The sequence below is a fragment of the Haliotis asinina genome, chromosome 14, assembly GCF_037392515.1.
Source record: "Haliotis asinina isolate JCU_RB_2024 chromosome 14, JCU_Hal_asi_v2, whole genome shotgun sequence".
NCBI lineage: Eukaryota > Metazoa > Mollusca > Gastropoda > Lepetellida > Haliotidae > Haliotis > Haliotis asinina.
In genome coordinates this window covers 51,549,588-51,693,766 of record NC_090293.1, presented here as the reverse complement: position 1 = coordinate 51,693,766, position 144,179 = coordinate 51,549,588, and the positions used below count along the sequence as shown (strand labels likewise).

The following is a 144,179-nucleotide window of genomic DNA, read 5'->3' as shown; positions in this document are numbered from 1 at the left end:
TGCACTGAGCACATCTGGTCCGCAATGAAACAAATACCATGGACACAAGACTCTAACTATATAATTTTATACTGAAAAACACTGGAACGTGACCAGCAATGTATCCATTATGTGTGTAGGTGAAACGAACTGCAATAGGTTCTGTATGGATCTATTTGGCTGATAGTTATCGTGCCCTGTTGTAATGAAACTGTTCCCAGTTGTTTACAGGCCAATCCCATCTTGCTTGGCCAAATGCCCCGTCTAACTACACACTACCTTCTTGGATAGCTGTGGCACTGGCATACTGAGCTTTTCATGATGATGACTGTATTTTTCCGACCGACTTGGTTATCAGGACCCCATGCTTGTCGAAGTAGACTGATAAGGGCATCGGGTGATGTGATTTGCTAATCTTTGTCATCACAAAACTACATAGATCGGTGGTCGTGCTGTTCTTCACTGGATTGTCTGGTCCAGACTCGATTATTTACAGACCACCGCCATACAGCTAGAACATTGCTGAGTGCGACGTTAAACAACACACAAACAAATCTAAACAATTTTCAAGACGAAAGCCACTTTTATTAATGTTAAATTATCTATGTCATGACTACATTTTAGGACTGGGAGAGAACTAATCCACGGAGCGAGCACTGTGAGAAATTTTGTCTTACCTGCAATAATGAAATAATTGAGTTCATGACAGGCATCACACATTGCGACCTCTTCCTAAAACGTTCCTGAAGTTTCTGTTAAGAAACATTACATTGCTATTTGCAAATGTGCGTTGATTGTATGTATTGTAACATACTTAGATCTCTGTCACAAACTTATGTTTCGTGATTCTGTTATCACGAACTATAATATCATTAAAGATAATGGATAACAACGTGCACATGAAAATGACGTATGAAGCAAGCTACAGAAAAATAACTAAACAACAAAGAAGAACACCAGGTGGCATGAGAATGTCCAGTTGTTTTCTGTTGAGGTTTGTCATCGACAGTATCAACAGGGAACAGGAAGAGGTGCACCAGCAACTGAAATTAACGCCTCGGTTTTAGTGATAGGATGGGATATATGTGATAACGTGGTGTATTCCTATTGTGACACAATCGTAATCTTTGATTAGCATTTGAGTAGAACAGTTCTCACAACCTTAAATGTGATTCTATTGTTTCTATTATATTATAGTTATGTCTGTTGTCAAATAACCGCAAGGTCATCTCACACAATCCGGAACTCATAATATCTCTCTGAACGAGAAATCAATAATGAATTATCGACCTTTGGTGTACAGTCGTTGATACCAGTAACACGTTTATGCCTGAACTACGCCTTTTGTATTAAACACTCTAAGCAGAACATCTGTTCTCTGATGTGTTTAGTCATTGATTGATATCAGCATTCAGTGTGATATGGTTGTCTGAATACAGAACTGTTATGAAAATATGTACTTAACATCATATCTTGATCATAGTTTCTTCACACAGGTCAAACTTGTAATCTGGTCACCACTTAGTGGTCAGAAAGTAAATCAGCGAAAGACAGGTTATTAAGAAAAGCCCACCATACACGGTACCAGATATGAGTGTGACGTCCCTTCGACATGTTTTCACTGTTTCACCACACAACACTCTAAATTGCCATCTGTGTTTTGGTCAATGTTTTACTTGTTTGCGTGGTACTTTGGAAGTTATGAACCTATAATACGAAACAATTTTATGGATAACAACTTTATTTCGTTATCACTCCTGTTTGAGTTTGTATCGAAACGAAATAACTAAGTTGTTGTCCATAAAATGTGTTCTATAGTGTTTTACTTGGAGAGCGGTTCTGGTATCTGTATATACGTGCAGCATTGTTTAAAACAATATGTATTTTTTATCACACCTTGATCACAGTTCCATCACAGAGGCCATGTAAGATATTGTTTTCAAAAGGTACAGTTAAAAAAAAAAAACCCAGGATACTGGGAAACACCTACCAACATTGGTTCCTCACAGTGTGGGTGTGATATCCCTGTAACATGTTTCATTGTCTCATAACAAGTGATAAACACTAGTAACCGCTATCTGTCAAAGTAACTTAAAAGCGTGTTTATTATTAAGTGCACATTCTGGACGTCTGTGTATGTGTGTGTGATACGTGCTACCAGTTCGACATATAATCGTTTCACGAACGCCTGCTGTCATCACTGTTTAATGGTGGTCATAAACGCATATTAGGATGCATTATGAATGAGTGAGTTTTACGCCGCAGTCAGCAATATTCCAGCTTGTTGTAGACCATGCATATTGCTTTGCCATGTTGTGTAACGTTCTCGTTCCCGTTGTGTGTTGTTTAACGCCGCAGTCAACACTCTTCTAGCTATATGACCGCTGTCTGTAAATAATCGAGTCCGAACCATACAATCCCGTGATCTGCGCTTTAGGGAACCGATGACATGTATCAAACAAGTCAGCGAGTCTGACCACGTGATCCTGCTTGTCGCCTCTTACGACAAGGATGGGCTACTGAAGGCAAACCTTCTAACCCGGACATTCACGGGTATCTTCATTTGTACTTTTACCTTGGTCCTCTCAACGATAATGGCTTGTTGGTTATATTTATAGTTATGCGTAGTACCTTCAACCATGCCAAGTTCTTTTACTACAAAACCTTGTGCATGTGAAAAAACTTTCGCCCTTTACTGAATTGATGCATCGATGGTTTCTTTGTTTCTTTTAGTAATCGTTGTTGTACTGCAGGTTTTTGATCGACAAGTGTATGTAACGTTCCGTCAGTCATGTAACTGTCCCGCAGGTTCCCCCCCCCTAGTAATCAGGCTGTCGAACATAAAGGTCACCGCTGTGACGTTTATAGGTATAAGGTCTGTGGTACACATATTGCAGCAAACTTGCAAAATGGCTGGAAACAGCATAGGACCAGTGTTAAAAGTTTTATATAGGCTGACAAAAGAACATATTTGAATCATTATTTAATACGCTGCTTTTAAACCCCTTTCTGACTCCTCCTAAAGTGGGTTACATGAAGTATATACATTTTTAGAGATTTAACAGATATGTTGAAGACGGCGGCAAGGTATTTCAAGCGAATGTTAAATTAAATTTAAGTTAAATGTTCTTAATAACAGCTGGTTCAAGAAACAAGTCATGCTTGTTATGTTATATCACACCCTGGTCTTCCAACATTAGCATTTTCACATCTAATGTTTCATGCTTCACTCAGTGTACTTTCTAGTGGTGACATAAAATATATATGTGTTACATGGTGCAGAGTATTCATAATTTCAGAAGCGCACAGCAGGATACCTATTTATGAAAGAATCAATAATCTCCTCAAATGCCAAGCTTTTAATTGGCATTTCATCTACATTATAACTGATATTGTTATCATTCATATCGTGTTATTCATATACGGTGTTGTTTTTAAGTAACACCTTAAACCTCGCAAAGTGTTAATGCTAGCATTACGTGTTCAAATCAAGACACCATTCAATACACAGTTAGCCTGGGCGGCATGGTGTTACAATTCGGAAAAAAACCTATCTCACAGGGACGTTCCTAATTACTTCTCCATAATGTTGATAAAAAGTCATCAGATTTCATCCATAATTGCAAACTTGGCGTCTTAAGCCTTTACTAATGGGTTTTGAAGCGTCTTGCAAGACTTGTAATTTGCATAAATATTACCTCCGTATCCAGGCATGTAAGTCTGAATTTGTAAATCACACGGCGATAACGCGATTTATATAACTATTTAACAGTATCTTCGGTTTTCAAATATTTTCTTTCAAATGTCATCATTAAATTCCACTTCAACTGCCGGGTTTGTCATCACATCTTCTCATACACCGTAAAGTACCCAATAAACTGTAACACATTCTAGGTGTGTACTTTTCGATTCAGCTGAAACTGGATTTCTTAATTTATTGCCTCATGGCATTCCATATGCTCTCAGCAGGGCAAGTTGTAAATAGTGCAACAAACGTCTCGTTAGTGCGGGGCAATTTATGGTTGTGTGGCAAACCTCAACAGTGACGCGGAGACAAACATAGGACACCAGGGTGAGGATAAGGGTTGGGTCTATAGTTCTAAGATACGGTGAATAGGTTTAAATTTATGATAGTTGCAAGATAACAAACTATGTTTGAACTCTAGACAGCAAACAGGCATGCGTGTATTGAACATTTTAAAAAATCTGTGCATGGTTGTGAGATACCTAGAATTGGAGAAGGAGGCGTTGCCCGGACTGTGAGTAAACTGTACTGTAATTTTAGTTGTTGTTTTCAGGTAGTAGTGCTGTTAAAGAATTTATACAATAAGGGGACAAAAGTTAAAAGAAAAGTGTATTTGTAACGTTTCGCACAGTCATGGATTTGTCAAAACATTATCCCTGGCCAACTGATCTTGTACTCTGGCTATTTACTTCGTTAAACATAGTGCAGATTAATATCGTTTAAAACGCTTCTTTAGAATAGCATGATGAACAGGTTGATTTTATATTCATTGGATACCTTCTAGCAAAGCGATAAAACGTTTATGTACAGAAATGCTCCAAGGTGATCGATTCTCTCCGTGATTAGGGCGCGCAGTTTCGACGCCTTTATTCCGTTGGTAAGTGGTATTTTAATACTGCCATTTCATGCAATCTTTTCTACGTGCCAAATGGGTCTGTTATATAGATCCACGAATTTCAGCTTATTAGTTCAGCTTTATAATATATACTATTCATTCAAACGGAAAAGTGCAACACGCTCTTCACAGGACGACAACGAAAAGCCACCAACACGGGTTGACCACGGGAACGAACCGTAAGTGAGGAGTGGCTGAAAATCAGTAAGCTAATATTTGTCGAGAGCTGCCATTCCACTGATGCTGGACTGATGTCATGTCCCTTCATATTCACTAGCGACTACTAATTTGCTTAAACAGCTAATACATAAAGGTCCAAATTTTAGAATTTTGAGTCACATTGAAGGTACGTATACGGTCATAAATATTCATGATTAGGCCCGCTTTTAATATTGAATATGCATTTTTTAGGCATGGGAGACTACCAGGTATGCGACAATATAGCTGTTCTCCCCTACACTCGCTCATATATTTTGTTCTGCATTACAAATTGTGTAAATATAGTTTGTCTCTGAGTGCTAAAATAATTTACCATCTATTGTAAGACTTTGTTTTCTGCGTTACTGTATTATATTCATGTTGTATTTGAAACATTAAACAATATTCACATATTCGATCGAGCAGTCGAGATCGATTTTGTCATGTATTTATCTATGACTAAAGTGTTATATGCGGCGAATCGCAGAAGGAAATTTGAAAAGTCGGTGAATGATATTCATAGAAACACAATTCTGGTAATTGGTTAAATATGTGGCGTCAAGGCTTATGCATGTCGCTAGTGTCACCAGCCCTTAATAGATATTTACAACGCGCTGCTACAATTCTTTTTGTGTTTTATTTCGTCGTCTAATCAGTTACAAATGATTCCTCACAAAAATACATGACATTTCCAGAAAATTCGTTCTTGATTTGATAATATAACACGATAACGTAACACATGAATGTAATAACATTTTGCTTTAACAAGCATGCAATTCAACCATTTATAAGCAGCTTTACAACTACAGTTGATACTTGGATAATTATTCGATGCCTGATGTAACAACCTCTTTAATTATTTGATGTCTGTGTGCTGTAATTAAATGTTTCGATAGTTTAATTCTGTATATTTAGTTGTCGTTTCAGTGCAGTCTTTTCAACTAAACTTTCAGCTCAGACCATTCCACCATCAACAACTGCAACCATTCCAAATCAAGCTTCTACTGAACAACTAGTGTATCAGTCCGAGCACCTCAATGTTAACTGAACTGTTTGAAGCACGGGTACAAAACATTTTGTAGCAGATTTAGTGTTATCTCCCTTCCATCGATCTGCATTCGCAAACCATCGGTAATTTCCGTACATCATACGTGATTAAATGTTACTCGAGACACAAATAAAAAATAATACAGCGAAGTACCAAATGTGTTCGGCATTCCTAGCGGTGTTCATAGATAATGTTACCCCCTTGTAAGCGCATTACATTGAACAAAAGAGAAGAGCGCTCAGCCAATCAGAATACGACGTGGTAAAAAATGGAAAATGCACCTAGGAAACGAACACATCATAAGCGGTACATGTTAACTGCTCATTCAGAGTACTAAAAATAAATGCATGCAAAATCTGTGTACATATCGCATCTTGTATCAGTCACTTCCCCAAGGTAATTATTTGCCTCTGCTTATCGCCATTGATCCTGGCAAAATATAGCTACAATGCTAAGTCATTGCTTGTTTTTCAAATTCATTGATCACAACTGATGCATACGTAATATTTTCATAACTAAAGTTCACTTACCACTAGCATACGGTTTGCCTCTGTTATGCTGACCAGGAAAGAGATCAGCTCTGCCGCTGGCGGTAGATGACATCACAATGTTATTCGGCGGTGTCGACGTAGGAAGAAATAACTGCAACAAAAGGAAGATGAAGCATTATTAAATACACGTCAGGAACCGGTGGTATGTCTGGTAGTTCTCATCCAGGTTTTCCAATCTTTTAATACATTCATCTTGTTTTCCCAGAATTTGGCGAAAGATATCCATCTCGTGGAGATGGTTTTCTGTTCTTTACGTGCATTCCAGCTTGTTAAATGAGCATACATGTATCCATCTGAAATAGGTACTTTTTATCAACAGTGACAGTAAGCGAGTATTAATTACCTTCCATCCAAATGCATAAGATCCTCCTCTCATTTATTTTCTGATGGATGGTATGTAGCTCATTTACACGAAATTGGAATGTATGCAGCTGTAGCCTAGATTATTCGATAAATATCATCCCAAGGTGGGGGGATTTCCTCGCTGAAAACGACCATATTACACTGTGATATCATCATAGCGGTACTTGAGCAAAACAGTAACGTGTACAGTGTTAAAACATTATAAATGAAATGAATCTGTACTCATGACAGTCAGAGCAAGAACACTTCTGACTGCCTCAAACACGGACCGTATGCTACCAGCATCCAAACCTAATACGTCAATCATGTCCGTCCTTTTTAGAGTCTAAATCAATTATGTTCTGAACTCTGTTACAATAATAACAGGAAATATTGTCGGGAGTGGCGTGAAACAGCAAAAGGAAAATAAGTATCTCTTCTGTGAATAACTCACTGCCTTGACGGAACTGATGTTGATGATATCCTTGCACCAATTTATTTAAATGAGAAAAAAAGACAAAAAAAAAAAAAAAAAAAAAAACAACAAAAAAACCCAACACAGAACAAAAAACGTATTTGGGGAATTGGCTCATTTGAAAGTAAACTGTCCGTAAAGGGGACATAATCCCAGATATTTGCCCATGAAGCAACCGTACAATACCCATTTATGTCAGCATTGCTTTATAGGCGATAGTCTTCTTTGTCGTCTATATGCACACCAGGTCAGGGCATATGCATAATATATGTTTCATTTAAATTCACACTGCTTATTAATGTGTGCATTGGTATCCATATTTTTCATATTTGAGTATAAACAGATTTTACTTTTACTACATGGATCTGTTCCAACATTACTTTTTGCAAAGTCAGCTTCAATGCATTTAATATATAAACTGCTAAGTGCAAAGATCTCTGCTGTCAATATTCATGAACTGAACTTATTGGATAGCTGACTTTGTTGAGATATGTCATCGGTTCCAAATTGCAGAGATCGATGTTCATGCTGTTGATCACTGGGTTGTCTGGTCCAGACTAGATTAGCTATAGACCGCATCCATATACCTGGAATATTGCTGAGTGCGGCGTAAAACTAAACTCGCTCACTTAATAGTCAAAATATTATCTTGTGCAAATCCTTCTTTTGAATTATACCTCGAATTCCAAGATTTGTTTACATTAAAATAATTTTCCTTTGCATGTGGTCTCGACGAGTTCCTTTTTTTGCAAAAATATCGAGTATAAACTCTATTTGAAAGTGATTATAGAGTAACAACTTTCAGAAAAGCTTTCAAATTACAGGTTTTCAGCTGTACGTCATACACAGGCAATGGGCGTTGTCTCATAATTATGATTCAGTGAGTACATCATGTACATGAAGCACAGACAGTGACATCTTGGTAATCCGCCACCCAGATTGTATCACCTATTGCAGCACGGCTCCCTTGGGAGCTGCATTCGCCGCCTTACACGCGCATCCTGCACGTCATTGGATAGCGGGACCCTTGCGCTTCACGTAGAATTTTTCCGTTTCTTTTTTGGCAAATTTATAGCCCAGCAATTAAGGTTTCCGTGATTTTAGGCCTTCTGAATTTCTTCCACAGGAGTCTCGGTGGAAGACTTTTCTTCCACCCAGCCTCCGGTGGAAGTCGCTCGCGCCATTGTATTTTGGAAGCCTTTTACTTTGTGATATCTATGCATGTTATACATGGTTGGAAACCCGATCCAACGCTCTCTCCAAAAATGCAAACGTGATTCTAATGGTGCCCCTGGTAACCAGTCCAGATTGAATCTCCGACATGATGGTTTGTGTAATTTTGTTGAACTTCAATTCTTCTATATCACAGTAGTCATCATGCCACCATAGTCCGGTCATGATGTAATGGCAACCACTCTTACGATTCACCTTAGAAAATGCATTTCTATACTGCGTTTGAAAGCCAGTTAAAGCGTGTGTCAGACAGTGTATAAAACGCACACGTTGCGCATTTAGTGGTGGAGCTACATGGGTATTAATGTGCGAAATGCAACAAATACCGCAGGTGATATAGATTGCCGGAATTTACATGAATCTGTTCACCGGCTATACCGGCGTCGTTAATATTTACAACTACAAAGCATTTGCAAGGGGATTCATGTGGGATTCTGGAAATGTGCAACATGCTGGTGTGCAACATTAGACATTCGCTCTACACAGGAATCAATATACGTGACAGAGCTAAAGTTGCAACGAACTGGAATAAAGCCATAGAAGCAACGCCTGTGGTCTTAATATATAAACTTTTACGATGGTGGAAAGCCCTTGAAAGTGCGGTTCTGCCAAGGGGTAATGTGCATTCGAGTCGCGTCTGAGAGTCAAGCAATGCGCGCCATTATGTAAATGCATTTGCGCCAATGGCGGGTAAAGTAGTCGGGGATCCGGCGCTCGTCTCCCGTCAGTGTTACGGCAGCTATAATTTCACGATCCACCATCCAAAATTTAATGTTTAACATGCATCTGAAAGCCCTTGAAAGTGCGGCTCTGCCAAATTATAACGGGCGTTCGAGGAACATGAGATAATCAGGCAATGCGCGTCATTACGTAACTGTTCTTGTGCGACTGGTAGGTAAAAACGGAGATCTGGCGCGTACCTTCCGCCAGCTATTATTTCATTATCCTTCATCCAAAATGAAAGATTTAAAATGCATCGGAAAGCCCTTGAAAGTGCGGTTGTGCCAAGGTGTGACGTATATTCGTGTCACCTCAGACAGTCAAGCCATGCGCGTCATTATGCGACTGCTGATGGAGGGTAAAGTCGGGGGTCTGGCGCACGTCTCCCGTCAGTGTTACGGCACCTATAACTTCACGATCAATCATCCAACATTTAATGTTTCAAACGCACCTGAAAGCCCTTGAAAGTGCGTCTATGCCAGGTTATAATATGCATTCAAGGAACGTCTTTTAATCAAGGAATGCGCGGCATTGTGTAACTGTACTTGTGCGTGTGGCTGGTAGAATTGGGGATCTGGCGCGCATCTTTCCTCAGCTGTTACTTCAGCATCAGAAACCAATGGTGTAAAAGGGGTCGGTAATACCTTGACAATGTGGATGTGCCAAGGTATACTGTGCATTCGAATAAACGTTCCCTTATGTAACGACGCGCATCAAACAGACAAGATGGCGCCATGCTCTGACAACTGTAATTTATCACAAAGGCCGCCTCTGTCTGGCCACTTAGTTACTGAGTTGCGTTCGCAACTCCTTATCATCATTATTTTCATAACTTCTTTCAGATCTGTCCGCATGGACTGATTGTATATACTACGAGTACACGTTCTTCTCTACCTTCCTGTAAACTTAATTACTACGTGATTAGCTGCATATCACTCGTCTGTGTTCACATCTTCGTACCCTGGAGATGCTATTTATCAGCAATTGTAATTTCGTCACCTGCCTTGCTCTCTTATGGTTATAATCACTCAGCTTGGGTCACTTCCTTTCGACATGCCGCTACTTTGTGATTTTAAACCTCGTCGCCCCACTGACTTCAACTTTGCGTATAAAATTCCTTTGGCATGTGCAATTCACACCTTTTGGCATGTTCTTGCCCCTCCAAATGGACATCACGCATGGAGTGGAGATGGACAATTTCCAGTTTCCTCCTCCCCCGTAGAAACATCCGGCTTGGCCACGTGAACTTCATCTGAACCATCCCATTGGTTGTCTGACCGCGACATGGTAATATAAGGGAATGCATTTCACTGCAATTTCATCATCACAGACCAAGTGTCTTAGTGGATCACTACCAGTCAGCGCTGGCAATCACCATTGGCAAGTGAACTTTACTTTTATTTCTTCTCGTTTGTTCTTAATTTCTGCATTTTTCAGTCATTTACGTTGCTCACTTTATCAAACTGATACTCAACATTACTAGGTTTATTCCCTAAATAGACATATCGTATAAGCAGTTTATTTCTTAATTTGTCCAAGACTGTGACATCCAGACCAATCATTCCCAGAAAGTAAGTGTCCCAGCACTATCATCAAGTATGCCTTCCACAAACATTTCGGTCGTTTGTCAAAAGTGTAAAACATATTACAAAGGCATCGCGCATTTAAAGCAATGTTATCCTGGTAGTTCTACTCCTGGTCTACACGCCATACACGCCCAAAATCGCCGCCGTAGCGAGTCCTATACTGCTACACAGCTGGTGTCAATGTCGGCTCTATTGGCATTTTGTGGCACATACAGTGTCAACAAAAATCAAATCCCTGATTACATCAGGGTACTTAAACACTTTGGCCACACAATTCAAGGAGAGGACGCATCTGCAGCCTCTCCTTCAACTAGTAATCCAATGCCGAGTACCAGTGCTGGTTTAACTGGGTCTACCAGAAGTGGTACTCGGTATAATTACAAACAAAACACAGTCAGGGCTAATCTTACAAACACTGGCTTATACGATAGGTTCCCTGAAAGTGAGCCGACACTTTCAGGGTTTTATCAATATTTAACCAATATTCTTAAAAAAGCAGGGCGTAATGCTGGTGACACGTGTCGCCGCGTTTCTAAGTTTTTCTATTATATCCAAAAACATGTTTTTCCAAAGAGTAATATGGCTTGTATCAACTTTGATATATTTGAGCATGTAGATGAAATTCATTATTTTAACACGGTCCTTTCACAAAATGGGGTATCTGCAGGTGGCATTAAAAATTACATGTCAGCTATCAAATCCTTTCTCAGCTATTGCCAAACGTACGTCCCCAAGGGTTTTCGATAATTTGCGTAGGTTTACAAGTGCTACGCATTGTTCATATACAGGTGTCTCTAGCCAGTATAAACGCGAAGAGGTCCGTAAATCTGTTACAGAATTCAGAGATGAAACCAAACAACCGCCGCCCATTTCCGTTGTTCAAAAGGGGTACACCGATCCTGCAACCAGACAAGAGGTGAGGGACATCCTGGACCGGGCCAAGGCAGATCAACTTCCATCTGAGGACGATCAGCGCCTGGTGATGCGGTACTTGTCTTGTGGGATAATTCAACTTGGACATGCCCAAAGACCTTCAGTGCCGTCGTGTATGAAGTTGGCAGATTTCAATAAGGCACGGTGTGTTGCCGGGAGGTACCAACTTTCTTTCATGGACCACAAGACGTCCATGAGCTTCCTGGTCACCCTAAGCTTGTCCAAAGAGGATTACGACATGTTCAGGGATTACCGTCAATATGTACGTGGTGACATGCCTGAAGATGCTCTACCGGACAAATCGCCTTTCTTCAGGAGAGTGGACGGCACTGAAGTGGGGAATATGTGTCTCGAGTTGGCCCGCTATCAGAGGACAAGAGGTTTCCTTAAACCCAACTTCGAAAACGAACGGAGGACATTTACGGCCACGGATGTTCGGAAAGCTTTGGAGACTGAAGTGGCAAGACAGCATCCCGATGATGCTGCAAAACGTAAGATGGCCAGTGACTATCTTGCACATGGCCAAAAGACTGTCAGTAGGTACTACGCTAAGAAGACTCCCTTACAGGCTGCTAGTGAGTGTGCTTTTGTGCAAGATGTTATCCAACAAGCAGCGGGTACATCAAACGCTGAGGAATCTGCATCGGCGTCAGTTCCAACAGATTCCTCCAGCCAGCTCCAGCCCCAGCCCCAACACCTTGAAGGTAGGGGGAAGGGAAAAGCAAAGGAAAAGGCAAGCTCATAAAGCCCAAAAGGTGAGAAACAAGTAGATGAAAGTGAAAGTAGACCGGAAAGTTGATAAAGCCAAAACCGTAGGATAGAAGTAGTAGGTTATAGCCTGTAATTCCATAACCTTATGTCAGTTTCGACCCATTAGGTTTATACAGCAGTAGTAAAGGGGTTCGCTGTTCGAACTTGCTGTTGTGGGAATGGTGCAGGAAAAGCCACATGACACTAGACCAGAGAGTAGATCAAACCAAAACCGTAGGATAGAAGTAGTAGGTTATAGCCTGTAATTCCATAACCTAATGTCAATTTCGACCCATTAGGTTTATACAGCAGTAGTAAAGGGGTTCGCTGTTCGAACTTGCTGTTGTGGGAATGGTGCAGGAGAAGAAAAATGGCACTCTTCAATGAGCAACCTCCACGTGGTGAGTGCTGGTTAACACAAATAGCTCATAATGTATTTGGTTCAGTTATACAATTCTTTATGTATCTAATGTGTTATGTCTTTTTCAGATATATTTTTCTATATCCGTTCTGCGCTATATAAGTCATTTCAAATGCAATGCAATGTTTCGTTCATGTGGTTTCGCAAAAGTCTATTTCATGATATATTTGGTTCAAACATACCATTCTTTATATATCTAACATAGTATATCTTTTTCAGCTATATTTTCTTTCTAGCAAAGATGCTAGGCATGTCCGTAGGTAATGCCGCTTGTCCGTTCCGTCGCAACGGCGCCGGTAGCGGAAGTAGACTTTCGTTCTAATTTCGTTATCCCTCATTGGATTTCTAATATCTATGATTCATTTGAAAGGTCTTTTCATGGGGTTTCTGGCGATGCATAACATGCACGTCTGCAATGCTGTGCACAGCTGCAACCGTCTGCATATAGTGCCGCTTTTCTATCCGGCTTGACTTCCGCCGCCGACTCATGTCGACCCCGCCAATAACCCCTTATAATATCTCTCTCCTTTCGAAGATCCCTCACATCTACAGTGCATGTGAAAGCCCATGCAAATGGGCTTCAAGACGATGTACGACATGCCCATGTGCACTGGCATGTCAAGCTACATACGTCTGCGTGTCATGCCGCGTGTCCCGTGCGTCGCCAACACCATCAGTGCGTTATTTCTTGGTTAATCATGTGTACATGTCTGATGCGACTTTCAGTATCTTATATTCATTAGAAAGAGCATTTCAATTCGCTTCTGGTGGTGTATGGCATGTGCATGTGCGACGTTGAGCAAAGATGCTAGGCATGTCCGTAGGTAATGCCGATTGTCCGTTCCGTCGCAACGGCGCCGGTAGCGGAAGTAGTCTTTCGTTCTAATTTCGTTATCCCTCATTGGATTTCTAATATCTATGATTCATTTGAAAGGTCTTTTCATGGGGTTTCTGGCGATGTATGGTATGCACGTCTGCAATGTTGTGTATAGCTGTCCAGATTTTATGCCGCATGTTAGTTCCGTCGCAACGGCGCCGTTAGCGGAAGTAGATTTTAGTCCTAATTTCGTTATCCCTCATGGGATTTCTAATATCTATGCTTCATTTGAAAGGTCTTTCCATGGGGTTTCTAGCGATGTATAACATGCACGTCTGCAATGTTGTGTATAGCTGTCCATATTTAATGCCGCATGTTAGTTCCGTCGCAACGGCGCCGTTAGCGGAAGTAGACTTTCGTCCTAATTTCGTTATCCCTCATTGGATTTTTTATATCTATGATTCATTTGAAAGGTCTTTCCATGGGGTTTCTAGCGATGTATAACATGCACGTCTGCAATGTTGTGTATAGTTGTCCGCATGTAATGCCGCATGCTATTTCCGTTTCAACGGATCGGTAATCGGAAGTTAATTTCGTTGATGACACTAGACCAGAGAGTAGATCAAACCAAAACCGTAGGATAGAAGTAGTAGGTTATAGCCTGTAATTCCATAACCTAATGTCAATTTCGACCCATTAGGTTTATACAGCAGTAGTAAAGGGGTTCGCTGTTCGAACTTGCTGTTGTGGGAATGGTGCAGGAGAAGAAAAATGGCACTCTTAAATGAGCAACCTCCACGTGGTGAGTGCTGGTTAACACAAATAGCTCATAATGTATTTGGTTCAGTTATACAATTCTTTATGTATCTAATGTGTTATGTCTTTTTCAGATATATTTTTCTATATCCGTTCTGCGCTATATAAGTCATTTCAAATGCAATGCAATGTTTCGTTCATGTGGTTTCGCAAAAGTCTATTTCATGATATATTTGGTTCAAACATACCATTCTTTATATATCTAACATAGTATATCTTTTTCAGCTATATTTTCTTTCTAGCAAAGATGCTAGGCATGTCCGTAGGTAATGCCGCTTGTCCGTTCCGTCGCAACGGCGCCGGTAGCGGAAGTAGACTTTCGTTCTAATTTCGTTATCCCTCATTGGATTTCTAATATCTATGATTCATTTGAAAGGTCTTTTCATGGGGTTTCTGGCGATGCATAACATGCACGTCTGCAATGCTGTGCACAGCTGCAACCGTCTGCATATAGTGCCGCTTTTCTATCCGGCTTGACTTCCGCCGCCGACTCATGTCGACCCCGCCAATAACCCCTTATAATATCTCTCTCCTTTCGAAGATCCCTCACATCTACAGTGCATGTGAAAGCCCATGCAAATGGGCTTCAAGACGATGTACGACATGCCCATGTGCACTGGCATGTCAAGCTACATACGTCTGCGTGTCATGCCGCGTGTCCCGTGCGTCGCCAACACCATCAGTGCGTTATTTCTTGGTTAATCATGTGTACATGTCTGATGCGACTTTCAGTATCTTATATTCATTAGAAAGAGCATTTCAATTCGCTTCTGGTGGTGTATGGCATGTGCATGTGCGACGTTGAGCAAAGATGCTAGGCATGTCCGTAGGTAATGCCGATTGTCCGTTCCGTCGCAACGGCGCCGGTAGCGGAAGTAGTCTTTCGTTCTAATTTCGTTATCCCTCATTGGATTTCTAATATCTATGATTCATTTGAAAGGTCTTTTCATGGGGTTTCTGGCGATGTATGGTATGCACGTCTGCAATGTTGTGTATAGCTGTCCAGATTTTATGCCGCATGTTAGTTCCGTCGCAACGGCGCCGTTAGCGGAAGTAGATTTTAGTCCTAATTTCGTTATCCCTCATGGGATTTCTAATATCTATGCTTCATTTGAAAGGTCTTTCCATGGGGTTTCTAGCGATGTATAACATGCACGTCTGCAATGTTGTGTATAGCTGTCCATATTTAATGCCGCATGTTAGTTCCGTCGCAACGGCGCCGTTAGCGGAAGTAGACTTTCGTCCTAATTTCGTTATCCCTCATTGGATTTTTTATATCTATGATTCATTTGAAAGGTCTTTCCATGGGGTTTCTAGCGATGTATAACATGCACGTCTGCAATGTTGTGTATAGTTGTCCGCATGTAATGCCGCATGCTATTTCCGTTTCAACGGATCGGTAATCGGAAGTTAATTTCGTTGATAATTTTTATATCGTTTTCTCGTTCCTAAATGTCCATAATGCGTATGAATGCCCTTTCAAATCTGCTTCTAACGACGTATCACATGTACATATACAATGGTTTTTGGAGAGGCTACACACGTCCGCATATACCGCCGCTTTTCGCGTCTACGGCCTTTCAATGGCGCATTTGCTCTCGTGTTGCCTTATTGGGTCTTTTTTGCTTCTAACTGCAGCACTCTAGTCTGTAGCATACATTTTTTGGTATCATTAGAAAGCTCTTCTGGTGACGGCAACAATGGTGTAAACAGATTTCATCTATTCTGAAAATTGTAAAGTATATTGCACAACTTGTTCGAAAAAATAGTCGTTTTTTACTGTACTTTTTAAAAAAATACTATGTAACTTCTTTTCTAAAAGTCAGATGTCAAATTGGATGGTATTGCCAGAAAGCCCATTTAATGGCGGAGGTACATGCAAAATTTCGTTGCTCTATCTTTTGAAATAAAGTAAATCTAAACTTTTTAAAATGTGTACTATCGTCAGGTGAAAGTTTAACTATCCAACGTATTTACGTACTTTTCTACACAAGGGGAACCCGAGCCAGCTTGGCCACTGCTCGGAAAATGCCTACGTTCCCCGGGCACGAACGTAGACGGGACGGGAACGGAACGGCGATGCGGCGATGCTGCCCTCTACGTCTGCCCACGGAGGTTGGAAAGTATCAAGGTTGTGCATAGGGGGATAATTCCGACCTCCACCATGATCAAGCACTTGGTTGACGTGGTGGTTAGCGTGAGTAACGGCGCGCGACGTTGTTCATACTATTCATCATTCGTTCTGCCGAAGACGCTCGATCTATAAGCGGCCATGGTGAAGCAAAACCGAAAACTATCGAGTCTTGACAGGGGGCTCAATGGCGAGTTTGCGAGAAGCAGAACGATATGCTGGTGTTGCATAGCAGGCGAGGGGACGATCCCGAGAGGAGAGGCGATGATGGTGACAGGGTAGCTGGCGCAGCGAACCGGTTCGAGTCTTGATTCGCCCGCGAGGAAGTGCAGACGCCGGTGATTTTACCTAGAAGCAGGCGATGTCTCAGCCACGAAGCAGGCAAAACACTGGTGTTGCACAGAGGTTGAGGGGGCGACCTCGAGACGAGAGGCGATGATGGTAAAACGGTAGCTGGCGCAGGCAAACCCGTTCGAGTCTTGATTTGCCCGTGAGCAAGTGTAGACTCTGCTGACTTTTGCCTAGAGATGGGTGATAGTGTCGGAAGCAGATCGACATGCTGGTGTTGCATAGCAGGCGAGGGGACGATCCCGAGAGGAGAGTCGATGATGGTGAAACGGTAGCTGGCGCAGGCAAACCCGTTCGCGTCTTAATTTGCCCGTGAGCAAGTGTAGACTCTGCTGACTTTTGCCTAGAGATGGGTGATAGTGTCGGAAGCAGATCGACATGCTGGTGTTGCATAGCAGGCGAGGGGACGATCCCGAGAGGAGAGTCGATGATGGTGAAACGGTAGCTGGCGCAAGCAAACCCGTTCGAGTCTTAATTTGCCCGTGAGCAAGTGTAGACTCTGCTGACTTTTGCCTAGAGATGGGTGATAGTGTCGGAAGCAGATCGACATGCTGGTGTTGCATAGCAGGCGAGGGGACGATCCCGAGAGGAGTGCCGATGATGGTGAAACGGTAGCTGGCGCAGGCACACCCGTTCGAGTCTTGACAGGAGATTCTAGGTCGATTTGGTGGTAGTTGTTCATGATTTGCCGTGTCAAATCTTTGCGATTCCCTAAGGTGTGGCATATGGGAAATGAGCGGTCTGTTGCTGTAATGTCTACAGCTACGTGAGACATCTACTTGATGGGTAGATGCGACGGCATGACATGCCAGACGGACATTGACGTTTTGTTATGCATGTTGATGTAAACCGTAGTGTGTGTTGTTCACGTGTAGCAGCTCAACTGCCAACAGTACTTGAAGAACCACGACCTCCTTCCTACGTCGACTCCTTCACAGCAATCAGACTTTGGAATGAAAGTTGTATCCTTCCACGTTTCATGATTTGTATGATACATTTGTGTTAACATATTTGAGGTATCTGTCCATTATGTACGGCAATTGTATGGGTATTCAATAATTCGTGAGCTATGGTTATCATGGTGTATGCTAAATTAAAAGAACAACCTAACGCTGTTCCCTTCTAATCCAAACCATTAACCTCCAATCAAAGTAACATAAAATTAAAACGGAGCGTCCACGTCCTTCTCTCTACACTGAATCACTAACCCATTCCGAATTAACCTAAATGACATAACCTTAAAGCTAAAATCATCAATACCGACAAAGTTAAATCTAAACCGCTAACCCAAACCTAAATGACATAAATTTAAAGCTAAAACCATACATACCGCGGTGCGTATAACTGAATAATAAACACTGACAATGACAGAACGTAAAACTGGAGATAAATGCCAAACTAAAAGGACAAAAGTAACACCGCCTAAACCACTTAAACCCAAACCAAAAACATTAAATTAACGTGAAAAAATTACCAAGAGAGAGAGAGAGAAGGTGACTACGACACTCAAACATTACCAACTCAAAACAAAAATACCTAACACCACTAATAAAAACTAAAAGCTCGAAATAAACAAAATAGTCGGAAAACGGTAGAACATGTAACCCTTGACCCGAGTGAAATGGTATACTTGCATCAAGGTCTACAAAGTCAGTCGGTCGGCCGAGGCATTGATAATATGTTACCGGGTGAAGGTGCCATATTTTCAATGCCTACAAACTGGCCCGGAAAAATTGTCTTTAATTGCAGCTGGTGTGATGCTTAATACCGGGTTTCCATGTTTGCCGATAGTTTGATGTTGCATGGAAATGTAGCCTTGGTATTGTCTTTAGTTCCAGCTGGTGTGATCCGTACTCCCGATAGTTTGATGTTGTATGGAAGTTGTTTGATGTTGTATGGAAATGTAGCCTTGGTATTGTCTTTAATTCCAGCTGGTGTGATGCTTAGTACCGGGTTTCCATGTTTGCCGATAGTTTGATGTTGCATGGAAATGTAGCCTTGGTATTGTCTTTAGTTCCAGCTGGTGTGATCCGTACTCCCGATGGTTTGATGTTGCATGGAAGTTGTTTGATGTTGTATGGAAATGTAGCCTTGGTATTGTCTTTAATTCCAGCTGGTGTTATTCTTAGTACCGGGTTTCCATGTTTGCCGATAGTTTGATGTTGCATGGAAATGTAGCCTTGGTATTGTCTTTAGTTCCAGCTGGTGTGATCCGTACTCCCGATAGTTTGATGTTGTATGGAAGTTGTTTGATGTTGTATGGAAATGTAGCCTTGGTATTGTCTTTAATTCCAGCTGGAGAGAAAGCGAAGACACTGCCTTTGTGATTCTTAGTGTTACTACAGGTCACCCTCAGACAAGACAAACACAATCACATCACATCACTACATTGTCTGGAATTGTGCCGTGACTGGTGTCATGTTTGCAGAAGCACTTGTCGGGGTGGGACACACGAGCTTGGCTCTGATGCTTTGATGGTAATGCCTAATCCGTGAGTTTCTGAGTGAGAAGCCAACCAAAGTGGCGGCAATTACGACTGAAAACACCAATCATTGACTCGTTGTTTTATCCCATAACTGAATGAGATGAGTGAGTCGTGTCAGGCTTAAGCTAACAACAGGTCTTAATCCATGAACGATTGATCCCGTGAGTTCAATGCAGAGCTCAGTACAAACACTTATCAATGACCCAGGCTATATATACTTAGCAGTCAGATACGAGCATCACGGCACTTGTGCTGATATTATTTGACACAACTCATTGTCAGAAATCGTTCTTGAAGACTAACTTCATTCAAGTCATGGCCTGCGCACTTTTTGAAGCTCCTGTTTCAAAGCCACTGCACTTTGCCATCCTGGGGCATAGTTTCGTGCGGCGACTTGTTCAAGTCTGTCCCCCTCCACATGGCATCCTCACTACCGTGCGTGGGATCGGAGGGGCGACCGTCGCTCGGATGAAAGCTGAGGTGGATGCCCTTGATGCAGCTTTTCAGGGCATTGTGTTCTTTCAAGTGGGAGAGAACGACGTGTCGGCCTCTACTGATCCTCGGGACCTGGTCGAAGACCTGCTGGATCTTCTGGACTACCTTCGGTGGAAACGGCCAGGCTCCAGGGCGGTGATAGGGAGTCTGTTTCCGAGGGTAAAACCAAGGAACATGACGGTCTCTGCCTACAAGCGGAAGGTGGAGGAGGCGAACCGGCGCTTGAAGAAGATGTTGCGACGCCGTCTGGATGCCACCCTTTGGGAACACAGCCAGCACATGAGGATGGGACCTGCGCTGCTAGCCAAGGATGGCGTACACCTGACACCAAAAGCTAATGGGCAGTTCTGGCTTTCAATTCGTAAGTGTATGTGTAGGTATGTTTAATCACTCACTGACTCACTCACTGACTCACTGACTCACTGACTCACTGACTCACTGACTCACTCACTCACTCACTGACTTACTCACTCACTCACTCACTCGCGTGATATCAAATAAGCTGTTTTGCATCCCGCCGCACGCACAGGCTTTGGCTTTGGGTGGCTTTAAGGGTGGGAAAACATAACGGCAGCCACACGTGTCGCACATGACGCGAAAGTCAAGACACAGGGCTTCCGACCCATGTCGAAGACAAAACCCTGGGGTCGATGTACGAAACATGACAAGTACCTACAGCGTGAAAAAATTGCCATAAATCGGGATAAATCGGGCTTAAAAGCGCCCCGGCGTCGAACCCGGTAAAGATTTGTCACTTCTGATGTTACCACCAGATAGCCCTGGGGACCAGCTTCACGTCGATGTGAAACCTGTCAATAGGATGTGAATATTCAACGTTCCGAGTGACGTTTAAAAGATGCTCTCCGAGTAAGGCTTTTGTCTTGGTAAAATTACAGGTCTATAACAGATGGGAAAATGGGCGTGGACGCCCAACCAGGCACCCCATGTCGACCCCGTGATAACCCCAGGTGCTTCATGCACGTGGCCGAATTTTCATGTATGATATGTGTGCAGTATGTCTCTTTCTCCCGGGATGGGACAATTAGTGAACGCAGGATGCATAGATCAAACCCTGGTGATATCAAATCTGAGCTGTTTTGGCCCCCGTTACGCGCACGGGGCTTAGCTTTGGGTGGCTTTAAGGGTGGGAAAACATGACTGCACCCGCATGTGTCGCACATGACGTGAAAGCCAAGACACATGGCTTCCGAGCCAGAGTCAAATCAAAACCCTGGGGTCGATGTACGAAACATGACAAGTACCCGCAGCGTGAAAAGCTGCCAAAAATCGAGTTACATCGGACTTAAAAGCGTCCCGACGTCAAACCTGTCGACGACAGGTCATTTCTGATGACACCGCCAGATAGCCCTGGAAACCAGCTTTACGTCGATGTGCAACATAGGAATGGGGCGTGCATGGTCAGCGCCCAGGCGGCCGTTAAGTGACGGCACCCTACGTCTCTTGCCCCCTGATATAGGCCAACCTATTCTTAACATAACTGTGGTTGACATGCTGAACGAACTTACTTGTACTCTGAATAAATGTATTTACAGAAGCATAATTACAACACAAACGACCGTCTATATCATAACAGATGGATGCTTCAATAAAGCTTTAATACTATTTCACTAAAGTGCGATCTCATTATTTTGCTAAAGTATGGCGCGGTAAAAAATTGCCTATCTATACTGTGTTTACTATGCCTATCTATGCTTATCATTTTTTAAAAACAATTCTCTTATTCGAGGGCGGTGGGGTAGCCTAGTGGTTAAAGCGTTCGCTCGTCACAACGAAGACCCGGGTTCGATTCCCCACATGGGTACAATATGTGAAGCCCATTTTCTGGTGTCCCCCGCCGTGATATTGCTGGCATATTGCTAAAAGCGGCGTAAAACTAAACTCACTCACTCACTCTCTTATTCGTTTCTTTGAGTATTATACATTACAGATGTCGATAGCTATGAACACATTTCCACATATCATGATCATGATTAGAGTCAAGACGTATAGCCTAAAAATCATCACCATATCGTATATGGAGCATTTCATGACTCGTGAAGGTCCAGGGTAGAATAGGCCTTCGGCCACCCACGCTTACCATATAAGGCGACTATGCTTGTCGTAAGGGGCAAGGATCGGGTGGTCAGGCCCGCTGACTTGGTTGATACGTCTGCGCAGATCGATGCTCATGTTGTTGATCACTAGATTGCCTGGTCCAGACTAGATTAGTTACAGACCGCCGCCATATAGCTGGAGCATTGCTGAGTAGATGGGAAGAAAACTATGGAGATCAGAAATAATTTTATAATAATTTCCAAATTTGTGATTTACATAAAACCAAAGTTTGACATAAACATGGTAATACAGAAGCAATCAATTTCAGCATGAAGCAGCATCTGAATTTGAATGTTAATATGCAACAAATCCATTTGAGCTACAGCATAGAGAGGTTTAAGTTTATGAAAAACACTTCTGTTATCAAGAGGTGGTGGGGTAGCCTAGTAGGTAAAGCGTCCGCTCGTTACGCTGAAGGCCCGGGTTCAATCTTCCACTTGGGTATAATGTGTGAAATATACTGAGCCAACAAAATACGAGAATATATGAACATCACTTTGCGTTTTGTTCGAAAAATACTTACCCATGAGAGCATGAGATAATTTTTTGGGCTTGATGTTACACTGTATCGAATGAACTGCAGTTATTTGGTGGCAAACAGAGTGAAAGGGTATCAGGACTTCTGTCAACATCAAAGATAACATACCACACCTTTACGACAGCGTTCGTCACCGTGAAACAAAAATTGTCGTTAAAGTGATTGAAGCGGTCGTAACATAACTATATATCAAATCGTCTGTCTCATAGCTTGTAAACCGTTCTCACATGATAGTAAATGTCAGTCCAGGAAAGATTTACATATGCGAAGGCCATTTACTTTGCAGAAGGAACTAAAATCTCTGTGGCAGTAGTGTTGCGAGTATGAATACATAGACAATTAGAAAATTATTACACAGAAAGTTAGTGTGAGCTTGTCTTAAAATCTAAAGAAAACAGGGAAGGCAGTGTGAAAGAGTGGAAGATAATGTTGACGTAATCACTGATCACTGTGGCATGTGTCAGCCTATATCATTACACAGTCAACTGAGACGCATCTTCTACTAGGACGACACAGCACAAATCTAGACGCGTCTCAGATCCAGACACGTCTGGTTAGCACTAATGAAGCCACTGCAAGATTGCACTGTCTGTTTCGATATTCTCTGTATGTCGTGTGCTCTCGACGGTCTTAACGTTGTCGTGTGTGTTCTTTCATGTCAGTTGCGTGCCTACATGTAGAAGTAACTTTTTATGACGGTGGTAACACGTGGTCTGCCGAATCTGGGAGGTCATCTGACCTGTTGACAGCGTTCTCACAGCCTGGAAATGGAGAATGTGGTTCGCCAAGTGTTGTTGATCTACACAGTCCACGGGGACTGATCTCTGCTTACAATTAAAGTACGTTTTGTACGTGCAGTGCATGCAGTATAGCATTTGCATTTTTTCCAGTTAAAAGAAATGTGTCCAGTGTCCTTTGGATCCAAACGTAACAAGTCAGGAACAGTCATTTTAAGTCTGCTTCAACGGTGGTGTCCTATGGACAAGGAGATGTGTTGACTCTCCTGTGTTGATTCTCCTCGGAACAAATGTTGTTTAGCCGTAACGAAACGTCCCGTGACGGTGGAACCTATTTCTTTTATGGCAAACAAACTACAGCACTGCTAGGTGTGGTCATCGATACTACGTGCAGGTCATGTTCACCTCTACACCATGGTTTCGCGATACTGCAGGAGTCAATCCATCTTTTACTGAGAAAACTGTTTTACTGGTTTAATTGACAAAATCAGAATGAATTGAATTTCTGCTATATCGTTGAAATTCATATCTAGTTTTGGACTATTTCTAGAAATGTTAAAGATCAACTATCAACTAGCTTCCAACAGTCACTAAAAAGGACAAAAATCTTAATCAGTAGCAACTACTGGCAAATGTACCGAAGAAGAAACATTAAAATCCACGGAATGTCGCACTGCTGACGTTTCGACCATGTGGCAGGTACAAATATATTAGCTTTAACAGGACATCATTACAATTAATACTATCAAAGGGTTTTATTGATACTTGTTACGTTTAAACAGAGGCTTGAGCAGAAACATCACCTTTGAAACATTTTTTGTTTGCACATTTAGATGCTGATATGAATTGACTACTGAAACATGAAGAGATGCCGAAATCTTCAAGTCAAAGTCTCTGTGAAATGTGTAATATTATAGGTTCTTAAATTTGCTCTGACATCTGCAAATAGCTTTTAATTCGTTTGTTTATGATAATCCTTCAATGCAAGGACATTTCCCAATTGCTTCATAGGAACATCTTCGAAATTATTCCTCCTTGTCCAAAGTGTCATGTATGAGCTATCGACAGAGTTCTTGATGGCTCCGCATGGAAAAGTAAATGACAAGCTGTTCTTATAACATTTTGTGATTGCTTGCGCATGCCTCTCTCCACAATATCACAATTTAACAGGATACAACATTTTATCGAATCTGGACTAGACACACCAGTGAGTGATATTTTGAGAAATATGCCACACCGTCGCTTTCGACGAAGAGAAAGAACTCACCTCACCATTTGGCAAAATTTAGATTGCTTCAAAAGAGCATCAAATTGTTTCAGACATCCATATATAATCATGTCATCAGTTCAGCTGGGGTACCGAAAAGCACAGTTCGAATAAACACGAATAAACACGAATACACGTGAAACTGCATGCATTATAAATGATCGATACTTGTACTATTCATCAGACTATACATGGACGAGGATAATTATATAACACATGCTGGCTGTTAGGTGACACTCGCTGTCACTGCAAATAAAAAGTAGATGACGTTTACTCTGTGTCAGTGGTCACTGGCGGACAGGTCCACGTCATCAGTAACATGTTATCAATGGCCTAAAGATAACCAGGGAAGAATTTTGTCTTCTTTTCTGCAGTGAGGTAATTACATGAAGCTGACAAGGACCAGAATAACTGATTGACAGGTTGAGATAATTATTTTGATGAACCATTCAAACTGCTCACTCTGATAATTGCTTAATATCACTACAAAACCCTGCACGTACGTCCTGTCAACTATGACTACAGCGAACACACTAATTGATACTGCTGTCACCACTTTCAATATATTAACAATCACTCAACCAATTATAAACGGAAAATGCATCTAATTTTCACTCCAGACAAAATAAACACGTCTAGCATAAAATATGGTCTTGTGGTCATCAGTAGAGGCTTAGCTTTGTGAGGCCAGCAGCAACAGCAAGCATCCATATGGGCGCCGATATCCTAGCAGTACCAGATGCTGGAATAAAGAACACGCCTGTAAGTGTTTTGCTGTACAACCCATACATTATCATTGATACAGGCAACAGTGATCACTTTACTACATTTTGAAATATAACATGTTTTCGTGTACGTATTTCTGCAGGTATGTTGAAACACATTTATCAGGCGAAATGCAAAAGTGAAATGTTCCTCTGGCATTGGCGTGTCACTTTTATTTCAGCGGATAACATTTTTTACAGCCATATAAATAATAAAAAATCAGTTTTGACTTTGCCGTGTCCCGATCATCCATTTGTCTGTAAGAACGAGTGTGACTGAATCACTGACTACGTGCTCATTAACACGTGCTAAAAAGTCCTCGCGCCCTCGACACTTTTGAAGAAAAAAGTGCCCGAGACACATTTAATTTCTTCACGCAGCCTTACTTGAAAATGAAACTCAAGCAATCAAATTCAAATCAATTCCAAATTATCGCCCACCTTATACCATACAGACATGGAATCAGATTCAGAAGCAAACAAAACCTTTTCACTATGGATTCATTTCAGGTGTCGTCTTCTTAAGGACTGCTGAAAAATATTCCTTCATCGCTTGAGGATGGACGGAACCGAAACTATTAACGTGATACGCAGTAATGGGATACGTACTGTTTTGCGATATATTTTACAGAAGTATATTGACGAACACGAAAATCTTGATTTTTGAATCAAACGGATCTGGAGACAATATTGGAACATGGCAAATTTCACATCACATCAAATCAAATCAGTTTCATGCTCTTTATCTAGAAGTCCATCCTGCCGCCACTTGTGGCACTGGTAGAAGTGGCGTGCATCATATATGCATATGGAACAACACGCGAGCAGAGTACTCGTCATGGTATAAATGATGTCACTTATGAATATAGGATTCTTTGATTCTACCTGATGTCGTACTTCATTCTCTGCTTCTAATAATAACTAGAGGGGCCTACCATTTTCACATCTGTCTCCACCCCAGCCAGCTTTACATGTACACTCAATGGAACCGCCTTCAACTTCACACGTTCCTTCATTCTGGCATGGGTTGTTGTCACAAGAAACTGTCAGCTGTCAGCCCGTGCAAGCATAGAAGACTCTAAACCTTGTTTATTCAACAGCTAAGAGTTATCAACATCTGGTTATTTCTTATGCTGTATTCTATACCTCCTGGCCCTGAATACAATAAACTTCTGCTCTGTTTTGGGATCGGGGGAGTGATTGCAACTGATGCTAGCTTTTACATTACATTTCGTCTACTGAAAAAAAAAGCAAAATTAACATAATGAGGTCTGTTTCGATTCCTTTTCACTTCTGGATAATTTCCTCATATTATCGCTCTATAATTATGGGTAGAAATATGACTTTATCGTAAACTGTATGTCTTATTTAGATAGTATTTGAACGTTTAAAGAGAAATTGTTACTAAAAGTTCGAATATATGCGGAAAAGAAATATATCACGCAGTCATATGGATAATTCCGGAGCTTGTCAAAAACAGGAAATGCAGATTGCGACCCATGGCGAGCTGAATACCTAGCGCCATGTGGTGAGATGATTTGCTGTGGATATGGGCAGTATAATTTCGTGATGTTTTGTTCACAGTGAACCAAACAATTCCAATACAAATTTCCCCAATGTGAGAGGATACCTTTTGATAGTTTCACAATTTGTAAGAAAAGATGCAAGTGTACTACATAAAAAAGCAGGCAATATCGATTTGGATGTCCCTGTCCGATACATATTTTTAGTTCTTAGATTCCCATATACTCCTGTTTGTGTATATGTATTTTAATTAATTTTCCATCATTATTAACGGAGTAACAGCCACATTTTCAAACGTAATGATATAACTGAAAATAATGCGACATTTTAGTTGACGTCACGGCATGTTTTGTGCATTTTGTGACGTCGGAAAAGGACTACTCTGGTTGCTGATTAGTATATATCTAACCTAATTTCCACTCAATGTGTAAACGATCTCGGCTTCTGTGTCAGAATTCAACATTTTTTAGCCAAAATATAAAATGAATGGTTTTATCACTGAAATAGTGTCCTGAATATATCAACAATTACACGGTTTTACTACATATCTTATTGTGAGCAACACGCGCACCTGCCTAGCATCAATTTAGCGTAAATGAAAATTTCACAACACCTGAATATTCATTCAGTATTCATTTAGGAAATAGACTTTTTTCCTTATGATTATGAAATTATTTCACTTCGTAAGTAATGCATTGAAAGGTACGAAAGAGATCGCTTTTTCAGTACATACGTATTAGAATACGGATGTAAGGCTTGACCAAATTAAGACATGACCTGGTTTATATATTTTTAACAATGTTCATATAAACATTGTTTGAGTTAGATATTCTGCCATCAGATATATTTTAATCGAATTTGAATTGACTTTATTATCGAAAAAAATGATAATGAATCTTAAAGCGTTTTGACAAACTCGCACCTGGTCAATCTATATTCATAACTGTTTTGTCTATAAAAACGACACAAACCAATACAATGAAGAAGACAATTCCATCAAATACATGTGCCCCTACATTTTCTAAAATGTACAAATCATTTTCATTAATGTTATCTGTTTTATTTATAATTTGGAATTAAATCGCTGTTTATTAACCTGTTCATATGAAACTGCAATATTTGTCCCAACGTATTGAATATTGTGTATCACCAGAACTAAAGTACATGTTGCAGTAATGGCCACGTGTGATCTTCCAACACTTCTGTACATGCTTAAAATGTGGTATAGTACACTTACTGAGTCAATTTCCCTTGTAAATATTATTCAAACAATCAAAAGCTTTCAAAGAATAAAAACGCATACCTTATATCCACATATGGCATGGTGTTGAACATGGACATATGTAGATACGGAAATCAGTTTCATGAAAAACATATCTGAACGATACGCAAGTTATACATCACAATACTAAAAGTGCAATCAGAATGGTATGGCCATGTGTTTACGCTTGTTCAACCGACCTTCACCTCAAAGAAATTGTCTAATATGTGCAACATTGTTGACGTGTGACATCACTACCTATGACCGATTTCTTTCAAAATGGCGGCTTCGCTGACAAGGGTAGACAGGATTTTATGAGAACTTTTTCCTTGATTCAGGGATCTTTTGCACATAAATGAGAGATGTAAGTAATCAGAATTATTCTGACTATCTGTGTATTGTTATATGTTTTTAAAGATTACATTGTAAAGGACGGAAGAAGCCAGAAATGCCGATAAATACCGTTGTCGTTCTACGTCATTTTTGCGCCAGTCATGGCGCCACGCTGCACTAAAAGTTTTACAGTTTCTCAAATGATTGCATTGTATCTATTTTCAATTTGCTATTTCTTGCTACGATACTTTTGCGCTCAATATTTTAAGCGTACTGAGCAATTGTAAGCGATAATTACACGGCTGGATGCTGGAAATTTTCCGAAAATGCTACGCAGTGTAAAATAGGATTTTTTTTTGGTTTACATTTCAAACAAGTGATGTTTTTCGAGCACAGCGTTCGTTTTCATACCTAGTATCTTTCGTTTTGTTTTAGCTAGACAGTTGGTATTGGTGACAAAGACCATTTGTAATTTGATTCTAAGATGTGGGCGGAATTCAATGAAGCATTTCTCGCTGCTGACTATGAAATATAAGCGACGTAATAGGCATCTCAATACCGGCCTTCTCGAAACGGGACACCATCCAATATGGCGGAAAGTGCACTTCGGCGTTCGTGTAAGTGCATTTTCGAAAACATCTCAACCGATTCTGGGTTCATTGGCGACGTTTCAGAATTATCATTACTGGTTATATGAAAACTTGACATCAGTGATCAATAATATGCTATTTTTGAGATTCAATACTCACAGTATTTATCCGATTTTCACATTTCAAAACATACAGCAAATAACGCTTTGAATTCTGATTTTCGATAAGGTGAAAAATGGCGACATTTACGATGAAGCCTATTTTGAAAAGCAATTTTAAGTACTTTAGCTTGGTCTGAGATAATAGAGGGTGGTATCAAGAAACAGGGAATTTTCCACAGAATTCAAAACTGTGAAGTATTTATATATGTGCGTGGTATATTTAGAATTTTATTGGACTTCAAAGTGAGGGGTGAAGAGGAGGGACATATATGTCCCTGTGGCATCCAGGGGGATCAACAATCACTTCTCACTTCACTTCACTTCACCTTGAAAATGCACGATTGAAACATGTAGTAGAAGATCTGTGATGTGATATTATTTCGGAAACTACCTCTAATATATCTACAACTGTACGCTGGGCATTCTCATTTTCTTTATATATATATATATTATTCAATATTTTAGGCTGTTTTTAGGCTTTGTCTAACATCAAATGACATTCCTGTGAACAAAGCTGTCTGTAGAGGGTGGACTCGACGCACGTGTAGATCATGTTACACATCTTTGTTTTTCTTTGTTGAGGGGGAAATGCGTGGATTCTTTAACATGATCGTAACTGGAACTCCCATGCAATCAACGTCTGTCTATTCTCAACACATTTGGTTTTTGCCTTTTCACATTCATGTGAGAACATGTCATCGTAATTGCTTTGGTAAGAGACACTATCAGACTATCTTGCGACATATTCTCCACAGGAGGTCCTCGTTGTTCAATAAGTCATGCTCATGGTGCCTAGCTATTATCTTAAGTACGTTTCCCCAGACAAAATGAAAACTAAGTACCGAGCAAGTGGTTAAAAATAGGTGGTATATTTTCAGATACCTTGAAGTGACAAGATATAACACATTCCTCCCACTCCCCCAAACCACATACACACTAGTTTGTGACTATCAATCATGCCGGAACTATATCCGATCTTTTAACACTCAGTAATTGTCAAATATTTGGCTCACTGACAACGATGTTCAGTATGTCATAGAAAGGTTAAACATCGTGAAAAACGTGAGTCTACTGGAACGAGATTTGGTTATGTTAAGATTTTGTGGACTTTCAAGTGCCAAGAAATGTTCCATACCTCTCCAAGATCAACCACTAACGATGAAGCACCAAGAAATCATTTCTTTAAATTGATGGTGGACTTCAAAATTTAAAAAAAACCCAAAACATGGTGACATAGCTGCTGCTTGTGATTTTGACATTCAGTGAGTGAGTGAGTGAGTGAGTGAGTTAATATTTAACGTCACATCGGCAATGTTGCAGCCACATCGTGAAGAGAACGATTAATCATAAAAATACAATGAATTAATAGCACATACATTGTAAAACCCTGTCAGCGAAGGACAGTAAAACTAACTAGAATATCACAGAGTAGAATGTAAAACTAGTGAACAGACCTAAAACAAAAGAGGACAGTACAATATAAAAATGAGCTATAGGTTGCCAACAACTGAAGGTAGATCACCATACTAAGGACAATGGTGACTTACAGTACATGAGCTTCCTGCAGGGACCCTAGTTGGAATTACATCATCCCTTCAGCTGTTAGCAATTTAGACAAATCTAGCTATAGCCATAAAGTAAAAGAACACTTATTGTACGATTAAAAAGCTGGAAAACTGAAATTTACTTCAAATTGACATTGACATTCAGTGTGATATTAATTCATTTTATTTCAGATGCGTTCGGTGAATAGAAAATATATTTGGTAGTGATCCATGCAGCAGATATATCTTACATTTGAGAAAATTTGTGTGTGGTTCATATTGATATAGCACTTAATCTTAACACGCGTATATTCACATTAAGATTATCCCTGTGCTACAGAGAAGCTTTACGCAATATGTCCGTAAAATTAATTTACATCTAGTCAAGGCATTCTCGGAGATCATTGTTATACTGCAACCACTTCTCTGCAAAAATACATTTTCTAGATACCAGAGAACCATAAGTGCAATACATACAAATAGTAACATACTAATGGTAAAAGACAAACAAATTTGTTCTGTGATAAACTTTCGGTACTCTTTTTCAAATTTTCCTTTCTGTGCCCACGCTTGGAAGGATGTGCATGGATTATCGAAAGGCAATTCAGGAACGTTTCTGTAACAATAAAATTCAGTTTTCAATTATTGTCATAAGTATATGGAGCATATACATGAACCACTGTAGCTGTATTTCCACACTTGGAATGATATCTCCGAAGAATGGCTCTATGGCGCATATAAACTATCTAACTTACATATGCTGCTATTATTATAACAAAACAAAGTTGTTTTAAACTGTACATGTAATGCTGAATAAGCGTGCTTAACTGCCTCTCGTCAACTGCATGCGCATTTTCGGAGACAGTGTGCTTAGACTTCAACACTGCGTACATGACACAGAGCATTAGTTAGGGACTGTAGGGTCAAGCCTGCGAGGCATTGAGGTGCACTTGAAATACCTCAAATAAACTATTGTCAACGTACCTAGTGCATCCGTTCAAATTGTAACGAAATGGAGATTACAGGCCTTAATCTGATAATACTGTGCACTGTTATAAGACATTCCAATAAGATACCTCTAATCTGCAAAATCGAAGTTATTTGTCCAGTGTTGAATCTTGTTTTAACCGCTATTAGGTTTTATTTGGACATATTGTTGTGTAGTCCATACAGTTGTGCGGACGAATTTGTAATATACCCCTGGATTACACCTTTGCTCGTAACAATACCTACAAGTAATTTATTAGGCACACAATTCTAAATTTTATCAAAGACCACATCATCACGATTGTTGTATTAATCAAATAATAGTAATAGAGGGCAAACATGTAACGTGTCCAGTACTATCATAATATTCGGATTCTTTGGTGGTGACACCGAGCATTATGGTGGCACACTGGTAGCACATTGGTAGCAGGAATTATGTTAAACAGATATGTCTCGGTTTATATTCGAGAAAACAATTGAAAGTGAGAAAAACAGACAATTAAAGGAGAAATATTTTTTTCTTTTTATCTTAATGAGAAAATAATTGAATTACGAGACATTAATTGAATTTATGTGTGAAAAAAATAAGAAGATGATTCTAAACAGTTAAAAAACAAATTAAAAAATGCCGTTTCCCAACAACGAATAAAATAATGAGAAAATATTTGAAATCACGAGGAATTAACTGGAGTTGAAAACATTGTTTGAAGATATTTGAAAATCGCAAACTGTGTGAAAATGACAATGAGAACGTATTCGATACAGTGGACAGAGCATTTAACAATTTGAGATTTTCAGAATAAACAGATTAAATAATCAGGTGAAATTAACGAACTTTCGTGAAAATATTTGACGTAATACATCTAGAGCTACTAGCCCATTCAATGATTTTTATAAACAACTAAAAATACATCGCGATTACACAATATACTGATAGTTAGGTAAAAGGAAGAAGAAATCGGAAAGATTTATACACGTTCACAAAACTATACACATAGCTGAAATAACTCGATGTGTGGAAGACAAATATGGAACATTGGTTGTCCAAATCCATGATTTTAAAGAATGCATTTATGACTGCTCAGATGTTAAATCTTACAAATCGGCAATGCAAAAGAAGACTGTTAGTCCTCCTTCTCAATACAATAAACGGAACCCATATTCAAGTACATTGTACTGGTTAGCATCTGGATACATGTTGACACCTGTCATGAGGTGATAACAATATTACAAGGTACAGTCGTTGGTAGCTCAGGATGATATAGTTATACACATTCTTAGGTCAATGATCACAATGTTGAATGTTTTTATGTGGATTTGTGAATTAGATTGTGGTTTGCGTTGTTAGTTCGAACTTATTTAGAGTGACATATACAAATGGATCAGCATGGATACATTACCTTATAACGATTGGTTTGTAATTATTCTGACTACAGAAACAGAGATCGCTCAAAGGTGTCGATATGGGACGACCATCCTCACTATTGAAGTTTAAACCTATGGCACTGCATAACACTTTGTAGTTTTGTGTTTGATGTGGTCACGTTAAAATGTCTTATACATATACACATATACACACAATGTAGCTAAATCAAATGCTCAAAGGGAAAATTTAACGCCTAAACGTGTTTGTCTTACTTTTAACTTTATTCAATAAATCAAAATATATTAAAAGCACGGAAAATAAAAAGATACGTAAACTATAATCCACCTATAAAACACACCTATGCAGGTTTTAACATCTTAATTCCTGCCTAGTACTCCCATAAATTGGTTGAAAAAAATATTATGTTTGAAATTATTCTTAAGAACAAGTGACACAAGTTAAATATATTCTAAAGGACAGACCGTAACTATTCGCCAAATTATTTCCAACGTAAGTGGAAATTCAGAAAAAAAATCCTCTGGTGTTAGGACTCATTTGCACATGAGCGAAAAAAAATATGAAACGTTATATATTGAATGAAAACTAAATAAGAAAAAGTGTAAAAACGCACATTGTTTCACCAATCCTTTTTAGTCTTTTATACCAAAGTATATATACCCAAAGAGTGACTGAACCATTTTTTTCAATAATTTAGATTTGATACATAGCATATTTCCTTTCAAAATAATCAAGCATAGATTTTTTTAAACTGTCTAACTTTTTCTCCGGCTCATAAAGGTATCTCAATTATCTCTTGAAGTGAGATAGAGTTGGTGATTACTTTTGTAGCTGTGCATTTATGTGTATGGCACTTAGCAAGTAACAGAATCCGGTCTTCAGTTCGTAATGTGGTTGAATAACCTTAAGGGAGCAAAACAACCTAGAAGCTAATAATACCTGTGGGTGAGCAGTTTAGCTCATTTTTTGCCAAAGGTTTTTGCTATTCTACGATTTCAAAATCAATGACGCATGTATTCAGACAGAGCCCCACAGAAAGTACAAAGAGTGTTATCAAAAATATGCATTTAAATCAAACATTTATTTACAGTAAAGAATCTGTGAAGCAGCCTGAATTATATTGCATCCGTCTTACTTAAGGATCAAGAGAGGTTTTGAAAGGTTTTATAGAAATATTACTCCAAGTTTATTAACCAAAGATTCTTCATTCCCATATTGTGGAAATGCTTTTATCAGCATTTGGTTCCATTTTCTTTCATAATCCATTGGAGCAAGGTTTGTAATTCATGTTACTTTCAAAGCAACAACATACGGATATATATATCAAGTCCTTCCTCAAAAACTGATCGAAAGCAAATACTATACACAGAATGCTAAGACGTTCTGGGTGTCATCGTAGGTTTAAATCTGATCATTACTATTTCTACAGCTTCCTATACAAACATCTTCTGGTTTATCGTAGTTACTCTTAAGTGTAAAGATTTTTTGCGTATAAAACTAATGTATTAATAACCCCATTAAAATGAGTTTATGAATCAGCATGTCGTCAGCATACTGAGCATTCTATGTTATTGACCGCCATACCTTTATATTTCCATGTTTCTGAAAAGAGCTGCTAACGATTCTGCACATAGTAGGAATATATATGGTGACAAAGGGTTTCCTTGTCTCCAGCCACTAAGCATGGGCATGCAAGCAGACACTTTCCCCATTGGTAGCCAGACTTGACGTAATATCTTTATAAAGTATAGAAACCCATTTCATAATTCCCTCAGCCAAAAGAATACAGTGTTTTGAAAATAAACGACCAGGATGCAGAATAGGAGCAAAAAATGTACAAGAAGCAGCATACCTTGTATTTGCTTGATTCTGTATGTGGAAGAAAATCATAAATCATATGATTACTATCCATTGTGTATGTTATCTCCATAAATAAATCTTCATTAATGTTATTGTGAAGGACTATAGGGTCATTAGAAGTTTTAATATTTAAATAAACGAATAAGTGGACGCATGATAAGAAACCTTGAGCAGACAAAATGTTATGTCTTTATACAGGTAGCGTGAAACTAAATGAAGCTTGTCGTTTTAATTGTTTCTTGAAGTTGTTATGTGTTCACTCATTGTACCCATCTGAATACTTTATTTTGTCCCTCGACGTAAAATTAAAGTCACTCATTAAAACTTTATTCTTGTTTAGCAAAACATAATGACAACGTGATGTGACATTTCAACTATGGTGAAAAGATACTGTCAATAGTAACAATTAATAATTACCAAATCTGTTGTACGATTCCGATTAAATGATGACCATGTTTTGTTATGAATAAGTTATAGCATCTGGTATTCGAATAAAGGTAATCGTAATCACTTTGGTAGCACAATTCACTACAATCAATATTTGCGATACATTAGCATTGAACAAAAGCCCAGTATAGTCTAAAGTATATTAGCTAAATTCAACTGTAAAGAAATACGTTTCAGTACGTTTTGTTTCCTAGCACACACACCAGCGACGATCCGGGTTCAATTGTTTTTATCACCGAATTGCGTGTGATCGGGCGGTCATGTCAGTATATCGATGCACATGCTGTTGGTCACTGGAGTGTCTTGTCTTAACTCTATGCCGCTTCAATATAGCTGGTATGTTGCTGACTGTGGCGTTAAACAACATGCAAACTTACCAAACAGACAATTCCGTTCTCTAGCAATACACACCAAAACATCAGATTCCCAATATTCTTACCATGTCATGGATACAAAGTATAGAACAGCATAAATATTGGAATCAAATTCATATACCCTCAAAACCTAAACATAAAAACTAGCACATCAATATTAAACCAGTTCATCAAAAACGACTGTCTCGCTGGAAGGTTGAACTGTTGATTAACCAAAGACCGCATAATGATTACGATAAACGATATCTACACTATTGACGTCAGAGTGTACTCACAGTTCGGGCGACGTCTCCTTTAATCGATCCAGGTATTTCACAGCCATGTTCCGACATGTCTGTAAAGTGCTGAACACAGGAATGTCTGTGTTCTGTCTGAACGTGCTGTTTCTTACCGTGAGCTTATTATAAAGTTAAGCATAACCACCGTATCTAAGAACTATGGACTCAACTCTTATCCTCACCCTAGCGTTTTATGTTTGTCTCCGCGTCGCTACTAAAGTTTACCAGTCGACCACAAATTTCCCTGCTCTAACAGGACGTTTATTTTATTACGTTTCGTTTACAACTTGCCCTGATGAGAGGACGTAAACAGACATAATGCAATAAATCAGAGAACCCAGTTTCTGTTGAATGACGGTTGTCACACCGATTAGAAGGAAACCAGACAAGTGTGTTACACAATCTGAAAATAACAGTGCGTGGTTGGAGGCGTTACTCAGAAATTATTGGGTGCTTCAGGTGGCAATGAGGACGCCCTCGGCAGCACGCAAGATGTAGGCTGAAGAGGACATTTATGATGGTTAAGTGATACTTTGAAAACTGTAGAGCCTAATGCAAATCGGATATCCTGGCTACCATCCTTAGTGCAATGAGATAAACGTACCACATTGGCTCAACCGACTCAAACGGTATTATTAAATGTACTGCTACCGGCAAATGATTTCTCAGATGATTTCAAAGAATTATCCTCTGATCCACAGCAAAAATAAGCTGGTTTCCGGAACACTGAAAACGACAAGAAACGTCATGGAAACCAACATTTCCAGTTGGTTTCCAGGGAGTTTCCTATAGTTTCATTGTGGTTTCCATGCAACTGAAACTGCACCATTTCAGGATGGTTTCCAGTTCGTTTCATTACCCACTCCTCCAAGCGGGATCCAGTTGGTTTCCATGTACGAGTTTATTGTAGGTTTCAACCTGGTTTCCATGTATGAGTTTATTGTAGGTTTCAACCTGGTTTCCATGTATGAGTTTACTGTAGGTTTCAACCTGGTTTCCATGTATGAGTTTCTTGCAGGTTTCAACCTGGTTTCCATGTATGAGTTTACTGTAGGTTTCAACCCGGTTTCCGTGTTGTAGTTTCCAACCTAGTTTAATACCTAGTTTCCATGAACTGAAACTTGCTCTTGTCAGCCCTTTACCCGGTCCTCCGGAAAAGATGTTGTTTCATGTCTCACATGCAGCAAATCAGGTATTTTATACAATTGCATAATGGTAAAAGGCTTCAGGATGACAAACAACAGAATAAAACACAAATTGATTAAAAGTTTATTTATATTCAACAATATGTTTGTAAACAAATAATATTCGGAATATTCAAGTTAGTAAATGAAACAAAAGCAAGGGAATAATTAGCAGTGAGTACAGAATATTTTTCTTAAACACACTGTAGACCAGCCCATATCACTTGGCTTCCTACTTTGAAAAATGTTAGCTCTTTCCCCAAGAGAGGAAGAACTGTGTGCTTCTTCTCCTCCAGCCAGTCAATCGTTTCACAGCCTTCCTGCTTTCCAGCTTCTGAAATTTAGAAAACAAACTATCAGTACAAACAAGCATTCGTCTACGATATCCATGGCTAGAGAAAAGAAAACTGTCAAACATTGCTTGAGGTGAAATACACTGAACCCCATGTCCGATAAGCGAAGAGATCAAAAAGTATAAACTGAGCATTTGACATCAAAAGTTTCAATCGCAGAACAGCTTATTGATATATGATAGAGTGCAGAGACATGAAGAAATTCGCCTTTGAAAGCCGTAATTTATTTTCTGAATGTTACTTACAATGCACATTACGAGTATAGAACTACGATTTATCCGTTATTGTGAAAAGACATGTTTTCTTAACCAATAATGTGGAGTCATTCAGGCAGACAAGCTATGAATATGGGGTCACAAGCATACGCTGCAGCACAATGTGCTGCATAATATTTAAAACTTTTTAAGCTTTTTAAGGATAAATTGCACTTTTTAAACAGAGTTCATTTTGAAATTCCTTGAATGTACATAGAAAGAATCCAAATTAACTTGATATTTTAAAGGTTTCCTTAAAATTTTTAATCTCTGCAAGATGTAAAATGACTAGAATACGTTTACTTACTCTGAACTTTTTGCCGTTCTTTGCATACAAGCCTTTGCATACAAGCCGCTTTCCCCACACCGCTTTCCCCACACCTTCATAAGTGATCCATCTTGTTCATCCAAACCCATCAAAAAGCTTCTGAAAGGAGACATGTGCATGATGCATAACTATAAGTGAAACATGTTTCCAGTTGGAGGTTACAAGAATAACATGACATGCGCCATGCATTTTTACTGATTCCTAGGATTTACATTATTTGATTATGTTGTATATACATTATGTACTGGACGGTTCAGGTTATACATACCTTTTGTATGTCAAAATGAGTTGGTCCTGGCTGCCTTCTTCAGTTTTTCCAACACTGCCCTCCTTTATCATGTTTATGCTGGAAACGTAGAAATGCATCTATTAAAAAAAGTCAGGAACTTGTCATATTGCACTCTTGATAACAATAAAGTGTCGAATAAAAAGAATAAATATCAATTTGCAAAGTGTAGAATATGCTAGATGAAAAGAATCCAGGTCAGCAAATTCATATACTATTTTGGGTTGGCAATCCATCATTGTATACCAATATATTCTTTATATCAAAAATTCTTCGTAACCTTTTCTGTGGGACTAACACAATCCACATTTCTTCATTCAGTGTTCGTTAAATCTTGATATGATAAGCATAACACTACTTGCATCAGATGGCAAATCTCAATTATCTCATAAATCAATAATACAAAAATCTTCAATATTACTTTGAAAACATTATGAAATTTCAATTTTGAGAATCCCTAACCCATAAATGCAAAATGACACACTATCCCCGACTACATTGTTTTCAAACGTGCAAATATCAAAAGCAATATGAAAAGGATTTCTTAAATAAATATTCGTATTTATAAATACGTTTGAAGTTATTTTGAGTCGTAACAAGCACATTAGCAATAATATACTAGAGATATTTGTGATTTATTTTTTTCTTGCAAAGATAATTTCTCATTCATTAACACATTGAACCATTTTAATCGTGTGTGAGCTGATCCAAATCACAGTAATATTGAGTTCTTGAATTAACCGAGTGCTGAGTGAAGGAAGCCATACATCCCTCTTGCTATGAATTCGACACGCATTTGTTTACCGAGGTCCATCAAGTCTAAAATTTCATATGTATTGTAGTAGTTACTTATTTACGTTAAACATTACGAATAACACGTGCTATTGCTTATTTCAAGAAAATAACACTGTACCTGACCAGATCGTGGAATGTTCCTTTTCTCCCGCTGCGATCGACGACTGCTGCTGTTCTCAATTTTTACACGTATCCGAATCTCCAAAGCTTCTATTGTAAATCTCATTGCCAGTCTCTTGAATCAGATAACACGGGCAAACGTAGGAATACTGCACTGTGTTGACTTCCTTGTCGTCGTTACTGTACATACCGGGTGAGAACTGCTTTCAAAATAGTCGTCTCAAAACAACTTGGGATCAAGTGACAAAATGGCGGCAACTGTGCGTAGGGGCATTGTGGGTAATAAGAAATACCTGATCCTTTTCCGATTGGCAGGCACGAAATCCTTCTCTGACCCAATTTGGATGTGATTTTAAGACAAAAACTGAAAACGACCACTTCAGTACATAAAACTGTTGCTTTTATAAAATGTCACGAGTTCGCGTGCCCATGGATTACCGGTTCATTACTTCCGGTTTTGTCTGCCAACACCTGACTCAGGTAAGTTCTATTGTTTTTACAGCTAGCTAATTTTGATAATAGGCGCCTGTTAAGTGGGGACTGCCCCAGTGAAGCCGACACACGAACCCCGACACACTAATGATCTAACACTGATTAGTTGTCAAGTATTTGAACTCAGTGTCAAAGTATGCCAACTATAAATGCTTTTAACGCTAAACTTTACGCACTGCCTCAGTTTATTGTATAATTCACGTATATTCTGCATAAATATCATCATGTAAGTACCGAACTGACAATTGTTTTAATGACTTATACTAATCTTCCTAAATGCTTATACTCTTTCACATTCCCAGGAGTTGGCAGTCTATAGCCTATTTTTTTTAGATATATTGCATCATTTACCTTTTAATTATTAATATATATCTGAACTATTGCTATTGCTAAAGTGGCTTTAATTTTATTTATTTTTATACAATATTTTACTGAAAGGAATACAAGTCCGTACACAACTCAATGATCCAATAAGTTATAATTAATATATAATAAAGGTTTGAGCAATGTTTCTATGCAGAGTCAACTCATCTTTTATTCTTGTATATAGATATCACTGTTTTATTATTTCTTTTCAGATAAAGAAAGCGTCTGATCCTCAATTTGACAAAGCAGACAACCGAAACCGGGACTTGTCCCATTCATCCCAATCTAGAGAAACGGAACTAAGTGTGCCTCGCGCACATAGCTGGGCAAACGCCATTTATAGCCATTCGTCCTTTCTCCATTTGCATGTTTAGTACGGTTATTGTGAAGTTTGTGTGCATGGTAGTTGGAATATGATGCTTCATTACATTACGAATAAACAAGAATGTGAAGGAAAAAAGTGTATAGTTTGTTCTTGTATCATCAGTTTGAAGCCACATTTATTATTGTGATATCCACGAAATGATGCGTCAACAATTTACTTTTGTTGTCTTGTTCATCTAAGCAATGATACGAATCTACTATTCCTTCCTCAGGCACATTCAGATTGAATTATAACACCTCGTGAAAGCTAAGTTTCAGTCAGGAATGGAAACCATCACATGACCATAGCTTCGTGTCAGTTTCCATCACCGGAGCTTAGAGTATCCATTATGGATTCTATTTGGAAACTAGGTCACCCAGTTTAACTGAATGGATACCAACTGGATGTCAGGATGGTAAACAATTTATGTTACTTAGTTCAAAACAGCGCACTGGAAACCAACATGAAACTACATTTTCTACTTTTATGTTGGTTTCCATTTAGTGAGATCTGAGAGTTGCAAATTCCAGGTATGGAAACCAACAAGAAACCCCCGAACTTAGTTTCATTTTGGTTTCCATTTACAGAAATACCAAAATCACATTTCCAAAATGGAATCTAGTTGGAAACTCAGCTAGTGAGTTTCAGGGAATGGAAACCAACTGGATTCCGCAATTACCCACATTACGGATGGTTTCCAGGTTTCTGGAAACCAAGTCATTTTTGTAGTGATCATTGCTTATGACATGGATTAATCACAAATTCTACATACTGCATCATTCCCAGTGGTGGGACTGCCAGAGAGAAGTTCTTAACAACAGTTGACATGTTTTGCTCTTCAGGAAGTTGTTGAACCCACAAATGATTGTAGAAATATTCTGTGTCTGTTCAGATAAAAAAAACTCATTATGTTGAGGTGACAAACCTGAGGTTAACAAAAGCACGATTAATTAGAAAAAAAAAAACAAACCCCAACTGTAAAATCAGTAAATGTCAAAAAAGTAACTAATAACTAAACTAAGAAGTAATCAATGTTTACAATTAAATGGTCATTCATAATTTCAACTGTACAGAATCGAAACGTTTGGTTTTCCAACTTTGTAAAACACACAACCATCCTTCCATGATCCAAAGTGTAATCACAAATATAGAGTATCTTACATTTGACCACTTTCTAAAATGGCATTGTGTAATCTAAGCTTCTGTCCATGAAGTCAGTGGTTACTGTCATTTACTGTCAGTGGTCACTGTAAATAAGAAGTAGACGACATTAATTTTGATCTGTGGCAGTGATCACTGCAGATAAAAAGTAGATGCTGTGCTGATGATCGATTTTATTTGTTGGCCATAGAGAGTCCTTAGGACAATCGGAAATAATTCCGGAAATTTTCCCATGAAAGAATCGTACAATACCCATGAATGTCGGCATTTCTTTATGAGGTACGTTCCTCCTCGTCACCCTTGCGAGGCAGTATCTATAATATATGATTTATTTAAATCCATACTGTTTATTAATGTCTGCTTAGATATACAAATTTTGCATAAGAGAAAAACACATTTTGCTTTTTGTGCTTGGTTCATAAACACTGCATTGATTAGATAAAAGAGATAACGGTTTGTTAGAGGTGTCTTGGCAACGTTTCGTAAGTTCACCGCATTGAAAATATAACTTGCTTGGGGCAGTTATATTCGCCTGTCAACACTAATGCACTAAATATAGAATTATTCGAGATATGAGAGTATTCACTGTGGTACTGCTGTAATCTGACATGAAACAACTATGACTATGAATGTCACTATGAACATTAAATGTTTGGTATTAAGAAAGAGCAACATCAAGAAATGACATGTCTCGTACACTGTATCATACTATGGTAAATGAAAATGCAGACGCGAATAAACAGAAAACAAATGCTGGTTTCACAAACATATGTTAGGACATATGAAAATAAGTCACTAAATCTTGGCATCAAGACGATATAACACACCAACAGGAACAAAATCACAAAAAGATTTAAGTTTATGCATAACAACTTCCCTTACCAAGGAGTGATCGAGTAGCATAATGGCTGTAATACAACCACATGAGTACAATGTACAAGCAGATTTCTGTTGTAAGCCGTCGTAAAATTGCTGTACTTTGCTAAAAGCGGCTTGAAACGTACTCACTGAATCACTGTTATCAAGTTGGCATGACTACAACCAAACTAAAAACTGACGTTGTGATGAAAGCACGAAATTGTAGAGCAACTAATTGTCTAATTTATAAAAAATAGCATAAGGGACATTCTGCAGCATACATCACTGGGAATACATACACATGAGATTAAATAGAAAAAAAAACAACAACAAAATTTGCTAAAAGGAATTCAGATAATTTTTGTGTAGTTTCCATATGACAAACTTGTCACTGTGCAGGAGTTTCATCTTGAAAATTGTGTGGGTCCAAAGATACCGATGGTGCTTTTGTGTCTTAAATTAAAGTAGAAACATAAGAGCGTGAAACTTGAGTTTAATATTTGACACACTACCCATCACGAAACCATGTCTGTGGGTAGTCCAGGAAAAAGGTATCTGGAGTACTGCTGACAATGTAATATATACCCTCTATTCACTTGAAGGATTTTTATCGCAAAATTATTGCAAAAAGTGCCCCCAGCGAGAATCATTTGATGATAAGATCACCTCATCCGCACTTCACAACTGAAGGCATTGAAGTGATTGAAGAAGCCTTAAAATAATAATTATATTTGCACCGTACGTCACATACTTTAGATCTTTGTGACATGTTGGTAAAAGTCAGTACCGGAATTTCAAGTATGTCTATTGACATTTTACAAAGATCCGTAACTATCGGCGAGGAACTACACTCTGTTTCGGTGATGCTATGTGTATGACATTTTCCGAGTGTTTGTTAGTCTTTCCTGTAAAACGCGATATTTACAGATACTTTGCAATCGGTTTGTGTGTAAGCATGGAAGAATATGTAAACGTAATTACTGATCCGGGTATGTCCAGTACTAAAGTACGCATACGGTGTAAACGTATATGTCTGAATACATCAGAACAGATACAAGGTAACCTTTACTATGAGTTGTGTTGCTTCTGGCATTGTGGGAGATGGCACCCAGGTTATCACGCTCCACCATCAAACATGTCTTCTTTCAGGATGCAGTTTGCATCTGTGACGTCTCTGTACCTTGACATCTGCTCAAAGCTCACAGCTCAAATCGAGACTCGTCTCTGTTGAAGCCTGCCTCTCACGTTGGCGGTTGCCCACTGTCCGCTATTCTCTCTATTATCAAAGTGGTTAACGTTAACGTTTGCGTGGTCGCTCTTTCACATAAGCAGCGTACCTGTATGAAACGGTCTTGGGCGGTGGTTAAACACATGACCTGCATGTACGGCATATGGTGGTCACCCGAGCTGTTGATACCCGCCCATTGTCTGGAAAGTTGTTCTGGCCATATTAAACGCCCAGGCAACAGCCACTGTGGGTTCGCCTGTCTCGAACAGTTGTTCCTCTGTACTTACTTGAGTCGAAGCATCTTTTTTCGTTTTGTCGTTTGCAAATACATCCCAAAAGCCAATCCCCGCCTGTATATACGGCTGACTGAAAGGCTGTACCTGCCGCAGTACATGCAATATAGAATGTAAATTATTTCCATGTAAATTGTCCATACACTATCTGTGAGCACAAATCAGGGGTAGTCATTTTAAGGCTGCTTCAACGCTTTAGATCTGTGTATTTGACGTGGATGTGGAGATGTGTTGATCCTCTGAAACCAATTTTGTTTAACTGTAACATATCAGGAAAGATCATTTTAAGACCATTTCACAGCTATTGACTTAACATGGAAAAAAAGATGCGTCGGTTCTGTCTGAAACAGGTTTTATTTGTTTTCCTGTAACAAGGCAAGAAGAGTTCACGGTTGTTGTGTGGTAGTGTGGATAGGGAGATGTGTTAATTCTCTCTGGAACCAATTTTGTTTAGCTATAACGAACTCTTCCGTGAGGGTGCATCCTCTGATATAACGAGCAGGACGTATACAGGTATGTATTATGGTTTGGTTTTATCTTTGAATCCACACAAACGTGGAAATGTCATCCGAGTTTTGCTGGGCTAAATATTCATAAAGTCATAGATTTTCTGGTTACGATAAAACGAGCAGGAGATTTTCTCTTTGGAAATGTATATGTGTAATCAAGGAATGGAACATTTATGAAAATGGAAGTTGTGCATTTTGCAGATCTGTTTCTTCTTTGTTGTTTAACACCACTCTCAAAATGAAGTATGGACTAGACAAACCAGTGACACATCATGAACATCAATATACACTACTGGAATACGATGAAATGTGTCAACGAACCTGACGATACGATCCTGTTAGTCGCCTCTTACGAAAAGCACTGGTTGCTCAAAACCACTTCTATCCCGGATCACCCCGGATAAAATGGAAATTCTGCTTTTTATTGGAAAAATCAGAATTGACCTTCAGTTATAGCATTAAAATTGATATCTAATATATTTCACAAACGGCTAAATAGTCAATTTCCTTCAACTATTCCCTCGACAATGGATGTCCATCACAACGGCATATCGTATTTTCAGTCTCAACTCCCAGAGGTTCATACAACTCTTGCTGCCTACTTGGCCTACTGGACGTGTTCGGTCGTGTTCCAGGTACGTGTGTATTAGTTTTAACAGGACTTCTTTCCAGGTGATACCACCAAAGAAATTTATTGGCAATTTTTCAGTTTTGTACTGAAGTTTTGAAAACAAAAACACCTTTAAAACTCCTCATTGTTTCGAGATTATTACGCCCATTATGTACAAACTATTGTAACATGTCGGCATATCAAGATCTCAATGTAATTTACACCGTGTAAAATGTGTAGTGTACAGTATATTACTAGCACGAGTACGACGTTGCTGTTATATCGGGCTTTAAATTCGGTGCGTTAGCGTTGCCAGTAAATATCAATACTCTTAGCAGGCATATAGCGTTCAAGTGAAAACCAATGCTGGAGCTGAAGCTACAGTGAAGCCACTGAAGCATATTCTTCACATGTTCGGTGGAATAAGTATATACAAAACACAAAAAACATAGGATGTTGTTTGTCTGCTGTATACATATAGCCAGAAATATACTCAATGGATTCATTACAGCTTAACAAGAGTATGCGGGGATAAAGAGGGAGAGTGTTTGTTGCAATGTAATGTAGTGCTTAAATGAAAGATTATTGTACGATCGCTTCATTTAACATCCTCAGAATTATTTCCCTTTCATTAGGGGACTCTGTATGGTTAGCGGGTAGCCATCAACAGAGACAACCTACTAGATAAACCTGATTCTGATTCACGGCTTTGTCCACAATGTCAAAGTTATTATGTGACAGCACACAGCTGACTCCATAAACCAGTGAGTGATATTATGAGCAACATCCTAACCGTCGCCTACACTGGGCTGGTTCAAAATTCCTTACAGGGTGTAGGAGGCCAACATTAGTGGAAATTCATGCATGATTATGTTATTATCAGCTTCAGCTGGCGTACAGAATGACGTGTTAGGTTTGTATGCTGGTAGCTCATAGCTTGTGCTGTTACGCTTCCAAATTTATGTCAAAATGTCTTTTACCTTAATGACGTGTTCACTATACTGTGTGGCTGAGATAATGGCGATCTGACGTTACATCTGTCTTCCAAAGTCTGGCTGCCTTGCATGAAACATTATTGTTCCTACTGCCAGCTCATAAAATAACAATATTTAAGTCTGACTGCATTACATTTTGCTACAATATTGTGCTCATATCTGTATGGAGAGATATTGGTAGGTCCAGCAAACGAACCACCAAATCACTGCCCATTAACCATTGAATATCCAGTAAACACGACAACACACGAAACTGCACTCTTTCATATTTTATTATAAATGATCAATATACCATTAACCGGGCTACACTTAAGATGATTGTCACACACTCCTCGCTGGTAGCTAACACTCGATGTCACTGTTTATAGGAAGTCAGTGGTTACTGTAGATAAGAAGTAGATGACATTTACTCTGTGTCAGTGGTCACTGTGGAACAGGCACACGTCATCAGTAACGTCATCAATGGCCTAAAGGTAACCAGGGACGAATTTTGTCTTCTTATCTGCAGCGAGGTAATTACATTGCCATGAAACAGATGAGGACCAGAATCACTGATGGTTAGGCCCGAGATATGTGTCGACGTAATGATGTTGGGATAATTCCTTGATGTCATCACAAAACCCAACACGTATTTTTTGTCCACTAAGTCTACTGCATAGTCTACTGATTGAAACTGAAGTCACCACTTTCAATCTCTCAACAGCAATTAAACAACCAATTATAAACGCAAAATGTGTCTAGACAAAATACACACGTCAAGCATAAAGTATGGTGGTCTTTAGCTGAGGATCAGCTTTGTGAGGACAGTAGCAACTGCGAGCATCCATACGTGCACCGATATGTTAGCAGCACCAGATGCTGAAATAAAGTACATTCATATTACTGCTTTACCTGTGCCGCCTGCACATTGCCAGTGACACTGTGTAATAGTAATCATTTCTGAACATTATGTAATCTAACATATTTTTATGTAACGGACTCTAAAAGTCTCATGAATAATATTTCTCCTTTTTCGTGACCAGTTTACCTCTATTTAAACGGCAGTTAGTGCCACGCAGCCATGAAGAAAGATTCAGAGGGGAGCAAAGCCGTTGTCTCTATTGACATATTCTCATCTTCACACTTCATATAAATTTCTCTTAAGAGTGAAAGAATTATGTATGTTTGCATGTATGTATGTGCGTGTGTGTGTATCTGTGTATGGATATGCGTGTGTGTATGTGCATGTGCGAACTTGTTAACTGCATCCTGAACGCTATTAAGGTAGTGTGTGATCATTGAGATCTATTCATCACATACTTATAGAAAAACATAGGTGAGATATTATCTGTAGCCATGCACATACCTTACTGAAGATAAAAGAACATAAGGTCGAACTGCATAATTTCATATCAGCTATATAAAAAGTGATTGTATGTGTACTGATTGAAACAAGAGAGACGGTACAGAAACACAGCGAATTTCACGTATAAATTGCATTTCAATTTCTCGCTCTTATGCTGGATCTTCATACAATTTCAATGTTTAGGACTGGTAGGATCTCTGTGTGTGATACAGACAGGGGATGCCATGAAGGCGGGAGACTACGGGAGCAAATCCTCTATAGTTTTATTATTATCCTCATGTGAGCACGAGCTAAAAGCTGATGACAACTCACAAAATATTGGTGTTCCTGTGACAATGATCCATTTCGAAATAGTTTCTAATAAATTAACATGATTGGACAAAGTTCACATCTGTTTCCACTGAAGCCTGTTGTACAAATGCAGATAAGTTACGTGGTTGAATCGGCACACATCTATTTATGAAAAAAGTCATTTAACCTTCCGTCAGATTTCTAGAAACAGTTTCTGAATATCTGAAAACACGTGCTCTTGTCGCAGGTTCAACCATTCATATACTACTCCCTGTCCTACGTTCCTGTAAAGTACAGACTCTAGACCTTTTGCTATGTTGACTCCCATGAGGGCTGCGAACCCAGACACACCTAATCAACAGCACACAAAGTCACCTGCCTAATCCACTCAGCCACCACAGCTTCACCGAGAAAGTATAATCCAAAATATAACACGTACAAAAAGTATACAACATACATCAGGTCCATATGTAACATTTGTCCACTTTCTCAGTGGCATCGTGTATTCACATGCTCAAAACACATCATACACATCAACGAGCAGAAATATCGAATGTATTTGTCTGTCTCTTATGTGTCAACGATGACCACAGATAACTGATTACATCTATAACGAACATGATGTACTGTTTTTAAAATGTCACAGGAGAACATTGGGAAACAGTTATTCTTTGATACATACATGTACACATGTAGGGGATGCATTTGCAATTGTATGCACTTGTACATTGTATATAGAGTTATGATCATAATTATGGTTATTACTTAGAATTGAACTGCAGATGGATGTCTTAATTAACCCTGTCACACGAAGTCATAAGTGCACATACAAACAGAAATTATTTTATAATATTTACAAACTTTTCTTCCCAAAACAGGTGTACTTATAAAGATCCATTTATGCAGTAAATATTCAGACTTTTTAATGCAGATTGAAAACCAGTAGACAGAGTAATCTAAAAATGTTACCGTCTTGACACCTGTTTCCACCCCAACCAGCTGCACACGTGCAGACGATTGCGCCGGTGTCATCTGCACACGTTCCGTCATTCAAACATGGATTGTTGTTGCAGGACACTATAAAATAAAGACATCATAGTTTTCAAAAGTCAGATTGTGGACATTTTTGCTGATACGTCAAACACATCTGAGTAAACTTTACGGAGTAGACATGCAGACTCATGATAACGCACATTAAACGACAGTAGAGAGATAGTAATCTAAAAATGTTACCGTCTTGACACCTGTTTCCACCCCAACCAGCTGCACACGTGCAGGCGATTGCGCCGGTGTCATCTGCACACGTTCCGTCATTCAAACATGGATTGTTGTTGCAGGACACTATAAAATAAAGACATCATAGTTTTCAAAAGTCAGATTGTGGACATTTTTGCTGATACGTCAAACACATCTGAGTAAACTTTACGGAGGAGACATGCAGACTCATGATAACGCACATTAAACGACAGTAGAGAGATAGTAATCTAAAAATGTTACCGTCTTGACACCTGTTTCCACCCCAACCAGCTGCACACGTGCAGACGATTGCGCCGGTGTCATCTGCACACCTTCCACCATTCAAACATGGATTGTTGGTGCAGGACACTTCAAAAAAAAGTTTTCAGTGGTCAACACGTGGACATTTTGCTGATACGTCAAACACATCTGTTTAATGCCTGTATACAAATACAATGACATCAGTTTTTCAGGGATTGTCAGATTATGTTATTACAAAAGCTTGCTCCCTTTGCTGAAAGTCATATTTCTACAAGATAGTTGATCGTTTCGCGGAGTTGATTATGTCAGCTCTGTCTATTAAGGGTCGTAACAGGGTTTCATCATGTTATTTGATACAGCAGCAGGAAATACCCTGAGCTTCAAATTTGCATTGCATGTAACAAACATAACCATGTATGAGTACACAATATGGATGTACACATTCTGTAGTAAACGATTTTATGCAACTTATTTCAGCAAAGATCGAATCTAGAATTTAATTGTAAATATTTCATCAAAACATGTGTTCCCATCACGAATGCAAATTGAAACGAAGGAGAGAGAGAATACTCAGATAATGTTACCATCTGTACACGTTGTTCCATCCCATCCAGGAGCACATGTACATTCAAATGTGTCACTGTCCACTTTACAAGTTGCTCCGTTTTTGCATGGCTCAGATGTACAGGGATCACCTATAATATGCATATTTAAAAATAATGATGGAAACGTTATTGTTATAGGAGAATAGACGCCCTAATTCTATTTCTGTGTTCTTCTCCAGATTACAGTCTTGACTGCATGTACGTTACAACATGTACTAGATGTTAATGCTAAACTTCTTCTGCATAAAACACATACATTCATTGTGAGTGCATGTGTAAGTTTCACTCATAGCAGTTACCCTCACACATCACTGAAACTGGAGACATGCACTTCTGCTGCTACGCGGAAGGAATATGCATGTAATGGTTAAGATGCATCGACACTATTGATATCGTTTGTGCAACACTTACTTGCTATGCACTGGCTGCTGAACATCACTACAATCGTGATCAACCCTGTAAACATACATCGGCAGCAAACATTATAATGACCGTTACAGATTTATGTATGTAACTGATTTGAATCACAAAACCCCACCGTATTCATCTGGACGAAAATACGGAACAAAGTTTCTTACTGAGATAGAACAGTCTTGAAGTGATGAGATACATAATTGGCGACAACTTCTTAAAAGTTTCGAAGATATGATAACACACTTTGATAATTCTATGAATGCTTACCCCACATTGCACGAGACTTCATAGTGACTAATCCCAGCTTCTTGCTGCCAGTGACTACTGTGGCTCTTGTGGCCTTGGCTCATTCGTTATATGTGAAGTCCAACATACATCTACTTCAGTACAGCAGATCTGATTGGGAGGAGTGAAAGGAGGAGTGTCTCCCACATGGCGACTATTGAGTCCATTAAGTCACACCGTGTATCAGATTAGTTATAGGTTCTGTTGGTAACATCAGACAGGCTTATATTTTTACGTCAAATATCTTGTCTAAAATAAGAATTTCAGTGAGTGACAGGACTCAAAGCAGTTGCTAATGATTTGGGTTGCAAGTGGACAAACCGTCTTTACATCGACCTTCATTGACGAGTTCGTGACAAGACAGTAGCTATGCCTGCTACGCAAAGCTCTCCTGATGTCTGGCCTTTATCATATCATAACTTTGTTCCATTTCAGAAATGTTGTATTCCGTTGTAGGATACCAAATATGTACAAGAAAGTATAAGGTGTTACAAACCTTTCACAATGCCATGTCATTTCTTGGTTGTCAACAAATTGTATCGTGCCTTTGAAATGGAGTGAGTTCTGTCAGGTGTACAACGTGTATGGAAGGACACTAATCGCCTGGACATGTAAAACTAGGCATATGATTATTGTCAATTTCAGCACTTCTTTATTTGCAAATGGTACGTGTAATCCATCACCCTAAAATACATTGATCGTCTGTCCACACTTTAGTGGTGCATAACATGGTCAGTGCAGGACGTTGGATAATGTAAACACAGTAAGCATAGAGTACAATTGTTGCAGCAAGTTACATAATTTCATCATTGCCATGGTACATACATCATGGCTCACGGAGTTTCGGTATTTGCTCGGTGTGAACTGTTGAGCAAGATCACTGTACGCGTTACTTACAATGAGAAAATGAAATTCATTTTCGACATTACCATCATTACAGAGTTTACAGAGCCTTTGAATACCATGACACCTTCCCGTTTCGATGTTTACAGAATGAGAACTACAACAGAAACGGCAAACGCATCTTACGGTTATTTTCAAGAGCAAAATGACCATTATGTTCGTAAATGGCTTTTAATCTAGATTCAAAGTTTGCAAGAAAGCAGTCAGGGAAATCCACACTAGCCGAAACCACAAGTATAAAGCAAGCATTCAAGTTTCGATTGGAGATCGCCTTTCGACGAGAGCCTCGGGATGCAACAGATGAAAGGATAGGAACAAACTTTGAATCAAATATCTTGAAAATACATTATAATCCATTGGTTTAACATTATTAAGTCACTTTACTACAGAAAATAAAACCTTCTTGCCGTGCAGTTACGAATTATCAAGATGCTTATTCCAGCTCAAACTCCTTGCGAAAGTGACCCCAAGTACCTATAAGTATGAACACACTCTATCAGCTTCTCACCATAGTACCACTTTTCATACCTTGGTAGAATTCCACCTTTTTGAGAACGGCCACCTTCGTTTTTTCCCCAGATAAACAGAAGGTATTATGTCTGGCAAGAAGCATATAAGCAATTATCCTTTTTGAACGCCAAAACCCGTATCTGCAATGTGCAATATTGTTAGTCAAAAGCAGGAGGAACACCTAGGCCAATTCAGGGTGAATCTTAACACCTGGGAAACATACTAATTCAGTTTCCTTAGCCAACCCATTAATAAATAAGTTAAGGAAGAGATGACTTAAGAAGTTTACACTCAAAGCTATCTGAAAATTGATTTTCAAACTTCACCGAAGAAGATATATGATTATAAATAGAAACGATGCGGTTGACTACTCTGGCTAACATCTGAACGTTTTTGACCTTTTCACATTCATGTGAGAACATGTCATCGTAATTGCTTTGGCAAAAGACCCTCACTCGGACGTATCTTATGTCATATTCTCCACATGAGGTCGTTGTTGTTCAATGTGTCATGCTCATGGTGCCTACCTATGATCTGCTATGTGTGTCTCCAGACAAATTTCAACATAAAAACGTAGTACCGAACAAGTGGTAAAAGGTGGTATATATGCCACATGTCACATCCCACATGTGAGAGTGAGTGAGTTAATATTTATCGTCACATCGGCAATATTGCAGCCATATCGTGACGAGAACAATATAAGTTACAGTAATGTTAAGATGAGAAAAGAGAAAAAGTAAAACCTGTCAGTGAAGGACAGTAAACACACTAGAGTATCACAGAACATAAAACTAGCATTGAAAGTTAAAACATTGGAATTAAAGAAGACAATACAACATAAAACCGGGGCTATAGATCGCCAACAACTGAAGGTAGATCACCATGCTAAGGTCCATGGGGACTTACATTACTTCTGCTACCTGCATGAACCCTAGCTGGATTTACACCATCCCCTCAGCTATTGGCGATTATCCTGAAATTTAGCCATTACTTAAAACAACAAATATTCTACGATTAAAAACTAGTAGTAGATTTAAATTGACTATAAGAGTATTGGACTTACGTACCCTCTCAGGAGGACAATAATTTTACAATACTTCAACCCCCTTTGAGGGTACAGCCACTAACAATCTAAGTTACTAATTTAAACTACCAATCATTAAAATACAACTATCTACAGAACATATCAATTACAATTCATTAAGAAAATCAATTTCTTTTAAAAATCCAAGAATTAAATGAGTACTAACTGTGCTAAAAAGATCCTTCATTGTTTTGACATTGAAATAGTTATCCCTTATGATGGAGAATTCGACAGTCAAGCAGGATATGCTTGACCGTGGTTCTCTCATCACAAGGGATACAAAACGGAGGTTCATCGCCTTTTAGTAAATAACTGTGGGTGTAACGCGTATGGCCAATGCGACATCGTCGCATAATGACCTCTTCAAATCTGGACTGACAGCCCAAGTGAGTGTAACCAATATAAGGTTTTATGGCATGTAATTTATTTATTCCCACTTGGGTGTCCCACTTCTTTTGCATCAGATCACGAATGTAAGTTCTAATGCTGGCTTTATAGTCACTGTATGGAATAAGAAGTGGTGTCACAGATTTGTTGAGTGCAGCCTTAGCAGCAAGATCGGCCATTGAAATCCCAGAAATACCTACATGGCTGGGTAACCAACAAAAGACGATGTCGCACTGGCCAGTTGCAAGATCATTATACAATTCAATTATGCCAATTAAAAGTGGATGTTTACAAGACAAATTTTTAATAGCCTGAAGGCAAGAAAGAGAGTCAGAAAGAAGTATATACTGTACATGATTAGGATGTCTTTGAATATATTGAAGAGCCGTTAATATTGCGTTTGCTTCTGCAGTGAAAATGGAGCTGTTATCAGGTAATCGAGAAGATATTGTTCTGGATCCAATGACAGTGACACAAGCAACTGTGCCACCATCCTTGGGCCCATCTGTAAATAAGGATTTGTATGTACTATAATTATTTTTTAATTGCATAAACTCTTGTTTATATTGTAATTCGTTTGTGTCTGATTTTTTGAACTTTGTTAATGTGAGGTCAACTTGTGGCCTCACTAATTGCCAAGGAGGAGAAGAAAGAAGTCGAGAAGGCGCTATACTTTTCAGCTCAATGCCGGCAGCAGAAATGAATGGTTTAATTCTGTGCCCAAGAGGCGGAACAAGAGAAGGTTTTTTGTTGTATAAATGCTCATAAAAAAGGATCGAAAACACAGTTAAAAGCAGGGTTGGATTCGTTAGAGTATAGTTTTGTAATATATTGTAAAGCTAATTTGATACGGCGCTGTGTAAGAGATGGTTCATCGGCTTCGACATAGAGACTGTCAATAGGAGAAGTTCGGAACGACCCAAGACAAAGTCTCAGACCTTGGTGGTGGATAGAATCAAGGAGTTGTAGATTGCTTTTACAGGCTCCACCATAAATGATGGAGTCATAATCAAGCTTCGAACGGACAAGTGAACGGTATAGGTGCAGGAGAGTAGCTTGATCCCCTCCCCATTTTGAGTTTGACACAACTTTCAATAGATCAAGTGCCTTCAGACATTTAGTTTTCAGGGATTTGATATGCGGAAGAAAAGTTAAATGAGAGTCGAAAATCAAACCTAAGAACTTGGCCTCCTTAACGACTTTGATAGGAGTGCCATTTAAAAATAATTCTGGGTCCTTATGTGGTTTATACTTACGGCAGAAATGGATGCAATTAGTTTTTGTCTTAGAAAATTTCAAACCATTCTCAAGACACCATTTATTTATTTTGTTTAAACATAATTGCAGTTGCCGTTCAATAGTATGCATATTCTTACCGCGACAGGAAATATTAAAATCATCCACGAAAAGTGATCCATCTATTGAATCGTTTAAAACCTTGGATAAACTGTTGATCTTGATACTAAATAAGGTCACAGACAAAGTGCTGCCTTGCGGAACACCCTGATCCTGATTGTAATGATCAGACAGGGTAGAACCTACTCGGACTTGAAACTGCCTGTCTTTTAAAAATTGTGATATAAAAAGAGGCAAACGACCCCTTAAACCGAAGTCATGTAAATCCTTTAAAATGCCATGCTTCCAAGTGGTATCGTATGCTTTCTCCAAATCAAAGAATATCGGTACTGCATGTTGTTTATTTACTATTGCATTTTTGACAAAGGATTCTAGACGTACCAAATGGTCAACGGTACTACGATTTTTCCTGAAACCACATTGAATATTTGTTATAAGGTTATTGGTTTCCAGATACCAGGTTAATCTATTGTTTACCATTCATTCCATGGTTTTACAGACACAACTCGTTAAAGAGACTGGTCTATAATTTGATGGATCAGTATGATCCCGGCCAGGTTTTGGAATCGGGACTACAATGGCATTACGCCAGGAAGATGGGAACTTCCCTGAAGTCCATATTGAATCAAAAATATTTAGCAGTGTTTCCAGACACGATTCAGGCAAGTGCTTCAGGAGCTTATAGTGGATATTGTCAGCCCCTGTTGCTGTATCATGAGCTTGCTCAAGGGCGGTATGTAGTTCATGTATTGAAAATAATTCATTATAATCCTCACCGTTTTCTGAGGTAAAATTTAATCTTTTCCTCTCCTGATGTTTCTGAAACTTTTGAAACTGAGGGACATAATTTGATGAAGATGAATGTTTGGCGAGAGTTTCACCAAGTTTATTGGCAATGTCAGATTTATTTGTTTATAAATTATCACCATCTTTCAGATGGTGAACAGTAGATTTAGAACCTTTGCCCTTTATTCTTTGAATCATGTTCCACACTTTTGACATAGGCGTGCGTGAATTGATTTTCGATACATAATTTCGCCAAGTCTGACGCTTATTTTGTTTAAAAGAACGTCTAGCCTTGGCATTTAAAATTTTAACTTTGTCAAGATTATGTACAGTAGGGTGTCGGCGAAAATACTTTTCAGCCTTCTTCCTACACTTCCTGGCCTGTTTACATTCATTGTTGAACCATGGCTTACGGATATGTGGAACTGCAGAGGACTTAGGTATAGTTTGGTCAGCGATGTCATTCAATAAATCGGAAAACAACTGTATTGGATCTTCGCTGTTCACAAAAACATCAGGTTTTAAGTTATCATTACACAATATTTTATATAACAACCAGTCAGCCTTGGCAAAGTTCCGTCTAAATATCGGTGGATCATCACCAGGGTTGAGTGTTTTCAGAATGGTGGTGAAATGATCACTCCCACATAGGTCATCATGGACCGTCCATTCAAATTCATTATATAAAATGGGGTCAGCAAGTGATAGATCCAGGGAAGAATATGTTCCCGTAGCTGGATGTAAATAAGTGGCTGAATCATCATTGAAAATACATAAATTGTTATTGGAAATGAATTCCTCCAGGAGTTTACCTTTGGTGTTAGTATGGACACCTCCCCAAAGTGGGTTGTGCCCGTTAAGGTCACCCATGATAAGACATGGCTTCGGAAGTTGATCAAAGAGTTTTTGAAGATCTGATTGTTGAATACTGGAAGAGGGAGGTATATACAAACTGCACAATGTCAGCACAAAGTGCAGAGTCAGACGAACAGCAACAGCTTGAAGATCCGTTTTTAGAGTAAGAGGGCTATGAGTGACGCTCTGATGGACTAAAATAGAAGAGCCTCCAGTAGTCTTATCTCCTGGGGAAGAGAAAGAATGATAATCAGTGTATCGCCTTAAGTTACAATTATCAGTATTTTTAAGATAAGTTTCTTGAAGACATAATGCTGACGGTTGAAGGTCTTGAATGAGTAATTTTATTTCACTGAAGTTATTTTTAAGCCCTCTGCAATTCCACTGAATTATATTATCCAACTGAGTCATGGTGGCTCAATTGGTGATCGTTCACGGGTATTTGAGGAGGAGCTGTTCCTTGTGAGGAAGGAGTAACCTCCATATCCAGAGGTTCAAACGGGTTTTGTAGCGGGACCTCTGGAGGTGATGGGACAATAGGTGGATAGTTTCTATTTAACCTTTTTCCTTTCTTCTTTCCTGTTTGATCAGTACCTGTTTTTGAATGAGCTGGCTGTGAAACAGACGTCTTTGGTGTCGATGGCTGAATTTCAGTCTGAGACCCGATAGTAGACTGAGTGACTGCTGAAGTAAGTGTTTTTCCTGAATTAACAGGTCTTTCTGACTGAACCCACGTCAAGTCAGTCTGACAAGCAGTCGAGGATGTAGCTACAGTGCGGGTGACTGCCGCAGAATAAGATATGTTCAACGCAGTTGAAGTTTGACTTGTAAACAGTTTCTTGGCATCAAGGTATGAAATGTTCTTTTCGCATTTGATTTTCATTATTTTAGATTCCCGTATATAAACAGGACAGGACCTGGATGAAGCTGCATGTGGGCCTTCACAGTTTGCGCATTTTATGTCATGCTCACAGTCTGCACCCTCATGATGGTCACCACAGCGATGACACACCACAGGGTTTCGACATGAGTTAGACCCATGACCGAAATGCTGACACTTATAACACCGTAGTGGATTGGGGACATACACATCCACCCCGATGTTAACATACCCTGCTTTTATTGACTGTGGAAGAGAAGATCGCGAAAAGGTTAAGAGGTAAGTATTAGTTGGAGTGATATTACCATCTTTCTTGAAAGTGAAACGTTTCACTGCTGTAACTCCTTGGTCCTCAAGTTCAAGAGCTATATCCTCCTCTGACATATCACAGAAACAACGAGCTTTGTCCCGTATGATGCCACGGCAAGAATTCAATGTCCTGTGTACAGACACAGCAACCTCGATATTGGCAAAGTTCTTGACAGACAGCAGATTGAGAGATTGCTGTCTCCGTGCACACTCAACCAAAAGCGAGCCACTACGAAGACGGGTAACGTTCTTTACTTCACCACAAATTCCAGAGATAGCTTTTGAAATTGCGAAGGGATTGAGTTTGATTGGTAGAAAGAAAGTCCTTAGACTCAATCACTAAAAATCGAGCCCAAGAATCGACATTTACAGGAATGGTTTCAGGTGTACAATCTGTTTCAACCAGACGCCTCTTTTTTTCACAGCGAGATGAACCAGGTTGTTGGGAAGACATCATGAAAGGAAGAGTATTCAGCACCCCTGCTCCCCACCCACCATGGAGTGTCAACAAGGACGGTGTCAAGTAGCACCGGATCTCCAAGATGCCAACACCAGGGATACAGGGATGTTATACTCCAGCAATTATGACGCAAATAGCAATACTTGCATACCAAATTAAATGCCGGGGTGGTTCTGCCCGTGACACGTAATTGGACACATATTGAATTTGGAGGTCAATATTGCCAGATTGGCCCATGAGCCACCGCTTTCTGGCATAGGACTCTAGGCAATTTATAGTAATCAATAAATGTATCTTACAAGATCAAAATATCAAAGGCCCAAAAAATAAGGACATGTGCAAATAATATATATCTACCATGCACAGTGCTTGGCGTGACCAGCCGATTGATAGAACCGGGCCAGTTCTACCACCCGTCTAGGTGAAGTAAGGGTCGAAGGGGTGTGTTGAGCAAAGGGAACGCGGTTACAGGCTCCCAGTGCCCTCAACCCCCAGACTCCCGTCCTCCACCGACACAGGGCCGCAACCCACGGCCAACAGGTTGGTGGACCAAATATGCCCCCGGATCCACACGGGGGTGTTGGCGAGCTCTTGGCGTTACCCAGCACCCACCACGAGGAGGTGGCTCGCCACGGGTGCCCCCACATGTGAGAAAATATAAGTGTCAACTTGATGACTATGTTTCAAACCCAGACGTTGTTGAGGTATCCAGTATCTACTAGGATACCGAAGACATGTCGAGACCAGTTAGAGGTCCGACAAGTATACGTAGTAATCTCCTACACACTGCTAAGAAATATCACTTAGATCATTATATCAATGAATGTATTTACAACGGTTCATTTCCAAGCAAGCTAGCTTGGCGATCTATTATATATATATCAGACGTCTCTCGGAATATGAACAAAACATTTTGAGAGAGAGACTAACACAGAGGCCAGATCTCTCACGTTACTGTAAAATCCAGACACGATTACAAATGCACGTTCTTTATTATCTCATCCATGTCTATCCACATCTAAGACAGCATCTACAACTCTGTGTCGGATCAAAAGCAAAAATATCAAAAGAATGTAACCACTGTAATCGACATTACTTTGACTATGACAGCCATAATATCCTACACTGTGAATTTTTTTATATCCGACAGAAACAATGTTTTCTCTAGTCTGATTGATAAACTTGATGTAGATATATATGTGAAAACAGATATGCGACGATGATATGCTGGCACTATTTCTCGGTGCAGACATACATGATTTAACGGAATGTATTGACTGTGATGCCTGGGAATACAAAATACTGTCATTTTGTCATTTCGTGTGGAATCTAAGGAAACATCTGATTTACATCTATTAAACACAGCCCTACTGCTTACAAATTGTACCTTGTATAGTTGTAATCTGTTTAATGAACAGCCCAAAATATGCTTCCATTTTGTTACAAATGTTGTTCCATTTTGCTAGATGTATGTGATGTATTGTAGATAATGATCGTCGGATACAACTCAGGAGGAAATAAAGACATTTATTCATTATACTAAGCTAAAATGAAACCTTGACACACAGTATTTTTGGAAACCATAATTTCAATATTTATTTCAAGGCAATTATTTTAGTTGTATGCTGTGCACAGAACACCTGGTCATCAACAGAAAAACACGTCTCGCCGTTTGTTTTTAACGTTGATAACATTCATGATGTCGGACTACCATCAAAATGAAGTTCGAAGAATGGAGAACAATGGAACTGAGGTGTACAGTAACGATTGTGTCCACATCTAGCGTCTCGTACAGCCACACAACGTCTCCTCATGGATCTCAGAACGTTAGTGAACACTACCGAGGAAGACGTCGCCATTGCTCAACAAGGACACGTTGGAGATCGTGCAACGTCTGTGGTGGATTGACTTGTTGACGTACAAATCGACCCAGTGCGATTGCTTTCGGTGCTACGCGATGGCCACGACTTGAACACCAGCTTTTCTTAGAAAACTTTATGTGTCTTGTGGCCAACGCAAGTCGGTTACGGCGATGAAGAGACGTTGAGATTAGTCCGTTATCTTGTTTCCGGGGGCGAAGCACGGCGGCACGCGAGGGATTTCTGACAGTTTGTGGGTTTATCTCTGTGGATCTTGCAGTGACAAATCTGTTGCGAAGATGACGTCATCGTATTGCTGCATCCCGGCGTGACGTCACACGAGACACTCCTGGCCTCGGGCGATCTGCAACTGTTCCCGTTTGATGCATTCTCATTCTGAGATTAAAAAATGTCTTGAACAGTTAAAGTGCAACAGTGATCACAGATTGGCCAGCATGGAGCCTCCCTATAGCAAATGACGTTCTTCATTTGTAAGACGTGGCATTTCCAAAAGGTCATCAAAATGAAAATTTTAATTTGTTTTTTTTTCAATTCAACTTTACTGTGCTTATTCAGTTTAGGCAAACATTCACCACTTGACCTCATGATTTTGTGCTTGCACGTGCATTGCCATTTTTCTAGGCTACAAAGTGAAGGAATGCACGTGACTTTACAATTTCATGAAATTAAAGGATTCACAATGTTTACTAGATATACCGTATGGAATATTCCAATGAACAGAAGTAAAAAATATACCAGTGTCAAGTTTTCATTTTTGCTCAGTATATAATGCTCAATGAAACGCTGGTCATAATCAAAACATCAAACAAACTCTGTAAATATATTGCAAAATGAAAAAAACTATCATAAGAGTATTTACACAGTTCACTATATATTACCTGGGAGTACAGAATTGCCTCTTGCTGCTTTTGATTTGTGAGATTGAACATGATATTAATTCATCTTATTTCAGATGCTTTTTAGGAGTAGAAAATACATTTAGTAGTGGTCCATGCAACAGATTTACTGCAAATATGCATTACATTCGTGGAAATGTGTCTATGCTTCATATTGATATTGCACTTGGATAATGTTACTATATTTATGTTCACATTAAGATTATCCCATGCCCAGCGCGCTAGAAAATATTTACTGTATATGCTCGAAATAGTAATTTGTGTCGAGTCAGTCAGGGCATTCTGGCATGCACATCTTCGGAGACAGTGCTTAGACTTTGACACTGCGTACGTGACATAAAGCATTGGCTGGGGCCGACTCTAGGTTCAAGCCAGCGAGGCATTGAGCTGCGTTAGAAATGCCTCACATAAGCTATTTTCAAAGCCAAAGTGCATCGTTCAAATTCTGTTGCGATGAAACGAAGATTACAGGCCTAATGTTTGATTATGGGATTATCCGGTAATAAAGCATTGCAATAAACACCTCTAATCTGCAAAATCGAAGTTATTTGTCCAGTGTTAAATCTCATTTTGGCCTACCTGTGAGAGAGTTAGTCACCTGTAGGAGAAGTGTATTGCTGACACCAGCGAAACACACATGAAAATTATAAACAATAGTGTTATGGGTGATGATACGTGCCTGATAATATTTTGCATATTGTTTTTTTTTTATTTTGATGGAAAAACGTGGTACAGACAGATTTAGCTTAAGGTGAGGAACATTTACTGGAACGAACCAAATTGGTATGTAGCTGAATGGAATGTACAGCTTGGGATTTGACTGACTCAGGCTAGTTGTATTTGTAAGTGATTTCGAAGCGGTCAGACCATAAACGAAGCATTTAAAAACTTGAATATCTGTATTGAAGTCCAGAGTAACTCATCTCATCTAATAGCTTTGACTTCTGTCAGTTTCTACCAGTGATATGAATGTGAGGAAGTTATGTACAACTCTTGTTCCAACGGAAAAGTATCAACTGCAATGTACTGCAATGTATTGCGCTGATCATTCATCAAATAGTATCTTACACAGATCCTTATCTAATTTAGATTGAAAATAAAATTTAGTTCAGACAAATCAATGTTTTGTACCACATGACTATAAAGATATCATTATATCATACTTACTACATTCTTCTTATTTGAACAGACTGATGTGCACCTTAGCTTATTTAGCTGTGCGAGTGAATTTGTAATATTCCTCTGTATTACAACTTAATTTGTAACAATACCTAGAAGTAATTAATTTAGCACACAATTCTAAATGTTATCAAACACCACATCATCAAGTCTGTTGTATTGATAAAATAGTAGTAGAAAAGGGGATACGGGAAAAGTGTCCACTACTTTCATAGTCGGAATCTTTGGTGGTAATATCAAAGCCTAATCGTGGCGCATGTTAAACTGAAATGTTTAATCATTCTGATTCAGTCATATATGCTTTCTATAGATTAAATTCTGTTTACTTTCTCGTAATTTTAATATTTCTTCGAAATTAGAAAATTTGAGAAAACAATTGGAATTGTGATAAAAATAATTAAGGGAGAAATGCTTTTGAAATTTTTTTATCATAATGAGAAAATGGTTGCAATTTCGAGAGATTAATTGAATTTATGTGTGAAAACATAAGAAAAGATTGTAGGCAATAAGAAAACAAAATCAAAAACACCGTTTCCCAACAACGAATAAGGAGAAAATATTTGAAATCATGAGAAATTATCTAGAGTTAAGAAGAATAATTTGAAGGTATTTGAAGATCGCAAACTTGTGAAAATGACTGAAAACATATTCGGTACAGTGGAGAGGACATTTAACAATTTGAGGTTTTCAGAATATAAAGATCAAAATAATCACGAGAAATTATCGAAAGTTTGTAAAAATATTTCAAGTAATGAGAACATATTTAGAGCATCGAGAACATTCACAGATTTGAGAAAAAAAACCCCTAAAACTTCGCGATTACACAAACTATTGATTGTTTGCTAAAGCAAAAATGAAAACTTAAAACTTTACAAACTTCAAAAACTATCCAAATAACTGAACTAACTGAATATGTGATAGAAAAAAATGAAACGTTGTTGCCCAAAATCTTGATGTTATAACTACCCAAATGTTAAATCTTACAAATCGGCAATGCAACAGAAGACATGTTAGTTCTCTTTCTCAACGAATGTACACTGAACACGTGCGTGTTTTTTGTGGTACATCCATGTCATAATCAATGATCAGAGGAAAATTTTGACATCATCAGGGAAATCATTAACACGTGGCAGAACATTTTTATAATCCCTTTGGTAAAACGGTTGAAACAATACTGGAGACCTGTGACCATTTTATTACAATATTAAAACTGTACACAAAACACCATCGTTTGTAGCTCAGCATGACATAGTTGATATAGAAATTCTTAGATGCATTGCCTTATAAAGACGGGTTCCTAATTATTCGGTATACAAAGACAAAAGTCGCTTACGATTGTAAATATGCCAACACCATCCTCACGATTCAAATTTAAACCTATATCTCTACACAAAACTATGTAGTTTTGTGTTTGATGTGGTTATGTTAAAATGTCTTATATACAGTGTATACATATACACACACAATGTAGCTCAATCAAATGCACAAAAGGAAAACGTTACTGTTAAGCGTGTTGTCTTTTTTATTATAGTCTTTATTCACAAAATTAACATATAAAATAACCCATAAAGACACGTACAGTATCGTCTCATGTAGGTTTAGCATCTTCATTCCTGCCTAGTACTTCCATTCAACTAACAATAATTCAAGAGTTTACTCACAGTTCGGGCAACGTTTTTCTAATAGGTCCAGGTATCTCACAACCATGTTCTGACATGTATGTAAATATGCTGAATACAAGTATGTCTGAACGTGCTGTAGTTTCCTTTCGCCTATCGTAAATTGAAGCATAAAATTATCCACCGTATCTACGAACTACAAACACAGCCCTTGTCCTTACCCTAGTGTTTCATGTTTGTCTGCGTGTCGCTGTTAATGTTTGCCACACGACTAATTGCCTTGCACAAACAGGACATTTGTTTGCACCTTTTACAACTTGCCCAGATAAGAAGACGTGGTGCAATAAATTAGGAAATCCTGTTTCTGTTGAATGAAAGACGTTACACCATTGAGAAAAAAAGACGAGTCTAAAGTCTAAAAAAACAAACAATGCATTGTTGGAGGTGTTACCCGGAAAGTATTGGGTGCTTCGGGAGAGAGTGTATCAGCAGCGGTGAGGGCGACCCGGCAACACTCGAGATGTGGGCCGAAGTGGATATTTATGATGATTAAGTGATAGTTTGAAAAGTGAAGAGTCTAATGCAACTCAGGTATCCTGGCTACCATCTTTACTGCATTGAGATAAACGTCTTACATTGAAACGTTAAAGTGGTCGTTTTAGGTCAGTATTGTTTCAACCAAAGGGATTATAAAATGTTCTGCCACGTGTTAATGATTTCCCTGATGATGTCAAAAGTTTCCTCTGATCATTGATTACGACATTGATGTACCACAAATAACACACACTTCACAATTCTCAGTGGTGGGAACGCCAGAGTGAAGTCCATAACAACAGCTAACATGTCCTGCTTTTCAGAAAGGTTTTGAACCGACAAGTGATTGTAGAAATATTCTATGGCTGTTCAAATGTATGACTCCTTATGTTGAGGTGATTTTAATACCAAAACAGAGGTTAACAGAAGCATCATTAATAAGGAAAACGAAAACAAAACACCGTGTAAATGACCGTACATGACCAATAACTAATAATTAAATCACGAGGTAATTTGGGTTTACAATTAAATGGTCAGTCATAAGTTCAACTGTATAGAATCGAAACGTTTCCTTTTTTCCGTTTCCACACATGGGCTTTCTTACAAAATGATCATGCCCAAGTGATAACAAAATGCCATTTTAGAAAGTGGTCAAATGTAACATATGTTATATCTGGGATTACACTTTCTTAGTTAAGTACAAATTCTAGTACCTTTTGGGGTGGAGTCCCATCAGTGATTCGAACCCACACCCTAACTGTCAGGCACCTAAACGCCAGCACAATAAGTCATTTCTAACAAAATGTAATATCTAATATAACGCATTGTTACATTGACCACTTTCTAAAGTGACATTGTGTAATTTTAGCTTTCTTGCGTGAAGTAGATAACATTTACTGTGTGTCAGTGGCCACTGCAGATAAGAAGTAAACAACATTTACTGTGTCAGTTGTTACTGCAGATAAGAAGTAAACAACATTTACTCTGTGTCAGTTGTCACCGTAGGTAAGAAGTAGGTAACATTTATTCTGTGTGACATTTGAAAACATGAAATTGGAAAATATTTTTCTAAGTAACTAATTTATAAAAGAATTGAACATTCGAGACATGCAGCATGCATAATATGAAATACATATAAGTTGAGCCAGCAAAATAGAAATAGCTACTTTGCCTAAAGAAATTAAGGTAATTAACATGTTGAAGTAGAAACGTGAGTTTAATATTTGTTATAGTACCTATCACAGAACTATGCCGGTGCGTGAATTGGGCGTCGTGCAGGAATAAGGTATAAGGTATCGGGAGTACTGCTGACATCAAAAATAATACATGCCCCTTTTACTTCAAGGATCTTTTATTGCAACAAAATTGCACAAATTGTCAAGTGAAGATAACATTAACGTCAACCGCACTGCACAACTGGAGTTATTGAAGTGATTGAAACAGCCTTAAAATAAATATATTTTCACCGTCCGTCACACATTTTAGATCGTTGTGACATGCTGGTGAAAGTCAGTAGAGGAATCTCAATAAGTATACGTCTTGACATTTTACAAAGATCTGTGACTATCGGCGAGGAACTATAATCTATCTCAGTGATGCTAGGAGTGTCAGATTTTCCGAGTTGAGCATTGGTGTTCGTTAGTTTTGCCTATATATATATTTACAGTGATATGAAACATGGACACATAAATTCTCTTTGCAATCGTTTCATGCGTAAGCATAGGGGAATATGTAAACGTAATTACTGATCACTCTATGTCCAGTGTTTACATACGCACATTGTATAAGTGTATACACCAGGAGTATATGAGAATGTATGTTAGGTTGCTTTTACTATGAGTTCAGATGTTCCTGGCATCTTGGGACATAGCACCAGCATTATCACACTCCACCATCAAACCTGTCGACGTCTATTTCCAGGATGCAGTTTTCATCTATGACGTCTGCATACCTCGAAATCTTCTACCTGGGCAACACGGCAGAAATCTAGACACGTCGCAGAAGCAGACAAGTCTTCATCGCTGTTAGCACCATTAAAGCCGCTATTGAGGATCATGAAGTGCAAATTGGCACTACAGCTGTGGCGTTAAAGTCTGCCTCGCGGTTCCGCACTGTTTTGCCTGGTAATCTGTAGTACCGAAGCGGTTGGCGTTGCAACGGTCTTTCTTTCAAGTACGTGGCGTACTTGTGTGTAGAAATCTTGGACAGCGATGGTAACGCGTGGTCTACCGCTCGTGGTTCCACAAGCTGTTCATATCGGCCCTGTAGTCTGGAAATGGTGCTTCTGGATTCGATACCACGTGCAGTATGCTGTGTACTCATTGGTGTCCCGTAATTAATAAATCTTTGGAGTTAAATTAACCATTGATGGTTATTGAACCATATCAGATAACTGGTATATCTGCAGCTAATGGCAAACATCTTGGCAAATTGCACTGTTTTCATCTTGCCAACACGAGTCATATGCATAAAACCTGGGAGACCAGTAAATGTCCATAACCTTAACAGACATACACAGTTCTAAGACAAATTGACCCTTGAGGTGAAACAGCATGTGACAAATCGTTATCTCCTTCACGTGTCTCGAGAGTTTGTGAGAGATGACGAGGAGGAGTGAATGTTGCATTATAATGCTTAAATGCAATGGTATTGTACGATCGCTTCATGTAACATCATCGGGAGGTTATATCCCCTTGTTCATGTTGCTACGTATGGCCAGAGGGGCGCCATAGACAGAGATTCTAGACGGCTCCGTCAAGGAAGTTCCTATAATAGGTTTTGTTTGTTGGTTCATGGCTTATTCTACAATATCCTACATACAAGAAATGGTCGAATATGGACATGCAAACCACTGAGTGATATTATGAACAACATCAGACACTGTCACCGACGACCACCAGATATCAACCGACTCACCATATGACTACTGCGTCGCTTCAGAGGACAATGAAAGGTTGTTGGGACCAGACTTACACAAAATTGTATTCTCATTTCATGATCAGGTTTAGTGTTATCAGACACTAAATGTTGACGTTGAAATAGTTGTGCGCACAACGCTCAGTAGCTAAAATGACGACATAACGATCATATTTGGGTACCCTGCTGAGGTACGCAATGATGTATTAGATATGGATAATGACAGTTTATAGCCCGCATTGTTGCACTGCTACACATGTTTTAAGTAATATGATCTTGACCTCAGCATGCCTTTTAAATTCCAAAACGTGTACTCATTACTGCGTGGTTGAGTGTTCATTACTTCAGTGTTAAGTGATTTCGTCTTGTCTTCTGGCTCATTCTAGCTTATCTGGAAAGATGCTTTTGAAATAATCACGATCACACATGAAACTGCATGTTTTCATACTTTATTATTAATGATCGATATACAATTGATAGGGCTACACAAGAGGATTGTAGGACACTTTTGGCTGGAGACTAACTCTCGTTGTCACTGTAGATAAGAAGTAGATGACATTTACTTTGTGTCAGTGGTCACTAGGGGACAGGTCCACGTCATCAGTAACATGTCATCAATGGCCTAAAGGTAACCAGGGGAGAATTTTGTCTTCTTATCTACAGTAAGGTAATTACATGGAGCTTACAAGGACCAGCATCACTGACTGGCATGCCCAAGATATGTGTCGAGATAATTATGTTGATGGACATTTCAAATTTCAATACCACGTATGTCCTCAAAGTCAGCTGCAGAACACACTGATCGGTACTGCTTCAAACACTTTCAATCTCTTAACAACAATTAGCCTTCAGCACACTGACTGATACTGCTGTCACCACTTTCAGTCTCTTAACAATCAATCAACCAATTATAAGCATAAAATGTGTCTAATGTTCACTCCAAACAAAATAAAAACACGTCTAACATAAAGCGTGGTCTTGTGGTCTTCAGTTGAGGCTCAGCTTTGTGAGGACAGCTACAGCTGCGAGCATCCATACGTGCACAGACATCTTTGCAGCACCAGATGCTGAAATAAAGTACATTCATGTCAGTGTTTTTCGTGTACCCTCCATACATTGTCATTGATACAGTCAACAATAAACACTTCATGTAAGTATTTCTACAGACGTCTTGAAACATAGTTTCCCATTTTTCATTACCCACTTCCTTACTACCTCCACTTACATAACACTCAAGTTATCCTAACCCGATTTATCGCTCACCCAACACCATTGAATCATGAAATCAGATGCAGAAGAAAACAAAATGTTTTTCTCTATGGATTCATTTCATGTGACGTTTTCTTAAGCTCTGTATTACGTTATTACCTGAAAGCGAGCCGAACCCAAATGAGTTAACGTGATTAACTGTCATGGGGTACAAATATTTACCGACATATTTTACCGAAGTATAGTGAGCTAAATGATAACGTGTATTACATTACACTCACTGGAGACATCATGCATCATGTATGCACATGGAACAATCGACACACGTGTGGCAGAGTTTTGTACTTCATGCCATTATGCTCTAAATGGTTTGACATATGCTATTGTTTGACAGGACACTTTAACAAATATAATGTCTACGGATGTTATTGATAGATTATGGTTATACAAGTAACCCTGCACTAGTTACTTAGCCTGCTGAAAGAAACATAGCTTACGATTGTAGTTATTTAAAGAATGTAATGTCTAAGACCAACAACAAAGATATCATGATTTATGTATTATCCGATTGCGTTTAATAGTAAAAGGACGTCATGACAAAACGCTATTTCGACTGATACAGAAAGAAAATAAAACGAATAAGAAATACAATAATATATTGAAATCTTTTGACGTCGCACATACATCTATTTCAAATAATTTCCCGAATCATATTGTTTCCAGGAATTGTTAACTGCATCCGGAAGGCCATCAGACATATAAAGTGATTATTAGATCTATTTCTCATATATCCATGGACTACGACTGGGCATATATTATGTGTGGTTATGGACGCCTGATTACCTACAAGGAATCCCATACCAAATCATATTTGCCTGTGATGATCTACTTGCTAATACCTTGATTGCATGTGTCGCCTCCATAACCTGGGGCGCAGTCACACACATACTGGCCACTGCTTTTGTCACAGGTTCCACCATTGAGGCAATCTGTATCAGTATCGCATAGTGGTTCTGTAACAAAGAATGTGTGAGAATATACGATGAGAGTTTGATATCAAGCCTGCAGCTGTATGATCATTGCTAATAAGTACACGAGTCACAACCAGAAATATCAGTGGTTGAACCAACGAATCATATCAGCACTGATAAAAATCAACCACATTTTAAAAGTCGTAACAGGGAAACATAAATATATATTAAATATTGCATTAGAGCAGATACGCCGCCAGTCTATAACATAACTCTTCTACAATTTGTCTTTGGCTGAGATGATCACAGTATATTTGATTATACCAAGTTTGCATGTGTCGCCTCCATAGCCATCGGCGCAGTCACAAACATACTGGCCACTGCTCTTATCGCAGGTTCCATCATTGAGACAATCTCCATCAGCCGTGCACTGTGGATCTGCGACAAGAAATGCATGAGAAGTTACAATGAGCATTTTATAGCAATAATCCAGCTACGGATATGAAAGAGACAAACCAGTGATCTCGCTCACAGAAATAATCGTACCCGATAGAAATGCTGTCAGAAACACCAATCACTGAATTGTCTGAATAGACATGGTTATGCTTTCCTGAATACTTGGCAATCTTACTGACTGTGTCTTCCAACAACAAATGTATATGGGTGATACCTTTACCGCAAGCGCTTGTCTGTTTTTAGTCAGTTGTAAAAGCTATCTACAGCGACACATTAATCTCAAATATCTGCTAAAACATAAGCAGTCAATTGAAAGGGCTGAACCATCACGATAACAAACAATTGATACATGCATTTGGCTTTAGTTGTAAGGCTTGTCCAGAGATAAGGTGTGAGTGTAATGAGAATTAGGCCGCGTTTCCTGAGCGAGAGAGCAATTTGTTGTCATAAGCAATTAGGTAGTGTGGATGATCTGGAAAACATGGTCGGAATATATCAGATAATGACAAATATATCATGTTGGCAACAATAAGTACCTCAAAATATATGACTTTGGTGCGTAATACTGTCCTTATCGAGAACATGAAGAAAATCAATTAAGATATAACTAATTTATAACAAAATGGTACATTTAAAGCAACTGAAAACCTATATACATACATTTCATATATTTAAGTTCTTCTCAGACATGTTATTCCCAACACAGGAAACTTGCATCTGAAACGCTCTTGGACATAGATTGTGGTTATTCAAACCTTATATCCTCATAAATCTACAGTGAAGCATTATGTGCAGCCGTGTATAAGAAAGCCTTGAAGGAATCGTAGAGCATATAATAACATCAAGTTGCCTTGCATCAGAGCAGATCCAGGTCAACTATAAAACTAAACTTCTCCTGAAATTTTCTTTGGATGAGATGATCTGTGTGATCATACCTAGATTGCATGTGTCGCCTCCATAACCATCGGCGCAGTCACAAACATGCTGGCCACTCGTTGTGACTTTATTACAGATTCCACCACTGAGACAATCTGTATCAGCATTGCAATGTGGCTCTATAACAAGGAATGCATGACAATTTAGGATAAGATTTTCATATCAAAGTATATGACCGTAGTAAATTCTCGAGCCTGAATTATTCAAATCATCTGCAGATACTGAACCAAGGAATGATCTCATCGCAGATCTCAATAAATCACATTTAAGTAATCGTCCTCGATAGAAATGCTATTGACGATAACACCAGTCACTGGATTGTCTGCACAGGTTATTTACAGCGTATCCGACAGAACTACTACTGAGTGAGGCGCTCAACAACAAATATGCATATGCCATCAAAAAGTAAATCCTTGTCGCTATCCTAGTCACGTTGAATTCCCAGTCTCTCAGATCCCTATGCTTTACACTTCACGTCGTAACCACGTCTTTTAATCGTACTAACTTCCATCAAGTCAAAAGGTGGTGGATTTTTAATACGCATATCATCAATTAATGAAAATTGTCTTCCGACTTTACTATGAAGACTCACTTCTGTAAATATGTCTCTTACCTCAGTCAACAGTTCTAAACTAGATTTTGGAAAACATTCCATTCTGTCTAAAAGTACTGTTTACACAACAAATTCGTAATGTTGAAAAGATTATTGTCATGCTTTCAGTAATTGATGAAAATCAGTGAAAATATTCAATTCTTGTCAAAACTACACCAAAACGCAGCTGTTCACACGCACGATATTTACACCTGCGTTTTAGCAAGTTTGATGCAGGATCCTCGTGCAGTACACCTGCATAGTATTGGCAGTTGGTTCCCCCACGATGGTGGAGAAATTCATTTTCGATGTAACTCATCGATGTAACGTGTTCTCAGTGCTTTAAATGAGGCTAATCTTTTGATGGGTGATATATTTCAAATATCTGTTGTTCTGTAATATGTTGTTCCCAAGGTAACTGCATCGGGCACACTATTAGAAATATATAGTGGTTATTAAGATCTATCCCTTTTCCATCTATAGAGTAGCATTCAGCCAGTTATATGAACACCCAAAGGGAATTATAAGCTTGTGTAAATTAAAGAACATTACCTATGCGAATAAAACTCGAGCCTGAACTAGCTATACCACTGGTTGAACCAACCACTGAACTGCATATCGCGCAAGATTTTCTTCTACAACATAAATACATAGGTGATCATTAATTTTGTCACAAGCAATAGAGTACGTTTATTCAGTTTTATTTCAAAGCATTAACACCAGCGAAATCTTGATCACTGATATCTGTTAAAATATTGGCATCGTGCGTGAAAGTCCAAAAATAATGATCATAACTGTATTAAGTGATAGGATAACATCATTGACGATGTCTGTCATACTACCAGTAGTGTTACGAGGTGTATTTGTTCTGATTTAAGTTGTTATTAATTATTATTGCTGTAGTTGTAATTGCGTCACAATATTTAAGGACTTCGTGTTAGTTATTATGGCTCACATTTCCTACAGAGAATTATTTAAGCGGCACGCCTCTAAGGCAGTACTTTAGAGTTACCTCCATTTGAAAAAGATAAACACCAGACCACTACTGTTCTAGAGAATTCCACGTTAGTTGCGATGGCCGTATTTGCTCGAACTTTCAGGAAATTGCTAATTGTTTATATAAATGCTAGTTGCCGTGTTGTCTAGGGACACGTTTACCTGAGTACATAATTCTGCCTCTGCGTGAATGCTTGATTTACATAACCGCTGTCTGACCACTCGCTGTGTTACATTCATCATAACTGTTTCTCACTCTCGCACTAAGACTTTGGTGAGTTTGCTACATATTTTTGTGACCCATTGCTTTAGATTTTGTCTCATTTGTATTGTATTTGAAATCGGTATTGTGAAATTGACTTGTGACTTTGTATAACTTGCTCTCTTTGCTTATAATACAATATTTAAATGTTTTAGACTTGTCTTTGTTCCGTTTTGCTGGTTCATCGGGGATGAAGGAGGATGAAGGAGTAAGCATTAACTCCGAAACGTTGTGTTCTCATAATAAAGAAGTTGATATCCATAAAATCTTCATCCCTATACTGAACATATTTCATAATGATATTATTTAAGGGCATGCGATTATCAAAGACATATCAAATGGCAGATCGTTTCTCGTTTTCTGCAACCTTTTCCGAACTATTATATCAGTGTGTTGTTAACAGCTCGTTAACCACAATAGCCACATATCTGAATTTTTGGACATGGCTTTGCTAATAATTTCTTCAAAACAAAATGGAAGCTTTTCAAACATTGTACATCGAGAATATGCACAAGCCGACTACTTTTTGAAAATGTCAAATACACTGAGGATCAATGATCTAGTCACGTTCAGAAAACACTTTAAAGAAAGATCTCCAATTAAATCGTTTGGCATAGTTTGGCCTAATACCATATTCCATAATATACATGTTGCAATCTAGAACTGACCCATATCCATTTTCCTTACAACAGTAGTGAGTTTCCTTGTAGGGGAGACTGAGTACCTAAGGAGGTGTCACAATGAGGTAGGCTGATGTCGCAACTAGCTGTTTTTCAGCTATTCAACAGTCTTCAGCAATAGGGAAATCTTGATCAGACTGTCCATTGATTGACATCTTGAGCAGGTTTAAGTCACACAGAATAGACATGCATTTGCTTTTCGCTCAATAAGCTTTCTTTTGGAACCTTCAAACAGTCGCATCGAAATTCACTTGTGACATGCAGTTCAACATAACAAAGATGGAATGGAAGATATACTCACCGAGGTCACATTTATCTCCACCGTAGCCTGCATCACAAGTACAGACATCTTCAGGAGGGTCTGATGAATCAGGTTCACATGTCCCTTTGCCATTGCATGGATCAGGTATGCATGGATCTTCTGCAATATATTGTTGACCGTGATATGTTAATTGCTTATTAATAAATGTCACCCATCTATTGTATTTTATATTTTATTTATTGAGACCTCAATAAACACGGCATCACATGAGGCCACACCAGATCCTTATGCAGTAATATATAAAAGAACTGGTATATATGCAGATCGCGAGAAAGTGAACATATTACATACTGCTTTGGGAACTAGTTTTACCGCTGATGCCTCAGCTTTGCACGTAGCCTTGCAAGCTGCAAGCTATGATGTACAAAATACATGTGAACATGTATCATATGCATCTTGTTCTGAAGACAGCGCATCAAAAAATATATATTGTCGGATGGTGCACAGTGATAATTAATGTTTAAAAAACTTGCAATGTAGTCATTAGCATTTTCAACCTTATTTGAAACCAGTGTGTATTTATTCATATATTCAAACCTGATACCGAAAGCTAATGTTCGTACAGTCATGGACATAATAATTCGAATATTACGGTATTTGATCTTTCTAAACAGTAACAATGACAAAATCCTTATGACAGTTTACTGGGTGAAACAAAAGCTATAGGTCTTCTCAAAGATATAAAATAGGAGAAAATGTATTGTGAAACGGGTCAACTGGCATCTAAACGGGAAGATTAATTCAAAATTATGTTTTTTATGAAATATGTAACAAATCTTAAACCATCTTTTTTGCTTACGCATGTATTCTATTTGTGTAAACGTGTCTTAACCGTTTCGCTTTGTTTAGCGTCAGACTCTAGCTTATAAGTCTGTAAGTAATCCATTCAAGACTACACAATCGATTAGTTGACGACTTCATTCATTGCTTCGTGTGTTCGTCGCATCTTCGGGTGGCCTTCTATAAGACTCGCACATGTGATAGTTAACGGACTGAGATAGAAACTGCTTTAGAAAATTGGCTGTACAGAAATGCTTTACGAATGTACAGAACGTTGTTTGTTTCGAGCTGTTATTACCTGTAGTAGCATGAATCGCTATATAAAGACAAAAACATCGTCAGATTACCACGCATCGAATACTAAAATCAAATGTGGGATGTATAATGACATTTATGTAATATAGTCTGGTTCATAATTATTGAGAATTTTTCTTCTTACTTTGAGCTATCCTAACACCTCAACTGATTCACTGATACTTAAAACTAAGTAATGGTATAAGGGAGGTAACTCATCTTGGAGTACTGAGTATAGTACAATTAGAGTTACCTCCCCTGAATTTGTAGCAGACGTCATTTTCCTCAGCACTGTCAACAATGTCTGCTGAAGATAAAAGAAGGTTGATTTTTGAGTTGTGTAATCAAGGAATTGATGATGTAAATACATTGGCAGAGAGAACAGGAACTCCTCTTTCTACTGTGTATAGGATTAGGAAGAAGTTTAAAGAGGGAAAGGATTTTGGGCACCAGAAAGGAGCAGGGAGACCCAGAAAATTGGACTTCTCAGATCGCGTCCGGCTGGGAATTTTAGCGTCTAAAAAGCAAAGGGCAAGCATCTCCAACATCAGGTATGAAATGATAGAAAGGGGATCAACAGTTGTATCAAAATCTACAGTTAGAAGAAATTTGATTGATCTTGGATGGGAGAAAAAGACTGGAATTCCTTCTCCTCTCATGAAACAAGAACATAAAGACAGGCGTGTTGAGTGGTGTTTGGCACATGAAAACTTTGACTGGGAAAATGTGATTTTTACTCATGAAAGCTCAATATGGGTATATCCCAATAATGTGAAAATATGGACAAAGTCTGCGTCAGCACCGTTGTATCGACGACCTAAATACAGCCCAAAGTTCCATGTATGGGGAGGGATATCCTTATTAGGAACGACCCCGCTGTGTGTGTTTGAGGGAAATCTGACAAGTCAACGATACACTAACATATTAGATAATTTTCTCCTTCCAAGTGCACATGTGTTTTATGGAAATGACTGGATTTTGCAGCAAAATAATGATCCTAAACACACCGCAAAACATGCCAAGCAGTGGTTTCAGGAGAAAAATGTAACTGCATTACCATTTCCTGCATATAGTCCTGACTTAAATCCCACTGAGAACATTTGGGGGATGATGAAGGAATGTGTGAATCAAAAGGGGTTGACAAAAATTGAAGACATGAAGAGAGAAGTGGTCCGATACTGGGACAGCATAACTCACGAGACACTAACCTCTCTGACAGGAAGTATGCCTACCCGTCTTAGACTGTGCTGTGAAGCTCAAGGAGACTTGATAAAATATTAAATTGTTACCTACACAACATGAAAAGGTCAGTTCACTTTCACAATACATTCAATTTTATCTGTTTTGTTCTCGTTTAATAATATGGAATGCTTTAGCTATTCTCAATAATTTTGAACCATACTGTACATATGTACGCACATTAACGAACTATCCTCCTTCAGGATTTCTAAACAGAGCGCGTGCCCATTTACAATTGAATTACGTGATCACATAATGTTTTCCCCAATGTTAAGAAAGGAAAATTGTATTTAAGCTCTTACGTATGCGATTTTATTGTGTTTCTTCCACATTTTACCAATTTATCTTGTCCTGCTTCGTATTTATTTTACCAAACTTTGCTTTGATAAATATTGCCACGATGGTCCCTCCCTTGTGTGGTTTTAGTCATAGCGCTGGCCTAAAACTTTGTTTCCTACTTCTATTTTCGTTCAGAAAGTTTGTCATGAACCTTTATAGAATAAATGTTTGTTACCGTGTTGACACTTGTCACCAATGTAACCAGAATTGCAGTCGCATGTGCCATCCGATTCACAGGTTCCGTGCCCGCTGCATCCGTGCGTATTGCAATCAGCCAGTAGTCTCCCGCACATGGTTGCAAGAACACCTGGACAAGAATAATTTGTTCAGTCATTTCCAAAATGCACTTGTCGTTTTCATCACTTATAGCATTATATGTCGAGTCTGTCACAAACGTCAAGACTAGATTATTTGGGCGATCAGAAAGATCAGTGATTTTCTTTCCAGGAATACACACGTTGCACGTGCATTTTGATTTGTATGTTTGAAACTGAAGTTGATATTAAGGAATACAATTTACTTGAAGTATTGAACAAAAAGGCAATAATATAATTAATATTGTATGAATAATTCAGTTCAGGCTCTATTCATGTTCGCTCCAGTTAGTATACAGCGCGTGTAACGTTTATTAATGCATCTAACTCTAAAATGAAATTAATAGTGAATAACATAGTCACGATGCATCCAAGAAGCGTCACTTACCCAAGAACAAAACCATTTGTGCGAGACGTTTCATATTTGGGCAACAACAGCCGTTCAGTCCTTCCCAAGACCTCTACTGGTCTAGATCACGTTGTGGCTGTCTTTTATACAGGGAGGATGTCATGGCGACCGGTGTTGATTCTTGAGTTCGCTGCAGGTTTGCAAGGCGTTAAGAGACGTTCAAGTGGTATGTACTTTCAACTCCCCATAAATCTGTCTTATTTTGACATCTAAACACAACTGTGCGGTGTGCAGTGACATGGTTCCACGGGGTCCTTTGGTGCATATCATTTACTAAAAATCAAAGTAAGATGTATCGAATATTACTTGCTTCAGTCAACTAGACGTCTGTTGCCCTACACCGTTGTATATGTAGCACACAATAATACCAATTTACACGTGTGAAAATGTATTACCAACAGACTGAACTGGTAGCCATTGTGTCTATCGTAATGATATAATTATCCTGAGCAAAAAACGATAAACCTAGAAATTGTAAAATATGTATGTTTGCATGGTCACCTACAGGAAAGTATAGTTTGTCAAAATCACTAGTCATCCCCCAAACAAATATGTAGAAACAAGGACCGAGGTAACAATGAATACACAGCATAAAAGAAGTGATAGACGCACACGTATTAAAAAGGTTCGGTAAAAACCGACCCAAACTCTGTTCCTCACATATATTTGAATACAACTATGCTTATATGATATCAAATTAGAAAACAAAATTAAACGCAAGGGGTGTATTAAAACAAAGTAAATGAATTTAGATGTCTTACAAGTCTTTAAAATCTTTGCACTGCCAGTAAGCAATACAGTAGAAAATGGGACAACATGATAGAAAATTATGTATAATTTGTAGATTATGAATTATGCATAATGAAGGCAAAAACACAGTCAAAAATTCATAATGCTAGTTGCTCTATCACTACAAGTTTGGAACTGAGTAATTTGCAACAGGTTTTGTATTAGCTTTATACTACTCATCTTTTCATATTATATGTTTGTGTTCATGCTGAAATCTCTGTGAAGATGTTATGTGGTATATGTCCATTATGTGATTGTACAGGCCATGAGCAAAAGAGGGGAAAAATACAAGTTAAGTGATTATAAATATAACTATTTAATCAAGAAATTTAAATAATAAGTTATAAATGAAATATAAATACGAAAACAACAACAACGTTTAGCTCAAGCGCAATACCCTGAGTTTTTTATGTTTTTTTTGTCAGTTCCAGAACTAATGAAGTTCAGAACGTAAACGTGTGTCATCCACAATGTGCATTTAAATCAACAACGCACTTACCATAAACAATCTGTGAATCAGCCTGAATTGCACCCATATTAATCTGGGATCAAGGGTGCTTTAAAGGGTTTTACAAAAATACAGCTCAAGTATATTAAACAGAATGTCATCTTCCCGTTGTCCAGTGATATTCTATTCTGCCTGTTTCTGTTAGTGTCATCTATAGTTAAAATGCTTAGCTCCCATTAGTAGTTTTAAATCCGAATCTGTGATAATCTAGTTGTTTCCCTATCTTTCGTTGACAAGCTTTTATAATGTGCATGCATCTATGATAAATTTACACCTTGTTATAAACACGATATGGCTGAAACGTTATCGATGAGACTGTGATATTAAATTTGTCTTCACTTTCTGTGATTTTAAAATACGATGTGACGTTGAGATTGAGAGCCAGTGATTGAGGGAAACCAATACCAGCGCCTTGAGCAAGCACTAGTTGCAATCATATGTGCACTTTATAAATATCCTATAATAATAGTGATGCTTTGATCCTTTTCTGGATGAAAGGTGATTATTTTACTTTTGTTCATGACCTTATCTAACTTCACTTCACTTCATTTGTAGCTTTGAGGTCGTTACTAACTGATTTTGCAATTCTGTGAAACTGAAAAAAGTTTATCTTGTGGAATGTATGACAAAATTGCATATGTATCACAGAGTTACCATCGTAAATGAATATTAACACTATCATACTCACGAAACTCTATGTTCCCGTTGTACAAGAGGGGTTCCCAAAGGACATCTGGTAATTGGGTTATTCTTATAACCATATTTGGCAAAATCTCATGCAGTATCTTTCCAAAACGTTTTTGTATTGATTTTGATACCACCAAACAATGCGAGCTTTAAATATCGTGGAAATGTTTCTATCAGCACGTGTTTCCAGTTTCTCTCTTGATCCAATTGAAATAATTTGAAAGCCTCATTACTTCCAAAGCATCCCCATAAGCACACATATCAGTAATTTCAGGCCCACCCCCTAACGACTGGTCTACAAGCTATTATTATTTGGAAATCAACAGTGATTTCATTACAGCAACTTTCCCCAGATGTGTTATGGTTCTTTCATCCATCGCTGATTATTTCTTCATTTTCTGGGTTTCATTATAGGTTTATATCTGAGCTTTACTATTTCTACAACTTCCAGTACAAACATCTGATTTATCGTGCTTCATCTAGTTTGTGTATAAATCTAATGTGTTAGTAACCCCATCAAATGATTCATTTGAGTGATCGTGTCGTCTGTATATTGAGCATTCTATATTATTCACCACTATACTGTTTATATTTTCATTTTGTCGAATAAGGGCTGCTAGTATTTATGCACATAACTGTGGTAAGAAAATATATGGTGACAAATGGTTTCCCTGTCTTCAATCACCAAGGATGGGTGTGTAGGGAGACATGTTCCCATTAATAACAAAACTTGAATATCTTTATAAAGTATAGGAACCCATTTCATAATGCCCTCAGCAAAGCCAAAACAATACAATTTTATTGAAATAAAACACCAGGAGACAGGACAGGAAAGCCTTTTCAAAATATACAAGTAGTATCATACCTGGCATTTGCTTGGATTCTGTGTGTGGAAGAAGATCATAAATCATATTAATATTACCTCCAATATATCTATCATAAACAAATACTATTTGATGTTCATTGATGACATAGTGGAGGACTTTTTTAGTTTATCTTATGATTGAGGATATAAGTTTAATGATAAGTTCAGTTGGGTAATTAGACGTCAGTGTTGGAGTAACTGTTGTGGTTTATCTCCTTTTGAGACGAATGTTATTATTCTTTGTTTTGACAGATCGCTAATTTCAAAACTGTAGTTCAAATATCTAAACAGAAAGCCAAGAAGGTCCAGTCAGAATAAATGAAGAGTTGATAGGCAGAACTATTTGAACCTGGATTCGTGGAATCGTTGAGCATTTCCAATGCCGTTTAAAGTTTATCCAAGTAACTGTTAATGTGTAATCAGAAGAACGTACGTCGAGATAATTCTTTATTAATACCTATTCTTTGTATTGTTGTATATTTAGGCAGATAACGAACACCAGTCATTTGCTCATAATCTCAATATTCCAATGAAACCTGTCATTGGTCACGCATCGTTGGTGTAATTCAAGGGCCATAAGCTATACCTATTCATTGTATTGCTGTATACTTAGCCTGTGCATAGTGCACTTTACAAACTATTCTCTGAAATGGTCTGGAAACTTTTTTGTGTCTTTCACTAAGAGAAAAAATAATCAAAATGACAATTACGTAAACCAGTTTCGATTTAATAGGACCTATTTAAAATACCACCTGTTTCACTTTTAGAGAAATATTAATATCATTCTGTGATCAGCATGTTAAAGTATTCATATAATCGCATAAGCGGACAATATCATCATATTTCAACTATGGTGGAAAGATATTGTCAATAGTAACAACTAATTACCAAATCCGTCGTAGGATTCCGATTATATGATGATCATGTTTCGTCGTTATGAATATGTGGTGACACCCGGTGATCATATTAAAGTACATACTAGCATTGAAGAAAGGCGCAGTATAGTTGAAAGTATCTTGGGGAACTTCAACTATTCAGAAATACGTTTCAGTACGCATTGTGTCTTCAGCGCACACACCAGCGAAGAACAGGGTTACAATTGCTTTCATCGCCTAATTGGTTGTAAGAATCGACTAACGTGGCCGGGTGGTCAGACTCGCTGACTTGGTTGACATGTCAGTTGTGTAGAACGATGCACATGCTGTTGATCGGTGGATGGTCTGGTCTAAACGTGATCACTTCTATATCGCTTCCATGTAGTTGGTATACTGCAGAGTGCCACGTTATAGCTACAAAGTTTAGAATAGCTTGGATATTGGGATTAAATTCACATACCTTCAAACCCTAAACACGCAAACAAGTACAGACATCAATATTAAACCAGTTCATCAAGAACGACTGCCTTACTGGAATGTTGAACTGTTGATTAACAAAAGACCATGTAACGACTGTACTCTAAATGGTAAACTCTGTTTACACTATTGGCTTCCACTTAAAACAATTCAACCAAGAGTTTACTCACGGTCCGGACAATTTTCAATAGATCCAGGTATCCCACAACCATGTTCTGACATGTTCGTAAAAATGTTCGATACGGACATATATGTGCTCTGTGTAAAGTTACAACATGATGTTTGTTATCTTTCGCCCATCGTAAAGTTAAGCATATCCACCGTATCTACAGACACAGTCCCTGTCCTCGCCCTAGTGTTTCATGTTTGTCTGCGTGTCACTGTTAATGTTTGCCACACGACTACAAATTGCCCTGCACTAACAAGACGTTATTTGCACATTTTACAACTTGCGCAGATGAGAAGAAGTGGTGCAATAAATTAGGAAATCCAGTTTCTGTTGAATGAAAGTAGTGACACCAGTCAGGAAAAAAACAGACCAATGTTTTACACAATCTGAAAAAAAACAAACAATGCAGAAATGCATTGTTAGAGGCGTTACCCGGAAAGTATTGAGTGCTTCAGGACAGAGTGTATCAGCAGCGGTGAGGGCGACCCCGGCGACACTCGAGATGTAGGTTGAAGTGGACATTTATGATTGTAAAGTGACACTTTGAAAACTGAAGAGCCTAATGCAGCTTAGGTATCCTGGCTACCACATTTGCTGCATTGAGATAATACTCATTTTAGATGAGTATTGTTTCAACCGATTCAAAAGGGATTATTAAATGTTCTGCTACAAGTAAATGATTTCTCTGATGATTTCAAATTCCTCCTCTAATCATTGATTACGACATGAATGTACCACAAATAACACATACTTCACTATTCTCAGTGGTGAAAACGCCAGAGAGAGGTTCATAGCAACAGTTAACATGTTCTGCTTTTCAGAAAGTTTTTGAACCCACAACTTATTGTAGAAATATTTTATGGCTGTTCAAATATATCTCATTATGTTGAGCTGATTTTTACAACCAAAACAGGAGTTAACAAAAGCATCATTAATAAGAAAAACGAAAACAACCTGTAAAATCAGTAAATGATCAAACAATAGCTAATAATAAAATCATGAGGTAATTTAGGTTTAAAGTAAATGTTCAGTCATAAGTTCAGCTGTAGAATCAAAACGTTTGTTTTTTCCACTTTGTAAAACATCCTTCCATGATCCAGACATGGAGCTCCTTGTAAAAGGATCATGTCTAAGTGATTGCACATTGTCATTTTAGAAAGTGGTCAAACGTAAGAAGTGTTATATTTAGAATTACACTTTCTAAGTAAAGTACAAATTCTAGTACCTTTCGGGTTTGAGTCCCATCTGGGATTCGAACCCACACCTTCAGAGTCAGGCACCTAATCGCCAACACAAAAAAGTGATTTCTAAGAACGTCTACTCCTAAATATAACGTATATTACATTTGACCTTTTTTCTAAAACGGTGTTGTCTAATGTTAGCTTTCTTCCGTTAGGTAGATAAGATTTATTCTGTCTCAGAGGTCCCCAGCGAGAACCAGCACCCGTGAAGAGCCACCTCCTCGTGCTCATCTCTCGTGTGGACCCGGGACAGAATGTGTCCACAGCACGCCATTGCTGGTCGTAAGAGGCGACCAAACTGGGCAACCTGTTGGCCGTGGGTTGTGCCCCTGTGTCGGTGGAGGAGGTGATCCTGGTGGTTGTGGGCACTGGAACAAGGACTAGGTGATCCTGTTGCCCAACACACCACTTTAGCCCTAACTTCACCTAGACGGGTGGTTGAATAGCCCCGTTTCAATCAATCGGCTGATCACACCAAGCCCTGTGCTACATAGTGTACTGTTCCACTAAAACTCAATCCTTTTACAGTATCAAAATGTGTACATGGTATTGCTGGTGAAGTTTGTAACAAAAAACGGTTACGTACAGGCTCTCTGCCCATAGAATGTAGTAGAAAACAGCAGGCATCAAATTTGATGTCAACTGAGCTATTCGTTGGAATACCGGTATCAGTTACTCCGCATAGAACTTTGAACTCAAGTAAAGCCATCGTGCGAGACCGGGATCAACTCTTTGCCGACATGAATGAACTGGACATTGTCTCGGAAATGAAGGACCAAGAACTTTTGTGAAACGATTTATGACCCGGAAAAATTCTTAAAGTAGACCGACAAATACCTACTTATTCCATTTGTCTTCTCCAACTGCTCCAACATCAATTAAATCAGGATATTGCAATATCAACGTTGACATTTATATTCCAAAACCTCTGAGGTAAATGTCAAAAGTATGGACATGGTGTCACTAGCTGCACAAATTCCATAACATGCGCTCAATGCGGTGAAAAAACTAATCTGACTGAAGATTGTGATAGTAACTTTAAAAAATGCACAAACTGCTCTGGCACTCATTCGTCTTTTTCTAAAGACTGTCCATTATGGAAACAAAAAAATGGAGATAAACAGAATTAAATTCACCAGAAATATTAGTTTTGCTGATGCAAAAAAAACTTGCTGTTCAGACCCCAGAACCAAATCAGTCATATGCCTCAGTTACTCGAGTATCCGTTGGAACGAGTCAAAAAGTAACTGTACCTTTTTCCACATTTTTCCACATCGTGCCAAACTGATTTGACATGGGTTGACACGGATACACCTGAGGTATACTCACCTCACCAGTCAACGCAAACCACTGTATCACAATCAGAAATACCAGTCACAGTTGAAGTTCAATTTCGGTCATTGTCAAAGGAAAAATCATCATCACAGTCTACCCAACACTCTCTACTGGAAATTATGCGAAACAAATTTTAAAAAAAAACACAAAGTGAAACCAAACAATGATACTTCTAAGAAAAATCAGAGTGGCAGAGCCTCTAAATGGGCAGAAGACAAGATCCAGATATACAATAGGTTTGGATCCCTTGAAGCCATGGACGTGTCTGAAAACATCCAGCACAGGGCACATAGTCGGTCACCCTCTCGAAAGTCAAGGGGTAGACCCCAATAAACATCCCCAAGAAATAGTTTCTTCGAACATTAGAAAGTGGAACTGCAGAGGCCTTAGAAATAATTTGCATAAACTACATCTACTAGACCAAGACTTTTAACCGTCATCAATCTGCTTACAAGAAACGCATCTGAAGCAGACAGATTCTTTAAACGTTCGTCAGTTCAGCGCATATCATTTTTAGTTCCTGTTGATAATAGGGCCACTGGAGGGTCATCCATTCTTATCAGAAATGGCGTTATCCACAGTCATGTGACACTCAAAACAAACCTTCAGGCAGTTGCAGTGCGACTTACGTTGAACATTACACTTACTCTGTGTTCATTGTGCATTCCGCCATCATCAACTCTTATTCTGGCTGATCTTCAATCTCTCTATGATGAACTTCCTAAACCATGTGTACTCATCGGCGATCTGGATGGCCACAACCCGCTCTGGGGGAGTGCGACCACAAACACTAAAGGTAACATTATTGAAGATTTTATTTCAAATAATAATGTATGCATATACAATGATGGTGCAGATACATATTTACATCTTGGTACAGGAACACATTCAGCCCTTGACTTGTCATTAACTGACTCCAGCTTACTAAATGAATTTGAATGGTCAGTCCACGATGACCTTTGTGGAAGTGGCTATTTTCACACTATACTAAAACGTGTGACCCCATCTGATACCCCTCCTTTATGCAGATGGAATTTTAAAAAGGCTAACTGGCCTTTATATGCCATACAATGTGCTGACAAACTTAAACCTGAACATTTTATTGATGCTCCTGATGCTATCATGTGCTTTTCTGATGAACTAAATAACATTGCTGATGAGTGTATTCCAAAGTCCTCTGCAATTCCACATATCCGAAAACCATGGTTCAACGATGAATGCAAACAAACTAGGAAGGCAAGGAAAAAAGCAGAACATTATTTCCGTCGCTAAAGCGGGGCATACTTTCAAACAGAACAAACGCCAATCTTGGTAAAATTATGCATCCAAAATGAATTCTCGGACACCAATGTCCAAGGTATAGAACATGGTCCAGAAGTTCAAAGGTAAAGGCACTAAATCCAGTGTCCATCATCTTTAACATAGAGATCAGTTACTTACAGATAAATCAGATATTGCAAATAAACTGGGTGAAACCCTCGCTAATTACTTTCCTCTACTAATTATTTACCTAAATTCCAGCAGTATCAAAAACAACAAGAAAAGAAAACTATTAATTTCAATTCAAATAATGGGGAAGATTAATGAAACATTTTCTATTCATGAACTTCATTGTGCTCTTGATCAAGCTCACGACACTGCTACAGGAGCGGATAACATACATTCTCAACTCCTAAAGCACTTACCAGAATCCTGTTTAGAGACGCTCTTGTATATATTTGATGATATATGGACTTCTGGCAAATTTCCTTCTTCATGGCGTGATGCTATAGTAGTACCAATACCTAAACCTGGACGTGATCATACGGATCCATCCAATTATTGTCCAATTTCATTAACTAGCTGTGTTTGCAAGACCATAGAACGCATGATAAATAATCGACTTGTTTGGTACTTGGAAACAAATAACCTCATAACAGATATACAGTGTGGTTTCCGTAAAAACAGAAGTACTGTCGATCAGTTAGTGCGACTGGAATCATTTGTAAAAAACGCACTAATTAATAAACAACAGGCTGTGTCATGATTTTTTATCTCGAAGAAGCATATGACACAACCTGGAAATATGGCATTTTGAGAGATTTACATGATTTCGGTTTACGAGGTCGTTTACCTGAATTGATAGCAAACTTTTTAAATGACAGACAATTCCAGGTCCGACTGGGTTCTACCCTGTCTGATCATTACAATCAGGATCAGGGTGTTCCACAAGGCAGTATTTTGTCAGTCACACTTTTTAGTATAAAGATAAATAGTTTATCAAAAGTTTTAAGCAATTCAATTGATGTATCGTTATTTGTGGATGATTTTAATATTTCTTGTCGTGGTGAAAATATGAATACTATTAAACGACAACTGCAGCTGTGTTTAAACAAAATAGATAAATGGTGTCTTGAAAACGGCTTTAAATTTTCTAAATCCAAAACTAATTGTATACATTTTTGTAGAATATATAAACCCCATGAAGATCCTGAACTGTTTCTAAATGGGTCGCCCATAAAAGTTATAAAGGAGGCCTAGTTCTTGGGATAATTTTTTGACTCACATTAAACATTTCTACCACATATCAAATCTCTCAAAACTAAAAGGCACTTGACTTGTTGAAAGTTGTTTCAAATTCTTAGTAGGGAGGGGATCAAGCTACCCTCCTGCAACTTTATCGATCACTGATCCGGTCAAACCTAGATTGTGACTCCACTGTATATGGTGGAGCGCGTAAAAGCAACCTAAAACTTTTAGATTCTTCTCACCATCAAGGTCTAAGACTTTGTCTTGGCTCCTTTCGAACTTCACCTGTTGACAGCCTGTACTTTGAGACTGATGAGCCATCTCTTGGGCAACGACGTTTAAAATTAGCTTTACGGTATGTAACAAAATTATATTCCAGTGAGTCAAACCCTGCATATAACTGTGTTTTCAGTTCTCTGTATGAGGATTTATACAAAAAGAAATCTTCTCTTGTTCCGCCTCTTGGTTTAAGAATTAAACCATTTCTTTCTTCGGCCGGCATTGAACTGGAAAATATCGCTCCCTCCCGTCTTCTTTCTTCTCCTCCATGGCAATTGGTTAGGCCCCAAGTGGACCTAACATTGACCTCATTTAAAAAATCAGAAACAAATGAATTACAATATAAACTAGAATATAATCAATTAAAACATAAATATAGCATTTATAAATCCTTATTTTGCAGATAGGTCCAAGGACGGTGGCGCTGTGGCTTGTGCCACTGTCATTGGATCCAGAACAATATCTTCTAAAATACCAGATAACAGTTCTATTTTTACGGCTGAAGCAAATGCCATACTAACTGCTTTTAAATATATTGAAAGACACCCTAAACGTAAACAATGTATAATCTATTCAGACTCTCTTTCTTGCCTTCAGGCTATTAAAATATTTCTTGCAAACATCCAATTTTAATAGAAATTATGGAATTGTATAATGATCTTGCTACTGGCCAATGTGACATCGTCTTCTGTTGGTTACCCAACCATGTAGGAATCTCTGATAACACACTGGCTGACCTTGCTGCTAAAGCAGCACTCAAGAAATCTGTGACACCACTTCTTATTCCTTACAGTGATTACAAAGCCACCATTATATCTTATATCCGCGATCTGATGCAAAAGAAGTGGAACACCCAAGTAGGTATCAATAAATGACATGAGATAAAACCATACGTTGGTTATTCAAACTTGGGTTGTGAGTCCAGATTTGAAGAGGTCATCCTACGGCGATGTCGTATTGGTCATACGAGGTATACACATGCATAGCTGTTGAAGATCATCATTTTTGCATCCCTTGTGATGAGAGAACTACGGTCAAGCATATCCTGCTTGACTGTGTTGAATTCTCCATCACAAGGGATAAATATTTCAATGTAAAAACGTTTTCGGATCTTTTTAACACAGTAAATACTCATTTAATTATTGGATTTTTAAAGGAAATTGATTTCCTTGTTGAATTGTAATTGATATGTTCTGTAGATAGTTGAATTTTAATGATTGGTAGTATAGATTAGGAACATTGATTATTAGTGGCTGTACTCTCAAAGGGGGTTGAAGTATTATAAAATTATTGTCCTCCTGAAAGGGTACGTAAGTCCCAAAATATTTTTAAGTAGATTTATACTTGCCAGGATTTTCAAGTGTAGTATTTGTGTTATTTTAAGTTTGGCTAAACTTTCTTACAGTCGCCAGCGGCTGAAGTGATGGTGTAAATCCAACTAGGGTCCATGCAGGTAGCCAAGGTACTGTAAGTCCCCATGGTCCCTAGTGTGGTGATGTACCTTCTGTTGTTGGCGATCTATAGCCTGTTTTTATACTGTATTGTGCATATAATGATATCAGTTTTAATACTAATTGTGATATTCTGTGTTTTACTGTCCTTCGTTGACAGGTTTCATAAAGTACCCATGGTCCTTTTCATTGTTGTATGTTCTCGTCACGATATGGCTGAAATATTGCCGATGTGACGTTCAATAGTACCTCACTCACTCACCCCAGCGAGAACCAGTTGAAGATCATCTCATCCGCACTGCACAAGTGGAGTCATTTAACTGATTGAAACAGCCTTAAAATAATTATATTTGCACCATCACATAGTTCAGATCGTTGTGACATGTTGGTAAAAGTCAGTACCGGAAGCACAATAAGTATATCTCTTGACATTTTACAAAGATCCGTAGCTGTTGGCGAGGAACTACAATCTGTCTCAGTGATGCTAGGAGTGTCCGAGTTGAACATTGGTGTTCATAAGTTTTGCCTATATATATCTACTGTGACGGGAAAGATGGACACAAAAATTATCTTTGCAATCTTTGTGTGTAAGTGTGGAAGAATATGTAAACGTAAATACTGATCACGCTATGTCCAGTATTTACATACGCAGGTCATTGGCTCCCTCCTTCTGAAAACAGTCTGCGTTCCGCTGTTTATGTTGTTGACAGTTACATAGACAGATGCTTTCATACAAATGCATAAAATCGGTGATTTACAATGTGATTAGGTTGTCTGACAAAACATCAACTTGCAAAGTTTGATATCGATTGGATCATTGGATGAAGAGTTATTTAGAAAACACCAGGTCCACATGCATTTCATGCCAAACTATAAAGATACCGAACTGTCTTGTTCAATAGTCTTGGAATTCCCTGAGATATCGAAACGGTTAACGTTGTCGTGGTCTTTCACTCAGGCAGGTTTCGCACGCGTGTGTACAGACCTCCAACGGACGTTAACACGTCGTGGTGTACCGTTCGTGGTTACACGTGCTGTTCATATCGGTCCCATAGTCTGGAGATGGTGGTTCTGCCTCCAAGCATCCTTCCCTTCTACTTCATGGAGTCGAAGCAGCCTTTTGCGCCATTACATTCGCCAACAAGTCCACGGGAAAATACAGCCCTTAGCCTGCCTCTGTATACGGTTGTCTCAAGTGTTGTACGTGCCGTACATGCAGATAAGAATGTGTATTATTTCCAGTTTTGCAAAACCAGTGAGCACAAACTAAGAACAGTCATTATAAGGTCGCTTCAGCGATTTCTCTATGTTGGCGTGTTGAGAGATGCTGAATCTATGTGGAACCAATTTTACATAGCTGTATTGGACTCTGCATTGAGGGTACAAACATTTTTGTCCCTTAATTAATCAAGCATTGTAATTAAATTGACTATTGATGGTTATTGAAGCATATCAGATAACTGATATAAGGAGCTAAAGTCAAATATCTTGGCAATACGAGTCATATGCATAAAGAAAAGAGGTACGCAAAGGTGAATATTAGTGTCCACGTGCATGCTTGTGGCTTGGGGAACTCCACCATTTCACATAGTGGTTTCTTTAAATATCTTCTTTTTGGAGAAAAAAAAGTTTTAAATGGAGTTTTGGTCAGTAAAATATTCTTTGAAACTTCTCTCTAAGTTTCCTTATTGGGATGCCTATATATATCGACTTTTGAAACATGAAGGCATATCAAGACCCCAGCCCTAAATTAGACAGTGTAAAATGTGTAATGTATGGCGTATCATTAAGACGAGTGCGACGTTTCTGTTATGTTGGGAAACAGCTTTAAATTAGGTGCGTTAGTGTTGCCAGTAAATGTAAACAACTTCAACAGGCAAAATGAAAACTGACGTTCATGGAAGTCATAGATACTTCCTCAGAAGAGTTTAAGGGAGATTACTAGGTGGATTGCATGTTGCATTATAATGTTTAAATGCAAGGGTATTGTACGATCGCTTCATGTAACATCTTTAGGATTATTCCCTTTGTTCAAGGAGCTCCGTATGGCCAGAGGGACGTCATAAGCAGAGATTCTTAAACGCTCAAGGAAGTTCTTATAATAGGTTTTGTTTGCTGGTTCATGGTTCACTCCACAATATTCCAGTTCTCGTTTGACGGCATGGAGCAAAATGGTCGTATAGGGACTAGGCAAACCAGCGAGTGATGTTATGAGCAACATCAAACACGGTAGCCGACGACCACCCGAAATCAAACAATTTACACGATTGATCCATTGCGTTAAAGGTTGTTGGGGATCAGAAGTACTCAAAATCCACGTATGATCATGTCATATCAGTTTCAGTGTGATCACACACTAAATGTTGACACTGAGTAGCTAACGTGACGCCGTAACCATCATATCTGGGTATACTGCTGATGTATTAGATATGGATGATGATAATTCATGGCCCGCGCTGTTGCACTGTTACACGTGTACTCGTTACTGCGGGACTGTGGGCAATGACAATGCAACATTTCAGTGTTTAGTGATGTTGTCTTGGCCCATTTTTGGAAATATATTTTTTAAAAATAATCATGACCATACATGAAACTACATGCTTTCAGAATTTATTATGAATGATGGATACACCATTCATCAGACCATACATGAGATAACATTCTTCTGGCGTCTACTTGACACCCACTGTCATTGCAGATAAGATGTTGATAACATTTACTTTGTGTCAGTGGTCACTGGGAGACAGGTCCACGTCATCAGTAACATGTCATCAATGGCCTAAAGGTAACCAGGAAAGAATTTTGTCTTCTTATCTCCTGTGAGGAAATTGCATGAAGCTTACATGGGCCAGAATCACAGGCCCAAGATATGTGTCGAGAAAATTATGTTGATGGACATTTTAAATTGGTTATTGGGAGAATTGCTGTTTCCACAAAACACACCACTTATGTCCACCAGGTCAGCTGCATAACACACTGATCGGTACTGCTGTCACCACTTTCAATCTCTTAATAATCAATCAATGAATCAATTATAAGCATAAATGAGTCTAATGTCACTGCAAACAAAATGAACACATCTAACAAAAAGCATCGTCTTGTGGTCTTCAGTTGAGGTTCAGCTTTGTGAGGACAGCAACAGCTGCGAGCATCCATATGTGCACCGATATCTTAGCAGCACCAGATGCTGAAATAAAATACGTTCATGTCAGTGAACAGTCATTATTATTGTCATTGACACAGGGTCACATTTCAGTACTTTCTGTAATGTAACATGTTTTTGTGTACGCATTTCTAATGGCGTCATGAGACACGGTTATCGTCTTTGATTATCTATTTCCCTACTACCTCCATCTACATAACAATCTAATTATCCTATTCAAAATTATCGCTCAACCAACACCATTCAGTCATGAAATCAGATGCAGAAGGTAACAAAAGCATTTTCACGATGGATTCATTTCATGGGGCGTTTTCCTATGGGTCGTTGAAAACCTGTTCCTGTATCACATTTCATTTGAAGTTGGGTTTTCTCGGGATGCATAATATTTGGGGATACATTTTACTAAAGTATATTGAGCAAAACAAAAATCTTCCTTTCTATTTGAAGAAGTTTTAATCAAACGGATTTAATAAGAGACAATGTTAAAATAGAACACAATTTCACATCAACCATATTTCCTTATCCACGCTCTCTATTTATAATTCCATACATTTGTGACAGAGTATTGTACTCATCATAATCTAAAAGGTTTCACTTATAAAAATAGCATTCCTTGATTCTATGGATTATATTCAGATGTCTAAAGTAGTTATCATGACTTACATCTTATGATATCAAGACAGAACCTTGGTGTTCACATCTGTCTCGTACCGAAAAGCGACTGCACACATACGCAAATACACAGAGAGACACACAGACACACAGACACAGACACAGACAGACAGACAGACACACACACACACGTGTGTGTGTCTGCAGCTGCTGTTTGTAGGAGACACAAAATGGTATATATGGTATTTATTCGAATAGTTAATAACGTCCCCGAAAAGAACGCTATGGAGGTGCACTGTGTTTATTGAGATCTGTTCTTCATATACCTATAGAATAACACAGGTGAGATATTATCGGTAGCCATGTACATTGCTAACTGTAGAAAGCAGAACAGAAGGTTAAACTGCATCAGAGCATATCCAATGTATCATGCAGACAGGTGAAGTTATAAAGGCGGGAGCTTACGAGATCAAAATCCTGTATAGTTTTGTTGCTCTTATGTCAGCACGATCTAAAAGTTGTTTACACAAAATATTGGCGTTCGAAGGTGACGATGATCAAAAGAAGAATATGAGAGGCAGATGTTTCATATACTCGCATAAGTTACTGGAACATGTCATTGTATATATTTACCGTCAGTACATAAGTCCCCTTTAAAGCCCGGAGCACAGAAACAGATATCCTGGCCAGACGTGTCAGCCTTACAGGTGCCGCCGTTTTCACATGGAGTCGAATCTGTGCACTTTGGCTCTTGAAAAAACAAAATTGGGATGATCAAATAATGTCGAATGCATACAAATTACACGCACTACTTACAGTGGGAGGAACAGCTGGTGGGGTATGTACAATAAGACAGTAGGTCTCGTACGCGAGTCCGTTCTTATTTACGGACATTGAATCAGAGTGAATTTCACATTTAAATTGTATTTTAAGTTTTTGCTTGTGCAAGAATGGAAGGCTCTGATTCAGTTGAAAGTATTAGTAGTCAGCTTGACTGAGAATGTGTAAGTGTATCCACAAGTGAATGGTGATTTGGAAAGATATTTATTAATGAATGTAGTATTTTACCTTTGAATAAGTTAACGAACAAAGACTACAAACTTTTGGGGCGAGATCCAACACGTGCATGTTGAATTTTTGGATCGAATGCTAATGACCCAAACATTTACAAAAACATATTTTTACAGATAAGAGAAAAAATATAATGAAGTCAGTTTCAATTCCTTTTCACCACGGGATAATTTCCTCATTTTGTCGTTTTTCACATTTTCCATAGAAATAGACTTTATAGTAAAGTGTGTGTCAAAATAGATTGCTATTAAATCTCCTAGTACACCAATCTCTGTGAAACGGAGCCAATGGTCAGACATATATTTGGAAAATAAAGTCTTGACTTTCTGTTAAATTGTAGTAGGTTTAATTGGTCACAACTCATGGAACATGGTGATCAAAAGTCAAGAATTGCGAACACCCTATTTCCCCGTTACACTCTTTAGACAATCCAGGCATTGTTGTTTTTGCAATCTACTTAATTTCTGTGACAAATCGAAATACATAAATTAAGGAAACACATGGGTAAGTACAGTTATGTCGATATTCCCTTTTAAGAAGTACAACTCTCTCCATCAAAATCAATGACAGTTGGTGGGATACAGAGTTTAACTTTGGATAAATACATCTCAAAGTGGTAACGTAGAAAACAGAAACCATGCAATCTACGTTACCACCATATGCAGTCTACCTGACCATTTTGGTTTAATCATTATTATGTAACATAAAACAAAAGAACTTTTGCCTTGTACATATCATCCACTATTGATCAAAACCAATGTAATATCCTTGCTTGGAAAGGTCACCAGATGATGAAACTGAAGAACTACGAGAAATATAACATTTTAGTAATCTGTGTTACCCCTCATTGCATTATGGTAGCTCTGTAGCTTACGATCACTTATTATCATAAATTATTCTAGAACAATGAACACTATGCATTGTGGAAGTAACAAAGTATAACATTATTAGAAGGTGTCTGATAATGTTAAGTATGTTCACGCTAGTGTAATTACGTTACCAAGGTCAAGACGGCTTAGAAACATAATCTAGCCAATGCATTGATTTAACATTAGCTGTATTTGTATTGAAATTGTTGTATTGCTGATACGTATTAGTTGTATATAAAAAGAATGCATTGCAGCTGCCAAGTGGATCAGATCACGTATATTACATCACAGAAATTACATTTGCGTGTATTGAGTATCACGGGCTGTGTCGATGTATCATCTGTGACATATTACAGGAATTTTCTGAATCCTTGAAGGACTTGCCTCGCTTTTGTCGGTTATTTCGAGCATTTAATGTTCTATAGCGACATATGTAGGTCACGTAGATTACATCCTTAAAAACCTAAACGATATAAACTCTAATTATGTTTTCTGGAGTAATCGGCTGTTTAGCTTTATCACGTGTTCCTTGTTACTTTTAAGAATTCTAACAAGGTATTTGTGTGCTCTAGATATTGTTAATTCTCCAGTAACGTACATTACGCATATACTGGAGACATTGTAAAATGGTAATCTATTTTTGAAAAATTATATTTAAACGCAGTTTTCTCTTGAGAGAACAACATTATAGAAAATTGATTTTAAAAATTTATAAATGCTATAAATTTCAAACACGTTTCAGGATTCTCTATCGTGGGTTGCATTGTACAGATAGCATCCCCCTCTGGCAACAAACGCTTTGTAATAGAATCAGTCCAAATGAACATGTGTGGATAGTCAGATAAGCTGAAGGCGTGGCATTTAATTTTGTTTGTGATGCCTCTGTTCTGATATTTAAAGCAAACATATCTTAAATACAAATCCAAACTCCTGAGGCTACAGTTAAAGTGTGACAGCAATATTTATAAATCGCCCCGTTTTATAGAGAACTAGTGCCTAATCTGAACGAGAAAGAAATGTGGCAGGCTATAATATGACTAAATCATGAGCTGTGTCAAGAATAAACTTTGCAGATTGTGATCCTTGGCGAACTTAATACACAGTGTCATGTGGTGAGTATGTTAAGAATCAGGGCGTTTTATGGATTGTACTTTCATTTGACATGGCAGTACATGGTGACATCCTGAACGCAACACTATATATTGGATAATAGGGAACGACAGTGTGTGTTTTGTTTTCGATTTTCGATTTACATAAATTGATATAAATTACAGGGTAATGGTATCACGTGATTAGAGTACGCACCAAGTTCACATGTGTTCCCTCCATAACCCGCTGGACAATCACACACGTACGGCTTACTGTCTGTCTTGCAAGTTCCACCATTTTCACAGTCGTCGTTATCTTCGCAGTGTGGAGCTGAATTGGAATGTGAAAATCTGTAATAACGCTACGACTACGCCTCGAGCTTAGTAAAAAGGAAAGCATTTACAAGCACACCAGTTTGAACTTGTAGGGTAATGTTACGACAGTCAGAGAGGAGGGAGTTTCAGTCACAAAAGCATAACAGAGCTGTGGGATGTGCACTAGATCATATTTCTACCGTCAGGAGACGTCTTGAACCAAATTCCTTGCACCACAAATTCGCGTTCCCATGTATCGACATTGAATTAGAAAAGTGAATTTCACGTGTAAATTGTGTTTCAATGTTTCACTTGTAAAACGTGCAGCTCACGCAAGTATTTACATGCTTCTTTGTGCAGATAAGAGATTAATTTACATAATGACGTCGGTTTAGATTCTTTGTCACCTCAGGGTGAAGGTTATTACGTGAAATAGATATTATTGGTCACGGTGTGTCATGTTTACATACAGATTCAAACTTTTGAAATGAATGTGTTACAAACCCTGCGAATATGAGCAGAGGTGAAAGGTATCACGTGTGTTTTTTCATGATATAATTTATACGCTGTTGCAAGAATAAACATGGCATACAATGACCCTTAATTAGCTGACTAGATAGTGTTATATGGTGGTTACATACAAAATGATTTCGGTTGTGAGACCCATAAAGGATTGGGGACTGTCAGAAATTTCATACATGGCATACATTGTTTCGCCATACAGTTGGAGAAAGTGGCGGTGGGGTAGCTAGAGTCCGCCGATCAGGATGAAGATGCGGACTAGATTTCCCACATGAATGCAGTGTCTGAAGTCCATTTCTGGTGGCGGAATGATATTGCTGGAATATTGCTAAAAGAGGTGTGTACCCACTTACCCTTCGAGAAAACCAGTGGGTCTTTTTGCTGAACTTTATCAACTAACCATATGAGACAGTACCTTAGTTTTTAACCTACCTGGAAGTAACAGAATCAGATGCACACACAGCGACGAAAAAGGTATTATTTCGCACATTTCGTATAAATCCAAAAATATATAAAAAGGACCCAAGCCGCACAGGTCTTCAAACACCGACATATATGTAAATAGATGATTTTGTTTGTGTCCTTGCTGAATGGTTTGAGAATTTGTATGGGGAACGCTTGCAAAATTTGTAAAATGTAGAATCTACGTCCCAGATAATATTCTAAACAACTATTCTGAAAATGCTAACGTTTTCCAAGTCCAAGAGGAGACCTACCGAGTTCACATCTGTCTCCACCGAAGCCGGTTTTACAAGTGCAGACAACTGACTCGCCTGAATCGTCACACGTTCCTCCATTCTGGCAAGGGTCGTTGGTACAGGAAGCTTCAAGAAACATAATTATTGTGCATGATAACGAATCAAGGCAAATCATCCTAAACCTCCAACAAAAATTGAACACTAAATGGCACATGAAGCTAAAGCTTTTCAAAACTGAACTGCAGGCAGATGTCTTAACTCGGTTAAGTCTATTGTTACGACTTCTACTCTGCTGCCCAGTTTGTTGCTGTTACTTTTATTAATTACAATACACACACATCCATCCATCCATCCATCCATCCATCCATCCATACATACATACATAGATACATACATACATACATACATACATACATACATACATACATACATGCATACATACATACACGCGCGTACATATATACAGTATGGTTCAAAATTATTGAGAATAGCTAAAGCATTTCATATTATTAAACGAGAACAAATCAGATAAAATTGAATGTATTGTGAAAGTGAACTGACCTTTTCATGTTGTGTAGGTAACAATTTAATATTTTATCAAGTCTCCTTGAACTTCACGGCACAGTCTAAGACAGGTAGGTATACTTCCTGTCAGAGAGGTTAGTGTCTCGTGAGTTATGCTGTCCCAGTATCGGACCACTTCTCTCTTCATGTCTTCAATTTTTGTCAACCCCTTTTGATTCACACATTCCTTTATCATCCCCCAAATGTTCTCAGTGGGATTTAAGTCAGGACTATATGCAGGAAATGGTAATGCAGTCACATTTTTCTCCTGAAACCACTGCTTGGCATGTTTTGCAGTGTGTTTAGGATCATTATCTTGCTGCAAAATCCAGTCATTTCCATAAAACACATGTGTACTTGGAAGGAGAAAATTATCTAATATGTTAGTGTAGCGTTGACTTGTCAGATTTCCCTCAAACACACACAGCGGGGTCGTTCCTAATAAGGATATCCCTCCCCATACATGAAACTTTGGGCTGTATTTAGGTCGTCGATACAACGGTGCTGACGCAGACTTTGTCCATATTTTCACATTATTGGGATATACCCATATTGAGCTTTCATCAGTAAAAATCACATTTTCCCAGTCAAAGTTTTCATGTGCCAAACACCACTCAACACGCCTGTCTTTATGTTCTTGTTTCATGAGAGGAGAAGGAATTCCAGTCTTTTTCTCCCATCCAAGATCAATCAAATTTCTTCTAACTGTAGATTTTGATATAACTGTTCTATCCCCTTTCTATCATTTCATACCTGATGTTGGAGATGCTTGCCCTTTGCTTTTTAGACGCTAAAATTCCCAGCCGGACGCGATCTGAGAAGTCCAATTTTCTGGGTCTCCCTGCTCCTTTCTGGTGCCCAAAATCCTTTCCCTCTTTAAAATTCTTCCTAATCCTATACACAGTAGAAAGAGGAGTTCCTGTTCTCTCTGCCAATGTATTTACATCATCAATTCCTTGATTACACAACTCAAAAATCAACCTTCTTTTATCTTCAGCAGACATTGTTGACAGTGCTGAGGAAAATGACGTCTGCTACAAATTCAGGGGAGGTAACTCTAATTGTACTATACTCAGTAGGCCAAGATGAGTTACCTCCCTTATACCATTACTTAGTTTTAAGTATCAGTGAATCAGTTGAGGTGTTAGGATAGCTCAAAGTAAGAAGAAAAATTCTCAATAATTATGAACCAGACTATATAATATATAATGTATAAATATAATACACACGCACACACACACATATATATGGAAGAAACATCCATTTAATGCATAACATCCAAATCACGGTAATATTGAACTTGTTACTTACTTGCTATACACTGGCTGCAGAACATCACTACAATTGTGATCAACCCTGTAAACATATATTGGTGTAAGATTTGGGTATTATACTTTTCAACAACAAACAGCATAATGTTCATTAGTTGTCCTGTAATGTGATCATCTCGGCAAATCTACACTGACATGGAGATGGAACAGTCTTCATATGATAAGATATTGATAGAGGACACTTCTTCAAAGATATGACAACATACTTCTTCATTAGATGAATGCTTACCCCACATTACATGAGACTTCATACTGACTAACCCCAGCTTCTTGCTGTCAGTGGTCGTTGTGCAACAGCACATCCCTTATATGTGTAGCCTAAAACACAGCTACTTCACTACAGGAGATCTGATTGGGAGGAATGAAAAGGGGAGTGTCGTAGACATGGCGACTGATTGAGTTATTATGAGTCACACCGTGTGTTTGATTAGTTACAGTTCCTGTCGGTAGCACCATTTGTTCATCATATATCTTGTCTCAAATACGAATGCCAGTTAGTGATGCCACTCAAAGACGTATGTAGGAATCATGTGCCAAGTCGTTTTAGAATGCAACTGAAGAACAGTACTTTCACAATGTCACGCCATTTCATGTGTGTCAACAAATTATATCTTGCCCTCAAAATAGATTGGGTTTTCTGTCAGATATACATAGTATATACAGTTTTGATAACATGTCTATGGAAAATGTGAAACTGGTCACATAATTATTGTCAGTTATGATTAAGTCTCGTATTATTTCCAGTACATTTTTGTTCCGTAAACAAAAGGAGACATATCATTGTCAATGAATGCTCTCATGAGGAGAAACAAAGGACGAACATATGTATGACACTTTCAGACTGAAACATGGCATAATCTCTCAAAAATGTAACATCTGCTTTGTGAAACATCGCATGAAATTCCTGTGAACAAAGCTGTCTGCAAAAGACACGATGTTACAAAAGTTTTGGTTTATTAGAGATTAAAGTGTATGGAGTCTTTAACAGGCTCCTGCATGCAATTCTCATGCAACCAACGTCTGCCTATTCTCAACACCAGTTGTTTCTTGGCCTTTTCACACTCATGTGAGTACATGTCATCGTTATTGCTTTGGCAACAGACACTCAGTCAGACGTATTTTACGACATATTCTCCACAGGAGGTACTTGTTGTTTACTGTCGTGTTCACAGTGCCTAGCTATTATCTGTGGTATGGTTCCCCAGACAAAATTTCAACATGAAAACTAAGTACCGAGCAAGTGGATAGTTGTCAGATTCTTTGAAGAGAGAAGACATCGATGAAAGTATTTGTGTCCTCCAACATATCTTAAACTCAGAAGTCGTTGAAAAACCCAATGCCTACCAGAATACCGAAGGCATGTTGAGGCCAGTAAAAGGTTTAGAAGGGTGCAAGTGTTTCAAACAAAAAACAAAAAAAATCACACACATAGTAATATGTGATTATCAGTCATGCCAGAGCTATATCAGTTCTTTTAACACTCAGCAGTTTGTCAGATACTTGGCTCATTGACAACTATGTTCAATGTATAATGGAAAGGTTAAAACATGATGACGAATGTGTGTCCACCGAAACGTGATTTGGTTATATGGTTTTGAGGACATTTACGTGACTCCAAAACATGTTCCATACCTCTCCAAGATCAACCATTAACGATGAAACACCCAGAAATCATTTCTTTGAATTGTTGGCGTCAGAAAGGGGTCATCAAAGTAGAAAAATAAAACAGAGTGACATAACTGCTGCTTGTCAATTTGCCATTTAATATGATATTAATTCATCTTGTTTCAGATGCTTTCGGTGAACAGAAATATATTTGGTAGTGATCAATGCAACAGATCAACCTTAGATATGTCTTACATATGAGGATATTTGTGTGTCTTTCATAATGATACAGCTCTTTGATAATCTTAATACATGTGTATTCACATTAAGATTATCGCTGGGCTACAGAGACTTGCTCAATATGCCCGAAATATTAATTTTCATCTAGGCAGGGCATTCTCGGTGTCAAGATCACAGATGATTTCGTTTATATAATTAGTTTATGGTACTGTAAATAGATGTAGTATGGTATTGTTAGAGTGTGTTATATATTGTTGGGAGTTGTTGTTAGATTATGTTCGGTAATACTATGGGAACAGGGTTATGTTCAGGGAAGCGTGACCAGGTATGGCCAGAGAGCTGGGGTGTTAATTTGTAAACAATAGAGAGGTGTTGAGTAGCTTGGGTATGGGAGGTCAATATAAATAGTGAGGAAGGGTAGTAATCTGCACAGTCAGCCAGAATCACCACTGTGTTCACCTGTATGGGTTCAACTTTTGTATGGGATTGCATCTCACGCTGGCTGGCGTAAGTTTTTATTATCATTATTACTTTTGTATTTATTGATTGAGTAGATGTAGCAAGAAATTGTTTTACTGATGTAGTATTTCTAGATATATGTGCATATTGTAACACTATATAGCCACAAAGCCATTCAAAATTTGAATGTTATCGTTCCACAAAAACTGTTCCACTTTCAAATATGTAAATCGGAGTAAAGTACATGCATAAAGTATAAGACATTGACACATGTCTTACTGAGTAACTGTAGTTACTTATATTGTATTGTAGTGTCCCGGAACTGGCCGGTTATCCTTAAAGTAAGGAGAGGGGTATTATCTCCGCCTGTAAGGAGACAGACAAGAGTCTTCCCTGTTGTACAAGGAGCATGTATCTCCTAGTAATGTGAGATGTGGATGGCACAGCCATCAACCATTACACAGGCCCCTTAAACTCCGTGAGGGAAACCATCGCCTGGGTGTGAGGGATACCACACAAATACCATGACGTCACCAAGTGGAACCAAAGTGCACTGACATTCTGATTACATTGTAAAGAGAAAGTGTTCTCTCTGAGTGGAAAATTCCTTTATTGTTATTTAGTTCAATTGTTTAGTTTCTGATTGGGATTATATGTAATCATTATCTATATTAGTGAGGGTATTAGGATTTTAGTGTAGTTAGTAGTAGTAGTAGTAGTATTAGAACTTTAGCAATATAAGTGGTAGACAGAACTGTATATGTAGCTAGGTTAGGTAATTAGATTAGTTAGTTGTATTTGCACCTGTAGAATTAGTTTAGTATAGGTATTGGGGTTACTTATATCTTAAGGGGAGGAATAAAGTTTTGCAAAACAAACTATTCTTCTGTTGTGGTTACTTTGGTATGTGACATTTTGGTGGCAGCGGTGGGATAATTAGATTATTTGTCACTATCAAAGGGAACCCTAGTTGTGTTCTGTAGCGCATTTGATGTAGCGTTGTTGATTGTATATCGCTGCAGAATCTTTGTGTCCATAAAGAAGGGTTAGAACATACGGCACCACTTCTGCGTCCTTGAGTGTATGATTTGGAATTCAAGGGTGGAGGGTGTATTGTGGTTATTGGTCAGTTAAGGCCATTGGTTCGTCGTGAACATTTTGAACATTGGGATATATGGGAAATCACCTCCGGTTTTATTCTTGGTAGGATCCCTATTTATTCCAGACAGTTTGACTTTTTGTGTACCCTGCTTTGCCCTCATACAGACAATTATGGACATTGACAAACTTATCAAACTGGGTCAGAGTTTAGGGTATGAGAAAGATGATTTGAGAGTGTTTGTGAAAGAGCAAATGGAGTTGGAGAATGAGAAAGAAAAGGACAGGCTCGAACGGGAGGAAAGAGCTAGGGAGCGGGAGATTAAAAAGTTAGAACTGGAGGAAAGAAAGGAGAAAGAAAGGTTAGAATGGGAACGAGAGAGAGAACGATTAGAATTGGAGAAAGAAAAGTGTAAAATACAGTCAAATGAAAGAATAGAACTAGCCAAGTTAGAAAAGAGTGCGGCAGGAAATCAAGAAGGGCAGGTAGGAGAGAATAGATCGGCAGCCATTCCCAAGATGCCTAAAATGCCTCCATTTGACGACCACAATGACAATATTGATGCATATCTGCAAAGGTTTGAACGTGTAGCTACAGCGCAAGGCTGGGACCCGTCCCATTGGGCAGCTTACCTGTGTACTCTGCTGAAAGGTAAGGCTTTAGAAGTATACTCCCGGTTAAATGCCTTTGAGGCTGAAAATTACAATGCAGTTAAAACTGCATTACTTAAACGCTATGAAATGACTGAGGATGGATTCCATCAGAAATTTAGGACTGCTAAAACTGAAACAGGTGAGATTTTCACACAATTTGTAGTTAGAATTGAGAACTATTTCAACAGATGGATTGAACTAAGTGGTACACAAAAGACGTTCGAAGGTGTGAGAGATTTGCTGCTGCGTGAACAGATTTTGAATGTGACTGGAAGGGATCTGGGTATATTCTTGAGAGAGAGAAAGCCAAAAGACGCGATGGAAATGGCTAGACTAGCAGAGCAATTTATAGAAGCTAGAGGTACGAGTCATGGAAGATACAATAGACCAGTTATTCCAGGTCAAACTGACAAGCAGGTTTCCAAAGGGAAAATAGTCGAGGGTAGCGCATCAGGTAAACATGGTACTTGTTCCAAACAATTTGTTCCTATTAAGGAAAGGACATGTTACAACTGCAATCAAACTGGGCATTTGGCAGCACAGTGCAAGAAACCCAAGTTTAAAGTGGCAAGTATCCAGGTGAGTGAAGACAACACAAACATGTCTCTAATACATCCAGATAACACAAAAGTAGAGCCCTGCATACATGAAGTTCTAGATGGTGATGCAGCAACTTCAGAGGAGGTTACTAAAGCAGATGTAGCCTCAGGGAGTGTGCTTACCAAAGATCACCGCATGCCATTTTATCAGGGAAAGGTAAACGACACTCCAGTAGATGTGCTTAGAGACACGGGATGTAACGGTGTAATAGTGAGGGGGTCAATGGTAAAAGATGCATGTTTGACTTCAGAAACACAATCTTGTAAATTAGCAGATAGCAGGATCTTGACACTTCCGGTAGCATGGATTACTGTAAATACGCCCTTTTACACGGGTATGGTGAGAGCAGCATGTATGGACACACCAATCTGTGACTTAATATTAGGCAATATTCCCGGAGTTAGAGAGCCAGGAGATCCAGTCTTGATGTGGGATAAGCAGGACATTAAAACAGTAGGTGCTGTAGAGACAAGGAGCCAGAGAAGAGTACGCCAAGTAGGCATGGAACCCTTGAAGACATTGGAACCTGTTGGGTTGACACTGAGTCGAGGTGAGTTCGTATCCCTACAACATCAGGATTCAAGTCTGAACAAAATAAGAAAATTAGTGGAAGAAGGTAAGATTAGGGAGACCCGACATAGTACTTCCTCTTACTTTGTGGAGAATGATATGCTGTATAGGAAGCATACTTCCAATAAAATGGACAATGGTAAACAAGTTGTACAGGCAGTAGTACCGGTTGGATTGCGCACACAGGTAATGAAGGTATGTCATGAAGCACTGATGGGTGGACATCTTGGAATCAAGAAGACTCTAGATAGGGTAATCTCACAGTTTTATTGGCCAGGAGTAATTGGTGATGTCAGAAGACATGTTCAGTCTTGTGATATTTGTCAACGTACCATGCCGAAGGGAAAGGTAAGGAAAATACCACTGGGACAAATGCCATTAATTGAAGTGCCATTTGAGAGGGTAGCTGTTGATTTGATTGGTCCATTGTATCCTGTCACAGACAAGGGTAATAGGTATATACTGACGGTGGTTGATTATGCAACACGATACCCAGAAGCAGTAGCTTTACCCAGAGTAGAGACGGAATATGTTGCCGAAGCTCTGTTCGAGATATTCAGTAGGGTTGGTATCCCCAAGGAGATATTAACAGACATGGGAGCCCAGTTCACGTCAGGCGTGATGAAGGAGGTAAGTAGACTATTGTCCATACATCAGCTTACTACTTCCCCTTATCATCCAATGTGCAATGGCCTAGTGGAGAAGTTCAATGGAACCTTGAAGACGATGCTGAAACGGATGTGTGCAGAACGACCAAATGACTGGGACAGGTATGTACCTGCTTTGTTATTTGCTTACCGAGAGGTACCTCAAGAGAGTTTGGGTTTTGCCCCATTTGAACTCTTATATGGACGCACTGTGAGAGGACCAGTACAGATTCTGAGGGAAATCTGGACAAGAGATATACCAAATCCAGAGGTAAGAACCACATATGAGTATGTGCTAGATCTTCAAAACCGTCTTGAGGAGACTATTCACGTAGCACAGCAAGAACTTCAAAAGAAAGCATGTAAATACAAAAAGTTCTTTGATGTGAAGTCCAAGCCAAGAAAAATGAAGGTTGGTGATAAAGTATTAATTCTGTTGCCCACTGATTCAAACAAACTGTTGCTGCAGTGGAAAGGGCCATATGAAATACTGGATACCTTTGGCATTGGCAATTACAGAATACAGGTTGGTAACAAGATTAAAACCTATCATGCCAATCTACTGAAAAGGTACATTGAGAGAGAGGAGGTCAAGGACACAGCTGTATGTGACGTCAGCATAGCTCAACTTGTGCATGTCAGTGCTGGTCTGGTGGATGTCAAGGCTGAAGAGGTGAGTATGTTAGACATAGCTTCACCTTCTTTAGTTTCTAAGGAAACGTATCAGGATGTAGACATTTCTGAAGATTTGACAGAGGAGCAACAAAATGAGGTGAAGGAGCTCATAAGTGAATTCAAAGATGTACTGAGTGATTTACCAGGGAAGGTAGATTGTATGGAATATAAGATCAAGCTGACATGTAATGAGCCTATACGATCCAAGCCCTATCCACTTCCTCATCATATGAGAGATGTTGTAGCTAAGGAGATACAGCTAATGTTAGACATGGGGGTGATAGAACCTTCTCAGTCACCATATGCATCCCCCATTGTACTTGTGAAGAAGCCTGACTCGACTTACAGATTTTGTACCGATTTTCGCAAACTGAATCAGGTGACCGTATTTGATGCCGAACCAATTCCATTAGCTGATTCCATCTTTGCACGGTTACGGAACTGTAAATATCTTACCAAAATTGATGTAAGCAAAGCATATTGGCAGATTCCAATGGAAGAGAGTAGCAAAGAACTGACAGCATTTATAACTCCTGATGGATTATACCAATGGAAGGTGATGCCATTTGGAGTAGTTAATGCACCTGCAGTATTTTCCCGACTGATGAGACAAGTATTGCACAACATACCAAATACAGACAACTTCATAGACGACATCATAGAAGGAACTGAGAACTGGTCACACCACATGGTAAGTCTGAGAGCAATATTTACGAAGTTAAGACAATTCCATCTTACAGCTCGACTTTCAAAGGTAAAAGTGGGATATAAACATCTGGACTTTTTAGGGCACAAGGTGGGTAGTGGTCTAATTCGACCAGAAGGTAAGAATGTAGAAAAGATCCTAAATGTGGAGCGACCTCAAACCAAGAAACAAGTGAGAGCGTTGTTGGGACTGACCAGGTACTACCGGAAATTTATCCCAAACTATGCAGCCATAGCAGTTCCGCTAACTGATCTCACAAAGAAAGGAAAGCCAAACAAGGTAATATGGATAGAAAGCCAGGAATTAGCTTTCACTACGTTAAGAACCCATATGTCAAGTTTTCCTATCTTGAAACTACCCGACTTGAAGAAACCATTCTTGGTAAGAACAGACGCTTCTGACGTTGGAATCGGAGCTGTACTGCTACAAGAACAGGAAGGTGAGCGATTTCCAATATTGTTTGTGAGTCGGAAGTTAGTAGATCGTGAGAGAGCGTATTCTACAATAGAAAAAGAGTGTTTGGCTATTGTGTGGGCAATACAGAAGTTAGAAAGATATCTGTATGGGAGAGAATTTATTTTGGAGACTGACCATCAGCCCTTAATATGGATGACCAAGGCAAAAATGACCAATGGACGAGTGATGAGGTGGGCCCTGACTTTGCAACCCTACAGATTTCTAATTCGTGCAATCAAAGGAAGTGAGAATGTTGGGGCTGATCTCTTGAGCCGGTGTTCACCCTAGTCATACTATGTGTATGGCAGTGTGTAAATAATGTACTCTCTGCATATCCAGATTATTTGTCAGCAGTTATTTCTTATGTATTACTGTGCTATTGTACATTTAGACAATTGTGTTTTATGATATTTATGCATTAAAACAAACTTAAATGTGATCTTGAGTGTAATATATAATTGTACTTGTGTACAATTACTTGAAGAGGGGAGTGATGTCAAGATCACAGATGATTTCGTTTATATAATTAGTTTATGGTACTGTAAATAGATGTAGTATGGTATTGTTAGAGTGTGTTATATATTGTTGGGAGTTGTTGTTAGATTATGTTCGGTAATACTATGGGAACAGGGTTATGTTCAGGGAAGCGTGACCAGGTATGGCCAGAGAGCTGGGGTGTTAATTTGTAAACAATAGAGAGGTGTTGAGTAGCTTGGGTATGGGAGGTCAATATAAATAGTGAGGAAGGGTAGTAATCTGCACAGTCAGCCAGAATCACCACTGTGTTCACCTGTATGGGTTCAACTTTTGTATGGGATTGCATCTCACGCTGGCTGGCGTAAGTTTTTATTATCATTATTACTTTTGTATTTATTGATTGAGTAGATGTAGCAAGAAATTGTTTTACTGATGTAGTATTTCTAGATATATGTGCATATTGTAACACTATATAGCCACAAAGCCATTCAAAATTTGAATGTTATCGTTCCACAAAAACTGTTCCACTTTCAAATATGTAAATCGGAGTAAAGTACATGCATAAAGTATAAGACATTGACACATGTCTTACTGAGTAACTGTAGTTACTTATATTGTATTGTAGTGTCCCGGAACTGGCCGGTTATCCTTAAAGTAAGGAGAGGGGTATTATCTCCGCCTGTAAGGAGACAGACAAGAGTCTTCCCTGTTGTACAAGGAGCATGTATCTCCTAGTAATGTGAGATGTGGATGGCACAGCCATCAACCATTACACAGGCCCCTTAAACTCCGTGAGGGAAACCATCGCCTGGGTGTGAGGGATACCACACAAATACCATGACGTCACCAAGTGGAACCAAAGTGCACTGACATTCTGATTACATTGTAAAGAGAAAGTGTTCTCTCTGAGTGGAAAATTCCTTTATTGTTATTTAGTTCAATTGTTTAGTTTCTGATTGGGATTATATGTAATCATTATCTATATTAGTGAGGGTATTAGGATTTTAGTGTAGTTAGTAGTAGTAGTAGTAGTATTAGAACTTTAGCAATATAAGTGGTAGACAGAACTGTATATGTAGCTAGGTTAGGTAATTAGATTAGTTAGTTGTATTTGCACCTGTAGAATTAGTTTAGTATAGGTATTGGGGTTACTTATATCTTAAGGGGAGGAATAAAGTTTTGCAAAACAAACTATTCTTCTGTTGTGGTTACTTTGGTATGTGACACTCGGAGGTCATTAATATCCTGTGGTTAGGGTAACCAGTTCTGTAGAAAAATGCATTTTAGATACCACTAAACCATAGCATCAATACACATACAAATAGTGACATGCTATCGGCAAGCAAATCTATTATGTGCACCCTTGCAAGGATGTGTATAAATCATCGAAAGACAATTCTCAAACGTTGCTGAAACAATACAATGTAGTTTCAACTATGATCATAAGCATATGGAAAATACCAGCTAAATGAAGCACTGCAGCTAAGAATGATGTCTGAAAATGATGGTTCTCTGGTGCATATCTATGCATAAATTAAAGCTACATTTCCGTCTCCACACCTACAATGATATCTCGAAACAATGGCTCTGTGTCGCACATAAATTATCTTAACTCACATGACCCGTGAAGGTCCCGGGGTAGAATAGGCCTTCAGCAACCCATGCTTGCCATAAAAGGTGACTAGGCTTGTCGTAAGAGGCGACTAACGGGATCGGGTGGTCAGACTAGCTGACTTGGTTGACACATGTCATCGGTTCCCCTTTGCGCAGATCGATGCTCATGTTGTTGATCACTGGATTGTCTGGTTCAGACTCGATTATTTACAGACCGTCGCCATATAACTGGAATATTGCTAAGTGCGACGTAAAACTAAACTCACTCACTCACTTACTTAACTCACATACGCTGCTACTACATGTATTATAAAAGAGCTAAGTTGGTTTAAACTGTAATGCTGAATACACGTGCATAACTGCATGCACACTTTCAGAGACAGTGCTTAGACTTCGACATTGCGTACATGACATAAAGCATTAGTTGGTGCTGACTCTAGGCTCAAGCCTGCGAGGCACTGAGGTGCACTTGAAATACTTCAAATAAACGGTTGTCAATGCCCCAAGTGCATCTGTTCAAATTATGTTGTAGCGAAATGAAGATTGACAATACCATGTACTGTTTCAAGACATTCCAATATCACACATCTCATCTGCTTAATCGAAGTTATTTGTCCAGTGTTAAATCTTGCTTTGGCCTACCTGTGAGAGAGTTTGTCACCTGAGGGGGGGGTGTATTGGTGACATCAGTGAAACTGACATATGTAAAATTATTATTATTGCTGTTGTGGATGATGATACATGCATAGTTTTGCATTTTGATGAATATATAATTAGTTAAGGTGAGGAGCGAAAGAAGTTGTTATATGACTGACTCGAATGCATAGCTTGGGGTTTGATTGATTCAGGAGAGTTTGTCTTTGTAAGTGAATTCGGCCAGACTATACGCTGAATGTTCGTACTAAAGCTCAGTGTTACTCTGGTCAGGTTGACAAGTATCTAGTAGTTGTAGTAGTTGTGACTTCTGCCAGTTTCTACCAGTGATATCGATGTGAGGAAGTTCTATACATCTCTTGTACTGACGTCAGTCCTGTTGGAATATGACACATACGGAAAAGTATCAACTGCAATGTTCTTACAGAGTTCTAAAGACTCGGAAACGAAGTGATCGGCCTCTTCGTGTATCCCAAAGCGAGTTAAATTCGACTTTCTGGTGATTTCGACGATTGCATTGGTATCGCTATATCGGGGAAGTATGTGTCCGATCGGAGTGGAGACACAGTTTCATCAGTAGGGTGGATGTCCAGTTCCTGTCGTGAGACGTTGTATTGACAATTGAAATCAAGAAATTAAGTTATGTAAAGAGCAAATGAACATCAATATTATTTACCCTCGATCGTTAATAACACTTCAAATGCAAACACTCTCTCGCAGTGCAGAGAAAAAAAAGTATGGCTCATCATCGAAAACACATACAAAATACCCGGATGTGGCAAGCGGCTACAGTTTCGCAGATGCGATGTCATCAAGGCTGTTTTCGCTGGAAACACATGATACTTTTGTGTGAAATAGATGAATATATAGCATTATCACTCAAGGTTAGCAAAATCAAAACTTAAAATGATATTAAAGATAAAAAAATACGTTTTTGTCTTATATCGTCGAAGAACCCTAGCACTGGGATATTACTCTGATAAATCAATTATTTGTTGTAAACAACTATTATGAGATGAAATTAAATTTATTAAAATTACACTTATGAAATTGTCTTATTTGGACAGATTGTTGTGTAGTCCACTTAGTTATGCGAATGAATTTGTAATATATCCCTGTGTTCCATCTTCCAACAGGTAATTCACTGAGCACAAACTTTTAGACGCTATCAAAGATCACGCCAACACAACTGTTGTTTTATTCAAATAATACTGGTGCAGTGAATACAAGAAACGTGCCTAGTGCTATCATAATATTCTGTAATACCAAAGTATAATGCTGGCGCAGTGGTGGCAGGAATTAAGTTAAAGTGAAGTGTTTCGCAATCCAATCATTTATTTATTCCACAGTTTTATCTGTGTTTACTTTCTCGTAATTTCAACCATTCTTTCGGTATTCCACATTATTTACAAAACTCGAAAATTCCAGAAAACCATTAAAATTAAGGAACAATAATTAAAGGAGAAAATGACTGAAATTACACAGCATTAACTGAATTTATTTGTGAAAACTACGAACAGATTCTTAACAGTGAGAACACATATTCGAAAATACCGAGAACACATTTGAAATCACGAGAAATTAACTAGAGTTAAGGAGAATTAACTGAAGATATTCGATACAACGGACAGAGCATTTGAACATTTCAGGTTAACAAATTCTTAACAGTGAGAACACATATTCGAAAATACCGTTTCACAACAACAAATAAAATAATGAGAAAATGTTTGAAATCACAAGAAATTAACTAGAGTCAAGTAGAATTAACTGAAGATGTTTGAAGATCTAAAATTGTGTGAAAATGACTGACATAAGGCGAGCGTATTCGACAGAACATCTGAAAGTTTCAGGTTTTCAGAATAAAACTATTGAAATAATCACGAGAAATTAATGATATTTTATAAAACATATTTGAAGTATATATTTGTATCAGCAGGTGTTTCCACTTTCTTTCTTTATTCATTTGAAGTAATTCTGTTATCCATGTTACTTTCAAAGCAACAACATAAGCATGTATATCAATCATTTCAAACCCATCCTCAACAATTGGTCTACGAACCACTATTCTTTTAATCTGTTTTCAGGTTCATTATCCAAGAGAAAACTATTTAACGTCTTTAAAAAATACTGGGTTGAGCAGAGTGAGAAAAGGAAAATTTAATTTGGAAATCAACAGTGATTTGATTCTTTTCCTGCATCATTTGAGTTTTTCAATTTCAAAGATCTTTTATTCTTAACTGCGTTTGATCATGGTGTTGATCGAAAGGAAATTCTATACACAAGTCCTAAAACTTTCTGTGTCTCATCGTAGGTTTGAATCTGATCATTTCTATTTCTACACCTTCCTATACAAACATCTTGCAATTGTAATTTATAGTAGTTAATCTTATGACAAAAGACTTATCGTGTACATTGCACATCTAATGTCTTAATAACCACACCAAATCATTTCCTTTGGGTCATCGTGTCGTCTTCATATTGGGCATTATTTATTATTTACCACTATAATTTGATGTTTCCATTTTTTCTAATAAAAGCTGGTACTAATTCTGTACATAGTAGAAACGTATATGGTGATAAAGGGTTTTCATGTCTACCGCCACTGGCGATGGGTATTCACCGAGACATTTTCCCCAAGAATAGCCAGGTTTGACTTAATATCTTAATTAAGCATAGAAATCCAGTTCATAATGCCCTCACCAAAACCAAAAAAAAACAAAAACATTTTATATAAAAGATGAGACCAGGAGACAGAATTGAAAAGCGTTTTCAAAATTTTCAAAGTATCAGCCTACCCGGTTTTTGCATGGATTCAGGAAGAAGATCATAAAACATATGAATATTGTCTCCAATATATCTGTCATAAAGAAATGCTGTTCAAATGTTTAGGTCAATAGGGTAATGAGACGCCAGTGTTTGAGATATTGTTTTCGATTATCTCCTTTTCAGATACATGTTATTTTTCCTTGTTTTGACAGATCGCCTATTTCAAAACTGTTGTTTGAAGGTCTCAACACACTGGCAACAAGGTCAAGACAGAAGAATTGAAGAATTCACAGATAAAACATGTGAACATGGGCTCTTGTTATTTAATGCTTTTTAATGCCGATAAACGTTCATCCAAGTAACTAATAATGAGCAACCAGAGAATGTTTAATGTAATGTGTAACGACCACCGGTTATTTACTCATTATATAGATATTCTAGTCTATGGTCACGGAAAGTGCATGCTACAAGCTAGTCTCATAAATGGTCTAGGTAACATTTTTGGCAGATCTCTTTATAAGGTGAGACTATAATGAATCTGATGATTACGTAAACAAACTTCGATTTTTGTACACCTATATCTCTCTCCAACAATCTATCTATCTATCTGTCTGTCTGTACATTTATACATACATATACACACACACACACACACACACACACACACACATACATACATACATACATACATACATACATACATACATACATACATACATACATACATACAAATAAATCAATATGTGGATGCATGATAAGAAAGCCGTGAGCAGAAAAATGTTACATCTTTTTTCATTTTTTAATTGTTTCTTGAAGTTGGTATGAGTTACTTATTGTACCCATCTGAGTACTTTATTCTTGTCCCTCGGCGTAAAACTAAACTCATTCACTGAAACTTTACACTTGTCGTTCAGTTAAAGTTAATGACAGCTTGGTGTGACATTTAGTGGCACAATATCATCACATTTCAACTATGGAATAAAGATAACGTCAATACTAACAATTAATTAATACATTCGTTGTACGACTCCGATTCTATGATAACCATGTTTTATTGTTATGAAGAAGTGGTGACACCTGGTGTTCGTATTAAAGTAATTGTATTCTTGCTCCCGATAGCACAATCCACTAAAATCAATGGTTACGGCATACTAGCATTGAAGGAGAGCGCCGTGGTGTTTAAAATATCTTGGCGAACTTAAATTATAAGGTAATAAGTTTCATAATGGCCAGGCTCGCTTAGTTGGTTGCCATGCCAACTGCGTGCTCAGACTGTTGGTCACTGGATTGTCTGCTCAACTCGATCACTTCTATACCGCTTCCATATAGCTGGTATATTGGTGAGTGCGGCGTTAAACAACATACAAACTTACCAAGCAGACAATACCGTCCCCTAGCAATATATAGCAAATATCGATTCCCGATATTTTTACCACGTCATGGCTACAAAGTGTAGAGTAGCTTGAATACTGGAATCAAACTCATATATCTTTATCAAAACTTAAACACACAAGCAAGCACAAACATCAACATTAAACCAGTTCATCAAGAAAGATTGCCTCACTGGAAAGCTGAACTGTTGATTAACCAAAGGCCTTATAATAACTATACTCTAAATTTTAAACTCTGAGCGTGTCTCAGAGGTCAACGTAAAAAATAATTAAGCCAAGAGCTTACTCACAGTCCAGACAACGTCTGTTTTGATAGATCGAGGTATCCCACAACCATGTTCTGACAAGTATGCAAAACTGTTCAGTACATGCATGTCTGTGTTCTGTCTAAAGTTAAAACAGCATATTTCTTATCTTTCGCCTATCGTAAATTTAAGCATATCCACCGTACTACGAAGTACAGACACAGTCCTTGTCCTCACCCTAGTGTTTTATGTTTGTGTGCGTGTCACTGTTAATGTTTGCCCCACGACCACAAATTGCCGTGCACTGACAAGACGTTTATTTGCACCTTTTACAACTTGCCCATGTGAGTAGACGTGAACAGACATGATGCAATAAATTAGGAAATCGAGTCGTTACACCACTGAGAAAAAAGCTAGACGAGTGTGTTACACAATCTGAAAAAATAACAAACAAACAATGCATTGTTGGAGGCGTTACCCGGAAAATATCGGGTGCTTCAGGTGAGAGTATATCAGCAGCGGTGAGAGCGATCCCGGCAACACTCGAGCTGTAGGTTGAAGGGGACATTTATAATGGTTAAGTGACACTTTGAAAACTGAAGAGTCCAAAGTAACTCTGGTATCCAGGCTACCATCGTTACTGCATTGAAACGTTAATATGGTCATTTTAGGTATGTATTGTTTCAACCGATCCAAAAGGGATTATTAAATGTTCTGCTACGAGTATATGATTTCATTGATGATTTTATTTTTTTTCTCTGATCATTGATTACGACATGGGTGTACCACAAATAACACAAACTTCTCAGTGAGAAAAGTTCATAACAAAAGTTAAAATGTTTTGGTTTTCAGAAAGTTTTTGAACCCACATATGATTGTAGAAATATTTTATGACTGTACATATATCTCATTATCTTGAGGTGATTTTAAAATCGCAATAAAGCATCATTAATTAATTATTAGAAAAACGAAACAGCATGTAAAATCAGTAGATGACCAAAAAATAACTAATAATTAAATCGCGAGGTAATTCAGATTTACAACTAAATGGTCAGTCATCAGTTCAACTGTACAGAATGGAAACGCTTGGTTTTCAACTTTGTAAAATATACAACCATTCTTCCATGATCCACACATGAAGCTCCTTCTTGAAAGGATCATGTCTAAGTGATTACACAATGCCATCTTAGAAAGTGGTCAAGTGTAACATATGTTATATTTGTTATATGTTATATTCTTGGTAAAGTAAACATTCTAATAAAGTACACATTTTAGCCCCTTGGGGTTGAGTCCCGCACTTACAGGCAGACACTTAATCGCCAGCACACAAAGTGATTTCTAAGAAAGGGTAATTCCAAATATAACGTATATTACATTTGACCACTTTCTAAAATGGCATTGTGAAATCTTTTGTTTGTGAAGTAGGTAATATTTAATCTCTGTAAGTGGTCACTGTAGATAAGAAATAGACAAATCTGTGATGGTTGTCACTGAAGATAAATGTTACCACTGACTCAAAGTAAATGTTACCTGCATTCTATCTACAGTAACCACTGTCACAGTGTAAAGGTTACCAACGTCTTATCTATATTGACAGTGAGTGTTAGCTTCCAGCAAAAAGTGTGTGATCCTGATTTGATGGATGGTATATCCTTCATTTATTTTTAAAAAAATACGAAAGCATTTTTTGTGTGTAATCGTGATTATTAGATGAATAACAATCGTGTCAAGTTGGGCGGAAACGACCACATGACGTCATATTGTGATGCCGCCATGGTAGTGCTTCAGCCAAACAGCAGAATGTTCAAGAGACTGAATTGAAAATGTTGTCATAACTGAAATCGGTCTGTATTCATGACGGTCATGGCGAGAACACTTTTTACTGCGTAAAACTGGGAAGATCAGTGCATCAGAAGAATATCCCAGGCGGCCTTAAGTCTTCAGTTTAGTCACTGGGCATTGTGAACACAACTAATCAGTGTTTACCTTTAATTCATACCTGCGCCATAAATTACCGATTATCAGGAGATTCCAGGTCACTGTTGATCTCCGGCAGCATGTGTTCTATGAGAGTCAAACGAATGGATCTAATCGTGTGGCTCCAAGAGTTGGCGAGTACATGATAGTCATACGCAGGGTGAATGATTTGTCTAGTTCAGATTCAATTATGTTCTAAAAACTGTCACCATAATAACAGAGACATTGCCAAGAGTGACGCTAAACGGCAAAAACAACACAAATAACATTCTATGAATTGTGTGTCATCTTTCTTTCTTGATAATGATGGCAGTATTGTACCAAATTTAAATGTAAAATCTATTGTTACTCAGATCCCGTTTTGCGAATCGATTTAGTGAAGGTAAACTGCCCATATTATTTTTCCGTCAGTGATAATTATTTATGAACAAAATGCCAATATGGCCAAGAACTGAGCCGTTTTAGCAATACAGTGTCCTAGGGACAAGAGGAAATAATCCCGGAAATTTTCTCTCGAAGCAGTCGTACAATATTCATGTATGTCAGAATTGTACGAACAATTCTTCCTCGTCACAATGCGTACCATCTTACGTAACATATGGCTAATTTTGATACGTATTGTTTATTATATCTGCTTGGGTACCCACGTTTTGCATAAGAGTCTGAGAGGAAAAAAAACAACATCTTTTGCTTTTAGTGCTTTGTTCATAATCGTTGACGAATCGAGTAAAGGCGATAAAATGGTTTGGCAGAAGTCTCTTCAGCTCCAGCGCTAGTTTATCAGATGCCAACATTTCATAACTTGACTGCATTTAACATAAAGCCTGCTCAAAGCAATCATAAACTGTGTTACGAGTGTGTATTTTCTGTATATTTTTGTTATTGATTAACTTATAATTATTACTGGGACACAACGTTCAGTCTTTGGAATAATAATTATGATGGATCACATTTCGTACAATAGATGATCCGCATGTTTAGGATTTTTGCAGCAGGTTTGTCCGGGAATTATCTGCCCTTGACTACCTGTTTGTTTACTTGTGGGATACGTTGTTTCCAGGGAATTCTTCAGTGTTGGCGATGGCAGTAAGTGCCCGAACTTTCGGGAGATGACTGAATTCATATTCTCTGGAGTTTACATCATCGCCAACGAATCCATGAAAACCTGAAACTGCTGCCAGACCGCTCGCCGTGTTACAGTTTGCATGACTGTTTCTCTCTCACATTAAGACTTTGGTGAGTTTGCTATATTATATTTTGTGACCCATTGCCTTAGATTTTGTCTCATTTGTATTGTATTTCAAATCAGTATTGTGAAATTGACTTGTGATTTTGTATAACTTGCTCTCTTGCTTAGATCTAATAATACAGTATTGAATGTTTTTAGACTTGTCTTTGTTCTGTTTTGCTGATTCACAGGGGGATTCTTACATCGTTTGTCACGGAAATTCTCAACCGTAACAGCTGGTCAAAAAAAAAAAAAAGAAGAAGAAACGCATAGGTAGTATTTTTTCCATGTAACTTTTCGAATTTGATTATTTGTGCCTATGTAATCAGTATATCTGTGAGGAAGGCTGTGTGCAAACATTTCAGAGTTCGAATCCATTGTCACTGAGGACAACTCGCCCAAACTCACCAAAATCTGTTTTCCTCGTTAAATGCAATAAATTGTGAAAGTGAAGAAATGCATGCGTTTCCTATTACACGTATCGTGCATCATATCCAATACTATTCGGGGGGTTTCAATGCTTTTCGACTGTTGACAGTCTTAACTTTGGTGTTAAAATCATGCCTTACTTACTGGCTCAGCGCAACATTGGTCATTTGGAGGCTGGAGAGTCTCAGTCTGCGATTGCAAGGCAAATGAATGTGTCACAGAGTGCCATAGCAAGCTTTGGTATCGCTACCGGCAGCACGGGTCAATACATGATCGCCACTGGTCAGGTCGACCCTGTGTGACCACGCCCGCTCAGGACAGGTTTATTCAGCTTCGACATTTGTGGAACAGGTTCACCACAGTATCCCCCACAATATCGGTAGTACCAGGACCCAGAACAATTTCAGATCAGACTGTGAGAAGCCGCTTACGTGAGGGTGGTATTCGTTCCTGAAGACCTTTGCGAGGACCTGCCCTTAAACGTCAACATGTAGTAGTGTCATGGTTTGGCATCTCATACAGTAGCAAGACAGATCTCATTCAGGTCAGGTCTAGGCTCGACGTTACCGTGATGAAATCATCAGACCTCATGTCATTCCTTTCATGAAGCGCCACAACTTCATTTTTCAGCATAATGACGTTCCACCGCATACAGCAAAAATAATCATGGATTTCCTTGCCCAGAACAAAGTTCAGGTTCTTGATTGACCCTCATGATCACCGGATCTTAACCTTATTGAACATTTGTGGGACGAATTTGATCGTCGTGTGCGACAGCGTGACCCTCAGCCACAGACATTACCTGCTGTGTTTATGGTCTTGAGAGAAGAGTACCAACTCATTCCCAGGCACTTCATCTGGAATCTGGTCCAGTGTATCGGACGCCGATGCCAAGCAGCCATTGATGCTAATGGTGGCCACACAAGATATTGACTGCTCTGCGACCTTGACCTTGGGACACTTGTCATTTGTGACGTACAGTTTCTTAAAGCATTGGACCGTTAATATTCATTCAGGTTTTCTTCATGACTGCCTTCTACAACTGAAACTTAAGTGTATAAATTCATAACAATTTTCAGCTGTGCGTTTCTTTTTTCTTTTGAGTAGTATATTTTCTGTCAACATTAATGCACTAAACGTAGAGCTATTGTCAGAAGTGAGCGCAATGTGATATTCCTCTTCAACAGACAGTAATTAATATAATATACTGAGGACTGTTATAGTCAAACAGAAGAGCATAAACGGCTCACGCATTATATGAGCGATCTAGCGGTAAATAAAACGCCAGCGTTGAATAAAAAGAACGAAAGGAAATAAAACGTATTGATGATAATAATAGCAGGTTTCTTTAATATATGGAAGGTAATATGACAGGAAATACGTCAACATGTCATGGCATCAAAATTCTATTACCGTGAGAGTGTCATCAGAAAGCAGTGATGTTTAACAACGCATGCGCATTTGTGAACGGGTGAGCAAACGTGATGAAAATTCTGTCCTCAGGGGTGGAAATGTTTTACATTGTGAATGAGCATAAGTATAAACAGAAATATAATATAATAGAAATATAATAGAAATATAAATAGAAATGTTAATATGCAACAAATCCAAAAGACCAATAGTATCAAGGGCTGGTAACAACGGGTGGCTCGTTAGAGAGAGCTTTCCAGATCAAAGCGTCGGCCCTAAACGCTGATGGCCTGGGGTCGAGTCTTCACAATGTGTGAAGTCCATTTCTGGTTTCTCTAGCTGTGATATTGCTAGAAGCAAAACCTTAAGCACTCACTCACTTGGCATGACTACATGCCTACAACCAGCGTAGTGAAACCTAAGCCTATGAAACTGGTTTCATATGTGCCATTATATTGCAGGACCTATGCCTGTATTTGGTGGAGAACGGAGTAACATCGTATCGGGAGTTCTATCAACATCAAAGATAACATATTACACCCTCATTGCAGGGTTCGTTACTACGAACTAATTATATCAAATTGTAGTTGAACTGATTGAATATCGAATAAACACGAATACACGAAACTGCATGCTTCCTTATTTTAGTATAAATGATCGATATACCTTTCATCAGGCTACACACAGAAGGATTGTGACACACTTCTTGATAGTAGCTAACACTCCCTGCCACTGCTAATACGAAGTGGATAACATTTACACTGTGTCAGTGGTCACTAGGGGACAGGTCCACGTCATCAGTAACATGTCATCAATGGCCTAAAGCTAACCAGGGGGGGCTTTTGTCTTCTTATCTTCAGTGACGTAAGTAGTTTGTTAAGAAGCAGACAAGAACCAGAATCACTAAATTGCATCCCGAAAACCACTGTGATGTTTCGGATGGACTTGTCTGGCTGTTTATTTGAATACTTCAAAAAATCATTAGAAAAACAACAGCACCTAATTATATTATTATAGCACAAACGTAATTATACTAGAGTAACCAAATTAAACTTCTTTAACATAATCAATCATATGTGGCTGGGGCTAAAGCTCCAGACAAAATACACAAGTCTAACAAAAACGTATAGTTTTGTGGTCTTGCTGGCAAATTAAATACATGCAACAGACAGGATACCATGTTCTGGTTGCATTCAGCGGAGGTTTATTTGTGCAAGGACAGTAACAACACTGGTCACAAGAATATCCTCCGATATCTTAACAGCAATAGAGGCTGAAAAAGAAATTTCTGTTAGAGGTTTGCCTGTGGTATGGATATATCACCAGAAATACACAACAATCGTAAAAAATCTTCAGTATGTTATTGGTTACAAAATGTAACATTTTTAATTCTACGGGGTTGTTGAAATGTATTTTTCTGTATTTTCTGTATTTTCTGTATAAAAATTTTCATTACCCATTTCCATTCTATATCTGCGTCTTAAACGTAAATGACATTCAAATAATAATATTATCGCCAACACAATGCATTTCAACCATGATGTCTGATTCAGGACTTGGGACCAGTTGTTTTGCTTGAAGGTGGGTAGACGATAAGTGGTAAAGTGATTCCTGTCATAATATTACTCGTATCTGATGCAATCTATATGATGATATACCTTGATTGCTCTTATCGCTACTATATCCAGGGGCACAGTCACAAACACGCTGGTCACCGCTTTTGTCACAGGTTCCACAACTGAGGGAATCTGTATCATCCGTACATTTCGGTTCTGTAACAAGGAATGGATAAGAAATCATAACGAGCATATGTGATATTCACCTCGGAGCTAGGTCAGTCATTTCGTAGATGCAAGGCGCAGTCACAAACGTGTTTCTAGTACTAATTGTACTCTATGACATGATGAGTTTATGATTGTTTCATGATTGTACTAATTATGTCCAGATGCGATTCGTTATCCCATGCATCTGATGATTGGAACAGAGTACAAAGAAGCAGAGGACCTATCGATTTGACATCTGTCTCCATAACAGCCAGCTTTGTATGTGCAGGCAATAGAGCCGCTTACAACGTTACATTCCTTCACTCAGGTATGGGTTCTTGTCTCAGGAAACTTTCAATAATATGAAGTTTACAGATATTAAGTCTACAAATAATTGCAATCTGCATTGGGTACTAAGCTTACAGAATAAACAGCAAAAAGTAGATTCACTCTAGTCATCAAACATAATTGTTCCACAAATGTAAGACCATACCTTGATTGCATGTGTCGCCTCCATGCCCAGGGGCGCAGTCACAAACATACTGGTCACCACCACTTTTGTCACAGGTTCCACCACTGAGGCAATCTGTATTATCCGTGCATTTTGGTTCTGTTACAAGGACTGCATAAGAAATTATAATGAGTATATGATACTCAACTTAAAGCTACAAAGAATCCTTCTCTTTTCCCATAAATACTCGATTCAGCAAGTGGTTGAATCACCTGACTAAGATCAATCACAATTCCCATTTTTGTAGTTTTTTAATGCATTCTGTAAAACTCCACTGAGAATCAGTGATTTAGCCACCTTCAGATTTCAAAGATGTTCTATTAAGAAATCTGTATTAAGACTCTCTCCATTGTTTAACATAATATATAGTGCATACGATCAGTAATGTGTGAATTCATGCTTGTTTATAATAATAAATTCTGGTGTTTGCACGCCTGGTGTAGAAATAATTACCAACATACAAATACCAACATTAGAGTTTCACCCCACGTTGCTGTTCCAATGATGTGAGTTGAAAACAGGAAATAACATTGAATGCTTACCTATTACAGAAAATAAAGGCAAACACACAGTCAAGAAATCATAATGCTAGCTGCTCTGTCACTACATGTTTGGAACACGTTTTGTATTAGCTTTATACTACTCATCTTTTCATATTATATGTTTCTGTTCATGCTGAAATCTCTGTGAAGGTGTCATGTGGTGTATGTCCATTATGTGATTGTACAGGCCATGAGCAAAAGAGGGGAAAAATAAATGTTACATGATTATAATCATTAGTATTTATTTAAAAAATATAAACAAACGTACGTTTATAAATGATATATATATATATATACAAAAACAACAAACAAAAACGCTCATTCATGCACACGTTTATACCAATGCATATATACCCAAAGAGTGATTTAAACATGTTTTATGTTCAAGAAATTGTTTCGACATATAACCCATTTCTTTTCAAAAGCATTAAGCATAGCTTCTCTTACAGTGTTCAACATTTTCATATAATGCTATCTCAATTCTTTCACAAAGTGAGACAGAGTTGGTGATTTCTTTTGCACCTTGCATTTATTTATACGGAATTAAGTAACAGAATAACTTCAAGACTATCATAAGTTTACAATGTGGCTGATTAACCGAAAGTATCAAGACAACGCGGCAGTTAGCAATCTTGAAGTTGTTACTGCTTGTGTGTGAGCAGGTTAGTTCAAGCTCAATACCCTGAGTTTTTTTAACGATTTTTGCCAAATGTTTTCACGTATTCTACAATTCCAGAACTAATGAAGCTCAGGACGTACAAAGTGTGTTATCAACAGTGTGCATTTAAATGAACTGTGTATCTGCCATAACTAAGCTGTGAAGCAGCCTGAATTGCGCCCATGTTAATTTAGGATCAAGAGTGCTTTTAAAGAATTATATAAAAATACAAGTTTATCAATCAGAGTGCTGTCTTCCCGTTTCTCACTGATATTCTATACTGCCTGTTTTCACCTTGTAGTGTCATCTATAGTTAAACTGTGTCACTAGTTTTAAATCCGAATCTGTGACAATCTAGTTGTTTTACTGTCCTTCGCTGACAGGCTGTTATAATGTACATGTATCTACGCTGAATTTACAACTTGTTTTAATCACGATGTGGCTGAAATATTGCCGATGAGACTTTTAAATTTTAAACCCAGTCACTCACTCCTGTGATATTATTTTGTCTGCACTTTCTGTGATTGTAAAATATGATGTGACGTTGAGATTGAGAACAAATACCAGCGCCTTGAGCAAGCACTAGTTGCATGGGAAAGGACCATGTAACGACTGTACTCTAAATGATTAACTCTGGGTCTGTCTACACTATTGCCTTCAACTTAAAATATTTCAACCAAGAGTTTACTCACAGTCCGGACAATGGCTTTTCAATAGATCCAGGTATCCCACAACCATGTTCTGACATGTTCGTGAAAATGTTCAATTACAGACATGTCTGTGCTCTGTCTGTAGTTACAACTTGATGTTTGTTATCTTTGGCCTATCGTAAAGTTAAGCATATAAGGTCGGGCGGGACAACATAGGAATGGCCAGCGAGTCCTAACTTGACACACAGAAGGGAGCAAGCTACAAAGACATATTTTATATCATTGGAAAGATCTCGAGGAGATGAACACGAAATGTTCATGTGCCAGTGTGTTCACGTGTTAATAAGCTCACAAATTGGCTCTGAATGACAAAAAATAACTAATAATTAAATGGTGAGGTAATTCAGATTTACAACTAAATGGTCAGTCATCAGTTCAACTGTACAGAATCGAAACGCTTGGTTTTCAACTTTGTAAAACATACCACCATTTTTCCATGATCCACACATGAAGCTCCTTCTGATTACATGAAGTGATTACACAATGCCATTTTAGAAAGTGGTGAAGTGTAACATATGTTATATCTGATTACACTTTCTCAGTAAAATACAAATTCTAGTACCATTTGGGGTGGAGTCCCATCACGGATACGAACCCACACCCTCACAGGGCTGATTTCTAACAAAATGTAATCCCGAATATAACGCATGTTACTTTTGATCACTTTCTGAAGTGACATTGTGTAATTTTAGCTTTCTTCCGTGAAGTAGATAACAGTTATTGTGTAGTGGCCACTGCAGACTAGAAGTAAATAGCATTTACTCTGTGTAAGTAAACAACATTTACTATGTAGGTAACATTTATTCTGTGTGACATTTGAAAACATGAAATTGGAAAATATTTTTCATAGTAACTAATTAATAAAAGAACTGAACATTCGTGACATTCTGCAGCATGCACCATAGGAAATACATATAAGCTGAGCTAACAGAATAGAAATAGCATCTTTGCCGAAAGAAACTAAGGTAATTTTCGTTTCGTTTCTGAAAGACAAATTTGTTTCATTTTCAAAATTGTTTGGGGCCAAAGATACCAATATTGTCGTTATGTGTTAACGTGACGTGGAAACGTGAGTTATGTGTTGAAGAAGAATCGTGAGTTTAATATTTGTCATGGTACCTATCAAGAAATCCATGCCGGTGCGTGAACTGTCGTCCAGTAATAAGGTATAAGGTATCGGGAATACTGCTGACATCAAAAATAGTATATGCCCCTTTTACTTCAAGGATCTTTATTACAAAATATTGCACAGATCGTCCCCAGCGATAATCAGGTGAAGATAACATCACCCCAACCGCACTGCACAACTGAAATCAACTGAAGTTTTTGAAACAGACTTAAAATATTTATTTTTTAATCGTCCGTCACATATTTGGATCGTTGTGGCATGTTGGTGATAGTCAGTACAGGAATTTAAAGTATATTTCTTGACATTTTACAAAGATCTGTGACTATCGTCCAGGGACTATAATCTGTCGCAGTGATACTAGGGGTGTGACATTTTCTGAGGTGCTCGTTAGTTTGACTAAATCTATTTACAGTGACAGGAAAGATGGACACATGAATTCTCTTTGCAATCGCCTTGTGTGTAAGCATGGAATAATTTGTAAACGTAATTACTGAACACTCTATGTCCAGTGTTTAGATACGTACGTGGTATAAGTGTATACACCAGGGATATGTGAGACGTATGTTAGGTTGCTTTTACTATGATTTCAGTTGTTCCTGGCATCGTGAGAGATAGCACCAGCATTATCACACTCCACGATCAAACCTGTCTATTTCCAGGATCCAGTTTTCACCTATGACGTCTGCATATCTTGAAATCTTCTGCCTGGGCAATACGGCAGAAATCTAGACTCGTCGCTGAAGCATACAAGTCTTCATCGCTGTTAGCACCACTAAAGCCGCTATTGAGGATCATGAGGTGCGAACTGGCACTGTCAACTGTGGTGTTAAGACCTACTTCACGGTTCCGCACTGTTTTGTCTGATATTCTCGGTATGCCCTGTAATACCGAAGCGATTGATGTTGCCGTGGTCTTTCTTTCCCTATAGTCTGGAAATGGTGGTCCTTTGTTCGCCTGCCTTCAAGCGTTGTTCCTCTGTTCTTCCTGGAATCGAAGCAGCCCTTTGCTTAGTTACCCGCGCCAATTACAGTCCACAGGAAGACATAACCGCTGACCTGCCTCTGTGTCCGGATGTCGCAAGTGTGGTACGTGCAGTACAAGCAGCAGAGAATGTGTATTATTTCCAGTTTTGTCCGTGCAGTACCACTACAAGTGAGCAAAAACCAAGAACAGTCATTTTAAGACCGCTTCAGCCATTTCACTGCTGCTACGTCGGCATGTAGATAGATCTGTGTGGAACCAATTTTGTATAGCTATAATGAACTTTGCAGTGAGGGTGCAAACTTTTTCTTTGTTGGCAAGCATGATTCCAATTCCCTATTACTAAGTGTGGTCATCGATACCACGTGCAGGTATGCTGTGTACTCACTGGTGTCCCGTAATAAATAAATCATTGGAAGTAAATTGACTATTGATGGTTATTGAACCATATCGGATAACTGGTATATCTGCAGCTAAAGGTAAACATCTTGGAAAATTACACCGTTTTGATCTTGCCAACACGAGTCATATGCATAAAAAATTGGGACACGCAAAAAAGGGTGAATATTAGTGTCCATGTGGCTACTTGTGTCCAACATTTCACATACTGGTTTCTGTAAGTACTTTAAAAAGTTTTAAAATGAGTTTGGTTTCCTTATTGAGAGTGAGTGAGTTATTATTTAACGTCACACCGGCAATATTCTTTATTGAGATGCATATATGTATTGACTATTAAAACAGACAGTGTAAAATGTGTAATGTACAGTGTATCACTAAGACGAGTACGACTTTGCTCATATGTCGGGAAACAGATTCAGATTCTGTGCGTTAAATGTTACCAGTAAATATCCATAGCCGTGACAGGCATTTATCGTCCAAGTGAAACCTGATGATGGAGGTGATACAGCATGTGACAAACCGTTATCTTCATCCCGTGTCGGGTGCAATGCTTGTTTGGTATTTGTCACGTTCTTAGAATTCTTATTTACTTCCTCTCAAGAGTTTGTGAGAGGTTACGAGGAGGAGTGCATGTTGCATTATAATGCTTAAATGCAAGAGGATTGTATGATCGCTTCATGTAACATCTTCGGGGTTATTTCCCCTTGTTCAGGGGTTTCCGTATGGCAAGGGGGGCGCCATATGCAGAGATTCTAGAAGGCTCCGCCAAGGAAGTTTCCTGTAATAGGTTTTGTTTGCTGGTTCATGGCTCATTCTACAATATCCCAGTTCTCGTATGACTATATACAACAAATGGTCGAATATGGACCTGCAAACCAGTGAGTGATATTATGAACATCACCACACACCGTCACCGACGACCACCAGTAATCAACCGACTTTCCATCTGACGTCGCTTCAGAGGACAATCGAAGGTTGTTGGGGTTGTACACAGAATCCATGTACTATCTTTTCATAATCAGTTTTAGTGTTATCAGACACTAAATGTTGACATTGAAATAGTTGCACGCACAACGCTCAGTAGCTAAAATGACGACATAACGATCAGATTTGGGTACCCTGCTGAGGGACGCAATGATGTATCAGATATGGATAATGGCAGTTTATAGCCCGCGTTGTTGCACTGCTACAAGTATGTTTTAATTAATATGATTTTCACCTGAAGATGCCTTTTTAATTCCAACACGTGTACTCAATTCTGCGTGGCTGAGTGTTCATTACTTCGGTGTTAAGAGATTCTGTCTTGCCTTCTGGCTCATTCTGGCTTATGTGGAAAGATGATTTTTTAAATAATCACATGTTTTCATATTTTATTATTAATGATCGATATATCATTGATGCGGCTACACAAAAGGATTGTAGGACACGTTTGGATGGAGACAAACTCTCGTTGGCACTGCAGATAAGAAGTAGATGACATTTACTCTGTGTCAGTGGTCCCTGGGGGACAGGCCCACGTCATCAGTAACATGTCATCAATGGCCTAAAGGTAACTAGGGAAGAATTTTATCTTCTTATCTGCAGTGAGGTAATTACATGAAGCGTGCAAGGACCAGAATCACTGATTGACGCGATATGTGTTGAGGTAATTATGTTGATGGACATTTCAAATTAGTTATTGAGACAATTGTTGCTATCACAAAACCCACCACGTAATCACTGTCGACCATGTCTGCTGCATAACACACTGATCGGTACTGCTTCAAACACTCTCAATCTCTTAACAACAATTGATCATCAGCACACTGACTGATACTGCTGTGACAACTTTCAGTCTCTTAACAATCAATCAAATATAAGACTTAGTGTAAAATGTGTCTATTGTTCACTCTAAACAAAATAAAAACGTCTAGCATAAAGAATGGTCTTCAGTTGAGGTTCAGCTTTGTGAGGACAGCAACAACAGCGAGCGTCCATATGTGCACCGACATCTTAGCAGCACCAGATGCTGAAATAGAATATTTTCATGTCAGTGTTTTCCCTGCTTTGACAGTACATAGCAAGTAATACTGTGAAATACATGTATGTGAACTGTTTGAGAGGCATTCTAGAAGTTGCTGAGATAAAGATGACAAGAATTTTTATGGATGATCAACTTCTTTATTGCAGGGTAGCGATAAAGAAGTTGATCATCCATAAAAATTCTTGTCATCTTTACATGTATGTGTGTATGTATGTATGTATGTATGTATGTATGTATGTATGTATGTATGTATGTATGTATGTATGTATGGATGTATGTATGTATGTATGTATGGATGGATGGATGGATGGATGGATGGATGGATGTAGGCATGCATGCAGGGAGGGAGGGAGGTAGGTAGGCAGGTGGGTGGGTGGGTTTGGGTAGGTAGGTGTGTGCGTGCGAGCATGTAGTGACTCTTGTCCCAAATATGTTATTTCGGAACTGGTAAACTGCATCCAGAACGCTGTTGAGGTACATTATGATTATTGAGATCTATTCTTCGTACAGAATAACACTGGTGAGATATAACCTGTAGCCATGTGCATAATTAACTGAAGAAAAAGAACATAAGGTCGAATTGCATGATTTCAATCCAGCTAAATGTAAACATAATTGTGTTCTCTTTTTCATTTTGATTCCTGAGCTGATTCTTCATACAATTTCAATGGGACTGTTAGGATTTATTTCCATTATCATGTGGACAGGTATAAAAGCGGGAGACTGCGAGAGCAAATTTTGTTTAGTTTTGGTATTTTCCTTATCTGAGCAGGATCTAAAATTAAGCTGTTTACTACTCACAAAATATTGGTGTTTGCAGGTGACGGTGATCAAAAGAAGAATATGAGAGGCTGATGATTTATATACTGGCATTTGTTGTTGCACTTCTGACTGTGTTCATGTACATATTTACCGTCAGCACATAGGTCCCCTCCAAAACCCGGAGCACAGAAACAGATATCCTGCCCAGTGGTGTCAGCCTTACAGGTGCCTCCATTTTCACATGGAGTGACATCAGTGCACTTTGGCTCTTGAAAACAAATTATTGGGATGATCAAATAATGTCGATTGCATATAGATTACACACAGTACTTACAGCAGGGGGTACAGCTAGAGGGATATGGTGGGAGAGCTGTCTAAGGCGCCATGCTACTAATCCAGCGAGCTTGGAGGTGCCGGGATCGAGCCCACATGTCACCGGGTGTTCAAAAACCTTGGAGTCAACTTTGTGTGCAGACTCTTTCAGTGTTGTCACAACCCCCGGTGTGCAGTACACAACTCTGTGCACTTAGAAGAACCCGCGAATTCGTTGGTAGATGACCAGATGGTGGCCACACGAATTCGTGCAAACACCTAGTTGCGGTTACAGCAACGTGCAGTAGACTTGGACAAAGTACTGTGACTATCTGTCTGTGAATGTGTACCTCATAAGGATGGGAAAGCCACATTAACTCAGTGCGCCTGGTACGCTGCAAGAGATGTATGATCCCCGGGCAGTTGAGACTGAAAATAGTATGTGCCGTTGTGATGGACATCCAACGATCGAGGGAAAAACAAAGCGCCCTTGAGCGGTTGAAATAACTGGATATCGGCGCCATAAAAGTAGTGTAGTGTAGTGTACAAGACGATAGTTTTATTGTCAGTCTTTACCTAAGTCTCTTGAACGAGTCCATTATCATTTACGGACACTGAATCAGAGTGAATTTTATGTTTAAATTGTATTTCAGTTTTTCGCTTGTGCAAAATGGAACCGAAAGTAATTAGTAGTCAGCATGACGATGGATGTGTAAAGGTATCCACAAGTGAATGGTGATTTTGGACCAGTTTGTTGGTGAAAGTAGATTTTCACCCATTAAAATGTTCCTGAACAAAGACTACAAGATTTGGGGAAGATCCCATCTATGAATGTTGAATTTTGGGATCGAAGGAGTGATTGCAACTTACGCAAGTATTTACAAAAGCTTCTACAATTGCTCCTTTCTACAGATAAGAGAAGAAAATGGTATAATGAAGTCAGTTTCAGTTCCTTCTGAACACAGGACAACTGTCTCACGTTTAATGATTATTGATTATCGTAAACTGTGTATCACATTTAGATACTTCTTTAAACGTGTGAAATTGTTAATAAAACAAATGAATGTGTGCGGAAAGGAAATGTATAACGCTATGCTATGGATAATTCAAGAGCTGCGTCAAGACTAAACATTGTAGATTGTGACCCTTGGCGAGACGAGTACGTAGTGTTATGTGTTTTGATTGTGCTCTCATAAAAGAATCAGGGCGTTCCGTGGATTGTATTTTCACGTTCTATGGCAATATATTGAATCGTGAATACATCACCAAATATTTGATCATAGGGAACAACAGCATGTGCCGTTTAGATTTTGGATTTACATAAACTCCAGAACTATTTTCTTAAGTCGTAGAGGGTAATGATATCATGTGATTATTGTACGCACCAAGATCACAGGTGTTCCCTCCATGGCCTTCAGGACAATCACATACGTACGGCTCGCTGCCTGTGTTACAAGTTCCACCGTTGTCACAATCGCCGTCAACCTGGCAGTGTGGAGCTGAAAGGAAATATAAAAATCTGTAATAACCCTACGAGGGGTTTACTACAAAAGACTAAATGCCAAGCTGTGTTATTGCAATCAATATACAACATTCAAGTTTAGAAACTAGAACCTCGACCTTTTGAGAATGTAGCAACATAGAAATTGTCTAATGTGTATTCATGTTAACAGTGTAACAGTTGCACAGCTCTTTGAAGAAAACAGATCGATCTGAGTCATATGAACAAAAACGTTCAGCATGACATGGATGTGTACATGCATTCACAAGTTGAAGGGTGATCTTGAAATACACTTGTTGATGAGAATAGATTAAAGCATGCAACGATGATATTTAACTTGTTAATAACCTAACCAACAAAGACTACAATATATACTGTTAGAATAAAAAGAAAAGAAACGCATAGACGAGAAATCTGTTGCGAAAATGTTGTATTTTCAAACATGTATTACTCGTCCACAAATAGACTTTAGTGTAAGAACAGCAAGAGGAAGAGCTAGAGGGATATGTACAAAACGATAGGTTTTCTGTCGGCAGACAATCCTCTAAGTAAATCTCTTACATGCGTCCTGTTTTCATTTACGGACATTGAATCAGGATGAGTTTCACATTTAACTTGTATTTCACTTTTTCGCTTGTACAAAAATGGAAGACTGATTCGACAGGGAGTAATTCGTAGTCAGTATGACGGTGGATGTGTAAATGGAAGTGAATGGTAATTTTGGACTTATGTGTTGATGGAAGCAGACGTTTACAAATTAATAAGTTCACAAACAAAGACTACAAGTTTTGGGAAAATCCCATCCAAACGGACAAGCAAAAGAAATCACACAGGTGTTATTGTTGCTACAATCCCAAATATGCGTTCTAACTAGTAAAATGATTGAAGACCATTGTTTGTATAGAACACAACCGTCAGGTTTCTTTTGTCAAAACACCTGAACGTGTTTTGCACGAAGTTTTGCACGAAGTTTTGCAAAATAGTAATTATTGTTCCACGCACAAGTAATTTTTGTTCAGAGGATATAAAACATGTTTGTCATGAAGACTGAACAATCACGTGACAAAATTCTCACGAGAAAATTCCAATATTAACGTCGGTGCCACGAGAATGGACTACAGGAATGTCACAAATGGGCACTTCCAACAGCCAAGTTGCAAGGATATTGTGTTGCACGAGACAAACCATAACTCGACAGTATGACCCAGAAGTAGACGTCAGAGAGTCACAACACACATGAAGGTCGCTATCCGCGGGTTATTCACCTACACAATCGGATGCTGACGGTGACGTCATCAGCAACAACATCACTGGGTCATCGCGTGAGCCGATTCACAGTGAACAGATGACTTCGTGCTACTGGTGTATAAGCCAACCGACCGCTGTGAGGTATGGCCTTGACCTTCTAGCGTCGTACGTACCGTCTGCAGTGATCACCACTCGTACATTGTATATCAGAGTTATCATCATGATTTTCGTTCTTATTCAGAAATGAACTTCAGATAGATGTGTTAACGTTGTCCCACAAAAGCATAAATGCACACACATAAACAGAAACAAATTGATAATGTTTGCATTTTCACAAATATTTCTTTTCCAACCAGATGCACATACACATTCAGCTGAACCTTGAAATTCTATTTACATCTTTTATACCAATATCGATTGTAGTACATGCGCTCAGATACTTTTTCCATGGAGATGTTAAAGGATAAAAACTGACTCTATGAGTACATAACAGGGATGTACACATTCTCGCACTGTACGAATGTAAGTCGCACATATAACTGACTTAAAACAATTCCTTTTAGCAAAGATCCATTTTTTAAATATGCAGACTCATGATAACACAGACTCAAAAACAGGGTAATGTAAAAATGTTACCGTCTTGACACCTGTCTCCACCCCAGCCATTTACACAAGTGCAGACAATTGCGTCGCTCACAACTGCACACGTTCCATCATTCAGGCACGGATTTTTGGTGCAGGACACTGTAAAATAAAGCCCAAAAAAGTGGACATTTTTGACGATACATTAAATAAATCTGGTTGAACTTAATCCTGTACCCAAATGCTATAATTTCAGCTTTTGAGCTTGTCACAATATGTTATTACAAAAGCTTCCTCCGTTTGCTGAAGGGCACATTTCTACAAGATAGATGATCATTTCGCGGGGTTAATTATTTGAGTTCTGACTATTAAGGGTCATGTCATGGTTTCAACGTGTTATCAAACATACACATGTATCAGTACGCAATGTGGATGTACACATTCTCGTAGTAAACGATTTTATACAACTTATTTCAAAATGATTATTTCAGCAAAGATCAAAGTTAGATTTAAATTGTAAATATTTCATCAAAACGTGTACCACGAATGCAAATGTAATCGCAGGAGAGAGACTAATCTGATATTGTTACCATCTGCACACGTTGTTCCATCCCATCCAGGAGCACATGTACATTCAAATTTGCCACTGTCCACGGTACAACTTCCTCCGTTTTTGCATGGCTCAGATGCACAGGGATCACCTATAATATGCATGCTTACAGATAATGATGGAAGCGTTATTGCTATAGGAGAACAGCCGCCCTAATTGTATTTCTGTGTTCTCCTCCAGATTACAGTCTTGGCTGCATGTACCTTACAACATGCACAAGGTGTAAATGCTCAACTTCTTCTACATGTAACACATCCATTCATTGTGAGTGTATGTGTAGGATTCATTCATAGCAGTTACCCTCACCCATCAATGAAATTTGAGACATGCACTTCTGCTGCTACGTGGAAGGAATAGGCATGCTATGTTTAAGATCCATCGAGACTATTGATGTGCAAAACTTACTTGCTATGCACTGGCTGCTGAACATCACTACAATCGTGATCAACCCTGTAAACATACATCGGCAGCAAACATTATAATGACCGTTATGATTACAGAGTTATGTATGTAAGTGATTTGTATCACAATATCCGCCCCCCCCCTCCCGTATTCATTTGGACAAATCAGTACGAAAATATGGAACCATGTTTCTTTTTGAGATCGAACAGTCTTCACGTGATGAGATACACAACTGGAAAGAACTGCTTAAAGGTTTCGTAGATGTGATAATACACTTTGATAATTCTATGAATGCTTACCCCACATTGCACGAGACTTCATAGTGACTAATCCCAGCTTCTTGCTGCCAGTGACTACTGTGGCTGTTGTGGCCTTGGCTCATTCTTTATATGTGAAGTCCAACATACATCTACTTCAGTACAGCAGATCTGATTGGGAGGAGTGAAAGGGGGAGTGTCTCAGACATGGCGACTATTGAGTCCATTAAGTCACACCGTGTATCGGATTAGTTATAGGTTCTGTTGCTAACATCAGACAGGCTTATATTCTTAGGTCACATATCTTGTCTGAAATAAGAATTTCAGTGAGTGATAGGACTCAAAGCAGTTGCTAATGATTTGGGTTGCAAGTGGACAAACCGTCTTTACGTCGACCTTTATTGACGTAAAGCTCTCCTGATGTCTGGCCTTTATCATATCACAACTTTGTTCTATTCAAGAATGTTGCATTCCTTTTCTGGATACCAAATATGTACACGAAAGTGTAAAGGAGTTACACGTGTAGGAAACACGTCCTTTTAGAAGTCAACTGAGAAACAATAATTATGTGACTAGTTTCACATCTTCCATACACGTTATCAAAAGGGTATACACAGTGTATATCTGACAGAACCCACTCCATTTCAAAGGCATGATATAACTTGTTGACAACCAAGACATTACGTGGCATTGTGAAGGCATTGTTTCTCAGTTGGCTTCTAAAAGTATAATTCCATCTTTTTGAAAACGGCCACCTTCGCTTTCTCCAGATAAACAGAAATTAAATATGTCTGAAAAAAGCATATATAAAGAATTATCCTTTTTTGAACGCCAAAAAACTGTATCTGCAGTGAGAGTAACATTGTCAGCCAAAAGGAGGAGGAACAACCGGGTGAAGTTTAACACCTGGAAAACATACTAACTCTGCTTCCTGGGCCAACTCATTAATAAATAAGGTAAGGAAGAGAGGATTTAAGATGCAGACCAAGTTTCTTTTGACATGTTCTCCACAAGAGGTCCTCGTTGTTCAACATGTCATGCTCATGGTCCCTAGCTATTATTTGCGGCGTGTATCCCCAGACAAATTTCAACATGAAAACTTAGTACCAAGCAAGTGGTAAAACACAGGTGGCATAAATGCCACATGCCACATCCCAAATGTGAGAATATATACCTGTCAACTTGATGACTGTTTTTTTTTGTTCGCAAACATGTTTCAACCCCAGAAGTTGTTGAAGTACCCAGTACCTACTGGGATACCGAAGACGTGTTGAGACCAGTTAGAGGTCCGACAAGTACTCGTATATGTGGTAATCTCCTACACACTGCTAAGAAATATCCCTTAGATCGTTATATCAAGGAATTTATTTACAGCGGTTCATTTCCACGTAAGTCAGCTTGGCGATCTATTATAATCAGACGTCTCTCGGAATATGAACAAAACGTTTGGAGAGAGAGACTAACGCAGAGACCAGATCTCTCACGTTACCGTAGAATCCACACACGATTACAAATGCACGTTCTTTATCATCTTATCCATGTTTATCCAGATCTAAGACAACCTCTGCAACTCTGTGTCAAAATCGGATCAAGAGCAAAAATATCTAAATAATATAACCACTGTAATCGACATTTCTTTGACTATGACAGCCACATCATCCTACACTGTGATTTTTTTAATATCCGACAGAAACAATTTCTTCTCCAGTCAGACTGATAAACTTGATGTAGATATATATGTGAAAACAGATATGCTCGACGATGATGATATGCTGGTGCATATCTCGGTGCAGATTTAACTGAAATACTTGACTATGATACATGGGAGTACATAATACTGTCATTTTGTCATTTGTGTGTAATCTAAGGAAACATGTGATGTACATCTATTAAACACATCCCTACTGCTTACAAATTGTACATTGTAAATTATCTTTGAATGAACAAATTATATTTTTTTAAATAAAAATTAATGCCTAAAATATGCTTCCATTTTGTTACAAATGTTGTTCCATTTTGCTAGATGTATGTGATGTATTGTAAATAATGATCTTCGGATACAGCTCTGGAGGAAATAAAGACATTCATTCATTATACTAAGCTAAAATGAAACCTTGACACAGAGTACTTTCGGAAACCATAATTTTAATATTACTTTTAAGGCAATTACTTTAGTTGTATGCTGCGCGCAGAACACCTGGACACCAACAGAAAACAGAAACACATCGCGCCGTTTGACTTTAACGTTGATAACATTTATGATGTCGGACTACCATCCAAAATGAAGTTCAAAGAATGGAGAACAATGGAACTGAGGTGTACAGTAACGATTGTGTCCACCTCTAGCGTCTCGTACAGCCACACAACGTCTCCTCATGGATCTCAGAACGTTAGTGATCACTGGCCGAAGAAAACGTCGCCATTGCTCAACAAGGACACGTTGGAGATCGTGCAACGTCAATGGTGGATGGACTTGTAGACAAACAAGTCGACCCAGTTCAATTGCTGTAGGTGCTAATTTCTTAGAAGCTTCTGCGTAAGAACTGCTGTATGGGATCTAACGTTGTCTTGCTAGAACGTTCGTCCAGGGTCGTGTCTCTGCATAAACGGAAGCAGAATAGGCGGCACGCAAGCGATTTCCGACAGTTTGTGGGTTTATCCTTGTGGATCTTGCTGTGACAAATCTGTTGCGAAGATGACGTAATCGTATTGCTGCATCTTCCCGGAGTGACGTCACACGTGACGTTCCTTGCCTCGAGCGATCTGTAACTGTTCCCGTTTGATGCATTCTCATCCTGAGATTAAAAATTGTCGTGAACAGTTAAAGTGCAACAACGATCTCAGACTGATCAGCATGTAGCCTCCCTATAGCAAATGGCGTTCTCCATTTGTAAGACGTGGCATTTCCAAAAGGTCATCAAAATGAAAAGTTTAATTTGTTTTTTTCCAATTCAATTTCGGTGTGCTTATTCAGTTTAGGCAAACATGAACCACTTGACCTCATGTTTGCACGTGCATTCACATTTCTTTTATTTTTCTGGGCTACAAAGTGTAGGAGTGCACGTGACGTTACAAATTCATGAAGCTAAAGGATTCACAATGTTTACTTTTATTAGAGATATACTGTATATTTGGAATATTCCATTGAACAGAAACAACAAATTCATCAATTTACCAGTGTCAAGTTTTTATTTTTGTTCAGTATATAATGCTCAATGAAACGCTGATCGTAATCAAAACATCAAACAAACTTTGTGAAGTTATTGCAAAATCAAAAAAAGTTGTATAACAAACTATCATAATAGTATTTACACAGTTCACTATTTATTACCTGGAAGCACAGAACTGCTTATTGCTGCTTTTGACTTGTGAGATTCCACATGATATTAATTCATCTTATTTCAGATGCATTTTAGGAATAGAAAATATATTTAGTAGTGATCCTTGCAACGGATTTACTGCAGATATGCACTACATTTATGGAAATGAGTGTATGGTTCATATTGATCTTGCACTGGGATAATGTTGCTACATTTATGTTCACATTAATATTATCCAGTGCTCTAGAAATTATTTACTGTATATGCTCGAAACAGTAATTTTCAGTCAGGGCATTCTGGCCTGCATATGTTCGGAGACAGTGCTTAGACTTCGATACTGCGTACGTGACGTAAAGCATTGGCTGGCGCAGACTCTAGGTTCAAGCCAGCGACGCATTGAGGTGCGCTTGAAATACCTCATATACGCTATTTTCAAACCCCAAGTGCATCGGTTCAAATTCTATTATTTCGGTAAGGATTACAGGCCTAATGTTTGGTCGTGGGATTATCCGGTAATAAAACATTTCAAAAGACAAATCTAACCTGCAAAATCGAAGGTATTTGTCCAGTTTTAAATCTTGTTTTGGTCTACCTGTGAGAGAATTAGTCACCTGAAGGAGGAGTGTATTGCTGACATCAGTGAAACTGACATATGTAACATAATAAAGAATACAGTTATGGATGATGCGTGTCTGATAATAATTTGCATATTTTTATATTTTGATGGAAAAACATGGTATAGATGAATTTAGCTTAAGGTGAGGAACATTTACTGTAACGAAACAAGTTGGTATATAACTGAATGGAATGTGCAGCTTGGGATTTGACTGATTCAGGCTAGTTGTCTTTGTGACTGTAGACAAAGCATTTAAAAAAATGAATATTTGTACTGAAGGCAGGTGTTACTCTTGTCTAGGTGACAAGTATCTAGTAGCTTTGTCTTCTGTCAGTTTCTTCCAGTGATATGGATGTGAGGAAATGATATACAACTCTTGTACCAACATCGATCCTATTGGAATGTGACAAATACGGAAAGGTATCAACTGCAATGTTCTACTATGTACTGCACTGATCATTCATCAAATAGTATCTTATATAGCTCCTTATCTAACTTAGATTTAAGGTTTAGTAAATATTTGGGCATGATAATTGTTCAAAAGCACTGTTACGTTAAAGGCCGGGCGGGACAACTTAGGAATGGCCAGCGAGTCCTAACTTGACACACAGAGGGAAGCAAGCTACAAAGACATATTTTATATCATTGGAAAGATCTCGAGGAGATGAACCCGAAAAGTTCACATGTTAATAAGCTCACAAACTGGCTCTGACAATGCATTTCTGCAGAAATTTCTGGCGAAATTTTTTTCCTGCAGAAATTTCTGGCAGAAATGTTTTAGTTCACTAACAGAATTATCTTAATTTAACAAAATTAGAGAGTATAAGTAATGATACTGTTGCGTGAGCGGTAGTTTCATGTTTATTCCAAGTAATAAACACTTAGCGTGATCAACTGATGTGATATTTTTATTTCGCTACCAGAATTATCTTAGTTGAATAAGATTAAACACAATCGTTAAATAATTTAATATAGGCTTTCTTTAAATGATGTCGTTTTCCCTGTTAAAGCCTATTATTACCAGCCAACCGAATATTTTACAGTGTGAATTTGACCGTATTTCATTACAGCTTTTACAATTTAAAAGGCTTATGCATTATTCCCATCCGTTTCATTATAACACAGTTGTAACTTCTTGGTGGATTCATGTCGTGCAAGATTAATTTAACAGTATTGGGGTGCATTTTCCAATCCTAATAAGCCTACATTGTTTTTGTATGCGATATGGGTTGAAGGCGAATAGAGACGAAACCGGACATATACTACATACATACAATAATGACATTGTAAGACGTATGAGCCATAATTTGAATTCATCAACATGGCCGAAAAGACCAGCGAACAATACCTATGCGACAATGAATCAGTGTTCAAAGTGTCAATATCCGCGAAGATGTTATTGCCTCGTTGAAACAATGATTTATGCCGAAGTGGCCACCGAGTTTTCACACCTGTTAATTGGTGGTTTATCAGGTTGTCTCTATAAGCGGTAATCGTTCCGGTTCGGTTGTCCTTGAGTGGACACCGCGGTTAATAATTGCGCAAGCCAGAGAGCGGCCACTTGATGTACTACACACTTCCAGGGTTAGGTTTTTGCACTTTGTTGAGACAATCAATGATCAGGAATATCAGCAATATCCCCCGAAGTGCAATGGAAGTATTTACAGACGATTGTCAAAACCCCATGCTGCTTTTCCAGGAAATCATATTGAATGTTTATCTGTACATAATGAAGGCAAAAACACAGTCAAGACTTGATAATGCTAGTTATGTGAGATCATAGACAAAGTGGACCAGAGTGTCATAATTCACTAGTTATTATGTGAATTAGTGGAAAGAAATTTTTGCTGTCTATGAAAACAAAATGCTGGGAAGATGCATTTAATTGGAGATGGATGATTGTTAAAGATATGGTGTAGGTACATTACATGAATGAACATGCCATGAGCGAAAAGGTGATAAAAGGAGAATGGTGCATAATTCCTATTGAATTAATAAATGTAAATAAACATAAGCTTATAAATGAAAAATAAATACAAAAAATGTAGCAAAAACGCACTTTCATACCAATGCATATGTACTCAAAGAGTGATTAGACCGTGGTTGCTTACAATCATTTAGTTTCGATATATAGCCCAAATCTTTTCAAAATCATTAAACAAAGGTTTTTGCAGTGTCTAACCTTTCCTGTCACATAATAGTATCTAAATTCATCCTTGAAGTGAGATAAGAGTTGGAGATTTCATTCGCAGCTTGCATTTCTACTTATGCTACTTTGTAACAGAATAAGTCAATAATATCATCAGTAATAATGAAGCTTAATTACCTAACAGATCAAAACAACTTGGAAGTTAATAATACCTGTGTGTGAGCAGTTTAGCTAAGTCTACTGAGAAATTTTGGCAAAATGTGTTCACTTATTCTACAATTTCGATGATTCGGGCTTAGCCCCACTAAACGTACACATTCTAAGTAAACTTATTCTCAGTGTATTTCGTTACACTCCACCACTGAGTCTAACACAACCTAGTAGAATGTCGCGTCAGGTAACCTTTGAGCAAATAATGACCGTCCAACCAAACGCGAGACGGTTAAATAGATCTAACCAATAAGACAACGGCTACAATCGTCCCCTCGCCTGCTATGCAACACCAGCATGTCGCTCTGCTTCCGGCACTATCACCCATCTCTAGGCAAAAGGCAGCAGAGTCTACACTTGCTCACGGGCAAATCAAGACTCGAACGGGTTTGCCTTCGTCAGCTACCGTTGCCTCTCCTCTCGGGATCGCCCCCTCAACCTCTGTGTAACACCAGTGTTTTGCCTGCTTCGTGGCTGAGACATCGCCTGCTTGTAGGTAAAATCAACGGCGTATGCACTTGCTCGCGGGCGAATCAAGACTCGAACCGGTTCGCCTGCGCCAACTACCCTTTCACCATCATCGTCTCTCCTCTCGGGATCGTCCCCTCGCCTGCTATGCAACACCAGCATGTCGCTCTGCTTCCGGCACTATCACCCATCTCTAGGCAAAAGTCAGCAGAGTCTACACTTGCTCGCGGGCAAATCAAGACTCGAACGGGTTTCACCATCATCGCCTCTCCTCTCGGGATCGTCCCTCGCCTCCTATCCAACACCAGCATTTCGTTCTGCTTCTCGCAAACTCGCCATTGAGACCCCTGTCAAGACTCGATAGGTTTCGGTTCTGCTACACCATGACCGCTAATAGATCGAGCGTCTTCGGCAGAACGAATGATGAACAGTATGAACAGCGTCGCGCGCCGTTACTCACGCTAACCACCACGTCAACCAAGTGCTTGATCATGGTGGAGGTCGGAATTATCCCCTATGCACAACCTTGGGACTTCCATCTTTCCAACCTCCGTGGGCAGACGTAGAGGGCAGCGTCGCAATTTCCGCATCGCCTTTCCCGTCCCGTCTACGTTCGTGCCCGGGGAAGTAGGCATTTTCCGAGCAGTGGCCAAGCTGGCTCGGGTTCCCCTTGTGTAGAAAAGTACGTAAATACGTTGGATAGTTAAACTTTCACCTGACGATAGTACACATTTTAAAAAGTTTAGATTTACTTTATTTGAAAAGATAGAGCAACGAAATTTTGCATGTACCTCCGCCATTAAACATGTAGCGCCACCACTAAATGCGCAACGTGTGCGTTTTATACACTGTCTGACACACGCTTTAACTGGCTTTCAAACGCAGTATAGGTGAATCGTAAGAGTGGTTGCCATTACATCATGACCGGACTATGGTGGCATGATGACTACTGTGATATAGAAGAATTGAAGTTCAACAAAATTACACAAACCATCATGTCGGAGATTCAATCTGGACTGGTTACCAGGGGCACCATTAGAATCACGTTTGCATTTTTAGAGAGCGTTGGATCGGGTTTCCAACCATGTATAACATGCATAGATATCACAAAGTAAAAGGCTTCCAAAATACAATGGCGCGAGCGACTTCCACCGGAGGGTGGGTGGAAGAAAAGTCTTCCACCGAGACTCCTGTGGAAGAAATTCAGACGGCCTAAAATCACAGAAACCTTAATTGCTCGTCTATAAATTTGCCAAAAAAGAAACGGAAAAATTCTACGTGACGCGCAAGGGTCCCGCTATCCAATGACGTGCAGGATGCGCGTGTAAGGCGACGAATGCAGCTCCCAAGAGAGCCGTGCTGCAATAGGTGATACAATGTGGGTGGGAGTGTAACGAAAAGTACTGAGGATAAGTTTACTTAGACTGTAAACGTACACAGATTGTTATCAACAATATGCATTTAAATCAAGTACATATAAACCGTAAAGGATCTGTGGAGCAGCCTGAATTGTACCCATTTTAAGTTAGGATCAAGGTTTTAAAGGCGTTTATGAAAATATCACTCCAAGTGTATTCTTTCCATTTTTCAGTAATATTCCGTTTTCCTTCACTTTCTGTGAAAAACGGTTCTTTGATCCTCCTGGAAGGAGATTATTTTTATTTATGTTTATGAAGTTAAGTTATGAAAGTTTGTCTTGTGGAATGTGTTACAAAATTGCACATGTGTCACAGAGTTACCATCATCAACGAATATTAACAAAATCATGTTCATGAAACTCTGTATTGTGTGTCCCTGTTGTACAAGGGGGGTTCCCAAAGGAAATCTGGTATCTGTGCTATTATTATAACTATATTTGGCAAAAACAATATAGAATATCTTTCATCAAAAAATATATAGTCTGGTTCATAATTATTGAGAATTTTTCTTCTTACTTTGAGCTATCCTAACACCTCAACTGATTCACTGATACTTAAAACTAAGTAATGGTATAAGGGAGGTAACTCATCTTGGCCTACTGAGTATAGTACAATTAGAGTTACCTCCCCTGAATTTGTAGCAGACGTCATTTTCCTCAGCACTGTCAACAATGTCTGCTGAAGATAAAAGAAAGTTGATTTTTGAGTTGTGTAATCAAGGAATTGATGATGTAAATACATTGGCAGAGAGAACAGGAAATCCTCTTTCTACTGTGTATAGGATTAGGAAGAATTTTAGAGAGGGAAAGGATTTTGGGCACCAGAAAGGAGCAGGGAGACCCAGAAAATTGGACTTCTCAGATCGCGTCCGGCTGGGAATTTTAGCGTCTAAAAAGCAAAGGGCAAGCATCTCCAACATCAGGTATGGAATGATAGAAAGGGGATCAACGGTTGTATCAAAATCTACAGTTAGAAGAAATTTGATTGATCTTGGATGGGAGAAAAAGACTGGAATTCCTTCTCCTCTCATGAAACAAGAACATAAAGACAGGCGTGTTGAGTGGTGTTTGGCACATGAAAACTTTGACTGGGAAAATGTGATTTTTACTCATGAAAGCTCAATATGGGTATATCCCAATAATGTGAAAATATGGACAAAGTCTGCGTCAGCACCGTTGTATCGACGACCTAAATACAGCCCAAAGTTCCATGTATGGGGAGGGATATCCTTATTAGGAACGACCCCGCTGTGAGTGTTTGAGGGAAATCTGACAAGTCAACGCTACACTAACATATTAGATAATTTTCTCCTTCCAAGTGCACATGTGTTTTATGGAAATGACTGGATTTTGCAGCAAGATAATGATCCTAAACACACCGCAAAACATGCCAAGCAGTGGTTTCAGGCGAAAAATGTGACTGCATTACCATTTCCTGCATATAGTCCTGACTTAAATCCCATTGAGAACATTTGGGGGATGATGAAGGAATGTGTTAATCAAAAGGGGTTGACAAAAATTGAAGACATGAAGAGAGAAGTGGTCCGATACTGGGACAGCATAACTCACGAGACACTAACCTCTCTGATAGGAAGTATGCCTACCCGTCTTAGAGTGTGCCGTGAAGCTCAAGGAGACTTGATAAAGTATTAAATTGTTACCTACACAACATGAAAAGGTCAGTTCACTTTCACAATACATTCAATTTTATCTGATTTGTTCTCGTTTAATAATATGAAATGCTTTAGCTATTCTCAATAATTTTGAACCATACTGTAAATATTTCGTACAAATTGTATACATATATATACTCACTCACTCACTCACCCACTTACTTATTTGAGGTTAATTATCCAAGAGAAAACCCACTAGCATGTTATTTAAGTTTTTAAGAGAATCGCTGACATAGCTGACATATCTGTTGTGTATAACGATGCTCATGCTGTTGGTCATTGGATTGCCTGGTCCAAATTCGATCACTCTATACCTCTATATAGCTGGCATAGTGCTGAGTGCGGCCTTAAACAATATACACATTTACCAAACAGACAATGCCAATTTCCTTGCAATATATACCAGATATCGGATTCCCTATTCTTACGATGTCATGTCTGAAAGTGTAGAATAGCTTGAATACACATACCTTCAAAACTTAAACACACAAACAATCACAAATATCAAGAACTATTGCCTCACTGTATGGTTGAGCTGTTGATTAGACAGAGACCATATACTGACGATCCTGTGCGTCAACATATACTTATTCAGCTAATAATAATTCAACCAAGAGTTTACTCACAGTTCGGACAACGTCACTTTAATAGGTCCAGCTATCTCACAACCATGTTCTGACATGTCTCTAAAAATGTTGAATACAGGCATGTCTGTGTTCTGTCTGAATACGCTGATTGTTACCCTGAGCTTATCATAAATTTGAGCATATCCACCGTATCTAAGAACTACAGACACAGTCCTCGTCCTCACCCTAGTGATTTATGTTTGTCTCCGCGTCACTGCAAAGGTTTGCCACACGACTATAAATTACCTTGAGCTAACAGGACGTTTATTTGCACCTCTTACAACTTGCCATGATGTGAACAAACATGATTCAATAAATTAGGAAATCCAGTTTCTGTTGAATAAAAGTAGTGACACTGAGAAAAAAACAAACAAAAACAGACAGGTGTTTTCACAGTCTGACAAAAACCCAATGCATTGTTGGAGTCGTTACCCGAAAAGTATTGGGTGCTTCAGGTGAGAGTGTATCAGCAGTGGTTAGGGCAACCCCTGCAGCACTCGAGATATAGGTTGAAGTGGACATTTGATATAGGATATTTATATAGCGCACATATCCACTCACTAGTGCATGCTCGAGGCGCTGGTATATGTTTCCCTCGATCACTGGATGGCACTCTCAACACCACATCGTATTAAAATGTCAACTCCTTTGGGAGTATACAACTCTTGCTGCCACTTGGCGCGTAGAGTTTATCATGGCTTTCTAATCCTAACGAGGTACCAGCTGGGTGGACTAGGACACAACTAGTTGTATCCACGTATCCATAAGGCCACCATCTGGTCATATACCAAGGTATTCGTATGTTCTTTTAAGTGCACAGGGTTATGTACTGTACACTAGGGGTTGTGACAACACTGAAAGAGTCCGAAGGTTT

The 144,179-nt window shown here is 38.6% G+C and overlaps 2 protein-coding genes across 3 annotated transcripts; both read right to left on the bottom strand.

Annotated features, from left to right (window-relative positions):
- Nucleotides 1-24,775: 24,775 nt before the first annotated feature.
- LOC137262235 (delta-like protein C) lies at nt 24,776-77,391 on the bottom strand. 2 transcript variants are annotated; one of them, XM_067800038.1, is made up of 8 exons: nt 77,098-77,391; nt 76,571-76,702; nt 73,723-73,842; nt 70,891-71,010; nt 69,428-69,541; nt 48,934-49,041; nt 26,325-26,432; nt 24,776-25,367 (listed from the first exon to the last, which is right to left on the bottom strand). In XM_067800038.1, the coding sequence occupies exons 1-8, from the start codon at nt 77,129-77,131 to the stop codon at nt 25,288-25,290; spliced, it is 816 nt and encodes a 271-aa protein (XP_067656139.1). In that variant the 5' UTR covers nt 77,132-77,391; the 3' UTR covers nt 24,776-25,287. The 2 variants fall into 2 exon arrangements, with proteins under 2 accessions (XP_067656139.1, XP_067656140.1); XM_067800039.1 differs by lacking the exons at nt 24,776-25,367; nt 26,325-26,432; nt 48,934-49,041 and adding exons at nt 68,307-68,386; nt 69,824-69,937 and having other exon boundaries at nt 77,098-77,131.
- A 14,018-nt stretch (nt 77,392-91,409) lies between these two features.
- Nucleotides 91,410-132,271, bottom strand: LOC137261965 (delta-like protein C). The gene is made up of 9 exons (XM_067799772.1): nt 132,148-132,271; nt 131,612-131,719; nt 128,066-128,182; nt 120,693-120,809; nt 120,095-120,208; nt 96,659-96,766; nt 95,323-95,436; nt 92,711-92,827; nt 91,410-91,489 (listed from the first exon to the last, which is right to left on the bottom strand). The coding sequence occupies exons 1-9, from the start codon at nt 132,269-132,271 to the stop codon at nt 91,410-91,412; spliced, it is 999 nt and encodes a 332-aa protein (XP_067655873.1).
- Between the last annotated feature and the right edge of the window lie 11,908 nt (nt 132,272-144,179).

Coding starts and splice junctions, on each gene's coding strand:
- LOC137262235 (XM_067800038.1), bottom strand. CDS start 77,131: ATGAAACGTCTCGCACAAATGGTTTTGTTCTTGG. Junction 76,703..77,097: donor ACAAATGGTTTTGTTCTTGG/GTAAGTGACGCT, acceptor ATTCTTGTCCAG/GTGTTCTTGCAACCATGTGC. Junction 71,011..73,722: donor TGGAGATAAATGTGACCTCG/GTGAGTATATCT, acceptor TCCTTGTTATAG/AGCCACATTGCAATGCTGAT.
- LOC137261965 (XM_067799772.1), bottom strand. CDS start 132,271: ATGCATATTATAGGTGATCCCTGTGCATCTGAGCCATGCAAAAACGGA. Junction 95,437..96,658: donor TGGAGACAGATGTGAACTCG/GTAGGTCTCCTC, acceptor ATTCCAATTCAG/CTCCACACTGCGAAGATAAC. Junction 91,490..92,710: donor AGGGGACTTATGTACTGACG/GTAAATATATAC, acceptor ATTTTATTTCAG/CATCTGGTGCTGCTAAGATA.